Below are 144,179 nucleotides of genomic sequence, written 5' to 3'. Positions count from 1 at the left end.
CAGGGTCGGCGACATGCAGGGTTCTTTAACAGGAGATCAGAGTACTTTCAGCAGCCGAAGGACAAGGCAGAATCTAAGGTCAAAAAACAGGCAGGATCAGTAAACCAGAAAACTCCTTGGGACATGGAAGGCGGGAAAAACCTGGATGACAGCACAGGTTTGACCTTTGAGACATGAAAAGTGGGGTGTACACGCAACGAGCCTGGCAACTTGAGACGCACAGCTACTGGTTTAATGACCTTGGCAACAGGAAATGGACCCACAAAACGAGGTGCCAACTTGCGATTTTCTACCTTGATGGGTAAGTCCTTAGTGGATAACCACACTTTCTGACCCACCAGGTATCTAGGTGCTTGGAATCTGTGGCGATTGGCATTACGGGTATAAACAGCAGAGGTCTTGCAGAGTGTCGCTCTGGCCTTTCTCCAGACTCTGAGACAACGATGTGCTGATAAATGGGCAGCAGGAACCTGGGTAGCGCCTTCCTGAACAGAGAGAATGGGGGGCTGATAACCATTCAATGTTACACAACATTGAATGGTGACAGACCTGTCGCGCTAGATGGTAATCCATTGATGGCGTACTCTACCCAAGGTAAGTTCTGGGACCAGCGACTGGGAGCATCCATGCAAAGGATGCGCAACTTGGACTCAACCTCCTGATTCATCCTCTCCGTCTGGCCGTCCGTCTGAGGGTGAAAACCTGAAGAGACTAACATCAATGCCGAGAAGAGAGCAAAACTCTCCCCAGAAGCGGGAAATGAATTGCGGTCCTCTATCAGACACAATGTTGCGGGGAATGCCATGAAGTCTGAAAACTTCTCGGGCCATGACATCAGCAAGTTCATGTGCTGAAGGCAACTTTCGTAACGGAATGAGGTGGGTCATCTTGGAGAATCTGTCAACCACAGTGAGGAGCACAGTGTTACCTTGAGAGGAAGGCAAGCCGGTGACAAAATCCATTGAGATGTGGGACCATGGACGATGTGGAATAGGCAGAGGTCGTAGAAGACCAGCAGGGGGGCGTCTGGAGGGCTTTACTCTGGAACAAGTGGCACACGCCGACACAAACTCTCGCGTGTCCTTTCTGAGTGTGGGCCACCAGAATCCTGACTGGACCACAGCAAGCGTCTTTGTGATGCCTGGGTGACAAAAAAGTTTAGAGCTGTGACAGAACTGAAGGACTTTAGACACCATATCTTCAGGAACAAACAGAAGACCCTTGGGACACTGAATGGGAGGTGGTTGTCTCTGATGACTCCTCTTGAGCAAGATTTCAATGCTAGTAAGAGCAAGCCTAGTCTTGGAAGGAAGGATGTAATCGTGGTCAACAGGATCAGATGGAGAGACAGAAGGCTGATGAAGTCTAGAAAGGGCATCAGGTTTGACATTCTTGCTGCCAGGTCTATAGGCCAGGGTGAAGTCAAATCTGCTAAAGAAAAGTGCCCATCTAGCTTGGCGTGGGTTCAGTCTCTTAGCAGACCTGAGGTATTCCAAGTTCTTATGGTCTGTCCACACAGTAAAAGGATGTGTGGCACCCTCCAGCCAGTGCCTCCATTCCTCCAATGCTAATCTTATAGCCAACAGTTCTCTGTCCCCAACATCATAATTTCTCTCAGAGGAAGAGAGCCGGCGAGAAAAAAAAGGCACAAGGATGTAATCTGGCGTCATCAGCAAACCGTTGGGACAGGACAGCGCCGACCCCAGTGTCCGAGGCATCAACCTCCACCACAAAAGGGTTGGACGGATCTGGAAAACGGAGAACAGGTGCAGAGGTGAAGAGACGCTTAAGCTTGTCAAAGGCTTGTTTGGCCTCTGAAGACCAATTAAACTGGGTCTTAGTAGAAGTGAGTAAATGAAGAGGGGCAGCAACTGAACTGTAACCCTTGATGAAACGGCGATAAAAGTTGGCAAACCCAAGAAACCGTTGGAGCTCCTTCAAACTACAAGGGTCGGGCCACTCCAAGACGGCTGCCACCTTAGAAGGATCCATGTTAATTCTGCCAGGAGCTATGACAAAACCAAGAAAGGATATAGATGATTGATGGAATGCACACTTCTCCGCCTTAACAAATAACTTATTTTGGAGAAGCCTGAGAAGAACCTCACGGACATGCTTGACATGGGTAGGTAGATCCTTCGAAAAAATCAAGATGTCGTCAAGGTACACGAAAAAAACAAATCTGTTTAGCATGTCCCTTAAAACATCATTAACCAGCGCCTGGAAAACAGCTGGTGCATTAGTGAGCCCAAAGGGCATGACCAGGTATTCATAATGCCCGGAAGGGGTGTTGAAGGCCGTCTTCCATTCGTCTCCTTCTCTTATGCGGACCAGATGGTAGGCATTACGCAGGTCCAGCTTAGTGAACACCGTACAACCTTGAAGGAGCTCAAAAGCAGAAGACATGAGGGGCAGAGGGTACCTGTTCTTAACTGTAATTTCATTAAGGCCTCGATAATCAATGCATGGCCTAAGAGACCCATCCTTCTTGCCCACAAAGAAGAATCCAGCACCTGCTGGAGAAGAAGATTTTCTGATTAGTCCAGCCTTGAGGGCATCAGAAATGTATTCCTCCATCGCCTGTCTTTCGGGACCAGAAATGGAATACAATCTGCCCCGGGGTGGGGTGGTTCCAGGCCGAAGGTCAATAGCACAGTCATACTCTCTGTGGGGAGGCAGAGAAGTTGCCTTAGACTTGTTAAACACTTCACACAAATCATGATAAACCTCAGGGACTTTAGACAAGTCTGGGTAATCTTGGTTGATCTCACAGGGAGATACCATGATAGGGGCTTCCCGCAGACATGAAGTGGAACAAGATGGTCCCCAAGACTGAACCTCACCAGTGAACCAGTCAATGACAGGATTGTGTTTGATGAGCCAAGGGCGTCCCAGAATCACCGGAATCTCTGGAGACCTGGTCAGCAGAAATGTGATCCTGTCGTGGTGATTTCCTGAAATAAGCACAGAAGTAGGCTTAGTGGAGTGAGTGACTTGATCAATAAGATGCCCATCAATAGCAAAAATCTCACGTGGTTTCTCTAGAAGTTCCAACTCTAGTGCAAGCTTATGAGCTAGACCAACATCAATAAAGTCAGCATCAGCACCAGAATCAATGAAAACAGGAACTTCCCTCCCTTCAAGAGAGTCCAGAAATCTGATGGTACACCGATTGTGGGAAGGGTTCTGAGATCTGAAGATCGGGCTCAGCAAGGACCCCCCCAGCCTTACTGAGCCTGTCCTTTTGACGGGCAGTTAAGAGCTTGATGGTTCTTCTCTCCGCAGTAGAAACACAGATGATTCTTGAACCTCCTCTCTTTCTCTTCAGCTGAGAGTCTGGCTCTACCCAGCTGCATGGCTCCTCAGTCTCAACAAGGGGGGGCGTGAGGACTCTGGGCATGCTGCCTTGACTGACCTGAACGGTTGAAACCCTTCTTTGATAATTAGATGAAGACCTCTCCCTTTTACGTTCGCGGAGGCGTTGGTCTATCCGTGTGGCAAGTCTTTCTAAGGCCTCGAGAGTCTTGGGAGGGTCACGGGTAGCGATCTCATCCTTGATGTCATCAGACAGACCCTGGTAAAAAACGTCAAACAGGGCTTCATTATTCCAAAAACAACTGGACTTCAGGGCATGGAAATTGATTATGTAGTCCGTTACAGGTCGAGAGCCCTGTTTGAGAGAAAACAGTCTCCTGGCAGCCTCTCTCAGGACGGATGGGATCGAACACCCTCTTCATCTCATCAGAGAACTCTGAGAATGAGTCACAGCTGTCAGCATCATTCTCCCACTCAGAAGTTCCCCACAGCTTAGCCTTGCCAGACAGTAGGGAGATAGCATAGGCCACCTTGGCCCGCTCAGATGGGAAGGCAGAGGGCTGGAGTTCAAAAACCAAAGAACACTGGGTCAAAAAAGGTCTGCATTGTTCAGGATCCCCATCAAAACGCTCAGGGGGCGGAATCTTGGGCTCACTACTAGCGTTAGCCATGGGGGTGACCGAAAGGGGGGGTGGCCGCATAACTGGGGGGCTAGCTTGGGCTTGGGAAACCCTTAGAGAAGAAAGTCCCTGTAAAATCTCCTGGACATTTCTCTCAAGGCCAGAAATAGCACCCTCCACTTTGGAACACCAATCAGGATTTGGCTGTGGGTTCATAATGGCGAGATCGTACTGTAAAGGTAAGCAAACTAAGCCAGAACCCAAAACGCAGCCAACACAGGAGAAAGTTAAATCAGAAGTTTTAATGACAAAAAAATAATAATTTCGATGGGACTGAACAGGGTGGGAAAAAATGAGCAGATAAGGGAGGAGGGATCCACAGGGGACAGGGATCCAGCCGGGGGTGGGACAAAGTAGGATGACAGGACAACAGACAGTCTTGGGGGCTCAGAGAACAAACAGACCACAGGGGCAAAGTCCACAAACCAGAGACGGAGTAGAGAGACGATCCAGGGTCATACACAGGAGAGCAACAGGCACAGATAATCCAGCAAACAGCAAGCAGGAGGCAGGGTCGGCGACATGCAGGGTTCTTTAACAGGAGATCAGAGTACTTTCAGCAGCCGAAGGACAAGGCAGAATCTAAGGTCAAAAAACAGGCAGGATCAGTAAACCAGAAAACTCCTTGGGACATGAAACAATGGCTTGAAAGCTGTGACAAGGGCAACAGACGATCTCGCACTGAGCTGGAGAAAATCAGCTGTATAAATAGGGAGCAGCACAGTGCAGGTGAGAGTGATGAGCAATCAGCGCAGAAGGTGGAGCAGAAACGCTGAAGTCATGACAGATTTTTTAGTACCTGAAGTTATGGTGGGTAAGCAGCTAATGCTGGGTGAAGCAAAATGCTCAAAAAGAAGGACCTTTGACCAAAGTTATGGCAGAAAAACTTACAATTGTTTTGTTTAATAGTATAATTTTCAATATTATTTAATACTTTGTTCAAATTAGTTTACAAAACTGTGAGCTAATCTGTGTTGGTTTGTCACATAAAATCCTAGAGATATAGAATTTTATTTTTGTACTTGGCAAAATGTATAAAAAAAAGTTGAAGGGATTTGAATACTGTAGAAGCCTAAATTCAGTTTCTGGGGAAATCCTGTGAATTTGCATATCTAATTGTAGTGGAAGATTTGGGGTGTGGCTAAAGACAGGGAGTTGGGCAGTTGGAGTGGAGCCACACAGTTTTTTGACCTTTTAATTACCTTTTATTAGTGTGGAACATAACATTTTGTGCTGTTTTTATTTCTGAAGTAAACAGTTCAACGTATCAAGAGGATTCAGTCTGTTTTTTCGTTTTGTTTTTTTCTGTTGTTGAATAAGATGAAGGGGAAAGACGGAGAGCGTCAAGCTTATGACTTCATTAATTAGGAACCTACAAATACTTTTGCTTGACCTCTGTTGCATTCCCTCTATTTAATATATCTGTGGTTTTGGACTTACTGTTAAAATTTAGCAAGTATTAACATTTTAATTTTAAAGTCATGGAAATGAATTCAGATTTATTGTTTTTGACTAAAATGAGATAACAGACTTTCTTTTTATAACCAGAGTCCAACCTGGAGAGGCTTTTGGAGGAACTGGGATTGGACCAGTTCTACAAGGAGAAACTGTCACTGGGGAAGATACTGGAGATCAATGACAAGACCATCAATGATGAGCCTCCAGAGTGTAAATCAGATCTTCCATGGTATTGTTTAAAGAAACTGATGATGGTGAATGTAACAGCTAGAAAGATAAAATCAGTTTCAATGTCTAACCAAGACGATGAATTAGAACCTGATGAATTAAATTTTTATGATGTTCTTACCAGTTCAAATGAGGATGACTTTCCAAATCCTCTGGATATAATCACTGCTCTCTTTCTGTGTTCTGATGGGTTTGTTCAGCAAGAACTGGCTCTAAAAATGTCCATGTGTCAGTTCTCTGTTCCTCTGCTGCTTCCTAACTGTGATACACAGCAGTGCACCCTCATGCTGTGGGCCATGAGAGACATTGTTAAGAAGTACAGACCTTCAGATCTTGCAGAATCAAAAGGCTTCATGGAAGAAAGAATAGTTCTTTCTGAACTTCCAATGATCTCGTTTGTGAGACTGGGTGAGTGCTCTCTGTCCAAATCTGAGATCCTCAACAAACTTTTAAACAACCCAGATGACACCTTTGTTCACCACAACATGGAGTGTGGAGACATTCAGAGAAGAATATCCAATGGACTGACTGAACTGACCTGGTACCTTCCCTGTGGAAACAAAAACATGGACATCTTCAGAGAACCAGTTGCTATAGCTAACCTTCATGGAGACATTGCTTCATTTGAAACTCAGTTCTCCTTTTTGTGTCAGACATCTGCTGCAGTTTTTGTTTTCTTTGACCAGCTGGACTCTGACTGCAAACTGCTGATGAACAAAACCCACAAAGCCCAAATCTTCTTAGTAGGAAACCAAAAGAGCAAAAACTTCAGAGTTGATTCTGTTGAAAAATTGGCAACAAGTCTGGCTTTGACAAACAAAAACATTCTAATAAAGACAAAACAAACAAATGATGCAGATTTTGTCAAATTACTGAGGAAAAGAGTCAGTGATGTAATTAATAAGCCAGAGAAGAAGATGTCTGTAGAGCAGATGGCTGATGTTGCACATGAACTGGGAATTTTAGTTGATGAAGATTCTCCAGAGTGTCAGGATGGAAAGAAGAAAGCTGATGAAATGACTGCAGAGATTAAAGACATAATGAAATACAAAGAAGATCAACTTCTGTTACAGGGTCAAATATGGAAGGAATTGACTTGTTTGGAAAAGGAAGAATTTCGTCTTCGAAAAGTTGGTTCAGAAAACATTGAAAATTACAAATGCAAACTTCAGGACAAGATAGAACAACTGAGGAAAAAGCAAAATGATTCTGCAAAGTCCAAAGCAATGACCTGCTTCATTAGTGCAATATCCAGCACACAAAGAGAGAGATGTTACTTTCTGAAATGGATGAGAATGAACCTTGACAACTTGTCTCGAATCAAACTTTCTGGCCTCAGGGAGCTTTACAAGGAAAAATCCAAAGATTCTGAGAACAAAGAAGAGATAAAAAAAATTGACCAACAACTTTCCAGCAGCTCACTGGGAGTTCAGCACTTCTTCCGTGAAATGGGTCAGATCTATGAAGCTTCTCTTTCCCTTCCAGAAACAGATCCATCACGTCAACAACTGCAACATCTGCCCAAACTCTGTGCTCAGTTGTTGCTGGATGGATTTCCTATTGAGCTTGTAGATGGAGATGCTTCCAACATTCCTCTCAGATGGGTGAGTGATGTTCTCTCTCAGCTCAATGACTTGGTGTCTCCAAACAACAAGATACGGGTCGTCACAGTTCTTGGAGTTCAGAGCACAGGGAAGTCCACTCTCCTTAACACCATGTTTGGAGTCCAGTTTGCAGTCAGCAGTGGTCGATGCACTAGAGGTGCCTTCATGCTGCTCATCAAAGTCAATGAAGATTTGAAGAAAGTTCTCAACTGTGACTTCATGATAATCATCGACACTGAAGGCTTAAAGTCACCAGAGCTAGCACAGCTGGACAACAGCTATGAGCACGACAATGAGCTGGCAACACTTGTTGTTGGTCTGAGTGACATCACCATTATCAATGTTGCCATGGAGAATTTAACAGAGATGAAGGACATCCTGCAGATAGTGGTGCATGCTTTCCTCAGGATGAAGGAGGTCGGCAAAAAGCCTCAATGTCAGTTTGTTCACCAGAACGTTTCTGATGTTTCAGCCCATGAGAAGAACCTGAGAGACAGGAAGCTGCTGTTAGAACAGCTGAATAAGATGACCCAGGTAGCAGCTAGAATGGAGAAGAAAGAGGAATACAAGAGCTTCACTGATGTGATGGAGTATAATCCAGACACTGGGAACTGCTACATTCCTGGACTCTGGAATGGAAACCCACCAATGGCTCCAGTCAATGCAGGATACAGTGAGACTGTCTATGAACTCAAGAAAAACATCATCCAACAGCTGGAAAAGTGTGGCTCAACTTCTAATGACATCTTGGAGTTCAGAGAGTGGATAACCAGCCTGTGGAACGCAGTAAAACATGAAAACGTCATCTTCAGCTTCAGAAACAGCCTGGTGGCTGATGCTTACATGAGGCTCTGCACAGAGTACAACCAATGGGAGTGGGAGTTCAAAAAGGAAATGTACAGCTGGGTTACCAAAGCAGAGACAAGAATTTCCAATTTTGGTTCATTTACTGCAACATATGCAATATCTGACATGAATGAATTCATCACTAATTTGAAAAGTGAAGCAATCACAGAGCTGATCAAGTGGGAGACAAAGATCCTTGAAAACCTGAAGAAATACTTTGAGCAGCCAGAAGGTCATGTTTATCTGGCTGAAGGATACAGAGAGGATTTCTCCAACAGCATCAAGAGTCTTCGACGAGAAACTGAAAGATCAGTGTTCAACCAGATCACAGCAGCTGCTGATATTAAGAAGGGATTGAAAGAACTTGACAATATCAAGGCCACTTATAGAGAAAGAATTGAGAAAGCAGTTTGTGATTTAATTGATGAATGTCGTAAGAAAAAAGTTCAAATGATGGACAGAGAGCTTGATGAAAGTTTTAATAAGATGTGGACTGAAATAATGAACAGCTTGTCTTTTCTAAACAACAGACTATAAATATCTACACCAGTGTTTCCCATCAGTTACGAACAAATCTTTCACACAAAGGAAGCCATGCATCTGAACTGCTGTGTGAAAAAAACATCAAATACTGTGGACTGGAGCCTTTTACATACAAACCTAAAGGAGTGAAGGAAAACATCAAAACTTTTTTTAAAGGACTTTTTACCTGGACGGATCTAATAAAGGAAAGACAAAAAATTGCTGACAGAATCATCTCTTTTTGCAATGATTGTATTTGTGATAAAATCAAGAGAAAAACTAACTATCATGATACTTACATCCAGGAGATTCTTCACATCATTGATGAGAGGCTGAACAAAGCTGATGTTGACACAGACATTGAGTTTGAAGTGTCTCTGAAACAACACATCTGTGGATCTGCAGCCAGAAAGTTTCAGAAAATGCATGAAGATTTTATCCAAGAAAATGATCCTTATAAATGTCTGCAGAAAAACAAAGAAAGGTTTTGCACAGATTTCAAAGATGTTTTCCACAAACGAGATCAATGCCAGAAAAAAGCTGAAGAATTCACTAATCAGTGTCTGAAACCTGCTGTTGAAAACTTCATCTATTCTTCTCTTGGTCCTGATATTGTTGATAAAATGATGACAAAAGAGGAGTTCAGCACACGAATGTCCTTCCAGTATTACATTTTACTGGATCTGATTTCGAACGGGGAATTTGTAAGCTTTCTGGATTACATTGGCTCATATGAGGATCATGTAAAATTATGGACATCTAAAAGAATTAAGGAGTATTTCTCCTCTGAGTCTACAATTTGTGAGTTTGAGGACAAACATCTTAAGTTTTGCATCGACCACATAAATGCTGCCATTAAAAAGGCAAAAACAGAAAAGACTGACAGTCTGAAAACATTTGTTGTCAAGATCTGCACAGAACTTGGTGACAAACTGGAAATTTCCCAGGATGCTCTTGATGCCTTCATGGTTCTGAACAAATCTGACCAGGAACAGTTTGCTCACTGGCTCAACATGTGTGTGGAGGAAATGAAAGAAACTCTTAGAGAAAAGTTTAAAAACACAAAGTTTGAAACAAAACTCTCAAATCTCCATATGAAACCAGAGAATGAGCTTTTTAACAAAGTGACTGGTTGTGGCAAACAGTGTCCATTTTGCAAAATACCCTGTGATGCAGATGGAGAAAAACACACTGAACACTTTGCTTCTTTGCATCGACCAAATGGATTAAGTCAGTGCAGGGATAAAGAGTCTAGAAAACTCTCGACTGACATCTGCTCTTCTCTTGTTAGCAGTGAAAAACGTTTTAGCTGCAGTGACACAAAGAATGAATGGCATCCTTACAAAGAATATAGGGAGATTTACCCAGACTGGAATATTCCTCCAGATGTGAGCCTTGAGGCGTCAGATTATTGGAAATATGTGATGAACAAATACAACAAGGAATTTGCTGAAGCATATGATGCAGAGCCTGCTGACATTCCTGATGCTTGGAAGAAAATCACAGAAGATCAGGCAGTAAAAAGCCTCAAGAAATCATTCAACATCAAATGAATTCATAATTCATGTTTAGTTGTAAGAACACAATTGGTTTTTGCATGTAGTTTTTGTCCTTTTTTTGAAAGGCCAAATTCACACATTTGACTCACCTCTTTAACAAAAGCCAAATTAAACAACTTCAGTCTAATTTACTGCAGCTCCTTATTTTCTTCATTGATCATTTATAATTTTAGCATTTTGTTATTCTATTATTTTATTAACTTTGTTTGCAACATATCTTGTTTGAAAATATTTACACTCTTGTTGAAAGATTGCATGTTTGCTTCCACATTAGATGGATAATTGGAGAGTTTCAGTACAAATTTATTGTTCATTGTTAACGACTCAATGTGATCAATTCTCCATTATCATGACATCATTCAGTGGGTCATTTCTGCAAAGTCAATCACTGGATGCATTTACTGAGTTTCCTTAGATAGAAAAAGTTTCATTATAATCCCGATTTTGGTTTGTGTAACGATGCGGCTAAATTATGCATTTTTTCTAACGGCCGCCAGGGGCGCTCGAGCAGAAAGGGTAAGAGTGAGACACCTGGAATATATGTGTCAAGGAAGACGCAAGTTTAATGTAGCTTAGCGCTTTGTGCATGAATAAAATTAGCATTAACAGACTCTCATCATGGAAAATGCAAGAAGAAATGACGCAGCTTTCAAGTTAAAAGCAATAGAGCTGGCCGAAAAAGAAGGAAACAGCTGCAGCACGTAGGAAGATGAAACGGCTCTGATGACTTTTAGCTGTGTTTTTTTTTTACCCAGCTCTGTTAGTGATGTGCCACCGTGTTGCTGCTGTGTTACTGTCTCGTCACAGGCACTGTACAAGCTAAGGTATATTATTAAAACTGAAAACTCTGTCTGTATACCGTTTTTCTTTGTAAATTTCTCATGTTTCATTGTGGGTACATGTGGCTTATAGACAGGTGCGGCTTATAGTCAGGTGCAGCTTATGCATAAACTGTTTTTTCCTTTAAAAAATATACTGTGTGCGGCCCGGAAATTACGGTACCAATCTGAATTTAGCTGATTGGGTCAGATTAAAATGGATTTAATTTTAAATCTGTCGATCTGATGTGGTTGAACTGATTATGTATTTCTGTATATTAAATGGATCTGGTTTATGTTCCAAATTATGTTGAGATTACATTTGCTATTAATTAGTGCTAAAACAATAAACTTAATTGAATTAAGATTGATGTCCAATTATGTTTGGTTTGGTTATTTTTGCTGTATGGGTGAAGGAATGTCATTAATTAAATGTTCTTATATATGTTTAATTTGTTTGATTTTAATATTAAGTGTCATTTTCAGATATTTGCATAAAAATGTCATTTTTTTTCCCCTTTGTGTCATTTTGTCACTTTTATAAGGATTTAGGGTTTACAAACATCTAGTTCTGGGTTTTATTTTGAGTTTTTCTCAGACTTCATTCAATGTATTTAGGTTTTTATCCTCAGCATTTATCATCAAATGTAACAGAAAAATTCAGTTCAACTCAATTCAAAGTTCTTACATGACTTTATTTTTGTCAGATCTTTAGTTCTGTTGACTTGATGTGTTGTTGTGATAATTATGTTGAATGTTTTTGTTTCCAACTAAATGTCATAGCAGCTGATTCTCTTCTGTAAACACGGAAGAGCACATAACACCAGTTTTAAAGTCCCTCCACTGGCTCCCTGTAGCTCAAAGAATATATTTTAAAAAACTGTTGTTGGTTTACAAATCACTGAACGGTTTAGCACCACAATACATTAAAGATCTGCTGTTGTTGTATCACCAAATATTTGGAACAAACTTCCAAAACTGTAAAACAGCAGAAACCCAGATTTCCTTCAAATCTCAACTAAAAAAACACCTGTTTAGAAATGTTTTTGAAGTGTGATATGTAACAATGTATTGTTTATTCTATGTGGCATGGCTTTGAGTTTCTGTGTTTATGATATAAAGCACTTTGAAATGCCTTGTTGCTGAAATGTGCTATACAAATAAAATTTGATTGTAAACAAATGGAAAGCTGCTCATTTTTGGTTAAAATAAATTAGATTCTACAAATAAATAGAACATCTTGTTTATGATATGCTTAATAAAATATATTGTTGTGGATCTACAGAACTGTTTATTAAAATGTTATCAGAATTTAAAAAAAAACTTCATATTTGTTGTCTATGTAAAAATATTGTTGTATTTAATCAGCTGCCAAATAACAGTTTCATCAGTCTGATATTATCTTGCTACTTTAGTTAAACAATGTGTCTGTTGTACATTAAAGAGCAATAATAAGCTGCACACTAACAGCCCAACCTGATCTCTGGCTATGTTGGATCAACAACAACAACTCTTGAATCATGAGTCCATGAATCCTTAAGGAAGAGTTTCATCCCCTCCTCAAGACATTAAGGATAAATTCTGGCACTGGGTGCAAGACAAAATCAGTAAACAGTTGATGTCAGTAGAAAAGATGTATTTTATTTTACAGTTTAGTTAAAACCTCAATCACAGAAGGCAGGAAAACACTGAGAAGCTTTAAGCTTCAGGGTCTCCAAAGCTAAAACATAAACTAAACATCATCTTTAACTATAAAACACTTTCTATAGGAGAACTGAAAAAGGTTCAACACCTGAACTCCCTGTCTGATCACAAAACAGGAGAAAACGTAGAATAAAAATGGCAGCTTCCACTGTGAATAGAAACACATTACTTTAGTTATGAGCCTTAATTCTTCCCAATAAAGCTGCAGCAAAATCACCTAAATCCCCACAAACAGTCAGCAGACAAACAAGATCATTGCAGATCAAGGACCAGGGAAAAAGGAACCTGGCAGCTGGAATGAAGCTCTTCATTGATTGGCTGATGAGATTCAATGCATTTCACCTGTTGCAGCCAGGTAGAACTGAAGCACACAGAGAGAGAGAGACCCTAGAGGTCAGAGACCGTAACCCTGAAGTCTCAAATAAACAGACGAGCAGCAGAGGAAATTAATTTGAATTTAATCAAGTGGCAGAGGAAGGAAAGAAATGACTCAGAGAAAAATATGGACCTTAACACTTAAATACAGTAACTTCTACAGTGATAGAAATATCATTACCTTTGATAAACTCTTCTATATATTTCAATGTTTACCAGTTTGGTTAATCTCAAGTCTTTAATATTTCTTTCTCTTGTATTTCTATAAAGTATTTTACTACAGTAAACCATCCATCCATTTTCTAACAGCCTGGTACCTGGTGGTATCAGGAGGTGCTGGTGCTGATCTCCTGCTGGAATTATGGTTTCTATAGTTCTGCTTGTGTTCATGAAGAACACAGATCAATTAACCAATCACATGTACTCATGACAGCATCTGATCTTATGTATAATTCACAGCATAATTAATGTCCTTCATTCCACCCTCACTAACAACATGTTGGACCAGAAACCAAAGCAAATCTGAGTCAAAATGTTCAATCTGCACATGGATGGAATGAGACCATCGGCTTAAAGCTTGGTGAGAAAGTGACAGCTGTTAAAATGATTCAACATTGAACAATAAAATGAGCTTCATTCTCTCTTGGTCTGTAGCAATATGAGGTGAGGATGACGTTAATAAATGACCTTAATAAATGACGTTAATAAATGACCTTAATAAATGAGAAAAATCTGTCCACAAGTTCAGTGGATTGTTTGTTGATGTGGAATCAGTCACCAGAATCCCATTGATAACAATCTCACACACCGTAATCGATAAAAATGAATATCTGCCTGGTTTTCTATACTTGCAGTGGAGATGAAGATGATCCATTCAGAAAGCAGCTGCATCAAACTTTAACATGGAACTGCAGAAGAAAAAAAACAGAAGCAAAAATTTTATTGTTAATGCAACTCAATAATTGAATTGCATTAACATGAGAAAAGCTTCCTGAGACTCACTAACCACCAACATTTATAGCTGTGTCTCTGTCTGTGTCTTAGTGTATTTTGGAAGTACCTATTTACATTTCTTCAATCTTTCCTCTTTATTGTTTTTCTTGTCATTTTCTCTTCTCTTTTTTTTCCTCATTGTCTCAGCAAAAGGAACATAACAGTTTTCCAAAGCCTCTCAATCTCTTTGGGTCTGTAGTTAAGTTTCACTTTCTCACAGCTCAGCCACATTCATTTCTTGGGTAAGGAGTGATCATGACTCCACCCACGGATAAAAGGAGCAGCTGAAGCATTATTCCTGTATGCAAGAGGATTTGGTTCTCTACTTCCACCTTGTTTCTATGCTGTAGAGTTTCTATTAAAACTTTAACAGGTAGGTTGCTTTTCTTCTGTAGGAACCAGCTTCATTTTCATCAAGCTGCAGTTCTGTACCTCATTGTGTGCTATCCTAATTGTACAATGTTTTCTTTTTAATGCTGTTTCTCTAGAAATAGGAGCGTTCTGTAGGAGGTGTGAGGTGTTGATGAATGTTTCTACAACAATGGCAAACTCTGAGGAGGAAGAGGTGAGCGAGGATAAGAACCGACCTCAGATGTCTAACAATAATAAGTTACAATTATCTGATCTAAATGGTGTTTAGATCAGATCAGATACAACCAATGGGAGTGGGAGTTCAAAAAGGAAATGTACAAAATGGGTTACCAATGAAGAGACAAGGATATCCAATTTTGGTTCATTTACTACATCTTCTGAAGTGCCTGACATGGGAGAATACCTATTGAATGCAACTGAAAAGTGAGGCCACCACAGAGCTATCCAGGTGGGAGACAAAGCTGCTTGAAAACTTGAAAAATTACTTTGAGCAGCCAGAGGGTCATGTTTATCTAGTTGAAGCCTACAGAGAGGATTTTGCAACAGTACCAAGACCCTTCGACGAGAAATAGAAAACTCTGTTGTTAATCAGGTGATAGCAGCAGTTGACATAAGACGAGGAATGGCAGAACTTGATAAAATCAAGGAGAACCATACACAAAAATTAGAAGATCAGGTGCATCAGCTCATTGAAAATGCCGCAGGAAGTCCATTCAGATGACAGAAGAAGAACTGGATGATGAATTTGCCAAGATTTGGAGAGAAACTGAAAATGAATTATCTTTTTCAAAATTAAGAGTCAAGGACATCAGCAGCAGTGTCCTCCACCATCTGACAGCCAATCTGTCAATGAAAGGAAGTTATGCAAGGGAATTACTAAATGCAAAAAAATTGCAAGATTGTGGAAGAGAGCCATTCAAATACAGTCCTGAAGCCTTTATAGACAGAGCAAGACATAAAGTGAAGAAGCTTTTTTTCCGTAAGGATTACCTGCTGGAACTTCAGAAATTGGCAGACTTCATCATAGATGCTTGCACTCAGTTTGTAACTGACAAAATTGAAAGAGAAACTAATTACCATGACACTTACACTCAAGAGATTCTTCATATTATTGATGAAATGCTCAAAAACAAAATAGTGGACACAAACATTGGCTTTGAAGTTTCTCTTAAACAGCACATCTGTGGATTTGCAGCAAGAGAGTTTCAGACAATGCATGAACATTTTCTACATGAGAATGATCCTTCCACATGTCTTGATCTAAACAAGGAAAAGTTTTGTGCTGATTTCAAAGATGTTTTCCAGAAGAAAGACCAGTGTGAGAAAAAGGCTCAAGAATTCACCGACAAATGTTTAAAACCAGCGGTTGAAGATTATGTCAACCGTTCCTGGGACCAGACATCATTGATGAAATGTTAACAAACCAAAAGTTCAGCACAAGAATATTCTTCCAGTATTCCATTTTATTGGATTTGCTACAAAAGGATGAATTTGAGAACTATTTGAGCTTCATTCGCTCATATGAAGAATATGTGAAAGATTGGATCCTCAATGAAATGTTGGAACATTTCTCAAATGAAGCTACAACAAATGCATTTGAGGAACAGCATATAAAATCAAGCATCATCTGGATAACTGATGCAGTCGACAAGGCAAAACAGAAAGACTGTGTCAACTTAAGAAAATTTGTTGAGGATATTTGCAAAGAACTGGGAGATAAACTAGTCATTCCCCAGGATGCTCTTGGTGCCTTTATGATCCTAAACAATGCTGACTGGGAGCAGTTTGCTCTGTCTCTCAAAGAGTCTGTTACCGAGATGGGACACAGTCTTACAGAAATATTTAAGAAAAGACAATTCTTTAAAAAACTGCAAAGTCTACATTTAAAGCCACAGAATGAGCTTTTCACCAAACTAATTGGCTGTGGCAGACAGTGTCCATTTTGTAAATCTCCCTGTGAGGCAGGAGGAAAGGCACACACTGAACACTGGGCTTCACTGCATCGGCCAACAGGTTTGGGTGAATACAGGTCTGTTAGCTCCAGGAAACTTGTAACCAATATCTGCTCTTCTCTTGTAATCACTGACAGGGCTTTCCGTTGTTATGAGACTGATTATACGTTTCATCCTTACAAGCGTTATAAAGAAATATTCCCAGACTGGAAAATTGTACCAGATCTCAGTCTTGAGGCTTCAGACTACTGGAAATATGTAATGACAAAATACAATGATGACTTTGCTAAAGCATATAATGCCAAAACTGCTAAAATTCCTGAGGCCTGGAAAAATGTCACCTATGACCAAGCAGCAAAAAGCCTCAAAGAGTCATTTAGCATCAAGTGAGTTGACAGAATTCATGTTGACAGATTTACACATGTTGTTGATACTTAAATATAAACTCAGCTGAGTTGTTGTTTAACTAAATTTAGAGACGTTAGTCATTCTCACTAAAATGCAGTTTCACCAATATCAAGTAGATAGAAAACCTTGTATTTACTCATAGTCTGCAGTTAAATTTATGCTTCTTAAAACCAACTAATTAATATCATTATATAAATAATATATGCTCGCTTGTCTCTTGTGCACTTTTAGTTATAACGTTTTAATTTTGTCTTGTTAGCAAATTTAAAAAATCTCAAACCAATCATGACCTGGTCTTATCTGATAGTGCATATTTTCCTTATTCATTTTAATGTGTGTGTTTTTTTTTCTTTATTTTGCAATTATACTAATGTGATTTAATTGCTAAATTTTCTTGGATGTTTTTAAAGTTATGGAAATAAACCAGGTTGTTCAAAATGGGCTGAAGACATGTCTGGAGAGGCATCTAAGGTGATTTTATTTTGTGATGTATGGAGAAAAAGTGATTTCATTTCTAAAATATTTAAGTCATTGACAATTTTATGTTCTATAACATATGTTATCTACTTTGTATTTGTTCTTTATGTTGTAATGGTATTTCATGTTTACTGATTAGAATGAACATGGTTTTTACTCTGCTTACTACCACTTTGAAGTGTTTCTTTCTCTTCACTAGTAATGTATATTTTCCTTGTGCTAAGATAAAATAAGGGAAGTTGTAAAAAGTCCATGTTACATGGTTATCAGTTGAGTAATTAAAAATATGTGACTCCCTTGAACAACTTTGTTTTTTGTATTTTATATAAAGGCATTAGCAATTATGGACATGTAACACTACATTGTTCTGTTAAGACTAAACAAACAAAAACTCTGAAATGGTGTTTAATTTGAGAATTATAATATTTATTTCAGAATATAACTTGCAAACTGAAAAAAATGATTTGAACCTGTTTTGTATGACTGTTGAGTTTCTAAATTCAACAAAGAAAAAAAATCAAGGTTCTTTTAAGGTGCATCTTACTTAGTCAAAGCTTATGGCAATTTTCTATTTTAACAGTTAACATCCAATAATGATTTTTTTTCATTTACTTACAAATCACTCAATAAAATTCACATTTTTAATGGATCAATGCAGCTTTTACGCACTATCAAATATGCCATTTGTTAGTCTGTGGGGTTTTAATGACTATGTCAATAAATGTAATTTGTTTATTTAATCTGCTCCTCATGACTGCCATAGTATGTAGACTTTTTATTTTTATTTTTTTTTTTCAAAATTCCACACATCATAAGAACCCTTTTCTTTTTTCATTCTTTGCAATTTAATAGGTTTTCATCTGGTTAAAAAAAGGATCCTGCCCAAACAGACAAGCTGTCATATTTATTTTTCTGCAAAAAAGTTCTTCAAAGAACAATAAGATTTATTGAAACGAACAATGAAAATGATGGGATGGTCTGGAACTGTGGTTCCTCCAGTGGTTCCCAAAGATTTTCGGCCACCCTATGGATTAAAATCAAATCCCTCTCAAAAAAAAAAAAAATCAACTGGGTACACACATTGTTCCAGACATAAACCTTTACACATGTTTTGTTTTCAAACTACACTGAAGTTTACTTCACTCTTCAGGTTGCAACAAAACACATTAAAAACCATCTTGACAGTGAAACATTTTGTGTTATTGTTTTTTATTTTCCCATACCGTTTCCCCACCATCTGGTCTGGAAAAACCCTGTAGCTCAGGACTGTTGCTTCACTGCATAAAGATATGAGCGGTGTGGTGATCCACCTTTCAGGTACTTTTGTTATGACGCCCTCTGGTGGAAATCTGGAAGAAAGCATTACCATCCAGAGGATAACCAGGTTTTAAATAATAATGTGAAAAATGCATGCTGCAGTCTGACTACACACCTTTCTAACCTTAATCTGGAAAAATGAAGGTGCTGGATTTATGTCACATATTGCAGGAATGTTTTTAATTTTTGTAATCATGTCATTGAAAATATAATAATTACTATATTTGTGACAATCAATCAGTGGTATTCTGCAAGGTCAACGCCATAATTATTTACTACATTAACAACATATGTTGTTAAAATCCTGTACAACAGAATATATATACACACACATATATATATATAATAAAAAAAAAATCCCTTCTCACCCTCCCTTCTTATCCTCTGAGCTCGGGTCCTCTACCAGAGGCCTGGGAGCTTGAGAGTCCTGCAGTATCTTGGCTGTGCCAAGGACTGCACATTTCTGGACTGAGATGTCTGATGTTGTTCCTGGATCTGTTGTAGCCACTGCTCCAGTTTGGGGGTTACTGCCCCGAGGGCCCCGATGACCACAGGCACCACTGTGGTCTTCACCTTCCAGGCCCTCTCCAGTTCTTCCCTGAGGCCCTGGTATTTCTCCAGTTTCTCATGCTCCTTTTTCCTGATGTTGCAATCACTTGGTATTGCTACATCTACCACAACGACTTTCCTCTGATGTTTATCCACTACGACAATGTCTGGTTGGTTTCGCCATTACCATTTTGTCTGTCTGGATCTGGAAGTCCCACAGGATCTTAGCTCTGGCGTTCTCCACCACCTTTGGGGGTGTTTCCCACTTTGATCTCGGGGTTTCCAGTCCATATTCTGCACAGATATATATATGTCTGGGTCCAGTCTGCCTACCTCATACCATGAGAGATACAAAGATGCATAACATGCCGGCTCGCCCGGCCAAACAAGGTCTGCGTCAGGTGCTGGGGAACCAGGGCGCCTTGATGGCAAATGAGCTACTGGAACTTTAATCTATTTCATAGAAAGGACAAAACAAGTTTAGACTTCAAAAGAATATAAAAATAAATTGGGTATACATATGGGATTTAAATATCCATCCGCATTAATATATGGTTAAATTATTAAGATTACTAATTGGTTAACTCTATGTAGCTTAGAAAATCAAAAATTCAAATGCAATATGTTACATAAATGACCATCATTTCACATTCATAGAGTAGAAATAACCATTGTCCCTCAGTGGGTCATAGTTGTTTAAGTTTAGATACTATATTGTACTGTTGCTTTGATTATGCAAACTGACCCATAGTTGGAGATAAACTTGTATCTCGGCAGTGAGAGAAGATCTGGCTTCAGTGTAGCAGCACAGGGGTCAATATAAAGAGTGAGGGAAGGATGCAGCCTCCACACTGGCCTCCAAAAACCCTGCTTCCCCCTGCTGGAAAACAGAGGAACTGCGATGAGACCTGCAGATTTCTGTCAGAACAAAAACATTTTATTTCAGCCACAGGTTCAGGTTGTGAAGAGGCAATAATCATAGATACCAGTGTCAGAGTGTATATACAACATATGGGGTCTAAATTTAATAGAATAACTTTACCTGTCATAATGGAAAAGGAGAAAAGTAGAAGGCCAAAAGCACCAATGGTGGAAGTCATGGGAACCCATGTTGGTGCTATTGGTTCTCTCTGCTTCCTGTTTTCATAGAGAAGATTATTTTTTTTTCCATAAACAATAATAAAATCTACATAAAGAACATAAAGCCATCAGCCTCACCTTTTATAATGGCATTCTACAGGTATGACAATGGTTTACTCTCGACTATCACACTTCCTTTAGAGGTCACAAGCACAGCAGGAAACACCAACAGCTTGTTGGAGTAGACGAGCCACTCACTTTGAACCTGACAAAAAGGTATGCTAATAGTTGAAAATATCTTTAGACTAGAAACAATTTGTTTTTGGGAATGATCTGCAAAATGGATGAATCAACCCGAGACACAAGGCTTGATGTGTCATATGGAGAATAAACAAAATGAATATGGATGCGCCAACATGAAAGTCTGGGCAAATATCAGAATCTGATATTATTACTGCCTTCAAGCACTGATCAGTACTTTTGCATATTTCTGCTGGTATTTTGATCAATCTTTGCTGATAATGTCCAGGTTGCAGAGGTATGAAGGCTGTGTTACCATCATCCTAATCTATGCCTTCCTGTACAAATAATTTATCAAATTTAAACGCTCAGCTGGCTACATCGCTCCAAAACACCAGTACCAGTAGACAGACAGAGTCAAAAATGTCTTTGACTCTAAATCTTCAGCAGTATGGAATATATTCTTATTTTGACTACAGCTCAAAGATGCAAGTTCTCCATCTCAAATTAAATTTTAGCAACAATTTGGACAACTCTTAACTCTGTGTTTTCCCTATAATTTTAAAAATGCAAGTACTGAGAATTAAAGAGCACAAATATTATTTAAAGTTATTCAAAAACACAAAAGTCCCAAAAATCAACTGAGATCATTTAAACAAGTAATGCACTTATTTTCTTAAGCAGTGATACGTATCAGTTAGACTGGAAACATTAATATGGGAGTTTGGTCAAAAGCGGATAGATAACCTCTGGTATGTATGATACATTTTTTAAAATCGAAAAAGAAATATTGATGAAATTAGGGACGGTGTAATGACTAAGCCTGTCCGATAGAGGAGGTACTAACCCCTTGCTTAGATCAGGTTGGGAAAATAAGACAAAGAGCTTGATAGTAAACCTCAGTTCAGATATTTATCCAACAGATATTTATTCCCACACAAAGAAAATGAAACTAGCAGCCTCACCATGGTGACGAAAACAGACCACCTGGCTAATTAATCAGCGTTATTGCCTGGTGAAAACAGACGTCTCACATTCAAAGTTTACTTCTTTAAATTGACATTAACATAATTTAATGGCTGTCATTAATTCCACAAAAGAGTCCAGGTTTTGCTTCAGCTTTAATTAGTAGTTTTAAACTGGTTTGTTTTATTTTAGGTGTCAGGAGTTACAGTCGACATGTTTAAAAAGGATAGAAGTTGCTTTATGCTGCCCCCACGTGGTCTTTGTTCTAACTGCAGGCAGTTTGCACACAACAGACAGAGGTGAGAACTTCATTCGTCTTTTGATTCACACCATTTTTTCTAGAAAGGAACCGCAGAGCAGTCAGTTAAACTCTATTTATTATCTGTTTTTTTATTTACAAAATAAAACTTAGGATAAACAAGTGGTTTTACTAATTTAGTTTGTATTTCTCAATATACTCTGAGGAAAGTAGGTTGTTCTCTGTATTTCTTTTAGATACCAAAATAATGTTGGTATTCTTGATATTACTAAATAGTATAATGAATAGTATTATTTTGTATTCATAATTATATATATATCTGCTAAATAAAAACTTCCTTTATCCAAGTTTCCCTTTCAAAACACAAATGCATGTTTTGTTACTAATATTTACTGCAGGACTAAATGAGATTTTGAGATTTATTTAGTAAAATAAATCTCAAAATCTCTAACAAAACCAGTTTATATATCCATACATTTCAATAAGAATGTCTGTGAAGCTTATTTATTTTAGTAATCCAGTTCAAAAAATAAAAATCCTGGATTATTTACATCCACTGCATGAAAAATAAACACTTGGATGATTATGGATTACACTTAATTCGTCAAAAAGGGATTTTCAATAAAAAATATTTTTGAAATAAAAAGCAACAGAACTGGAATGTTTGCTCCTGTCAGGTGAGTCCTGTGGCTTCCAGTAACCAATGGGAGGAGAAAAAATTGTATCCAAAAGCGAAAGGCAAACAGAAGAGAACAGATAAAGAGAAAAACATGATGAAAACATTTTCATTGCTACTTATGGCCTCCATGGTGATCAGTTAACAAGGACTTTCTGCAGTTTGTCATTTCTGGAATGAAGATCATCATGACTTCAAAATACATCTGCAGGAGAAATATGCTCCTGATATATTTTTAGACGACTTGCGCTGTTTCACTCTAAACACACACTGCATGGTTACTTCTCAATTGTCAAGTATCACTCTAACCGGTTATGTCTCATTCTGTTCTACCTAAGATAGGAGTGGCTCCATTAATCTTTCCTCACTATTGTGGTACACAATGTGGGTGGGAATGCGTGAAAGTGGGCGGACAATGAGCTTTTTGGAGCTGTCAGAAGCAACACTCAGCAATGAAGAACCTTAAAGTGGTGATTCTAATTAATGCAAATAAACCCAGATACTTCATTTTGTCTTGTAGAAATTCCCAAACGTAATGATAAAATTCCAGATCTGCTGATTGTTTCGCTGTACACACAGATCTATAAGGCACTTAGATATTTTATTTTTTTAAACGTGCAACCTGCTGGATCTTGGTAATTCAGTCAAAGAACATACATCAATATCTGCACATGGATTTTATTTACAAGAAAATTCAAACCAAAGAATAAAATGCACATTACAGCCATAGTTCCAGTGTTTCATACAACCAGCCCAAAACTAGTTCTGACAGAATGTTGGCCATTTGCACCATGTCTCGTTTCCTCATTGTGATCGGATCTTCAGAGAAGCAGGTACTGCTTGCAGAAGATGAATAGATACTAAATATTTTGGTATTAAACCAATACCAAGTATAAGGGGCCAGTATTGCCAATATTAATATATGGGTGTTTTGTGGTTTTTCCTTGGAATTAGTTTGGTAAAACGTAGGAGAGAAATTTGGACAAATTTGACAAAAAACATTAATAATATATTCATATGATAAACAGAAACACCTGTTCACTTCGGTGGTAGAGATGTTATTGTTTGGAGATTGTTGTGTTGTAAAAAATGGGCCAATTAAGCAAGACAGTCTGATGTCAGTCAAATCACTTGGGTATTATATGGCTTGTATTACAACTGAAGAGATTACAAAAACTGGAAAAAGCCTTGCAGGATCTGCTAATGGAGATAAATCTGACTGGGCTTTTCCCAGATTTGCTGCTGGCAACTGTCAATGGGAAGAAAAATGTTTATCTGCCGGTGAGAGTCAAAAGGTTACCAATGGAAAACAATGTTTTTTTTATTTCTTTTCAGAGAGAAGCTGCATAAATAATCAACATAACAGTGGTGTTTGAGCATTTGGTTCCACAATGAAGGTACTCAGTCATACAGAAAATGTCCTAAATATAATACAAATATGTAACTATCCATCCATCTATATGAGACATTTTCTCCTTTATCATAAGGACCCAGATAGAACATTTCTGGTGAGGGAGAAGAGAACTCTGCATCAACATGTGTTGACTGTGATGCTGACAATCAAAAGATTGATGCGTATGATAAAGGTTAGTAAATGAAAGTTGAAAATGATAAAGGTAACACATGTTTACTTGAGAACATTTATTATTATCCTCACTTCTGTTGTTTGTGTCACATTTTCTCTGAGTCAACATTTGGTAGAACAACCATTTTTGGGCATTGCTTGTCTAGAGATTGATGTGTTTGACTAATTGTTCCTTAAGAGGTCAACAAAATAAATCTCTAAATCTCTAACAAAACCAGTTTATATCCATACATTTCAATAAGAATGTCTGTGAAAAGCTTATTTATTTTAGTAATCCAGTTCAAAAAATGAAAATCCTGGATTATTTACATCCACTGCATGAAAAATAAGAACTTGGATGATTATGGCTTACACCTCATTAATTAAAAAGGGCTTTTAAATAAAAAATATTTTGACGCAAAAAGCAACAGGACTGGAATGTTTGCTCACTTCAGGTGAATCCTGTGGCTTCCAGTAACCAATGGGAGGGGAAAAAATTGTATCCAAAAGCGAAAGGCAAACAGAAGAGAACAGATAAAGAGAAAAACATGATGAAAACATTTTCATTGCTACTTATAGCCTCCTTGGTGATCAGTTCACAAGAACTTCCTGCAGTTTGTCATTTCTGGAATGAAGATCATCATGACTTCAAAATACATCTGCAAGAGAAAATATGCTCCTGATATATTTTTAGACGACTTGCGCTGTTTCACTCTAACACACACACTGCATGGTTACTTCTCAATTGTCAAGTGCCATTTTAACTGGTAATGTCTCATTTTGTTCTACCTAAGATAGGAGTGGCTCCATTAATCTTTCCTCACTATTGTGGGAGAGAATGTGGGCAGGAATATGTGAAAGTGGGCGGACAATGAGCTTTTTGGAGCTGTCAGAAGCAACACTCAGCAATGAAGAACCTTAAAGTGGTGATTCTAATTAATGCAAATAAACCCAGATACTTCATTTTGTCTTGTAGAAATTCCCAAACATAATGATAAAAATCCAGAGCAGCTGATTGTTTTGCTGTACATACAGTTCTGACAGAATGTTGGCCAGTTGCACCATGTCTCGTTTCCTCATTGTGATCTGATCTTCAGAGAAGCAGGTACTGCTTGCAGAAGATGAATAGATACTAAATATTTTTGTATTAATCCAATGCCAAGTATATAAGGGGCCAGTATTGCCAATATTAATATATGGGTGTTTTGTGGTTTTTCCTTGGAATTAGTTTGGTAAAACGTAGGAGAGAAATTTGGACAAATTTGACAAAAAACCTTAATAATATATTCATATGATAAACAGAAACACCTGTTCACTTCGGTGGTAGAGATGTTATTGTTTGGAGATTGTTGTGTTGTCAGCTGGGAGACATAGTCCCTCCAGCGTGTCCTGGCTCTTCCCCGGGGCCTCCTCCTAGGCGGGATGTGCTCGAAACACCTCACCAGGAGGCGGCCAGGGCATCCCATCGGATGGCCTGGGAATGCCTTGGGGTTCCCCCGGAGGAGCTAGATGAGGGAAGTCTGGGCCTCCCTTCTGAAGCTGCTACCCCCGCGACCCGATCCATTAGAAATGAATGGATGGATTTTATGAAAAGCAATACACTTAAAGTACACTAAGTTTTAACTTAAGTTGTCCAAAAAAAGTACGTTGAAGTACACTTAGTACACTTTAAATTGTGCTTTAATACAATTTAAATATTATTTAAATATTATAAAATACACTAAACACAAAATTTGTTGTTCTGAGTTTACTAATCCTAAGTGAACTTAAAGTATACTCATGATTAGTCTTATTTAAAGTATGCTCAAATATGTTCAAATCTAACATACTATATAAATTATTCACCAGGGTGGAGTGCTTGTTCATTTCATAAAACCATGCAATCTCTTGCAAAGCGCAGGGAGAGAAAACGAAAGTGAAAAAGGTTTTCAGCAGAATATAAAAGAAAATCTGAGCAGCTGCAGTTCCCAGTCATCGTTAAGGGAGCAAAGAGAGAGTTAAAACTTTTTTGTGAATGACAGTCGGCCCTCAGGCAGATCTTCTGGAAAGGTATGTTATTTACTCCATGTAGTTCAGCAGGTCTTAAAAAATATTCAGGACCCAGCTGCTCTAAATAATTATAGGACTATATAAAAAATTGATTGATCAATTGATTTTATGACAGTTGCCCTGTAGATGAGAGTGAAGAGGTAACCATAATAATCAAAATATTTATGTCATTTTTCTTTCAGACAAACTTAAACGATCAGGACAAGTGTGAAGCTAAAGAGTCCACTCCCACAATGGAGGTACACAGGAGCATTCATAAAATAATGAAAGTAATGTAACCATCAGTTAATCTATATGTGAGACTTATATATTTTTTGTTACTCATCTTAAGAGGCTGAGGCTTAAACGTACATCTGTATCAAATATCAAGGGTAAGAAGGAAGAGGTTCCTACATCAACATCTGGTGAGTCTGATGCAGACAATCAACAAGTTGGTACAGATAATAAAGGTCAGACAAATAAATCTGACAATGAAAATGAATGTAATAAGTGCTCTCCCAGCTTTTTCAGGAAACATTATTACCATTCTTATTTCTGTAGTTACTGTCACAACCAGCGACAGTCACTACAGAAACTACATTGTATACATGATTAACTCAGTTCAGGAAAAGGTCATGCAACATTCCAGCTGTTCTTACAGCACTTACTAGGCTGCAAGAAGAAATCAGGCTTTCCTTTTCTCCAGGATGTCCTCTCTGAAGATGAAGAGTTTTCATTCATCCAGTAATTGTTGCTGCCCACAAACTCATGTGGAAAATACATCCCCTGACCTTACTTTTCACTCATCAGTCTCATTAGTTCAGTAATGCATCATTTTTACATAGAAATGTAAAATATGAAATAGCGTAAGCCTACTCTCATCTTTTCAGGAAATCTACATTTTTATGTTCAGCAGAGGCAGCCTCCATTCTTTTATATAAGTACTAAAATAAATCTAGAAAAAACACAGTGTTGGAAAACAGTGGGTAGTGTCTGACTCAGAGGCATATCTATCTTTTTTCTTTACATTTGTTAGCATGAAGAGTGGCAATATGGACGACTAAACTGACATAATAAAAATAAAAGCATAAATATATTTTAGTTTTTACTTGTCCTTACACATACATTTCCGTCAGGGGCGTATCTAGGCCTAAAATGTACCTCATCACCCCTGAATAGGATTACCACCCCTCCATAAAGAAACGTTAGATGTTACGTCTCGTGTTGAACCGATACATAACTGTCCGATAGACACGCCTATCACACACATCAACATTAATGTAACAATAATGCTCTCCAATAATGACCAAAATAAAACAGGAAATATTAAGGCCAGCTAAATTCTCGTGGCGGGAGCTAAAGGACCCCAGAACGCTACGGACCGACGTTGCGTCACGGTGGCATAGAGACGGACTCAGGTTACGCACCTCGGCGAGCTGCTATCAACCCGAGTCTTTTTAAATTACCACCCGATTCTCCACCGTACTTAGAAGCAAAAACTGGCAAAAGTACACACGTGAGGAGGAAGACGCACATTCCAGCCTGAACAATTTCATGTTTATTATTTAATGCACCGTGTTCTGGCCGGGTCGGTACTTGCGTTGAGCAGCGCTCTCACTTTCGCCTGAGTTGTTGAGGAAAGCTAAGTGTTAGCAGCCTACAGTCCAACGTTCAAGTTCGGCCTGGGAGGATTTTATTGATTCGTGATAATGTCCGGGTTTTTGTAGTTTCTTGGGGAACCAATAAGCATCCTTGAAATGACGGGAGCGATGCCTGGAGTACGGCAGCTTTTCCACCGGGAGCCCGTTCAGAGCAAACGGCGGGAAGAGGCTGCAGGTGTGTTTATAGGTGAGCAGACAGACTGAATAATGCGGGCGGCTGTGCTTTAGATTCGTAGCTTTAAGGATGAACCGGAACTTAAATTTCATATTATCCCGGTCGCCACTAATGGGAGGCGTTACTTACCTGGTAGATGTTTCTGTTCGTAACCAACCAAGATGTTAAAATCCCGTCGCGCTATTATTGCTGAACACAAACCTATAAATGTCTGGGCAAGGTCAGAGTTCATCTATTAAACTGGCAGAAAAAAACAAAAGCTGGAGTATAGACATTTTCATAAGCATATTTGTGAGCCTGCCTCTTCATTATTGAATTGAATATAATTTCAGATTTTGTATAACTTTTCTTCAGGTTAATTTAGAAAGTGAACAGGTTAATTTTCTAAACTACGGAAAAGTTATTGTTAGGAAAACTCAAATGTAAAAAATTGGACCAATATTGATATGCAATAGTAATACTGCTGTTATGTTGGATTTACCAATGTTGTTTTTAATCCAATAACTCAATAAATTGTAAGAATAATCAATAGATTACTCGATTACTAAAATATTCATTTACAATAGCCCTAGATAGGATCACATTTCCCATCTGGTAGGTCGGGGACCTGCAACCTGAATCTCTGGAGACACAAGTCCCCCCAGCTTATATACTTATATTAAGTGTCTCTCACTGACTTAATATAAGTATATATATCATCATATATTGCTATTCTTTTTGTGTAATTCTTTTTAAGTGTTCTCCATAGAATACACAAGGTCCCCTGTGGTAAATCTGGTCTAGAATCAGCCTCTAAAGAAAACAGTAAAGACCATTATATAGATTATTTTAACCAGCCATAAGGAACCCGACTTGTTTCATCAACACCTTTAGTTAGATGGCAATTGTAATGCAAAATATTATGCTTATCGATTTTTTGCAATGGGCAATGCAGTACTTAATTTAGAATTATTATTGAAATCTTCATGAATAGAAATTGTGTACAGCATTGGCTTTATTTACTTGAATATTATTTTGTAGTTGTTCAGTACAAAATGTATGTGTGTAAAATATTTGGATAAATAATGGCTTAGTCTGATCCTGGTCCTTAGCCTTTGTTAATTACGCTTGTTTTTTTTTGGACTTTGGTTAGTGACTGTTGTGTTGTTTTGTGATTAATTTCCCAAATCTCTCTGGAGTCACTTAAATAAAGTAAAACTAAAGAACAGCACAAAATGTTAGAGGCAGGCACTTTCTTTGTGAAGAAAAAGGTGTTTTGTACTGGAACTATGACACACCCATGAACTGTGAACTGAAATAGTAAAACCCCGACTCATAATGTTCACTTTTCTATAGATGGCCTTTTTGTTTAAACACAAAAAGGCCAACAGCTGCATAATGTCCAAATAAAAGTAATGGTAATGCAAATTCTAAGTATGATTTTCAAATGAAGTTCAGGTTAAGGACATTGATAATAAACTGGTTTTAGGTTTATTAATCCCATGAATTTAGTAAAATGCTTTTTGTTCTGAATAGCTTTTATTTTAATTTCTGGGTGAGCAGACCCTGCTAGGACTGTGTGACTCCACAGCTGCTTGTGTCTCATTAATGTCAGCAGATGTTGGGAGGTATGATGTAGACTGATTCTGTTTCATATATATATAAATATATACAGCTCTGGAAAAAATGATCAGTCCTGATTTTACTCTTTATAGGTACATGTTTAAGTAAAATGAACATTGTTGAACTACTGACAACATGTCTCCAAAATTCCAAGCAAAAACTTAGTATTTAATTTCAGAAAATGAGAGAAGGTCAAAATAACAAAAAGATGCAGTGCTTTCAGACCTTGAATAATGCAAAGAAAACAAGTTTATATTCATTTAGAAACAACAAAATTAATGTTTTAACTCCGGGAGAGTCAGAAATCAATATTTGGTGGAATAACCAGGAGGTTTTCAATGTGCAGTGCAGTGGTCTCTTCATTTCTTCCAGATCTGTATGTAGTTGTTAACAGTTTTAGTTGAACAAAACTATTAAATTTCTTATGTGAACGTATGTAAAAAAGTAGTGATGTTTAGAAAAATGCACCAACAATTAACTTCTCTTGGTGCTGCTGGGCGCTAAACACCCCTAAAGGTCAGATCCTAGAACCACCCCTGAGTTCCGTCAAGAAATATATATATTTTCTTTTTCATTTCCCCTAAACATGCGTTTTTGTCAAGAAAAGTAGATATTTTGTTTTGTCTAACAAGCTCTCCTTCTTTTGTCATTGCCTCCTGTCCTTTTTCTGCTTCTCTGTGTGCATCTTTATGTTAATGAGGAGAGCTACCTTTTATGTCCAGCTCCAATAGAGCTTTGGAACTAACGTCACTGCATAGGACGTTGTGGGGCGTTTACGTCTCACGCAGTTGCTCAGTGCCATTTTTACAGGCCACAGACCAAAATAAACTTCATCTAGGTGTTTATTGTGTTACTGACCTCAGTGAAGTTAGTTTCCAATTGGATATTGGATATTCCAATATCCAAGGAGCAAGTGGTGTTTAGCTCAAGGTTTTATGAACGCTAATTTCGGCCATAAAATGTTTTGTATAAATATAAATATGAGAGCTATGTACATAGTATACAAAGATTACACAGAATACACAGGAATATAAAGAATGGATTGTATATATATTAGTTGTTTTATAATACAGGGTAAATAATGGCAAATTAGATTTACAGATTATATAAAGATTGTATACAGATCATGTATGTGTGATGGGAACAGTCAACAGGGACTGTCAACAAATTTCCATACCAAACACTCCTGTCAAACAAAATGCCTTGCCTTGCCTTGTGGCCAACTGATACAAAAAAGTGGTGATTCATGCTTTTACATGAGACACACTGCTCTCTATTAAAATGTCAAATCATATCCATCCATCGTCTGCCGCTTATCCGGGTCGGGTTGCAGGGTAGCAGCTTAAGAGGGAGCCCCAGACTCCCCTCTCCCCAGCCACTTCTTCTAGCTCCTCCGGGGGAATCCCAAGGCGCTCCCAGGCCAGCTGGGAGACATAGTCCCTCCAGCGTGTCCTGGGTCTTCCCCGGGGCCTCCTCCCGATGGGACGTGCCCGAACCACCTCACCAGGGAGGCGTCCAGGAGATGCCCGAGCCACCTCAACTGGCTCCTCTCGATGTGGAGGAGCAGCAGCTCTTCTCTGAGTCCCTCCCGGATGACAGAGCTTCTCACCCCATCTCTAAGGGAGAGCCCAGCCACCCTACGGAGGAAACCCATTTCGGCCTCTTGTATCCGAGATCTCGTTCTTTCGGTCATGACCCAAAGCTCATGACCATAGATGAGGGTAAGAACGTAGATCGACCGGTAAATCTTGCTGAGACATTAGTCTTCTAATGAAATGTTCTTAAGCTGATAGAAGGCCGACTTTGTGACTGTCTTAATGTGTCTCTAAAAGTTCAGGTCAGAGCTCATCACTACACCCAAGTTTCGGGCCTGATCACTAGGTTTTAGTTAAGATAACTGATGCTGTGCATTGACTCCAGATCTATAACTCTAGATTGTTCCTTTAGGCACAAAGATAATAACTTCAGTTTTGTTTCTGTTCAACTGCAGAAGGTTTTGGCTCATCCACACATTTATCTATTCTAAGCATTTATTCAGTGACTGGACAGACTCAGAGTCACCTGGTGACATGGTAATGTAGAGGTGTGTATCGACGGAATAAAAAGGTCAAATCGAATAAAAATTTGGTTACATCAAAATCTCCAGTTTAGTAGAACAATTTCTCCCTGATTTTGACTCAATTGGTCACATGACCTAGAAGCTATTGAGGAGAAATACAAAATTTAAACTAAAAAAATAGGTGACAAAAAAAAGAGTTAAATGGAATAGAAATGCATGTGCCTCATATACACAGTTTAGTAGAACAATTACACACTGATTTCTAGTCAATGTGGCACACAATATGGAAGCTATTGAAGAAAACATATTTAATATCAAAATGATTCAAAATTTTGAATACGACTTGACATTTTAATATCTCATGTAAAAGCATGAATTACCACTTTTTTGTCTCAGTTGGTGTCAGGTTTAAATCACCGAGACATTCTGTAACACTCTGGAAAGGAAGAGAGAAAGATGATTGAAGATGCAATACACTCGAAGGAACGGAGAAAGTAGATCTCAGACACCTTCTTTATCTGTCTGTGAACCATGTTCTGCCAGCCTTCATGTTCAGCTGTCCAGAGATAGGAAGGGCAGGTGGAAACACAGCTCCCAATATTGAGTCAGTCGCAAGTCTCTACTCAAACAATGGTGCCATCCAGTCTTTATACTGCTGCTGAGGCGTTGTTCTCAAGATCCTGTGTCTCTCTGAGTCATAAAACTTCAGCTCTTGTGTCCCTCCAGGTCATAAAACTTTGACCTTAGTCTTTGATACCTTCTCTTTCTGCTCCTCCTGTCAGGACAGCTTTTGTCTCCAGGTCATCTGTCTCCAAATTCAGCACGCTTCCTACTTTGCAAACATCACTAAAAGACACAGGAACAGTGTCTTTTAGGAACAGACATAGAATCCTACAGTCCTAAGTATTTATATTTGAATTTTATTTCAAAAACCCATCAGTTGGTCACAAGGCATGGCAGTTACTAACATTTGTGTGACAGGAATATTTGATTCGGAAATTTGTTGACAGTCCCTAAGTGAACCTCTGAGCACTTGAGGAGGGAGCTTGAGAACGGCTGGCCGAAATTATCGTTCATAAATCGGATCAACCTTAAGCTAAACGTCGCTTACTCCTCAGATATTGGAATGTCCAACTCGAAACTAACTTCACTGCAGTTGGTAACACAATAAAAACACCTTGATAAAGTTTGTTTTGGTTTGTGGCCTGTAAAGATGGCACCAAGCAACTGCACGAAATGTAAACGCCCCACAATTCTTACGCAGTGACGTTGGTTCCAAAGCTCTATTGGCCAATAGTAGAAGAGCTGGATGGCAGCTCTCCTCATTAACATAAAGATGCACACAGAAAGCAGAAAAGGACAGGAGGCAATGACAAAGAAGGAGGGCTTGTACAAGGAAAAGACAAAACAAAATATCTACTTCTATTTTTTATTATGTCAGTTTTGGTCTTCCATATGGCAGGCTGTCCAGTCAGTATGGAAATATTGCACATCCTGAGTGAAGTAGGAAAAATAAAAAGGAGTCAACTAAATATTCACAAAATACTTTAATTCCTTGCAGGTATCATTATTTATTCTCAGTGAAAAATAAGATATAGGCTGCCATGCTGAGTGTGTGCGAGAGAAATGTTTACTGAAATATTAGATCAACTCTGGATGAACGGAAACCAGAGAAGGAAGCAAAAGATGCTTCTATAAAACATAAAATCAGGGGCTGAATATAAAATCACACCACAATTCTGTTATGACCGGGTTCAAAGTTCATAAGAAGAAACTCACACCATGTTTAAGAGGATCTGAAAAAAAAATTCAGAAAAAAATAACCTTAAAGTTTCTAATATGAATTTTGAGAATCAGTGAAATCAGCTTTGCATGGTGTGTGAGTGAAAGCTAAATGTGAAAGTGTTCAAATGTGCGATCAAAGTAACCCATAATGCAAAAGCTAAGAAAGCAGAGAGAGTGAAGATTTAATGGCTGTACAACCTCTAGAAATGATTATGCAAAGAAGGATTCTAGATAAAATCAAGAAAATTATGGACAATCCTGACTATCCTCTTCATCAGACTGTCTTGGGAAGGCAGATTTAGTGCAGCACAGACCGTTGCAGAAACTCTTTCCTGCCAACAGCCATCACAAAAACTCTTAGATGAATCTGAATTAATGAGTTTCTACAACATTAATTTTCCTTCAAGGTTAATAGTATTTTTGAATTTGAAGTAAAAATGAAAAGTACAGTGCAGTAAAACTACTCTTATTATTACTCTTTTTTATCTCAGAAAGTTAATCAAGTAAATGTAACCACTACTAGCCACTTTTGAAAATTAGTAGGAAAAACTTGTTAACAAGCTTAACATGATGTATTTGCATTAGCAAGTCATCATTTATCTAACATCTGCATCCAACAGCATTACTGAACTATTCATGGTTATTTTGGGGGGAAACCTGTGCAAAGTTCTCTGGCTTTAGCTGGTTTGCTGCCATGATTCTAACACACTTGCACAGCTCAGCAGTGTCGCCGTCACTGCCGCATCGGTGTCATTATGGAACAACACATTGCGATATGTTAACTATTGATTAGATAGTTGTAATGGCTGAAAAATGTGTAGGAGCCCTAATGTGTCAAATCAAGACAGAAAAAATAGAAATAGAAAATTAAAAATAAAGAGATTCCAGTTCAGGGGAGGACATAGCTGACTCTGTGGGCAACCAGTGCCCCACAAGGCCACCGGGCCTATTAATATGAATTACGATATGAATTTAGGAATCATTTGAAAAACATTTATTATATTAGTTCTACTTCAGAATTATTTTATGTTGTTTGTCTCATAAAATCTCAGTGAAATACGTGAAAAGTTGTGGTTGTAATTTTCTTTTTTTAAGTTTAAGTAATTAGGTATATATATATTTTGCAGGGCATATCATGGACCTTTTGGACTTACTGAAAAAATTTAATTATTGACATTAACAGTTAAAAGACAACCATTATTTGTGACTTAAGGTTATTGACAAAAGTAAGATATTTGTCTTCATTTTAAACAGGAACCATCCTGAAGATGCTTCTGGAGGATCTGGGATTGGACCAGTTCTACAGGGATAAACTGTCACTCAGTAAAATACTTGGGATCAATGAGAAAACCATCAATGATGAGCCTCCAAAATGTAAATCTGATCTTTCATGGTATTGTTTAAAGAAACTGATGATGGTGAATGTAACAGCAAGAAAGATAAATCAGTTTTCATGTCAAACCAAGACGATGAATTAGAATCTGATGATTTAAATTTGGATGATCTTCTTGCCAATTCAAATGTGAATGATTTTCTAAATCCTCTTGATTTAATCACTGCTCTCTTCCTGTGTTCTGATGGGTTTTTCAGCAAGAACTGGCTCTAAAAATGTCCATGTGTCAGTTCTCTGTTCCTCTGCTGCTTCCTAACTGTGATACACAGCAGTGCCCTCATGCTGTGGGCCATGAGAGACATTGTTAAGAAGTACAGACCTTCAGATCTTGCAGAATCAAAAGGCTTCATGGAAGAAAGAATAGTTCTTTCTGAACTTCCAATGATCTCATTTGTGAGACTGGGTGAGTGCTCTCTGTCCAAATCAGAGATCCTCAATAAACTTCTGAGTAACTCTGAGCAATACCATGACACCTTTGTTCACCGTGACATGGAGTGTGGAGACATTGAGAGAAGAATATCCAATGGACTGACTGAACTGACCTGGTACCTTCCCTGTGGAAACAAAAACATGGACATCTTCAGTGAACCAGTTGCTATAGCTAACCTTCGTGGAGACATTGCTTCATTTGAAACTCAATTCTCCTTTTTGTGTCAGACATCTGCTGCAGTTTTTGTTTTCTTTGACCAGCTGGACTCTGACTGCAAACTGCTGATGAACAAAAACCACAAAGCAAAGATTTTTTTAGTAGGAAACCAAAAGAGCAAAAACTTCAGAGTTGATTCTGTTGAAAAATTGGCAACAAGTCTGGCTTTGACAAACAAAAACATTCTAATAAAGACAAAACAAACAAATGATGCAGATTTTGTTAACTACTGAGGAAAAGAGTCAGTGATGTAATTAAACCAGAGAAAAATATGTCTGTAGAGCAGATGGCTGATTTTGCACATGAACTGGGAATCACAGTTGATGAAAATTCTCCAGAGTGTCAGGATGGAAAGAAAAAAGCTGATGAAATGACTGCAGAGATTAAAGACATAATGAAATACAAAGAAGATCAACTTCTGTTACAGGGTCAAATATGGAAGGAATTGACTTGTTTGGAAAAGGAAGAATTTCATCTTCGAAAAGTTGGTTCAGAAAACATTGAAAATTACAAATGCAAACTTCAGAGCGACATAAAAAAACTGAGAAAAAAACAAAATGATTCTGCAATGTCCAAAGCAATGACCTGCTTCATTAGTGCAATATCCAGCCAACAAAGAGAGAGATGTTACTTTCTGAAATGGATGAGAATGAACCTTGACAACTTGTCTCGAATCAAACTTTCTGGCCTCAGGGAGCTTTACAAGGAAAATCCAAAGATTCTGAGAACAAAGAAGAGATAAAAAAAATTGATCAACAACTTTCCAGCAGCTCACTGGGAGTTGAGCACTTCTTCCGTGAAATGGGTCAGATCTATGAAGCTTCTCTTTACCTTCCACAAACAGATCCATCACGTCAACAACTGCAACATCTGCCCAAACTCTGTGCTCAGTTGTTGCTGGATGGATTTCCTATTGAGCTTGTAGATGGAGATGCTTCCAACATTCCTCTCAGATGGGTGAGTGATGTTCTCTCTCAGCTCAATGACTTGGTGTCTCCAAACAACAAGATACGGGTCGTCACAGTTCTTGGAGTTCAGAGCACAGGGAAGTCCACTCTCCTTAACACCATGTTTGGAGTCCAGTTTGCAGTCAGCAGTGGTCGATGCACTAGAGGTGCCTTCATGCTGCTCATCAAAGTCAATGAAGACTTGAAGAAAGTTCTCAACTGTGACTTCATGATGATCATCGACACTGAAGGCTTAAAGTCACCAGAGCTAGCACAGCTGGACAACAGCTATGAGCACGACAATGAGCTGGCAACACTTGTTGTTGGGCTGAGTGACATCACCATTATCAATATTGCCATGGAGAATTCAACAGAGATGAAAGACATCCTGCAGATAGTGGTGCATGCTTTCCTCAGGATGAAGGAGGTCGGTGGCAAAAAGCCTCAATGTCAGTTTGTTCACCAGAACGTTTCTGATGTTTCAGCCCATGAGAAGAACCTGAGAGACAGGAAGCTGCTGTTAGAACAGCTGGATGAGATGACCCAGGTAGCAGCTAGAATGGAGAAGAAAAATGAATACAAGAGCTTCACTGATGTGATGGAGTATAATCCAGACACTGGGAACTGCTACATTCCTGGACTCTGGAATGGAAACCCACCAATGGCTCCAGTCAATGCAGGATACAGTGAGACTGTCTATGAACTCAAGAAAAACATCATCCAACAGCTGGGAAAGTGTGGCAACTTCTAATGACATCTTGGAGTTCAGAGAGTGGATAACCAGCCTGTGGAACGCAGTAAAACATGAAAACTTCATCTACAGCTTCAGAAACAGCCTGGTGGCTGATGCTTACATGAGGCTCTGCACAGAGTACAACCAATGGGAGTGGGAGTTCAAAAAGGAAATGTACACCTGGGTTACCAAAGCAGAGACAAGAATTTCCAATTTTGGTTCATTTACTGCAACATCTGAAATATCTGACATGAATGAATTCATCATTGTGTTGAAAAGTGAAGCAACCACAGAGCTGATCAAGTGGGAGACAAAGATCCTTGAAAACCTGAAGAAATACTTTGAGCAGCCAGAAGGTCATGTTTATCTGGTTGAAGGATACAGAGAGGATTTCTCCAACAGCATCAAGAGTCTTCGACGAGAAACTGAAAGATCAATGTTCAACCAGATCACAGCAGCTGCTGATATTAAGAAGGGATTGAAAGAACTTGACAATATCAAGGCCACTTTTAGAGAAAGAATTGAGAAAGCAGTTTGTGATTTAATTGATGAATGTCGTAAGAAAAAAGTTCAAATGACTGACAGAGAGCTTGATGAAAGTTTTAATAAGATGTGGACTGAAATAATGAACAGTTTGTCTTTGCTTGAACAACAAACTTCAGATATCTTCATCAGTGTTTCCCATCAGTTACAAAGAAATCTTTCACCCAAGGGAAGCCATGCATGTGAACTGCTGAGTAAGAAAAGCCTCCAAGACTGTGGACTGGAGCCTTTTACATACACAGAAAAGGGATGGAGAAGCCAAGTAAATACAAATCATAAAACGGAAAGAGAATTGGCTGACAGCATCATCTCTGCTTGCAATGACTCTATTACCGATAAAATCAAAAGAAAAACTAACTATCATGATACTTACATCCAGGAGATTCTTCACATCATTGACGAGAGGCTGAATAAAGCTGATGTTGACACAGACATTGAGTTTGAAGTGTCTCTGAAACAACACATCTGTGGATCTGCAGCCAGAAAGTTTCAGAATGCATGAAGATTTTATCCAAGAAAATGATCCTTATAAATGTCTGCAGAAAAACAAAGAAAGGTTTTGCACAGATTTCAAAGATGTTTTCCACAAACGAGATCAATGCCAGAAAAAAGCTGAAGAATTCACTAATCAGTGTCTGAAACCTGCTGTTGAAAACTTCATCTATTCTTCTCTTGGTCCTGATATTGTTGATAAAATGATGACAAAAGAGGAGTTCAGCACACGAATGTCCTTCCAGTATTACATTTTACTGGATCTGATTTCTAAAAGTGACTTCAACAACTTTGAGGAGTACATTTGTTTATATGAAGATTATGTAAAATTATGGACATCTAAAAGAATTAAGGAGTATTTCTCCTCTGGGGAGACAGTTTGTGAGTTTGAGGACAAACATCTTAAGTTTTGCATCGACCACATAAATGATGCCATTAAAAAGGCAAAAACAGAAAACACTGACAGTCTGAAGACATTAGTTGTCAAGATCTGCACAGAACTTGGTGACAAACTGGTAATTTCCCAGGATGCTCTTGATGCCTTCATGGTTCTGAACAAATCTGACCAGGAACAGTTTGCTCACTGGCTCAACATGTGTGTGGAGGAAATGAAAGAAACTCTTAGAGAAAAGTTTAAAAACACAAAGTTTGAAACAAAACTCTCAAATCTCCATATGAAACCAGAGAATGAGTTTTTCAACAGAGTGATTGGTTGTGGCAAACAGTGTCCATTTTGCGAAATACCTTGTGATGCAGGTGGAGAAAAACACACTCAACACTTTGCTTCTTTGCATCGACCAAATGGATTAGGTTGGTACAGGTGGGAAACCTCAAGAAACTCACGACTGACATCTGCTCTTCTCTTGTTAGCAGTGAAAACGTTTTAGCTGCAGTGACACAAAGAATGAATGGCATCCTTACAAAGAATATAGGGAGATTACCCAGACTGGAATATTCCTCCAGATGTGAGCCTTGAGGCGTCAGATTATTGGAAATATGTGATGAACAAATACAACAAGGAATTTGCTGAAGCATATAATGCAAAGCCTGCTGACATTCCTGATGGTTGGAAGAAAATCACAGAAGATCAGGCAGTAGAAAGCCTCAAGAAATCATTCAACATCAAGTGAATTCATAATTCATGTTTAGTTGTAAGAACACAATTGGTTTTTGCATGTAGAATTTTTTGTCCTTTTCTTGAAAGGCCAAATTCACACATTTGACTCACCTCTTTAACAAAAGCCAAATTAAACAACTTCAGTCTAATTTACTGCAGCTCCTTATTTCTTCATTGATCATTTATAATTTTAGCATTTTGTTATTCTATTATTTTATTAACTTTTGTTTGCAACATATCTTGTCTGAAAATATTTACACTCTTGTTGAAAGATTGAATGTTTTGTTTCCACATTATATGGATAATTGGAGAGTTTCAGTACAAATTTATTGTTCATTGTTAACGACTCAATGCGATCAATTCTCCATTATCATGACATCATTCAGTGGGTCATTGCTGCAAAGTCAATCACTGGATGCATTTACTGAGTTTCCTTAGATAGAAAAAGTTTCACCAAATTAAATACCAATCTGAACGCAGAATTAGAATTTATTTAATTTATTTAATTTTAAATCTGATGTGGTTGAACTGATTATGTATTTCTGTATATTAAATGGATCTGGTTGAGATTACATTTGCTATGAGTTAGTGCTAGAACAATAAACTTGAATTGAATTAAGATTGATGTCCAATTACTTTTGTCTTGATTATTTTTGCTCTGTGGGTGCAGGAATGTTATTAAATAAAGCATATTCAATGTCATTACATTTTGCTTTCATTGAAATGTCATTTATTCTTCCCCTTTTTATTATTTTGTTACATTCATAAGGATTTAGGGTTTACAAACATCTAGTTCTGGGTTTTATCTTGAGTTTTTCTCAGACTTCATTCAAATGTATTTAGGTTTTTATCCTCAGCATTTATCATCAAATGTAACAGAAACATTCAGTTCAACTCAATTCAAAGTTTTTACATGACTTGCTTTTTGTCAGGTCTTTATTTCTGTGTTGACTTGATGTGTCATTGTGATAATTATGTTGAATGTTTTTATTTCCAACTAAATGTCATAGCAGCTGATTCTCTATTCTTCTGTAAACAAATAAAAAGCTGCTCATTTTTTGTTAAAATAAAATATATTCTACAAATAAAGAAATAGGACATTTTGTTTATTACATGCTTAATAAAATATATTGTTGTGGATCTACAGAAGTTTGTATTAAATGTTATCAAAATTTAATAAAAATAACTTCATAATAATATTTGCTGTCTATTTAAAAATGATCTTGTATTTAAATCAGGTGCCAAATAACAGTTTTCATCAGTCTGATATTATCTTGCTACTTTAGTTAAAACAATGTGTCTGTTGTACATTAAAGAGCAATAATAAGCTGCACACTAACAGCCCAACCTGATCTCTGGCTGTGTTGGATCAACAACAACAACTCTTGAATCATGAGTCCATGAATCCTTAAGGAAAGTTTCATCCCCTCCTCAAGACAATTAAGGATAAATTCTGGCACTGGGTGCAACACAAAATCAGTAAAAGTTGATGTCAGCAGAAAAAGATGTATTTTATTTTACAGTTCAGTTAAAACCTCAATCACAGAAGACAGAAAACACTGAGAAGCTTTAAGCTTCAGGGTCTCCAAAGCTAAAACATAAACTAAACATCATCTTTAACTTTAAAACACTTTCTATAGGAGAACTGAAAAAGGTTCAACACCTGAACTCCCTGTCTAACCACAAAACAGGAGAAAACGTAGAATAAAAATGGCAGCTTCCACTGTGAATAGAAACACATTACTTTAGTTATGAGCCTTAATTCTTCCCAATAAAGCTGCAGCAAAATCACCTAAATCCCCACAAACAGTCAGCAGACAAACAAGATCACTTCAGATCAAGAACCAGGGAAAAAGGAACCTGGCAGCTGGAATGAAGCTCTTCACTGATTGGCTGATGAGATTCAATGCATTTCACCTGTTGCAGCCAGGTAGAACTGAAGCACACAGAGAGAGAGAGACCCTAGAGGTCAGAGACCGTAACCCTGAAGTCTCAAATAAACAGACGAGCAGCAGAGGAAATTAATTTGAATATAAACTATTTAATCAGGCGGCAGAGGAAGGAAAGAAATGACAGAGGAAGATATGGACCTGAAGTGATAGAAATATTACCTTTGATAAACTCTTCTATATATTTCAATGTTTACCAGTTTGGTTAATCTCAAATCTTCAATATTTCTCTTGTATTTCTATAAAGTATTTTACTACAGTAAACAATCCATCCATTTTCTAACACACTGGTACCAGTGGTATCAGGATGGATGTTGGTGTTGATCTACAGTGAATGTTTTGGGGGAGAGGCGGGGTCATGAATACTATCATGAATATCTGATAGAATTAGGGAGAGTTTTTTCTCTGATTCTGGAGTTTATGAGTTTGAGGACCAACATCTTAAGTCCTTCATCAACCACATAGATGCTGCCATTAAAAACAAAAACAACAAAAACGTCCTGTTTCGGGATGTGAAGTGAAAATTATGTTGTTATTTCTATTAACAATTTTATTTAATTATTACTCATTTAACATTAGTAATGTCCAGTCTGATAAAGTATGTAGGCAATACTTAGAAAGGTTTTCTGCTGACCTCTCTCAGTTGCAGTAGATTGATGAGTGGACTAATGACTCACCACAAGTAACAAAGCAAGGCACCAGTGTTTGTTAACAGAAAACAACAGATAGTTTAGGTAAACAATAAGATGGAATAAGCCCTAAGGTCTAACAAATTTCTCCATTGAATGTCAGAAGCTACGTACAAGGGCTAACATTGTTTTTGTTATGGAAAATTGTTCCATTAGCATCCTAATTTTTGGAAAACTCCCATATTTTGAGCAAGAAGATGTTTATCATCTAAACAATTAACTGACCTTTCAGTAAGAAAGAGGTTGCATCCTGTCCATCCTGTGGCTACATGACTGTGCATCAAACCTGTTCAACTGGAATTGAATATGTTTGACTTGGAGCTTGCAGCTCCAAGTCAGAGCTCATAGCAGGTACAGCTGTTGTGCTGTGGTTGCTGTGTGTTCTCCGTTTGCAAACGACAAGAGAAATAAAATAATTTTGGTCTTTGCCAGAGTCTCAAGTCTGATCTGTTGCACACAGATTAGATTTTTTTCCCCACAGGGACATTTGTTGCAAATATCTGAAAAGAACTGGGTGATAAACTGGTGATTTCCCAAGATGCTCTTGATGCCTTCTTGATTCTGAACGATGCTGACCAGGAACTGTTTGCTCAGTTTCTCACTGTGTCTCTCGAGGAAATGACAGAAGCTCTCAGAGTCAAGTTTAGATCCACAAGTTTTGACACAAAACTCTCAGTCCTCCGTATGAAACCAGAGAATGAGATTTTTACCAGAGTGATTGGATGTGGCCAACAGTGTCCATTCTGCAAAATACCGTGTGATGCAGGTGGAGAAAACCACACTCAACACTTTTCCTCCTTGCATCGACCAGAAGGTTTAGGTCTGTTAGTTTCTTCACACTCAAATAAACTCTGAACAGGCTTCTGCTCTTCTTGTTATCAGTGATTCTAGTTTTTGCAGTAGTGCCACAAATAATGAATCCCATCCTTAAAAAGAATATGAGGACATTTTCCCAGACTGGGATATTCGTCCAGATGTGAATCTGAAGGCATCAGATTATTGGAAATATGTGATGGCCAAATACAACAAGGAGTTTGCAAAGAATGTGATTCAGAATCTTCTGACATTTCTGATTATTGGAAGAAAATCACAAAGAACAGGCAAAGGAAAGCCTCAAGTAGTCATTTCACATCAAGTGAAATATAAGTAATGCTTAGTTATAAGAACACAATTATTTCAGTTATTGAAATACTTGTGTTCAATAACATAAGTATTTTTTTTAAAGCAAACCTAATTTACATTTAGGACTCATCTCTTTCACTGAAGATAAAATAAAACACTTCAAGCCTTTTTTCCTGTATCTCTTTTTTTCAATCAATAATAATTCATAGGTAATGCTTTTTATTGTTCTGTTCTTTTATAAACTTTTATAAAGTTTCCTTAGATAACATTTGACCAAATGAAATACTAAGAAGACATGTTTATGATTTCAAGTTTCTCTATGAAGTGGGTTACTTTGGGATTATGTTTTGCCTTGTTAGGATATTTGTTGTCCTTCAGTTCTATATTAATAAACTGAATTGAATCTGGGAACTACTTTGTTTTATTTCTTGATATTTGATGTCAATGTTTTTATCTTAATCATAGTTATTGTTTACTGTGTCTGTGTAACAATCTTATTTATACTCTGGAGTTTTTATTTTCAATGTTAATAGTTTTATCCTTGTGTGTTAACAAACTCTTTCTCTTCAGCTCCTTTGCCTTTGTACTGCGGCTCTCAGTTGCTTTGGTTTTGCTCATCTGGTTCCATGTCACCAATTATACCTCCACATTATTTAAGTTGTCTGGTTTCTATTGGTTTACTGTTCTACTGTTCTGGTTTTTATGGTTAACTCTCAGTCGCTCCAACTCATGCTTTCCTTCATCCTGTTCTATTTGGGTCGACTTCCTCAGTTTTCATCCTCAAATATGATGAACAAATCCAGCTCAGCCCAATTGCTTCACATAATCCTTTTTTGTTACACCCTTCTGTAGGATTTGATGACTTTGTGTTGTTCTAATTATGCTAAAAATACATATGGTTTTCTCTTAAACAAAATTAGCTGAATTTTATAACAATTCATTTTCTACCTTTTCATAAAATAAAAAGAAAACAAATGCAGACCTGTTCTCGGCATTAGCTGTAGTTGAAATTGTTTTTTTCAGTAAATAATATAATAGGTCTTTTTGTTTATGATAAGTTGAAAGTCCAGCTGTTTGGTAGCAAAAAAATGTCCATAAGTTTTTCCTTTCATTTAAAGAATGACTGGATGCCAGTTGATGCTGAGACATATAAATAATGTGGAATAAAAATAGAAAACAAGCTTTCATTCAAGTTACATATCGTCAATGTTGCAAATAAGTTGAAGATCAAAATAGGGATTTTTTTGTTTGGGGTAGATCTTGCTTTTCTTTCAGCCCAAGACGCTACACTCACACATCAAGTTTATATTTCAGCTTGTCAGACGAAATGCAAAGTGCATCATAACATTTTGCTTTCATAGTGAAAAAGGTAAGTTTAGTCTATATCATGGTGTGTTACTTGCTTAGAACCAGATTAAGAGGGTTTTTTATGGGGAGGGTTGTTTGTGTTTTATATGTCATTAAAGTTGTGCAATTATAAAGTTGTAATATTATAACTTTTTCCCAAACTGCGTTAAACTGAGGAATACTGAGGATCTCTAGAAATTATTGTTGGTATTGGTTTAACAATCTCAACACATCAGAATCAAATTTTCAGCTGCAGGACTTTTTGTTTAAATAACTTTTTATTTCAAAGAAAGAAAACCAGTCTGACTGAGCTGGTCACGTCACAGATCACTATAAGGAAGCTTCTTTTTCTTATTAAATTTACTTGACTTATAATTTAATGACTTTCTTCCGGCAATGCTGCGTCTTTTTAAAATTATAATATAACTTTGTCATCTTATGACTTTATTCTTGTGTTTGGAAAAAATAAATAAATCTTATCCTGGTCATTTGCCTCCATTATACTTGATTTACTGTCCTCTGCTGCCATTTTGTCAAACTTCTCCTCTATAACTGAAGACATTAACTCAAAACATTTGGCTTTGCATCCTCAGCTGTTGTGCTGTGCAGCTATTTCTACTGCCTTGAACACTGCTGCCACCTAGTGACCGGAAGCTTGTTCTTCAGCAGTTCCTCATGAATATGAATTATAAAGTCCTGCTTCTCACGACCCCCTTTACACCTCTCCTGTCCTGTAGGGACACGGGCCCACTATTTGAAAACAAAACATAAAATTTGTCTGGAACATCATAGAATCACCATAATAAGCAAGAAGAATCAGTGTACAAGTAGATGGAAGAAGCACCACCATTGGTAACCCTTTATACTGCAATGTTGATGTTTAACCATTATGACACGGGAAAGTGACTGAAAACATTCATTTATCATTCTGAATTTGTGATGCAATAGCAGATGAGAGGTATTTGCATTTTCATTATTTCAACTTTATAAATGGCTGTGGACAATATGTTGATCTAATAAATAAAGACTTTTCTTCTACAACCTTCAAGTAAAAAAGCATTAATGAGTCTCTGTTTTTATTCTTTACATCTACCAATGAAGGCCAATTAGTAGCCAAGGACAAAATGCTTAAAAAATAAAAATAAAAAGCTTTCCAATCATGCCTTCCTCCTGCCAAAACTTCCACCAAGCATCTGCTTCCCTCTCTGACCGTCTGTAGCAGATTCTCTAGATACGGACATTTTGCCATAATCTTCTCCAAACTCCACCTCCTCACATTTATCTTTTCAGACAACACTTCTACTATTTTAGGTCAGTTAGGAGAACCACAATTAACCCTATTGGCTAAAAACACAAAAAAAATCTAAGACTATTTTCAAACTAAGAAGCTTATATACCTTAAGATTTTATACCTGTAAATAATTGAACATGTTTATCACAATTTGAGTTGAATAGAGGGACATGTGTATTTTACAGCACACTGCAAATTTCCAGCTTTATTTTCCTTATATAAAAACTCTAAGCATTATGAGCTAATGCTCAGAAAGGGAATCAGAAAAGGAACTGTGAACCTCTACACCCATTTCTATTGTTTTCCAGATGCTATAAGATGCAATGTTCACTTATATGCAAACCAATAGGAATGCAGAGAAAGAACACCTTCCAGGAAGAGGACAGACTTTTTTTTTTCCTCAGAGATGAAAGTAGTTTTGTGCAAAACAACAAACAAAATCACCAGACCTTGTGACAATTTGGTTGAAAAATAAGTTTTATTAATCGGATTGCAAAGAAATTCACATAATCTGTTTTATAATAGAAAGTTAGAGAACTGAATCAATAAACAAAATAAATGTGTCTGCACACATTTATTCTCAAAGTGTGCCTTGTGTCCTTCAGTTCAGTTTCAGTGTTTCCTGATACTGCTTGCACAGTTTGTCACAGTCATCACCTTTAGTCATGTGCTCTACAAACTGACGGACTCCACTCTCTAAGACTTTGTAATATCGTTTCAATTCCTCCAACTCGAGCTCCAACTGTTTCACCACTTGGTCATGTTCCTCTTCAGCTTCTCTCAGCAGTTTCTCATACTCTGCCTTAACAGCTTTTATTTTCTCCTCCAGTTTGTTCTCATAGTACTGTTTGATTTTTAATTCTCTGTCATCCAACATTCATGGTTTCTTCATAGGTGTCATTTGAGTAGAACTGTCCTCCATTGTCATCTACCATCTTCTGGATCTTCTGCAGCAAAGTCAGAACTTGTCGACGATCACTAACTTGGAGGTTGTTGAACAAATGGTATCTGTGTCCAGCTTTCTTTAATATTTCTTTCAATTCAGGTCCAGCATTCTTTAACTTCTGATCAAAGTCTGACTGAACCTCATCTCCATGGGTGAAGAGGATCAGGGTGTACTTCCAGGCCTCCTCTCCAAAGATTTCCTCCACCTTCATCACAGCCTCTCTTTCCTCTGCTGTGTGAAACGTCCAAATCTGATAACCAGCAGAATGGCATGTGGGCCTGGTGCCGTCATGTTGATGCATTTTGAGATTTCTCTCTTCACTATTTCCTCAGACTGTTTGGTGTCAAAGAGACCAGGAGTGTCGACAACAGAAACCATCCTGCTGGAGACCATTTCTCGTTGTTTGGAGCATTCGGCAGTCTCTGTAGATGGAAAATACAAATTTATAGGCAAAATTAACAAATATGGAAGTGAATGACATGCAATTAAACTATTGTCCAGGTTCTATATTTCATTGTTACCTGAGGAGTGGTTGGTTGGTGCTCTGAAGGCTTCTCTTCCTAATATGGTGTTACCACTGGAGCTCTTTCCTGCACCAGTTTTTCCAACAAGAACTAGTCTGAAGTCTGAAACTGAACCAACAAAGAATGAAAAGTATTGAAAAGTAAAGAATTGAAAAGTATGGTATGTATTTCTATTCATCTCTTCCTCCATACTTTGTAGATGGAGGAAGAGATTTTTCAGCTGTCTAGCTGAATGTGAACATCCATCTCAGTCTTTATGAGACAGATTTTTCCCCTCAATGCATGTATGGTAGTTTTCCACTTAATACAGTTTGATATAGTCAAAAAAGTAAAAAAAAATATATATATTATCCCTCCAGAACACCTTCTTCCACATGTTTGCCTTTTCTTCTCTATGACTTTGAACAAACTGCAAACATTTCTTCTTTTGGCCATCTCTACAGATCCTCTACAGTTAAGGTGAGTCTCTTGGCTGCTTCTCTCCATCCTGTCAGCTCAGGTTGACAACTTGAAATGATAAATCTTGAGGTGTGCTTTAATCTTTCCAACGTCTTTCTCCCAAGCTGCCTGACTTGTTGCTTGGTCTTCATGACGTTCTTTTTGTTCACTAATGTTTGATGACAAAACTGAAGTCATCAAACAAAGCCTGGATTTACTGAATCTTTTTTGAGTTGTAATTTCTCCTATTGCCGTTTGAGGACAGGTGGAGTACAACCTGGACCCAGGACACCCTGGAGGGACTATTACAAGTTACTACTCTGTCATAGATTAACAGAAGCACTTACAGGCGTTGGACAATGAAACTGAAACACTCTCATTTTAGTGTGGGAGGTTTCATGGCTGAATTGGACTAGCCTGGTGGCCAATCTTCATTAATTGCACATTGTACCAGTAAGAGCAGAGTGTGAAGGTCCAATTAGCGGGGTAAGAGCAGTTTTGCTCAAAATATTGCAATGCACACAGCATTATCGGTGACATACCAGAGTTCAAAAGAGGACAAATTGTTGGTGCACGTCTTGCTGGTGCATCTGTGACCAAGACAGCAAGTCTTTGTGATGTGTCAAGAGCCACGGTATGTAGGGTAATGTCAGCATACCACCAAGAAGGATGAACCACATCCAACAGGATTAACTGTGGATGCAAGAGGAAGCTGTCTGACAGGGATGTTCGGGTGCTAACCCGGATTGTATCCAAAAAACATAAAACCACGGTGCCCAAATCATGGCAGAATTAAATGTGCACCTCAACTCTCCTGTTTACACCAAAACTGTCCGTCGGGAGCTCCACAGGGTCAATATACACGGCCGGGCTGCTATAGCCAAACCTTTGGTCACTCGTGCCAATGCCAAACGTCGGTTTCAATGGTGCAAGGAGCGAAAATCTTGGGCTGTGGACAATGTGAGACATGTATTGTTCTCTGATGAGTCCACCTTTACTGTTTTCCCCACATCCAGGAGAGTGACGGTGTGAAGAAGCCCCAAAGAAGCGTACCACCCAGACTGTTGCATGCACAGAGTGAAGCATGGGGGTGGATCAGTGATGGTTTGGGCTGCCATATCATGGCATTCCCTTGGCTCCATACTTGTCCAAGACGAATTGACGCCGTCTTGGCCGCAAAAGGAGGCCCTATACCATACTAATAAGTTATTGTGGTCTAAAACCAGGTGTTTCAGTTTCATTGTCCAACCCATGTACAGTTGTGGTCAACAGTTTACATACACTTGTAAAAAACATAATGTTATGGCTGTCTTGAGTTCCCAATAAGTTCTACAACTCTTATTTTTTTGATTGGTCAGGACGGTCAAGAGTCAACCAAGAATCACCAAAAAGCAGGTCTACAAGGATTTGGAAGCTGATGGAACACAGGTTTCAGTCTCCACAGTCAAGCGTGTTTTACATCGCCATGGACTGAGAGGCTGCCATGCAAGAAAGAAGCCCTTGCTTCAGAAAAGGAACCTTAAGACTTGGCTGAAGTTTGCTGCTGATCACATGGACGAAGATAAAACCTTCTGGAGGAAAGTTCTGTGGTCAGACGAAACAAAAATTGAGCTGTTTGGCCACAACACCCAGCAATAGTTTGAAGGAGAAAAGGTGAGGCCTTTAATCCCAGGAACACCATGCCTACTGTCAAGCATGGTGGTGGGTGGTGGTAGTATTATGCTGTGGGGCTGTTTTGCTGCCAGTGGAACTGGTTCTTTGCAGAAAGTAAATGGGATAATGAAGAAGGAGGATGACCTCCAAATTCTGCAGGGAAAACTTAAAACCATCAGCCCGAAGGTTGGGTCTTGGGCACAGTTGGGTGTTCCAACAGGACAATGACCCAAAACACACATCAAAAGTGGTAAAGGAATGGATAAACCAGGCTAGAATTAAGGTTTTAGAATGGCCTTCCCAAAGTCCTGACTTAAACCCCATTGAGAAACATGTGGACAGTACTAAAGAAACAAGTTCATGCAAGAAAACCATCACATTTAGCTGAACTGCACCAATTCTGTCAAGAAGAGTGGTCTAACATTCGACCTGAAGCTTGCCAGGAGCTTGTGGATGGCTACCAAAAGCGCCTAGTTGCTGTGAAAATGGCCAAGGGACATGTAACCAAATACTAATGTTGCTGTATGTATATTTTTGACCCAGCAGATTTGGTGACATTTTCAACAGACCCATAATAAATTTATGAAAGAACCAAACTTTATGACTGTTTTTTGTGACAAACAAGTATGTGTTTCGATCACTCTATCACAGAAAAATAAGAGTTGTAGAACTTATTGGGAACTTGTTGGAGAAATTGTGATATTATTAATCAATTATTTGTTATTCTCATTGATCTTTATAATGTGTCTTTAATTGATGCTTTCCTTAAAGTTAATCTCATTATAGAATTAAGAATGTTTCTTGTATTGTTGATTTACTCTGATTCTTTTCTCAGAAGGCCTCACTGACAGAGAGCAGAAACAAAATCTTCCTGCAGGTTTACCTCTTGGTGAAGAGCTCTGCTTCGGTTGAGTTGCTGGCCTCCAATAAAACCATCATTGCTAAGATCACTACATATTTTATTAATCTTTGTGCCTGGAAGGACATTATCTAGTACAGAATGATTGTGTGTTAGTTAGTGAATAACATTTGACGCTGTATCTGTTTGCCCCCTCCCTTTAGAGCTACAGCGTCCTTGTGATTAGGGATCCTAGAAACAATAAAATAGAGGAGCAGACAAAATGTGCTTCAGAGCGGTAGGAGATTGTAACTGAAGCACATCTCTGTCCGTTCTCCTCGCGAGTGAAAAAGAATCTAACTCTTTTGTCTTTTCTGTCTTTGTTAATGTATGTTTAACAGATGTTAACCCTAACATTTTTGGTCCTTCGAGCCGGATTTCATATACTGGAAAGATTCCGGCAGGTGTGGCGGACCCCAGTAAGACCGTGCGCACGGCAAGAGAACCTGTTTAAAGGGCTGGACTCGGCCTGCCTGCTGGGATCTGAAGGTTGACGACACTCCAGGGAAAGACAAGAGAGGGTGAGTGATTCTTCTTTAAAAAGTGGCGAATGACGTTTTAGAGAGTAAGTCATTCTTCTGTGTGAGAGAAGAGTGACTTCTTCTTTGACTGAAGGTTGTTGCGCGCACAAGTGAAAACCCTGTCAATTCTAGACTCTAACAGGTAAAAGTAATGCACAAAATCCGTGGATAGGCTAACGGAGCCTGGTGCTTCAAGGCTGGAGGCCTTGTCCTGTTCTGGGCAACCAACAATTGTACTATTGTGGGCAATGATAGCAGCCCAACTAATGCTAGAAATGTTCTGGGTAATAGCAGCTCAAATAACTAATACCAGCACTGTTCTGGGTAATAACAGCAACTCAAATTACTAATTGTACTATTGTGAGCAGTAACAGTAGCTCAACTAGTACCTGCAGGCTAAACGGATTGCGGAGTCCGGCGAAAACAGGCGCTTAAGTTCCGTATCAGTATGTAAGAGATAAAAATAAAAAATAAAAGAGAAAAAAAAAAAAAAACTAGAAAATAAGGGTTGGTAAACCTTACCTCGCTGGAGGTCTTGTAAAACCCTACTGGGACGAGGACTTGCAAACCTTACCTGGTTCGGGGTTTTGCAACCTCACGTGGTTTGAGATCTTACGAACCCCACCTGTTGTGGGAACGGGGCCCGACGAATACCCGTGGTTAAACGGACGGTGATAACAGGCGCTTCAAATCCATGAAACAAAAAAAAGTGTGTATGTGAGTGTGATTGGAGGTATAAATACCACTTGGTATTTTATCTCATATAAAACAGTAGGGTTGTAAGCAGCAAACCTCTTGTGGATGCACAGGCAAGAACTCTCCACTCGAAAGAGTTGAAGTGAGAGTTACCACAACAGGTCTTTTCAATTGCTGGCCTACTGAATCAGATCTCCAGTTTCTAGGACTCCCTAGGAGTCGGCAAAACTGGTCCAAATTTTTACAAAAAAAAATGGGGAAATGAATAAGTAAAACTAAGCCAACAGACAGTCTAAAATCAAACGACTGGAAAGTTATTAAAGATCAGGATAAAATAAAACAAAAAAAACAAATTCAAATAAAAATTGTACGAGGAAGGGTATGATGATGTACAATTAGTAGCGCAAAAACAAGAAAGTGGGGAGAAAGAAATTACAAAAGAAAAGGAAAAGGTTCCAGGAGCCTTTATCCAGGATGAGGAACAAGTGTTTTATGAGGACAGGAGAGGAAGAGAAGGCTTTAGGGGCAGAGGTCAGAACCTTAGAGGTTTAAAAGGGAGACGTGGGAGAGGAAACTACAGGCAGAGTTACTCGGGTGCTGGTGTTGCGGGCAGGAAGGACATTTAGCCAGAAATTGCCCAAGAAAAGAAAACAAAAAAACACAGGACAGTCAGCATGACTAGGATCAGAGGAGTCGGAGAGTGAAGAGGTTCAGTTAAATCTTCAGGATTTACTTTCAATGGACAGCATAAGACCTGAAATAACTCTCCTTATAAATGGCAAACCTGTAAATTTTCTCTGCGACACGGGTGCATGTAGAACAACATGTAGAGAAAACATCCCTGGGGTAAAAAATTTGTGGTGAAAATGTCAAGATCAGCTACAGGAATAAAAGAAGGGGATTTCTTTGTTGTCCAGGGACACAGGGAACTGTATTACTTTTATTCATTGGATGTGCCCAACAAACCCCCACACAACACTGCACAAACACTTCTGGCAGAGGGGCATAAAGCCATTTCTGCCCTACAGGATCAAAAGTCTCCTGATGATTTGCATGTCACACTTTGGTTCAAAACAGTTCCTGGGCCTGATAGGAACTATGAAGCGCGAGACTCAACAAGGTCACTGTCAAGGTCAGCCAAGATAACTGTGACCTATCTGTACACAGACACAAAACATGTGACTGATCCACACACATTGTTGAATTCTCTTAGATCAGATGCAAAAGTATTCACGGTTGTAGACATCAGTAAATGCCTTTTTCTCAATACCAGTAGAGAATGAGAGACAATATTGGTTTGCTTTTACTTTTGAAGGGAAAAGATACACGTACACCAGACTACTTCAAGGCTACTGTGAAAGCCCTACAATTTTCTTTCAAGTAATGAGTGCAAGTATGTAAACTTTTCAACCCCCAGGAGGGAGCCAAGTTTTGTTGTACATAGTTGATGTTTTATTGGCCTCTCCAGACAGGGAAACCTGTAAGCAAAACACTTTAGCGCTTCTGTAACATTTAGCTAAAGAAGGTCATAAGGTTAACAAAATAAACTTTAACTGTGTAAACGACAAGTAAAATATTTGGGTCATAATTTGAGTGAAGGAGGACGAACCATAGCGGAGGATAGAAAAACGACAATTCTCCAAGCTCCCAAACCACAAACAAAAAAACAGATGATGTCCTTTTTGGGGTTGACTAACTATTGTCGAAACTGGGTGCCTAATTATGCAGAAATTGTGGCAGCTCTGAATAAATTAATGTAAAAAAGATTTTAAAATGTCTTCTTTGTTGTGGGCGGATGAAGCAGAAGAAGCACTTTGCAAACTAAACAGGCCCTCGTGTCAAGCGCTGCGTTAGCGTTACCAGATTATCAATAAAAAAAAAAAACCTTTTGTTCAGATGGTGGATTGTAAAGGTCATGTCATGACCTCGGTGCTAGTCTAACAGCATGGTGATAAAATGAGACCAATAGCATATTTTCTTCAAAACTTGATAGTGTAGCGTGTGCCTTACCACATTGTGTGAGAGCTGTAGTTGCTGCTTCTATGGCAGTAGAAGTTAGAGCTCCTATAGTTCTTTTTCACCCATTAACATCAAAAGTAACATGCAGAATTATTAAACGAATTATTACAAGCCGTGCACCTACCAAAACAACTAGCAATCTGTAAATGTGCGGCGCACACTGCAGGGACAGATAAGGTGTCCCTAGGGAATGCTTTCGAAGACAAAATAATTAAAAAAAAAAAAAAAAGCAGCTGAGGGAGATAAATGTATTACATGTGGACGTAAAAATTAAATTTATGAAAGAAACCTTAAGAGACATGCAACAATTAAGTCCTCAAAACGAAAAGGATTTGTGGATAAAAAATGGAGCAAAACTGGAAAATTATATCTATGAATGACCTGAAAATAAACCTATTTTACCAAAGAATCTGTATAAATGGGCTGCAATATTGAGCCATGGCGTTTCGCATGTCTCAACAGGGGGGATGGTAGGACAGATACATCAACATTTCACTACTTATGGATTTATTTCTTATTCAAAAAATTTTTGTAGGGCCTGCCTGATATGTGCAAAACACAACTCTCAGGGAAATCTAAGACCGCGAAGAGGAAAATTTCCTAATCCGCAATATCCATTTCAAGTAATACACATGGACTTCATAGAATTAAATAAAAGTGAAGGGAAGAAGTATTGTTTAGTAATAATTGATGCTTTTCTAAATGGTTTGAACATTTCACTAAAAACCCAGATGCAGCGGAAAAGCCAACTTGGATACATTTAACACACTGCAAAAAGGAATTTAATTTCAAAAGTAATTGGGAAGCAAGCTCAAGACGCTCACCGACCTACAGGGCAAAGTCCAGGTTACAAAGGGGGTTAAACCAAATAGTTTTTCCGTCTCAAAACTGGTGAAGATTGTCCACAACCCTGTAGTGTCTTTAGGAGCAGAACGGACTAGCACATTAATGAAAATAACAAGCGAATATATCTTTGTTTTTATTTTGTGTTTTCATCTGGGAACAATTCACGTCACGAATAAAAATGTTTTCTTGTAACACTGTTTACAGAATGGAGATGGGTATTCAGGTATGTTTTCCACCTAGTTCTATTATCTTTTTTTTTTTTTAGTCTGCTGGGCAAGCATGACGTCAGCAAAATACAGAGATTAAACTTGATGTATGACAAATGATGTTTTAACACTGGACTGTTCTCTCTGTGAACAATGAATTTAACCCTGTCTTTCGTGCCGATGTCTGGTGGTGGTGCAGTGGTGACAAAAATTTTTAATAGATTACCTAGGAAGGTAACAGGGATGTCTGCATTAATTTCTTTATTATTGCCTGTTTCTGTTTATCCAATGACTGCTGATCATCTAATTCATGCTTTAACTGATTTGTCAGCAGTGATGTCAGTTGCAGAAACGAGACCTGACCTGGAGGAACAATGATCCTACATACATCGATGCCATTGGTGTTCCCCGTGGTGTACCAGATGAGTATAAATTGGCGACCAAATTGCAGCAGGATTTGAGTCCACAATTTGTTGGTGGTGTACATTAAACAAAAACGTTGACAGAATCAACTACATCCATTACAATGTACAAAACTGGGCAACTGGACACAGGCAGGCTTCGAGGCGGTGCATGAGCAGCTGGCCGCTACATCACTGATGGCTTTCCAGAACCGTATTGCACTTGACATGGTGCTGGCTGAACGAGGGGGAGTGTGTGCAATCTTTGGTGAAAGATGCTGCACTTTTCTACCCAACAACACAGCGGCTGATGGCAGCCTGACGAAGGCCATTGAGGGGCTCCGTACCCTTAATGGTAAGCTGAAGGAGTTCTCTGGAGTGAATACTTCCAGGTGACGACTGGATGAATGTTTTTGGAAAGAACCGAACCCTTGTGTCCTCTGCTTTAGTGTCGATGGCAGTCTTTGCTGCCATTCTAACCTTGTGTGGATGCTGTTGTATTCCTTGCCTGCGTTCTTTGTTTAATAGTCTCATCACTACAGCAATTTAGCCCATGGGGAACCAGATGATGCCGATGTATTCCTTATTGGCGAGAGAACCTGAGTCTGACAGAGAAAGCTCTGATGAGGACTCTTTTGATGTGTTTCCTGATTCTAAGTTTTGGACTGAGTATAAACCTTGAGTGTAAACATGTTTGCTTTCTTAAAAATGAACTCCTAGTTGAAAATTGTTTGAAGTGGCTGTTTAGGAAGGATATGAGAATTAGAACAAATATTTGATAAACAGGGGGGAAATGTTGGAGAAATTGTGATATTATTAATCAATTATTTGTTATTCTCATTGATCTTTATAATGTGTCTTTAATTGATGCTTTCCTTAAAGTTAATCTCATTATAGAATTAAGAATGTTTCTTGTATTGTTGATTTACTCTGATTCCTTTCTCAGAAGGCCTCACTGACAGAGAGCAGAAACAAAATCTTCCTGCAGGTTTACCTCTTGGTGAAGAGCTCTGCTTCGGTTGAGTTGCTGGCCTCCAATAAAACCATCATTGCTAAGATCACTACATATTTTATTAATCTTTGTGCCTGGAAGGACATTATCTAGTACAGAATGATTGTGTGTTAGTTAGTGAATAACATTTGACGCTGTAGCTGTTTGCCCCCTCCCTTTAGAGCTACAGCGTCCTTGTGATTAGGGATCCTAGAAACAATAAAATAGAGGAGCAGACAAAATGTGCTTCAGAGCGGTAGGAGATTGTAACTGAAGCACATCTCTGTCCGTTCTCCTCGCGAGTGAAAAAGAATCTAACTCTTTTGTCTTTTCTGTCTCTGTTAATGTATGTTTAACAGATGTTAACCCTAACAGAACTCAAGACAGCCATGACATGATGTTTTTTTACAAGTGTATGCAAACTTTTGACCACAATTGTATCTCATTTCCTATTCTTGGTTGAAAATATTCTCAAACTGAAATCTGCCAGCGACATTAATAATTTCTTAAGTGTTTATGTAGTTGGCTGAATGTAACTACATAATGGGGGTCATATAATTGAGAAAAGAATAACTAAAAAGAATTTTCTCTTACCTTGAGAATTGTATTGCAAAGCTACAGGTAAGAAAATATTAGCATGAAAGTGTCAACAACATTTTTCTCCCAATCTGTCAGCCTTGTTGCTTGGTTGAGGGACTGATATGGTCAGCAGCAAACATGAAAGTCATCCCTGGAAACCAGAGCCTTTCTTGCACGATTTATTCTTTCAATAACATAAAGAATAAATTAATCCCTCAAATAAAACTTAAGCTCCAAGTTATCTGTTCTCACCGATTTTTTATTTGTGTTATTGAAAATGTAATTTACATAACTCAGGATTTTCAAAGAATGTATTTTGTGTCTGCGATGGCAACAGATTCCCTCTTTAGAATCAATAAAGTGCATAATAATTTGGAACAGCATGTAAACAATATTAAATCAGATGCATTAATGGTTTGTCCACAAATAATATGTATGATGTTGGAATTTAAGAAATATTTCAACATAGTTCAATGAACAGGGAAGACAATTTCGAGGTATGTTTCAAGAGACTAAATTGCTGGTGTCTGTGTCAACAACTTCAACAAAATGCTGTGCACTAAGTATTTTGATAAAATTGCTTACATATTTAATTTTTTTCCCACATTGTGAGTCCCCACCATGATTTCAGAAATATATGACACTCTGTCAAAATTGATGACATAACTGAGTAAAAAGGCACCAACATAACAAAATTACACATTAATACGTCTTTTTATTTTTTCCATGTATATAATACATTTTACATTATTTTATTTAATTCCTTAGTTGTAATTTTCAATACTAGTGTTTAGTTTAGTTTTGTCATTGTGCTGAATATCCTTCAATAAAGACAAATTCATTCACAGTAACTGAGAAAATAATATAAAATGTAATTTTAAAGTATTTGGGGGGAAAAATCCCATCAAAACTGAAACTGCAACCACAGCTGAGACCAAACCTTTTGGAGGTTCTTCTTGCTCATTCTGCGGACAAGTCTCTTTGCGGGGCCTGGAGACAGAGACGGTAGTGCAATTAATTTAATAATAATAGATAATATTTTCAAATTCCCAATAGGCAACACACCAAGGTCACTCCTCCCTGCAAGGGGCTATTTATAAATTTCAATGCCTGTTTTGTACTGTAACCGAACTCCGTCTCACATACGGCTCAAACGGACACATTATCAGGAATGACAACAGAACTTAGACTCAGGAACCAAAAAGACGATTAAATCCTTTTTAAAGTTATTCCATAATCTGAACGCGTCTTATGAACTATTCAGAAGTTATTCTAAACCAATCACAACAATAAAAACACGTAAAAGATTCTCAAACTCACCTTTCTCTCTGCTGTCCGTCATCCCAACAGCAACACTGTGAAGTTTTATTTCAGTCATTTACTGCTCAGAAATCAGCGACACTTGATCGAGGTTTTGGCCATTTCCGGTGATACACCGTCAAAATAAAATAAAGCAAGTAGGTCAATAAAAGAACTATTTTTCTCTCCAAGTAAATTGTATAAACTCAGCTAATCATATAACATTTACAAACTATAAATTTGTAACTGAATATCTTTCACCTCTATCTCTATTTATTTTTACTTTAATTACCTCCAAATAAATGTATTAACAAACATTTATTTTGTAGGTTAAATAGAAGTGAAAACATTTTATTTTAGTTTTATTATCATTTTCAAATCAGTCTTAATTACTTTAGACAGTAACAAACTGAATCAATAAAAAGTTGAACGAGGAATTTTACTTTGAAAGACGTCAGGTGACGTTGCCTGACAACAACTATTATAGACAAAAGTTGTGAAAAATGTGACGCCATCTTGGTCCGAGTTGTTGTCGAGACATTCTGTGCTTGTCTCATCCTATGAAGAGGTAAGTGGACCGTTTGCAGGACGCAACAGAACGGATGAAATCTACCTGAGAGATTTTTATTCTCAACATTTACATGTGTTTATTTTTATGTCAAGTTAAAAGACGGAGGAGAAAACGAATGCTGAGAGATGGAGTGTGTTCAGCTCAGATCCAGACAGGAGACATCTTGAGCCTTAATCGTTTGGTGGAAATCAGTAAGTAATAAAGCTCTAAGTAATAAATAAGTAATAAATAATAAATAAATAAATATATATATATATATATATATATATATATATATATATATATATATATATATATATATAATAACAGATGAAATTAATCTTGTAACTCAGACCCCTTAGCGAGAAATTTTTATCATATCATATAATTTTTTATCATATAATAATGTGTTTTATAGTTCATCAGTTTTTTAAATGTTGATTGAAATAATTTTTTTCTACCTTGAGTCACTTAACATTGTGCATAAAAACTGACATCTTTATTTTTTCATTGAGCTTTGCAATATCATTACATTTAAATTGTTCTGTAAACTCCAAAGACAACAAGCAGAAACTAAAGTGTTTTGCATTTTCTCAACAGAACGCTGTTCTGTCATGGATCAGCATCTTAACATTGTTCTTCTGGGAAAAACTGGAGTTGGGAAAAGTTCTTCAGCAAACACCATTCTAGGAAGGGAAGTGTTTAAGGCTGAAACAGACTTTGAGTCAGTGACCAAATATATTTGTGTGGAACCTGTAACTCTGTTTGGGAGACAAATTTCAGTGATAGACACTGGAGACATATTAACATCACAGGAGCAGATTGCAAAAGTTCTTCTGAATCTTTTGCCGGACTCCACTCCCTCTCTTTACCTGCTGGTGATCAAAGTTGGTCGTTTCACTCAAGAGGATGAAAAGGCTGTAGAGGCTGTAGAGAAAGTCCTCGGGCCTCGGAGGATGAAAAATTGTTTTCTGCTCTTCACTGGAGGAGATAGGTTAAATACATCACTAGAGCAATTTATTTTAGGCTCTACCAACAGTCCGCTTCCCAAAATTGTTGACCGTTTTTTATGGAGAATCCATCTTTTCAACAATAAAGATGGAGAAGAGGACCAAGTCAGAGAACTGTTGACAAAGACAGGACACATTGGAACAGGTCAGTACAAATTTCAGTCAGATCTTCAGTTTTTTTAATACACACAGTTTCTCATAATGTTTTTATTTTTGTGTGAACTTACATGCCTGGATGCTGCTGTTCCACCTGAATTTCCTCACTATGAGATAACATACATATTTACTCCTCTCATTCTAAATGCGTGAATAGTTTAAAAAAATAATATGCAGCTTCATAGAAAAAACAATTTGAAAAAAAATTGTTGATGGAATTTCAAAAGACTGGAGGAGATGATTATCTGGTTCCTGACTGAAGTAAATCCAAACTTTACATTAATTGGAGGCTGAAGGACGGTATTAAAGGGAACCAATTTTATTTCATTACAATAAAGTTTGGATAGATCTTTGGGCTACATATTTATTACATTATTATGAACTCATAATAATGTTCACCTATGTTCACATAGGTAAGGGTGTCAAACTCCAGTCCTCGAGGGCCGGTGTTCTGCAACTTTTAGATGTGCCTCTGCTGCACCACCTGAATACAATAATAGGTGATTAGCAAGACTCTGGAGAACTTATCTACACAAGGAGGAGGTAATTAAACCATTTCATTCCAGTGTTTTGTACCTGTGGCACATTGAAAAACTGCAGGACAGCGGCCTTCGAGGACTGGAGTTTGACACCCCTGACATAGGTGAACACAGATTTCACCTGTGTGGTTTGCCTGTTGGCTTCCCATTTTATCTTCATCTGTATTAGCTGTTGGGTTACTGTCACTTTAATGCAAACGAGCTGTTGCTGGCTGCACCCCCCAATGTAATATTTACTTTAACACTTCAAACACAAAAAGGAAAATTGTACAACATAAAGTCTGACTCAAGGTCATGGTGCTGCTCAACCATAAAAGAAGCTGAAAGTGGTTGTTGAAAATGAAAAAGAAACTCATGGTGTCTAACAAGCCCCTGAGGCCTTCACTGAAAAGCTGAATTCCTATAAATACATGCAGGAACACTTTAATTACTCATTACTGCCTCCTCCATAGCCCTGTCCCAGGGCGTTCCCCAAGGTTCACTCATCAACCCTCTTCTTTTTTTATCTTATGTACAAAGCGAAGGGTAGAACATGTTGCAGGTTCTCTTTTGAAACACCTTTAGTTTCAACACATTTAAATGTGTATTGAAACGTTTAAGTCGGACAACAACTGCAACAATCAGTGAAGGAACCAGAGAGGCAGAATATACACATCCATTCATATTAGACATGTTGAAAATGTTTTTATCATTTGGCCAGTAGAGTACAAAGTGAAACACTTGTGATTGATTTTCCACAGAAATTAATATACCTCATTGTTTTTAGTGTAATCTCAGATTAATTGAAGAAGGGCAGCTAAACTAACTGATGATCTGTAAATGGTCTTGAAAGATTTGTTGTTGCTCTTTCATTTTATCTCTAAACAAATAATAGATTTTTGCTTTGCAAACTTTTCGTAAAAGTGACCAAAAACTTTTTGTGATTTTATTTTTATTTTTTAACTGTCTCTCAGAGCGTAATGCTGGTCTGTAGGTGAGTCGAGTTTCCAGATGCAAATTAAAGTCAAAACCTTTTCTAATTTTCTTTCAGAGAGAGACAGAACTATAATCAAAATGTTGAGTCTGAAGATTCCTCTACAACAATGAAGGTACACAGGAACATTGTAAACATCTGAAATATATAGAAAATAACTAAATCATCAATCCATTTTATGACAATAAAATTAAATATTTTGTGATTTATGTTAAGGTACCCAGCACTGATGATGAACCAAAGGATCTTATCCAACACATGTTGGACCCTGATCCAACATGTGTTGAAACTGATACTGACGATCAACAAGCTGGTACAAACGATGAAGGTCAGTAAATACATGTTCTAATTAAAACTAAGAAGTGCATTTACTGAGAATAAATAAAACAGGTTTACATAAATGTGTTATTCTCCTCATTTCTGTTGTGGCTATAACAGCCTCCTCCCCAGTCCATCACTTCGAGAACTATCCTTTGCTGTGTGTCTCATCCAGCAAGACATTTCTTGAGATGGATGTTTTCTTTTCTTCTTTGCAAAACAGCTCAGTCAATTTAAATTTAGATGATCTGCAAACATGAATTACTGTCTTGTCTAATCTTTTATGTAGCTAAATTCACCAGGTCTATGCTAGAGATAAAATGGACAGATTTTTTAGTACCTGAAGTTATGGTGGGTAAGCAGCTAATGCTGGGTGAAGCAAAATGCTCAAAAAGAAGGACCTTTGACCAAAGTTATGGCAGAAAAACTTACAATTGTTTTGTTTAATAGTATAATTTTCAATATTATTTAATACTTTGTTCAAATTAGTTTACAAAACTGTGAGCTAATCTGTGTTGGTTTGTCACACAAAATCCTAGAGATATAGAATTTTATTTTTGTTCTTGCAAAATGTATAAAAAGTTGAAGGGATATGAATACTGTTGCTTGACCTCTGTTGCATTCCCTCTATTTAATATATCTGTGGTTTTGGACTTACTGTTAAAACTTAGCAAGTATTAACATTATAATTTTAAAGTCATGGAAATGAATTCAGATTTATTGTTTTTGACTAAAATAAGATAACAGACTTTCTTTTTATAACCAGAGTCCAACCTGGAGAGGCTTTTGGAGGAACTGGGATTGGACCAGTTTCTACAAGGAGAAACTGTCACTGGGGAAGATACTGGAGATCAATGAGAAGACCATCAATGATGAGCCTCCAGAGTGGAAATCAGATCTTCCATGGTATTGTTTAAAGAAACTGATGATGGTGAATGTAACAGCTAGAAAGATAAAATCAGTTTCATGTCAAACCAAGACAATGAATTAGAACCTGATGAATTAAATTTTTATGATGTTCTTACCAGTTCAAATGAGGATCACTCTCTAAATCCTCTTGATATAATCACTGCTCTCTTTCTGTGTTCTGATGGGTTTGTTCACAAGAACTGGCTCTAAAAATGTCCATGTGTCAGTTCTCTGTTCCTCTGCTGCTTCCTAACTGTGATACACAGCAGTGCACCCTCATGCTGTGGGCCATGAGAGACATTGTTAAGAAGTACAGACCTTCAGATCTTGCAGAATCAAAAGGCTTCATGGAAGAAAGAATAGTTCTTTCTGAACTTCCAATGATCTCATTTGTGAGACTGGGTGAGTGCTCTCTGTCCAAATCTGAGATCCTCAATAAACTTCTGAGTAACTCTGAGCAATACCATGACACCTTTGTTCACCGTGACATGGAGTGTGGAGACAGTCCAAGAAGAATATCCAATGGACTGACTGAACTGACCTGGTACCTTCCCTGTGGAAACAAAAACATGGACATCTTCAGTGAACCAGTTGCTATAGCTAACCTTCGTGGAGACATTGCTTCATTTGAAACTCAATTCTCCTTTTTGTGTCAGACATCTGCTGCAGTTTTTGTTTTCTTTGACCAGCTGGACTCTGACTGCAAACTGCTGATGAACAAAAACCACAAAGCAAAGATTTTTTTTAGTAGGAAACAAACAGAGCAAGAACTTCAGAGTTGATTCTGTTCAAAAATTGGCAACAAGTCTGGGCTTGAAGAAAAATAATATTCTAATAAAAACAAAACAAACATATGAACAAGATTTTGTCAAATTACTGAGGAAAAGAGTCAGTGATGTAATTAATAAGCCAGAGAAGAAGATGTCTGTAGAGCAGATGGCTGATGTTGCACATGAACTTGGAATCAAAGTAGATGAAGATTCTCCAGAGTGTCAGGATGGAAAGAAAAAGCTGATGAAATCACTGCAAAGATTAAAGACATAATGAATACAAAGAAGATCAACTTCCATTACAAGGTCAAATATGGAAGGAATTGACTTGTTTGGAAAAGGAAGAATTTCGTCTTCGAAAAGTTGGTTCAGAAAACATTGAAAATTACAAATGTAAACTTCAGAGCGAGAGAGAAAAACTGAGGAAAGCAAAATAATTCTGCAATGTCCAAAGCAATGACCTGCTTCATTACTGCAATATCCAGCCAACAAAGAGAAAGGTGTTACTTTCTGAAATGGATGAATGAACCTTGACAACTTGTCTCGAATCAAACTTTCTGGCCTCAGGGAGCTTTACAAGGAAAAATGCAAAGATTCTAAGAACAAAGAGAGATAAAAAAAATTGACCAACAACTTTCAGCAGCTCACTGGGAGTTGAGCACTTCTTCCGTGAAATGGGTCAGATCTATGAAGCTTCTCTTTACCTTCCAAAAAACAGATCCATCACGTCAACAACTGCAACATCTGCCCAAACTCTGTGCTCAGTTGTTGCTGGATGGATTTCCTATTGAGCTTGTAGATGGAGATGCTTCCAACATTCCTCTCAGATGGGTGAGTGATGTTCTCTCTCAGTTCAATGACTTGGTGTCTCCAAACAACAAGATACGGGTCGTCACAGTTCTTGGAGTTCAGAGCACAGGGAAGTCCACTCTCCTTAACACCATGTTTGGAGTCCAGTTTGCAGTCAGCAGTGGTCGATGCACTAGAGGTGCCTTCATGCTGCTCATCAAAGTCAATGAAGACTTGAAGAAAGTTCTCAACTGTGACTTCATGATGATCATCGACACTGAAGGCTTAAAGTCACCAGAGCTAGCACAGCTGGACAACAGCTATGAGCACGACAATGAGCTGGCAAACACTTGTTGTTGGGCTGAGTGACATCACCATTATCAATATTGCCATGGAGAATTCAACAGAGATGAAGGACATCCTGCAGATAGTGGTGCATGCTTTCCTCAGGATGAAGGAGGTCGGTGGCAAAAAGCCTCAATGTCAGTTTGTTCACCAGAACGTTTCTGATGTTTCAGCCCATGAGAAGAACCTGAGAGACAGGAAGCTGCTGTTAGAACAGCTGGATGAGATGACCCAGGCAGCAGCTAGAATGGAGAAGAAAGAGGAATACAAGAGCTTCACTGATGTGATGGAGTATAATCCAGACACTGGGAACTGCTACATTCCTGGACTCTGGAATGGAAACCCACCAATGGCTCCAGTCAATGCAGGATACAGTGAGACTGTCTATGAACTCAAGAAAAACATCATCCAACAGCTGGGAAAGTGTGGCTCAACTTCTAATGACATCTTGAAGTTCAGAGAGTGGATAACCAGCCTGTGGAACGCAGTAAAACATGAAAACTTCATCTTTAATGACAGAAACAGCCTGGTGGCTGATGCTTACATGAGGCTCTGCACAGAGTACAACCAATGGGTGGGAGTTCAAAAAGGAAATGTACAAATGGGTTACCAATGCAGAGACAAGAATTTCTAATTTTGGTTCATTTACTGGAACATATGCAATATCTGACATGAATGAATTTATCACTAATTTGAAAAGTGAAGCAATCACAGAGCTGATCAAGTGGGAGACAAAGATCCTTGAAAACCTGAAGAAATACTTTGAGCAGCCAGAAGGTCATGTTTATCTGGCTGAAGGATACAGAGAGGATTTCTCCAACAGCATCAAGAGTCTTCGACGAGAAACTGAAAGATCAATGTTCAACCAGATCACAGCAGCTGCTGATATTAAGAAGGGATTGAAAGAACTTGAGAAAATCAAGGCCACTTATAGAGAAAGAATTGAGAAAGCAGTTTGTGATTTAATTGATGAATGTCGTAAGAAAAAAGTTCAAATGACTGACAGAGAGCTTGAAGAAAATTTTAATAAGATGTGGACTGAAACACTGAACAGTTTGTCTTTTTCTAAACAACAGACTATAAATATCTTCACCAGTGTTTCCCATCAGTTACGAACAAATCTTTCACACAAAGGAAGCCATGCATGTGAACTGCTGAGTGAAAAAAACCTCAAATACTGTGGACTGGAGCCTTTTACATACACAGAAAAGGGATGGAGAAGCCAAGTAAAAGGATTCTTTACAAATCATAAAACGGAAAGAGAATTGACTGACAGCATCATCTCTGCTTGCAATGACTCTATTACTGATAAAATCAAGAGAAAAACTAACTATCATGATACCTACATCCAGGAGATTCTTCACATCATTGACGAGAGGCTGAACAAAGCTGATGTTGACACAGACATTGAGTTTGAAGTGTCTCTGAAACAACACATCTGTGGATCTGCAGCCAGAAAGTTTCAGAAAATGCATGAAGATTTTATCCAAGAAAATGATCCTTATAAATGTCTGCAGAAAAACAAAGAAAGGTTTTGCACAGATTTCAAAGATGTTTTCCACAAACAAGATCAATACCAGAAAAAAGCTGAAGAATTCACAAATCACTGTCTGAAACCTGCTGTTGAAAACTTCATCTATTCTTCTCTTGGTCTTGATATTGTTGATAAAATGATGACAAAAGAGGAGTTCAGCACACGAAATGTCCTTCCAGTATTACATTTTACTGGATCTGATCTCAAAAAGTGACTTCGTAAGCTTTCTGGGCTACATTCGCTCATATAAATATTATGTAAAATCCTGGATCTCTGATAGAATAAAGAAGTATTTCTCCTCTCAGTCTACAATTTGTGAGTTTGAGGACAAACATCTTAAGTTTTGCATCAACCACATAAATGCTGCCATTAAAAAGGCAGAAACAGAAAAGACTGACAGTCTGAAAACATTTGTTGTCAAGATCTGCACAGAACTTGGTGACAAACTGGTAATTTCCCAGGATGCTCTTGATGCCTTCACGGTTCTGAACAATGCTGACAAGGAACAGTTTGGTCACTGGCTCAGCAAGAGTGTGGAGGAAATGAAAGAAACTCTTAGAGGAAAGTTTAAATCAACAAAGTTTGAAACAAAACTCTCACAGCTCCACATAAAACCAGAGAATGAGCTTTTTACCAGAGTGATTGGTTGTTGCAAACAGTGTCCATTCTGCAAAATACCCTGTGATGCAGGTGGAAAAGCCCACTCTCAACACTTTGCTTCTTTGCATCGACCACGGGGTTTAGTTCAGTTCAGTCGGGAATACTCAAATAAACTTCCGACTGAGATCTGCTCCTGTCTTGTTATCGGTGACAAATATTTTTGCTGCAGTGACACAAATGGTCAATGGCATCCTTACAAAGAATACAGGAAGATTTATCCAGACTGGACTATTCTTCCAGATTATATCCTTGAGGCGTCAGATTATTGGAAATATGTGATGACCAAATACAACAAGGAATTTGCTGAAACATATGATGCTCAGCCTGCTGACATTCCTGATGCTTGGAAAAAAATCACAAAGGAACAGGCAAAGGAAAGCCTCAAGGAGTCGTTCTACATCAAGTGAAATTATGTTCAAACAACTAACCATGTATTATAAGTTTTTTGCATGTAGGGTATTTTGATCCTTTTTTCTTCTTGCTTTAAACCCACCTCTTTTACACATGTATTTTGTCTTGGAATAAAGGCAAAATTAACTGCTCAAGCCTCTTTTGCTATAGTTCCTTATTTTTTTAAATTGTTCAGTTATAATAGCAATTCACCATTATTGTTCTACTTTTCATCAAATTTAGTTTGCAAATTATTTTTTTGAAAATTTTTGCACTTGTTTGAAAAATGGTCTGAAGTTGCTGTACTGCATTAGATGAATAGAGGATGAGTTATACGATTAACCTAATTGTTTGTCATTGGTGAATTGATGCTATAATATTCACAGGTAAAGCCAATGTGAGCGTAACTGCACTCATTTATGTTTGGTCAAATTAGAATGTATTTATGTGACTTAAAATCAGGCTTTCTGATGTGGTTGAACTGATTACATTTTTCTATCAAGAAGTAGCATCTGTTTGGTATTTTAAATGCCTTTATATTACATTTGCTGTGAGTCAGCATTATATCAAAACGCTAAACTGAATCAAGCTTGATGTCGGGGTCTTTTTATTTTAGTTTTTTGCTAGATGGGTTTATCAATCTTATAAAAAAATCTGATCAATATTTTATGTCAAACACTCTAATAACATCAGACTTCACCAGATACGGTATTTTGTCAGCATAAAATGTATTTGTACAATTATTTTTGATGCAATCTCAAGAATTTTGGCTTCACCTATGTTTTGTTTTGAGTCTTATATTTTCAGTTGTTCCTTTGCTTTGATATTTAGTTTTGTATTATCAATGTTCATTTGAATCTTCTTCTTCATGGTATTGGTTACTCCATTGTGTGTATTGTTTATTTTGTTGTTTCACTTCAGCTTTTTGCTTTTCCTCTACTTCCATTCATTGTTTCATTTTTCTCACCTAAAATAAAAATGTGACAGATCACACCTCCACTTCATTCAGCTCTCAGACTTTTTTGTTCATTGCTGGAGTTTGATGTTACTGTTAAATTTTCCCTTGAGGTCTTACTTGGTTGTAATTAAATTTCCACCAAACACCTGCCTTCATCCTGTTGTTTTTGGGTAGTACTCTTCAGTATTCATCCTTTAGGTAAGGTGACGATTCTTTATATAAAATTATAAGGGATTTCAGCCCATTTAACAAAAGAAAAATATATTGATAACTAACTCCTCAGTTTCTAATAAGAGTTCTGGTAGTATTTGTCAATTTAGTTGTATATAATTACATATAAATTCTTAACATAAATATGTAACCGATACCTGCACACATTAATTTTGTAGTTTAATAGTTAGCGCTGCATCTGCCAATAAACTTTTTTTCCAGCTTTTAACTACCAGAAAGCAATTAAACGACAAAATAAATGTATAAAAAAATGCATGCTACGGTCTGACTACACATCTTTCTAACCTAAATCTGATAAAGTGAAGATGCTGGAAAATATGAGTAACAACTACTGTATTTGTGTCAAGTTAGTCAGTTAGTGGTATTCTGCTATGTAGAGGTCAAGGGCAACACCATAATTATTTACTACATTCACAACACATGTTATTAAAATCCTAATCTGACAAAACAAAATATACTAATATATATATATAGATATATATGTAAATGACCCACTAAACAAATCGATCACTTGAAATACTTGGTAGAACTTGACACCTTAACACACATGATCTTCCCTTCCATGACGAGGCAGAAATAAAGGAAAAACAAAAGGCACAAAAATATAAAAAGAACCTCTGGAAGTGAAGAGGCTTATTGGAAAAACAATCTAGAAAAGAAGTTAAAAGTTAAAGCTAAATAAATGCTTCTATGAGCAAAATAAAAAGTGTACAAAAAAACCCATAGTTATTAATTACATTAGAGCTTAAAACTGAGCTGAAAAAATATGGATGTCAAATTATAAAGCTGTTTTTAAATTAACTTAATTACTGGTACTTTTTATGTATTTTATTATTATTTTGTGAAATATCCCGACAGCTTTCAAATTTGTTCCAGTTCTGCATTATGTCAAAAATAAAAAGACAGACTGCAGTCTGGCTATGAATGTCTTTAATGTTTCCCAGATCAGAATCACAGCATACAGTGTATAATAACTTCTAAAGTAACAGAAATATCATCACCTCATTTATTTATATGATTTCACTTTCCTTTTTTAATCTTTTTTTATTTTCCATTATTTAACAGATTTGTTCATCTCAAGTCTTGGGTTTCTGAATTCTACATAGAACATAAAATGCAAGACAACAGGTGCAGATTATTGAATATTTGTTGGCTGTTTGTGATTTGATGCCTGTCTGAACTGATACAAGATCCGACCTTATATAATGTTCATTTTCTCATCAACCTTCCTGCTGCATCACTTCACTAGGAGGAATTTTAACTACAACAAACCGACGCAGTGACAGAAATCAAAAGGTTGGACCACCTCTGTGATCTCATGAGGCATCAGATGGTGTTAAAGCCCTAACATGTTTCCCACACATAAATCAGCAGCTACATGAAACACCGCTACATGACATAATTATATTTTATGGAGTGAATTTGTTTCTACAGGACTGTTTGAAATTGGATCAAATTAGTGAAAAAAGGTCAAGTCTATAGGTGCTGTTTCACTTTAAAGTCATAATAATTCAGAAGTTAAAAGGGTTCAGTGGTTAAATAAAAATAATCTCATGCAGATATTTCAGAGTTGGACTATTTTGTCATGTTTTCAGGATATTTGGGTCTTTGTTGTGTGAGGCTTTTATTAAAATTCTGCTACAGAAACTTTCCTGATTCAGGCTGAATCATGATGCTACAGCATATCTACATGATGATGTTCTGTCAAAAGTTTAAAAACTAAATCTTTTCCTGCTGATTGTGAGTAAATACACATTTCCTTGCTTTGATTTGTTTTAATTGCAAACTGCACCTGTTGTCTTTTGTTGTCACCAAATAAGCATATCATTCATCCACCCAAAAAGAAAAAACAGAGAAAGAAAAAAAAACAAGAAACTTAATATTTACAAATTTCATCTGTTTGATTCTTACACTTAAAAATGTACAGTTTTGATCCTGATCCAGATGTTGTGTTCCTCCATCGATCCTCCCACCAGGACTGTTTGTCTTCAGTTCCTCTGGACTGAATGAAATCTGCCACAATGGCGCCCTCTAGTGCCAACATATAAAACAAGCCACCACATCCAGGACAAACGTTTTCCTCCCAGCTGCTGCAACACCAGATGGACTTCACAACCTGTTACCCTCCTCCTTTGTCCACTGGAGGGACTACAAAAGAGTCCATATTTTGACAGATTAGCAGGTCGTCCCTCTGCAGTCTGTCAATGTTTTTAATCTTCTTTTGATCAGTTTGTTTTCTCTTCTGGTTCAAATGTCAACATTTAAGGCTGTGCGAGTTTTTCTTCGTCCTCCTCTTGGCCACAGCGTGTCCTTATATCTTGTTGGCTCCTGATCTGCAGACTTTGTCCAGTCGTGTGATTTGCATTGTGCACATTTCCTGTTCAGTAGTTTATAAAATCTCAGCTGCTTGTCGCGTTGACCCGTTTCCATCCCTCCCCGACCACCAGGCAGTAAGAAAACGGAAAATAAAAGCAAGTGAAAGCTAGCGCATGTTCAAGGACAGCGACGGTGACTCCTGTCAGCCATATTGCATGTTAGCTACCATGTGTTCCTGTTCTGCTAACGGGCCCATAATGCATGTTTGACATCTTCATCTTGAAAAGCAGAGCTGGAAAATGATATATTCCTAAACTAACAGAAGGAGAACAATTAGAAACAACAGACATCAACTGTGTTACCTTTACCCTGTTGAGAAACTCCTTCGTCTCTGCAGCTCTGCACTGCAGGCCGTAAAACCCGCAAAGTGCGCCTGAAGCTACACCGGATATTCAGTGGAGATTACTGAATTTATACTGATAGGAAAATATGTTTGTCAAAAATATTAACGAGGTGAGATGAGTTAACTTGCTTATCTAAAAAGTAGTTCTGATATCATCTGTGTAATTTAATACTTCATAGGCACAGATCAACTGTATGCATAATTAATGATCTCTTTCTTTACATTGTTAAAAATAAATACATTTGGGAACCCAAACTACTGACATAAACCAGCTAATGTTGGAATGCATCGTCTCAGGTTGAACTAATGCAAAATTTACCTTTAAATAATAAAACGGTGTGATGAGCTTTGTTGCTTTAATTGGTGGATTATCTATGATTTGTGGCAAATTCCCATTTTAATGAATTTGGGAGAATTTTATGAGCTGAGAAATATTTAATTTGGACTAAGAAGTGGGAAAACGTGCGGCGACTGATTCTCCGTCCTTTCTCCATGTTGCCTTTCTTGAAAAATAATTCATGCATAGATCCCCATTGACAAAACCCCCTTTATATTCTTTCCTTTGTACACATTTATATAGAACTATATATAATATCATTTCTCTATAACTATATTGTCAGCAAAAATCTTTCCACATTAAAACACTTGAACAACAACAAAAATAAACAAGATGAATGAAAGAAAACCACAATCAAAGGCCAGTTTGGCACTTGGTCATGAGAACATACAGCTGTTATCAGACAGGGATTGAAATTCATTTCAGCCTTGATCAGAAAGCAAAAAACACATTTGGCACGAACCGTGTTGGTCGACTGAAATGACGTTACTTCTGACATCTCAGTACGTTGTTGCTCCTTAAAGCAAAGAAGCACCCGAAGGAGGGAGAAGTCGAATGAGCCGTAAATAAGACACAGATGTAGAAAAGAAACAAATAAGAAACTTCACACAACACTCTAGAAGACAGTAAAAGCTGACACCAAAGTAAAAAAGAGAGAACATCAAAGGTCCAAAAGCGTTTGTCCCTTTGAAAATTTCTTTAGATTGGAAACTGTGCACCCTCCTGGAAAAAGGTATGTCTGAAAGATCGACGTCACCTCCGAGCTGATCGTCTGCTCCAACGCAGTTCATTATGTCTCCAAGCTGTACAGCACATGATGGAGGAGGTGGAGTTCCTTTTTGAGAAACGAGAGAATGTAAGAAGAGAATGAAGGCCCTCAACCACAGGCCTCCCTTCTGATTCAGTAGGAGATCCAGTACTCCCTGTGTTTAGGTGGTGCTGGGTGGGCCAGTCCCTACTATACCCTGGTGGTGGAGTGGGGGTGTGGCAGGGTGTTGTTGTGGCCGGTGGAAGGGAAGGTGTTGAAGGCATGAAGAGGCTGCATGCTGGTGATGGTGCTTGGGATCATAGTGATGGTATTGGGCGTCATCAACGGCACATCGTCCGGAGCCCGGCGCAGCGCCAGCGTGTAGTCGGGCGGGCAGGCGGGTCGCAGGATGTCATGTGGTCGAAGGGGCTCCAGGTCGTGGTGAGCGTCGTGCTCAGAGTGCTTCATCTGCAGGGACATGATTTCCTCCTCCTGGCTGTGAGCGAGGTCATTGGCGGGAACGCCGCGCTGAGGAGACAGTCGGTGCCGTCGCATCTCGTGCCGTTTGTCGCGTTTGTAGTAAAGGGCCGCGAATGCCAGGATGTTGAGGAACAGAAGAGAAGCTCCCACAGCCACCGTGACACTCAGCTCAGTGGAGTAGTCACGGGTGTCTCCAGGAAAGAGGTCCTGGATTGGACGGTCCGAGCCCTCGGTTTCAGGATCAGAGGTGAAGGTTGAGTAGGGGTGGGGAGTGGTTCGAGGACCTGGAGTCCTTGGCCTGGGTCTATAGGTGTCTGGGCCTGGACCAGGACCAGACGGTGATCGGGTTGTGGTGGGGAAGATCTCATGTAGGCTATGAAGATGGGGGACAAGTTCCAGCCAGAAAGCCACCTTGTTCGCCCTGTAGTTGTCCCGAACTCGAGGTTTTAAGCCAATATGGAGATACTGCTTGTCCTTTGGGTTGAACTTTGTCCAGATGACCTCTTCAAAGCGGTTGGGTTTGGTGTGAATGAACTTCGTGTCTGAGGGACGGGGAGGTTGGGGTCACTGATGGAAAACGAAAAGAGAATCATTGATTAATGTGAAAAGGCATTGGGAATGTTTTGGAAACACACATGAATGCTTCACTAAAGATCCGGTTACAGCAACCCTGTTTAATTCAACTTAACAAAACTCTCGTTTGCTTGAATAGAAAGTCTGGTTCTTTTGGGTAAGTGTGAAGATGCACTATTGGTCTGATGCAGATCAAAAACAAACTATGGTTTAATCTAGGACTCTGTTTGATTAAAGTGAACTATTGAGTGGTTTGACTGCATATTTGAATGCCAAACGAACTGGAGACCGTTCCAAAAGCAGGAAGTTGACTAAAACGCAGGGCATTCTGGGTAAATACAACCAAAACAAACGTATGAGTTGTGAATGATATGTAACAAACACCATAGTCTGTTGCAATTTTGGTCTACAGAACTATCAGGTGTGAAAACATGCTAAAAAAGACCAATGTATCAATAACTACTGACTGAAGCAGAATAAAATATGTCAGGTTGAAATGAAACCTACCCAGTTTTGGCAAAGTTAGTCCAGTAAGTCATGACCACAGCGCTCAGCATCACGTCATTCTTCGAGAAGTTGCACGGGAACAAGTCAGTGGCGCCGATCATCGGCACGCCAAACACGTACGGTATCTCATCTCCGTGTGCGGCATCGGCCCATTCGGGTCGCGTTTCTGTCTGGCAGTGGTGGTAAAATGTGTAGAAATAGACAGGCGACTGGAACTCAGCGTGAAGTTTAGCAGTGGCCACAGCTGGCGCCACCCACTGGTGGTCTGTGAACAAAGCCAGGAGAGTCTTTCTTCTCATGTCACCATTGTCTCTGTCTGCCCAGTCTGTGTACATGAACTTTATGGTTTCTCTCAGGATGTCTTTGCCTGCAAGAAAACAGGAGACAGAGGAATTGAGAAATGTGATCAAGAAAGCTGAGGTAGAGAGAAACCGTGTGCATTTTAATTAGACACATTTCTAACAAACTAAGAAGTAGAAATTCTCTAAAATGCATTGAAGTGTGTGGCTGTAATGTGGCAAAATTCGAATAACCTCAAGGATTGTGAATAATTTTTGAAGGCACCGTATGTTAAAAGGCGAGACAAAGGGAACAGAATTTGCCTTTCAGATCCCACAATGACTGACGAGAACTTGAGGAGCTGCATTATTCAACGTGTGTATTTGGTCTGCGGCTTGCTGCGAGGTTTGCAGGTTGAGCTGTTGGGAACAACAGCACTGTGATTGGGAGACGGTGGCTGCCTGGGGGCTGATGAGCGACAGCATTAGTGCCCACAGAGCCCCAAAGGCCAAAGCACAGACCCACCGCGGTGAAAGATAATCTCCATGATAGGCGATCTCATTAGCATGCTTGTCTTCGCTGGTACACTCCGCCAAACTCGCTTTTTTTTTTTTCCCATTTTCTTGCTCACTATTGTTTGAAGATGCACACTTCAATGGGGAGCTGTGATTCTGAGGTGCTTGATGTGTTTTCTTTATGCTCAAGACTAGATCTCTGCAGGAGTTTATATAAAACAGGATGATGTGGAGAGAGATTTCAAAAGTTGACAGATGTTCGTGGTCGAGGTTCCTCACCTTCAGGATATCCGTAGAGATTGTCCACAAAGTTAGAGATCGTGTAGTCGAACGCTGCAGCAGAGATGCCATCGTTGTCCTCGCTGTCGTCCACAAATTTCAGTCCTTCTCCCTGGTTCACACCTATGAGGATGTCATAGTTGAGGAACTCCCCCTAGTGGCACAACAACAGAATTACAAGTTTTGTAAACACATTTAGATGAGACCAGAACCTGTAGTTGTTATTAAAGGTGCTGCGATGCTTCCCCCCCACCCCACTCACAAATTTCTCCTTCAGTGCAGATTAATTCCACATTTTAATTATTGTTTATAAATGTCAGCAAATGTAACACCTTTCAGACGTCCATCATAAAATCAGCAGGTGAGAAATTAGTTTTTCTGCTTTCACATAAAAGGCTGACGTGGCAAGAAATGTTTTTTGTTTTGAGTTTCTTATTTTGTTTCACTTTTGAATATTAATAGGCTCTGGATAATCACCTTACTTTCCTACTTGAACAACTTACATCTATCTCCAGTGAATCGTCACTAATCTAATCTTCTGGATTATATTTCTTAATTTTATTAACTTTTAATTCCTTACTTCTTTTTCTTACTAATAATTAATCATTTAATTAGATCATTTTAATCATTTCATTGTGTTTTTCTTGTGATTTTTCTGTTTTTAGCATCTGTAAAGCACTTTGTATTACACATGTCTGCAAAGAAAGTGCTGTTTAGAAAAAGTTTGAATAATTTAAAAAACATTTTTACTACTAAATGTTGACAATGTTATCTGCTTTCATAAATATTGGATGCAAATGAACAAATAAAATGCAGCTTTAAATCTTTTTTTATATTTCAATTTTGTTTGTTCATCTCTAAACGTACAAATTATCAATTAAATAGTAATAAAACTGAAGAATAAAAGGTTATTTGCTTAATAAAACATCTTAATGCATTTAAGTCATGAGAGATTTACCGTTTCACAGGAAAACTGTGAAACGAGCCACAATAATAAATTTTCTTGGCTGATAAATTGTCCCAGAAATTATTGCAATACGATAATATTGTTGATTTTTATTTCATTTTCAAGAAAAATTTTGATTTTGACGAAATATTTCAATTTTGGCCTCTCAAAGCACTACAAAGCTTAACTTTGTAAAGAATACTTCATACTGGAACTGGAAGATATTTAAATATCCAAATAAAACAATCAAAAACAGTAAATTAATGGAAATAAAACACACATACATCAGAAGTCATAAATAAAAATAGTTATAAAGTCTTTGGAAACAAAATTGCCCTTCACAAAATAGTAATCATCAGATTTGAAACCATGAAGCTCGTTTTATTTTATCACAGGTTTAACTGTCGCCTGCACAAGCCGAGTTATTTTTCTCTGACCAACATGTTGCTTCACAGCAGCTGCTAAGTGTCACAGCCTGACCTGTAACTGCGTGAAAAGGTCACATCCACACCTCTCTGCGACTTCTCAACTTCCTCCAGAGCCACTCAGACCATGATGAGGTCGTCGTCTGACCCTCACCTGCTGCATGAGGATCTCCGGGTCGTCCGGCACCACGTCTCCGTCCACCACGGGGCCGAAGGCGATGTGGTAGCGGGCGGGCTGGATGTCCTGGTCCACCAGCTCCCTGAAGGTCTTCCTCCTCAGGCAGTCCACCAGGTCGGCGGTCTCTGAGTAGGTGCAGCCCACCTTCTTGGCCAGGTTCTTGGTGTATTTCAGGGCTGGTAGTTGACGGACCAGCTGGAGATGGCTGTGCCGCTCTGAGCAATGGCCCGATGGAACAGACCTAAATGGACGAGAGTGAAAAAGGGCATTCATGTTCTGCCTTTCTGAAGGTTTTGGACTGTATTCTTTGGTAGTGATGCAAACAAAAATAAATATTTTTTCAATAATCTCTAAAGAAATATAAAATCTGAAAGATTTCCATTCTAAAGCAGAATACAGAACTGCAGCAAAGGACACTGAGGTAGGAGTGGGAACAAACTCTTCCCATAAGTCAAAAGATCCATTTTAACTTTCTTTTCTCTCCTTGCCTTAATTCTCCACCTCCCTGCTTCAGTCTCTCCCTCCGGCTCCTCAGTTCTGCCCATCCTGAGCTGTTGAAGCCAGTCGAGTGGCTCGTTAAGGGGCCGCCTGCCTCTCCCGTTTCCTCTCAGGCCCGCTCCTTTTTCCTTTCCCTCTCCTCTCCAGGGCTGAAGATTGGTCAGTTAATTATTAAGCAGAGCGGCAGAGTCTCCTTTCCCTCAGAGATCAATTATAGTAAGAAGTAGCAGGGAAACAGCTACACCTACATGCATATCTGCTTCAGGAGTGGCAGAGGGAAAGAGCAGGGAGACAGCTATATTTTATTAGTCCTTAAGATTGGCCTCGGTTATGCTACTTTATTTGGCGTCTTGTCTTTTCTCATTTTTCCCCCTGTTCTTTATCACCTGGGTACTAATTGGCAGATTCTTCCATAACAAATATGGAGCCATCAGAATCTGATCTTCCAGTCAAGGAGAGAAATCAACAACGGAGCATCCTGGACAGGTCAGCAGTTCATCGCAGGGCAACACAAACACAAGAGACATGCAACCATGAACACACAAACCTGAGGATAATTAGGAGAAATCATCTGACCTAACAGTGATGTTTGTGAACTGTGGGAGGAAACCGGAGCACCCGGAGAGAACCCACGCACGCACAGGGAGAAATTACAAACTCTACGCAGAAAAGCCTCAGGCGGGGATTTTAAACCCGGGACTTTTTTGCATCTACAGTATTATTTTTGCACACTTCAAGTCTCAGGCAAGTAGACAAACCAGTGATACAAACTTTTCACAATCAATATGGCAGCAATGATGAACCCTCTTAGTTACTGATCAATAATTGTGACACAGTTAATTATAGTTTTGGTGTATTTGACCTGTAAGTTGTTAGAAGAGGTACCAAAAATAGATAAAAACAATATATGTGCTGATAATTACCTCTGCATTATTGATCTGTTATTTAATAGACAAAGTAGAAGTAGTTGCTCCAGTCAGCAGTAACTGACAGTAACGACGGTTTTAAGGAATCTGATCTGTTGTGAAGATGATAGTATGTTCATTCGTTTGAACGGCCTAGTTAAATCCTATTGAGTCTATGGCAAACACAAATGTCGGTTTCTAGATGTGTAAACCTACATAAAAAAACTTTTATTTGTAATTGTACAAAGTCAGAGGCTACATGCAAACTGACTCCAATTTCATGCTACTTTGTGTTGGTTTTCTGCCTAAGATCCCAAAAAAATGTATGAAAGTTTTGTGACAAAATATGTAAACATGCAAATCCTTCTGCAAGGCACCGATGCTCATTTTCTCCATCCTCTATCTCTGCCTCTCATCACATAATCAACATTACGAAGCGTTGCCTTCATCACCGCCCTGCTGTCAAGTTTGATCTGTGAGAACCTGTTGCTGACATGATCGGTGTCCTTTAATGACAGAATGACGGACTCCTTACCTCGGATCCGTGACGGAGGGGGGAAGGAGAGGAAGGATGACAGACAGACGGCTTCTAGTGAGCTGATGTTACACCGATAGATGCTGATGAAGAGGAAGGTGATGATGATGAGGTGACGCCAAAGCAGAGGGATGAAGACAGACAGTGACAGCGGGTTGGTTGTCAGCAACAAAAGAAACAGGGTTAATGTTGGTGGTTAAAGGGTTAATTCAATATAAAATCGATAAAGGACAAAATGCAGAGTGAACATTTCAGGTTTCAGTCTAAACATAAAGACAAAAGGAGCGAAGAAGAATTTAGAAATTGATTTCTTTCTTATTGCAAGTAACACAAGAAGCTCAGAAAGTCATAAAATATCCTCAACACCTCTAAAAGCTACCTAATTAACACATAACTTGTGAAAGTCTATGTATAAAACCAAGTTTTAATGAAGCACATTCAGAGATTTAAAGTGAATTTTTAAACTTCCAAGACAAGCTGCTGACATCCCTGCTGTCTCTGTGTGTGAAATCAACGCCAAGATCAAACTGCACAAACTTTATTTCTTCTCCCAGTGATTCTTTGTTATTGTTTTATGCAGTAAATGTGATAATGACCCAATTAGGACGGCTTCATAAATGCTAAGCAGATTACAGTTAATTACAGTTTATGATTTTGTGTTTGAACTTTATAACTTCAGGCATGAAATTATGTTTTCAGTCATTTGGGAACATTGTGGAAAAAATTCCCTCTATGTTGTTTTTATTTAATATCAGGAAAACAAATAATTTGTTTTTAACACTGGAGTCGTGAAGCAGCAGCAAATTAGAACATTTAAGAAAATTTACTGTGGATTTTCACTCGTCTGTGCTTTGGTCAAAATTACACACCCAGGCTTAAATATACATGCAAACCCCAGTTCAATTCAAACATGTTTCTCCAGAAGGCATTTAATGCGTCAATGTGGCTAGTTGCAAATTTCATTTAACTTCAGGTCTTTCTGTGTTGATCTCAGGTCACGTCGATATTGAAACCACTTGTGAATCGACCGATTTCCTTTCATCTAAACGCGACGATTTGAATGTTCGGACAGGACGACGACTCTGAACAAGCATCAAAACTGATGAAGCTGCCTGACTAGAGACCTCTGGAAAATTTGGTTCATGACTGGAAACCAGGAAGAGTCGTTAAATATTCAGAAAGAATGTGATCAAACTACAAAATGCATTAATGGCATTAATGAATATATTTGAGCCTTTAGATATGAATCATACCAATTGCAAAAGCCAGTTAACATCATGTTTAGCTTCATTTGCATTTCAGCTTCTCAAGCTCAGATATATGGAACTAAAAATCTGAGATAATTATCTCTATGTAAACTAAAACTGCTTTTATTTAACAATAGTAAAGATTTTTCCTCATCGCTGCAGCATGTTAGAAACCAGGTGCTGCATTAATTGTAGTTAAAAGTTAAGAAGTTAAGTTCCTGGATTAATTTGCTGGTTAACAGACATCAGCGGCTTCAGCGGCTCAGTCAAGCTTTCACAGCACATTTGTTTTCCAAGCACATTTACCGAGAATTAATTAGTCAAAAACAGAATGACTGCTCGGTGCTTGAGGTCCAGAGACACACAGAGAACCAGAACAGATGTGAAACTGCTTTTTCACATCTCTTTCTGTTCACCCACACTTCTGGCCTTTCCCGTTTGTGTGTGAGGCGGGAAAACGGGGCGAGAAGGCAGAGATATTCAGGGCGAGACCTCGAGCGATGCAGAGAACAGAGAAGCAACGATCTGAGGAGGACAGCTTCAAGAACGCCGTGATCAAAGGCGGCGAGTGCGTGGCCGTTTGGCCGCGGATTGTCAGCCACGCTGATCTCGGCTCAGATCAAAGCGGCCCGGTTCGCGGTTCTCTGTCCTCTGGTGAGGCTGCGTTAGCGCTTAGCCCCCGGGGTGTTTTGTGCTGGTAATGGGGAGCAGGAGGTCGAACACATGTAGGGTTTTGATGAAGGAAGGGCCTTCCTGCTGCACAACAGAAGCGTCGGCGAGGCAGGTAATGTGGGGTAATGCCGGCGCTCCCGACTCATTTATCTTCTGAGGATGTGAGCGACGCAGAGAGGATCAAACCTGCACGCGCTCATTAGGCACCCGGGAGCTCAAATCCGTACGCTCAAAGGACAAGCTGGGTGTTTTCTTTCAGAGAGTCAAGTGAGCCTCACAGGTTTTAACAGGTGACAGGCTGAAGCTGCCAATCTGCATAATTAAGATCTGTCTGTCTGTCTGTCTGTCTGTCTATCTGAGAGCTCAAATACAATCCAAAAACATTTTATGTCATCCTAATCTGTCATTCTTCTCTCTTTGGTTAAAGCAGCAGTATGTAACGTTTATTAAACAAAATGTTTTTCATTATGTACTGACAGTAAAACATAAGATAATCTGCAAAAACAAATTGATCTCCTCTGTTTTCTCCCTGAGTTTATATTACCATCTGAAGGAATGTACCAAAAACAACCAATCAGAGCCAGGAGGAGGGTCTTACTGCTGTCAATCAATGTGCTAATTACAGCCTTCCTTTGCTCTCTGCTAGGCTGCAGCTTCTCCCCGCTAGCAGAGGTTGCTATGAATGCTAAAGCTAGTTAGCATAACCACCAATGATGGCAGATAATCAGTTTTCTTGTCCTTCCACCATTAGCATATTGAGCAAAGTGTACATAGGTGTGATTGACGGCGCTAAGACCCTCCTCCTGTTTCTGATTGGTTGATTTTGGTGCATTTTTTTTTAGATGGCAGCAGAAACTCAGGGAAGAGGAGGATGGGATGGATCTTTTCACAGATTATCTGTCTCATGACTGTCCCAACATGATGACAGGTTTAAAAAATATGTAAAATCCATATTTTTACAAAACTCAATCAGTGCGACACAGTAAGCATCAACTTACCTTCAGAGTGGTGAGACAGGATGAGCAGGTTAACGCAGGAGGCCCCTGCTCCAGATCCAAAGATGGTGATCCTCTCGGGGTCGCCGCCAAAATGGCCGATGTTTTCGTTGAGCCAGCGCAGAGCCTGAATCTGGTCCAGCAGGCCGTAGTTCCCCTTTGCGGACTGATCGCCGGTGCTGAGGAAACCTGTTGGTTGAGAAACGGAAAAGTGGAAAAAGAAAGAGAAACAGAGAATTAACGATGCTGTTAGCTTTCATAATGTTTTCTTCATTGAAAGGTAAATCAGATTGTAGTTAAAACTGCAGAGCACAAGGAAAGAGTTAGACAAAACTTCAATTATCACTTCTAAACTCATTAAAAAAGAAAATAAAAAAACACTTTTACTTGACATTTCACAATTTTTCTACATTGGACAGTTTTAATCCTGAGGTCTTAGATAAAGTAAAAAATAAAAAAAACATCTAGAGCTGAATCAGTATTTAATAAATTAGAATATTCTGATACCTTTTGAAAATAACATCCTTTTCATTAAGCCCACATTTCTGTATTAAAAATGTCACATTTCTATTAGTTGTAAGTGTAAATGATCATATTTGACAGAAATAAATCCTTTTAAACATCCATCTGTATGTAATTAATCTTTGTAATGTGTTTCACTTGGCGATAAAGTTCCTGGAATATATGGACTTTTTAATAAGATCCTAATTTATTGAATGGGATGTAAAAAGCATCAATAAAAAACATTTGAGCTTTTTACTGCACAGTTAAAAGTAATAAAAAAGGAGCAGTAGAAACATTAACATGCTGAATATTTACTAAACGTTCATAACCTTATTTTTATTGGAATACTGATGACATCTTGTCTGTTTTCAGAAATATTTTAAGGATTTCCTGACGACGTTCAAGTCCAGAAAATCACACACACGATCCTGACTCTGCATGAATCGATGCACGTCTAACCCGAGCATGCTGACTCTGAACGTGACAGCTTTTCATACATCACTGCTGTTCACCTAATTAAACCCAGAAGCCTGCATGTTCTGCACCTCAGATCTCCATGACACGCTGTTCCCTCTGTTAGCTGATATTTGCCTCACTATTAAGTATCTTTAATTGTTCAACCAAAGACTTAGCTCGTCTCCACTTAGGTAGCAATTAACCGGCAGTCTCTGAATGGAACCTCTAATTAGAGCCTATTAAAGACAAGCATACTGGATAAGTTTTCATTAAGCCTAAACAATGGATGTTAAACACTTATAACAGACAAAGGTTAGGATATAAAAAAAACAGAGCACGTAAAGAGGGATACTAATTAGAGATAAAACCTTAAAAGCATCAACATCTATGAAATTACAGTAAAACTGGCTTAGATAATGTAACTAAATGTGACTTTTTGTCACTTTAATGTGAATTTATGGGTTAGGATGATACAATCTGATTAGTTGTCAGGTTTCTGTTTATCGAAGTAATTAAGTTGAGACCCAAAAACAATGAACTAGTCAGAATATAAATATATTAATTATCTTTTAGGAAGAACTCAATATTTCAGTGCATCGTAAATCTCGCATCCACACAGGATGTTAGAAAAGCTCTTTTTAATACTTTTTAAATAAATATGTGTAAATTATATTGTCTAAAGTGATATTAGTGTATTAAATTACTATATTCATGTTGGTGATTTAGTTAACACTGAAACTGGAAAAAAAAAATGTGCAGCAGATATTTATCAACTAGTATTTGTGTGAAAATGGCGCCACTGTGTGGCAAGACAAAGAATACTAAACGAAGAATGACAACTCTGAGTCAGAAATAAAATATATTATTAATATTAATATAATACAGGCGAAAAGTAGAGCAGTTAAACACAAAAGATTAAATAAAGAAAGATCTTATAAAATCTGTATTTTATATGGATTATATGGGCATAAAAGTAACATTTGAAGAAAAGTTTGATGTTCATGTTCTGCAGTCTCAATATTCCTTACAGCCTGATGAAATTATCTCAGAAACAAATAATAGATGGACTTCATCATCTGTTGTTTGAATGTTCATATTGTCTGTAACTGAATTTGACAATAAACAATAAGAGTTTGTCTAAGATTTATACACTTGGAGAGGAAAACATAAACGACCAAATGTTTTCCTCATCAGCTGAAGCCAAAATAACTCCAGTTTCTGCTTGTATTTATTGATCATTTCTGTATTACAGAACCAAAAGCCAACAAGGCGTTTATCAATGAGACTGGACCCTTTGGTGCTGCTCTTAAATTCCAGAACACATAAAAACAAGCAGCACATTGGGGTAAATTAATTAAAGGGAAGCACAAACACAGGGCGAATAAGCCGCTTTAATGCCCGACTGTAAACACCACAATAAATTAAACAACGGTTATGCTAAGTAGGTCATTAATTAGGGTGATTAATCTAAAAAACAGCAATACCACTGTGTCAGCGCCATGTTTTGAAGATAATACGGTGACCTGCTACTGAAACGTCCAGGTATGAGAGGATGGAAATACATAAATCTGTTTCTTATTCTTTTTGTGCAGCTTAATGACGCATTGAATGTTTTGTTCTCTGGGTGTTAATAGTTTTATTTCAGCGGACTGAAATCGTGCTCGTGTTGTTTCTCCTCCTCTCTCTTCGTCTGACAATAAGTCAGCGTGCGATGGCCTCCCCCTCCACGCCCCATAATCTGACGAAGGCTTGGGAAAAACGTGGAGGACGGGTTCAAGCACGGCGACGCGGCACGAAAACCCTGCTCTGCTTGAGTATTTAAAACCGGTGAGGAATGACGGGTTAGATGGGCGAGGCAGAGAGGAGAGATAAATAAAAGGAGCAGGCGCAGAGGACAGTGGGTGTTCTGTGACTCCCGGATAGAGGAGCAGTGTTTCATCTGCCTCCAAGACACCAGGGGTTGGCTCCAACACACACACACACACACACACACACACACACACACACACACACCCACACACACACACACACACACACACACACACATGCACACACCCACACACGCATGCACACGCAGGGATGCTGATCAAAGGCTGACACTACAGAAAAGACTGCAGCCTTTCCTTTCCCTGCATCTCCTTTACTCTTCCCATACCAGACATGTGAGCACACATCCTGCTACAGACACGCTTCTGCAAACATGAAGCGGTCACATATCATTGGAAAATTATTTATAAAAATGCATGTTTGAATAGCATGTGAAAATAAAACCTGCTTTCATGCTTTTTATGCTGTTGTGTTTATGAGTATGCTTATTTTTCATTCCGATTTATTTGTTCACACATATCTAAACAATGGCTTTAACATCTGACTGAAGGACACACTCCTAACGCTGAGTGTGAATAGATGGTTGGAGAGCCAGATGTCTCTAGGTGTGTGTGTGTGTGTGTGTGTAGTAATTATTCTCTGTCAAAGGAGTCCAGAAAATCACATGTTCTCAGCTTCATTCTCACAGTTCAGAGGCTATGTCACATATTTTTATTCCCAGAAGGGAACAACGTGAGGAAAGAGAAAAAGGAATTGGAAAAAGGGGAAATAAATGACAACATTTCTGTTTTCTTCATCAGGCTCAAGAAGAGGTTTTTTTTCTTCACAAATAGCACTTTGGCTTCAACGCAGCATCTGGCCTTGGGTGATTTGCTTCGCTGTTTGTTCTCTGTCTTATTGTGCTTTTTATCTCTGTAAAGTTGTTATTCCCATTGCCAGGCTGTGGCAGCCAAATTATCTGTGGAATTATTCACATTTTATGCCCTCATGCTGGGAAGGACCCCTCTGAGTGAGGTGTGTGTGGTGTGTGTGTGTGTGTGTGTGTGTGTGTGTGTGTGTGTGTTGTGTGCGTGCGCGTGTGTGCGTGCGTGCGTGCGTGCGTGCGTGCGTGCGTGCGTGTGTGTGTGTGTGTGTGTTGTTTTGGGAAATATTTGCTGGTTCTTTCTTGCTGGTTTGGTCTAGAACAGATTTTTCTAATCAATCTGTGTCACGGCTCATGTAATGAAGCATTTCTGCATTTCTCTTGTGGACAGTAACTCAGAACTTGAACTTTATTGATTCATTGTTTCTGACCTGATCAGTGGCGTTGCTATGGAAACCACAGGACCAGATCCCTGACCCGGATGAAAATAAACTAAAACAGCCCGACGCGACCCGTTTCCCTCAGATCGCAAATATTTGATGAAGTTACGTTCACAGCTGCAACTGGAAAAGCCTTTGACCTTCAGCATCAATCGTTCCGGGAGCGTGTTGTGATTCTACAATTAGGACTGCAGCCAACAACGATTCTGGTTTAAAATTACGCTGATGATTTCATTTTAAAAAAAATACATTTCGTTGCATAAAATGCGGCAGCGTGGCGAATGTCTGAACATCTGAAGCTAAAATCAACATGTGAAAAGCTCTGATCTTTCTTCTTTGCATCAATACAATGCAGGGCTAATCTATTGATTATTTTAGGAATAACTGACTAACTATTGATTTACAAAAGTTTTTTTTTTTTTACTGAATTTGAACCAGGTCAAGCTAAAAGTGTCACTTGGGAGTTTTGAGTAGAACAAACAGATAAAAAATAGTTTTTTTTTTCATTTTAAATGCAAAATGCATATGTTCTTTAATAAGTACTTACTTCTCTGACTGAATCGCTAAGTATAATCCAGTTAACAATTAATCCATTACTAAGTTAGTCAACTAAAAAGATTAATCACAATTAATCTGAGTAATCGTTTCAATCCTGTTTACTACTTTTCTTTGTACTGTAAGAAACAGAAAGAAAGTAAAATTGTCTTAAGTGTATTTATTTTTTAAATAAATGTGCAGCGGCTGCAGTTGGTAGCTCTGCTGCAACAAGAAGGTCTCAGGTTTGAATCCCGGCCTGCATGGAGTCTGAATGTTCCCCGTCTGCATACCATAACTTCAGGATTTAAAAAAACTATTTTGATGAATAAAATGTTTAATCTACAAAATTCAACTAAGTAAAACAGCTAATATTAGATCATAATCATATTTTACTCTCTCCTGCTTTGTTTCTTTTCCTCCTCCACTCCCTCATTGGCTCCTCTACGCTCCGTTCTTTCATCTCTTGGGCCTCCGGTGAGTCGGTGTCTCTGTTCCTGGGTCCAGACCGCAGCTGAAAGCTGCTGGTCTCTGAAGTCCAGACAGTGGAGAAAGAGGAAGCAGGCCAGCTCCCAGCAGAGAGAGACCATATGCACACGCAATGTTTCCTCAAACCTGCAGATCAGCCCCACGTCAGTCTGCGGTGCAGACGTTCAGCTTCAGGAGCTCAGATCTCCCTGTTTCTGCCGATCTAAAAGAGTCGTAAAGTTGTAGAGCAGCGGCGTCAAACTCGTTTTCATTTTGGGTTTTATCAAGATCACGGATATTCTTGTCAGAGTGCATTGATGAACTGTTAAAATGTTATTGAGTAGCTGCGTCTGCACCTGATAAGCACTTCTTTAAAATCATAGTGAACAAGTTTTTTGAAACTGATCAGTTCCTTCAGGAGTCATTGATTTTTTTAAAATTTCTTTTTGCAATGAAAATTACAGATTTGTGGAGCTAATTTAGAAATATCTGCAAAATAATTTGTGATATTTGTGCAAATGAATGACGGTAAATGTGACTTTTGTTATAACTCGACATCAAGTGAAGCTGAGAAAGCAATGTAGGGGAAATAAGATACACTGCCACCTGCAGGTGGGAGTTAGCGTCACCATTTTGACCATTTTGGTGGAAAATTTGCAGTAAACTCACAATTCAAGCATTATCTTAAAAATGTGTGGATCTGTTGATGCTGCGTGATTCTGGATTCACAAAGAAATGGAGAGACTGATATTTAAGCACACAGCTGTTACGTCAAAGTTTCATTTATGCGTTCCTCTGGCGTCCAAAGGGCCATGTAAATATCAATAGCAGAGCAGATTTGGCCCTCAGGCCTCGAGTTTGACACACGTGTTGTAGAGGAAGACCCAGTGACAGCGAACAAGAAAAATGAGATCAGAGGGAGACAAAAAGAGCCACAGAGGGACAAAAAACGAGAGAGGAGGCGAGATTATAGATGAATGTTTTTGTGTTTCCCCGGGGAACAAAGAGAAGGAGCTCCATCGGTTTCACTCGTCTGCTTTTAACCTGAGTCATGACAAAGTGGCAGCGAGTGTCTATCGATCAGATCTGGTTGCCCTGTGAACACTTTCACAGCCCACAGGAGGAACAGTTCACAGTCCCGATCACACACACTTGAATCAGGAGGTGTGTGTGTGTGTGTGTGTGTGTGTGGGTGTGTGTGTGTGTGTGTGTGTGTGTGTGCTCAGAATCACTTGAAAGTCTTCCTGATTTGGAATCCAACATTTCCTCCTCAGACCAACTCTTTCCATCGTCTCTTGTTTGTCTGTCACTCGGCTCCCGGGGTTGCAGGCCCTGTGGGGCCGGAGGGAGTCAGGAGGTAATGATGGGTGAAATAGGGGCGCCATGGGCCACATCGGACATGATGTATGACCTGAAGTCTTGGCTCTTCGCATGGGTCTTGTACAAAGCCAAAAAAAAAAAAAAAAAGACTCCCATCATCACCAGAGATGTTTAGAGTCAAAATTATTATTTGTGTTTCACTTTTCCAGAGCAGCAGAATGTTTTTTTTTATTCTACTTTTTGTTTTCCTTCAGTTTAATTGTGTTTGCTAAATTTCTGTGTGGATTGAAAAGCAATTTATTAAGAATTCTGACTCTTGTAACATTTCTAATTAAAATGTGAAGCAAGGAGGTTATGACACCACCTTCACCGTGTGAACAGTTGAAATTTCAGAGATTGTTTGGTTCTGCTGCCATATTTGATTTTGAGGTGAAAAATGTTGGACTTTGCAAACTGAAAGAGGTGAACTGACTGCGGTTTTTTGGCGAATCCAAGATTAAAATCCCGACCTTCTGATTCTGATTTTGGCTAAATATAGCAAGAAAGTCGCTGTTGGCAACACTTTGGTGATTATTGGTTGATTTTTAGACCTTCACTGAGGTAGAGAAGATCGGTGGATAAAATCGGCTTCATATTTACGCATCAGCCGATCAGCGATGAATCAGGACAATCTGCGCCGATGAATCGTTGAACCTCTACTTCATTGGATTGAACTTTCCCAGCTTGTAACATGAAATGTCCAACCTTCAAGTAGAAATGAAGAGTTTCCTCTCACTGCTAATGAAATTCATACATAAAAATGTTTCGGCTGTCAGAAGACATAGTGAAATAAATTTAGAGTAACATAAAGTCACGAAGAAACCCCAACTTTTAAGTTAATGTTTCACCCTTTGGGAGAATGATTAAAACATGGCGGAAATCAAAGAGTATCAGATATGAATTTTGATCTATAAAATATGAGTCAAGCTTTTGAGCCACGCTTAACATAATTCAACTTAAGCACATTTTTGATCATCCGGTGATAAACATCCATCGTATCGCGATAGATTATCTCTGACAAAAACAGAAAAATGCGGCTTTTAAAGACTCTGGAAATGTTTAGAGTATCAACTCAGCTCTTCTAGGAACGCTCCACGTCTTTACATGTAGAGCTGTAGACAGTTCCAAATTATTAAAACTTCAACATATCACAAAAACGACGCGGAGCTCCAGAGCCAGGATGGAGGGAAGAAGAAGAAGAAGAAGAAGAAGAAGAAGAAGAAGAAGAAGAAGAAGAAGAGAAAAACAGAAAGCAGGAAACAAGAACTAATGAATCCCCAAACTGCACCTTCTGCCAGCAGCAGCAACAGCTGTGCAATTCCTCAGATTTAAAAAGCAAAACAAACAAGCAGCTAAAATAAATGAGTAAACACGAATTGTGAGTCTGCTGGGGTTTGTAAATGTGTCTGTGTGTGTGTGTGTGTGTGTGTGGGTGTGTGTGTGTGTGGGGGGTGGGGGGGTGTGGTGTGCGCGCGCTCGTAACGTCTTGAAGCGTCTCATTGTACTCCTGCGCATTCAAACCTTCCATCATCGTCTCGCTGCGTGTAAACATACGTAGGAATGATCGACTTTTGCTTCAGGTTTCTGCATTTTGCAGTTGCAACTTCAGCGAATGTTTGCGGGTCTCTGGAGCTGAAAGTACGCGGAGTTTTTCCACTACGCTCTGGCATCGTTCTCACATCAAACAGAGCCCACGCTGCGATGGCCTAGATACCGCTGCTCCGTCAACACGCAGCCCCTCACTCTGCATGGTAATGTTTGCAGCCAGCCTGGCTGCCGTTGGTTGGCTCAGCTTTGTTGTGTTTTTTTTAATTCAGCTGGCACAGTTGGGGATACTTCTGGCATTACTTTTCTTGGACCGTTGTTATTGTTCATAGCATTTCCAAACTATTTTTCTTACAAGTGCAGAAACAAAATAGTGATTAAGGAGTACAGCTTGGAGGTTTTTCTTTTGTCTCTGCGTATCGTAACGTAAATCTGGCTGTGCTCGTTGAAAAACAACAAAACTCACAAAATGAAAATCTATGTTGCCTCATTTCAAAGCAGGGTCATTTCAGAAGAGAAACAATACAGAAACTGTTTTTTTAGCTAATATTTTCTTTATTTTAAGATGATTTCATTTGTCCCACCTCAAAGTTTCAGTGTGTAATGTTTATAACATTTATTTTTTACATATTCAAACTTTTATCATTAATACTGGCAGATTATTTCACTTATAAAAAGACATTTTCTCATGTTACGAATGAAATAATCTGCCATCGGATATAGTCAATTTTTTTCATCAATATTAAGAAATTAGTGTCTTAAAAATGTCTTTCTAGCTGAAAAGTTACTTGTAAACAAGATATTTGGTGGAACCTGGAGAAATAATGAGTTTTAGTGTTTTGTTTTTCTCCAGTAACACCATAAATAAATTTGCATAAACGCTCTAAACCTTTAAAGACACACCTGTTGCTAAACTTGCCTGAGAGTTGAACAGAATGTCTTAAAGTCTCCCCTGCTGCTCCGTAAACGTTCGATCAAACTGACGCCTCCATATCGGCTCCTTTTAAACGCCGGTTTTAAATCGTCGTTCAGCTGCTGACCTTCATTTCCACTCTCCCAGCGCAGCCTGTGAGGCCCAAAACCTTATTCTCTCATGCAGTTCGGCTGAACTGTCTAAATAAAAAAGTCTTCTTGAAAAATAGTGAACATCCTGTGCATGTTTCTGTTTGTTTAGTTTTCAAATAAACTCAAAGACGAGCGCAGGAGCGATAAACAGACACACTAAAGATGGAGTTTGTCATGTAAAACTCTCTGCTGTGTTTAAAAAAATAACAATTTGAGGAATTAATAAAAGAGCAAATCCAACGTGTATTTGGTGTCATTTTTAAGTCACCAAGCCCTCGGAGTCAGAATTTGACGAATAGAAGAACTAACTATTCTGTAGAGTCATTCATAAATATTTAAGAACAGCATTAATCTACAGAATAAGACCATTAGATCTGAAATATTTATTACTATTATAATTATGGGAGATATATGGAGTAGTAGAGACATCCATTTGATTTAAAAGGACAAAGTATTAAAACTTTAGACACATTCAGGCTTTTTAACAAGATTTAACATAAAAAAGTCCTTAAAAGTGATGTGGGCTCCAGTTGGCTAATGAAAACTTTCAGAATTTAAAAAAAATAGACATTTATTAAATAAAGAAATATCCACATGTATTATCAGAGACTAAAGCAGCCATCATTGAGAAGGGATTTCAATGCTGCCTACTGGAAAACTCAACATTCACCATTCCTGTCTGCTTTCTGCAAACAAAACAATCAGTGTAAAATGATCAGATCTGTAACAGAAAGGTCTGCAGCTCCAGTAACCTTTAGATGCGTTTCTGCTCCAACACACCTGAGTCAAAAGGCTTAATCTCCTCCCTGGCAGGTGAGAAAGTTTTCCAAAGGACCAGTGAGTTTAAAGGGAAAACTTCACCAAAGAAAACCCATCGCATTTTCTGAAAGTCTCCATTATGTCCAGGTAAATATATTAACAGAGTAGCACAGCAACACTTCACTGTATCCAGCTTCAGGGCGCCCGTCATGCTGACAGGCCCACCAACAGCAAGAAGTCCAAGGCTGCGCAGCGTCTATTATTTCTGAATGTAATAAACAGCAAACAAATAAATGTGCCTCAGGCTGTTGTCAGAGGTGCTGTTTTCTCCCGTCAGACAAATGGAAAAAGCTGCTTCCATGTGCAAAGCCAGTGTGTGCCCTTCATAATGCACACTGATCCCAACAAGCAGGTGAAGCTATGAATGATGGCGCTTTGAGGAGAGGAGAGCGAAAAACTGGAGCAAATCTGGTCAAGACAAAAAACTACATTCAGGTTTGTGACTTTGGATGTAAATGAGTTCAAGGTGTCTGCAAATGTTGCCAGGTTCTGTAAGGCCGGTTTAAAAAAATCCCCCCAAAAGGAGCCCTGCTGCTTCAAACCTCCAGGATATGAATAAATAAAACCAGTCCTGCTGCGCCGCCATTTACAGCCAGTGGCAAAATAAAAATGCATCTCAGGTATAATAAAGCATGTGGCGGCCATTTAAATAATCGAGCTCTTGTCTTGCTGCCTAAAATTACATCGTCTCAAGTGTCAGTCTCTCAGTCATGACTGGCCCATTTCAGCAGCTCAGTCCAGTGACCTCCTTTATTTTCTGTCGCTAAACTTTGGACCTTTTAGACTTTAGGTCATTTTGAAAAGTTATTCTGACTGTTTTTGCACTGATTAAAACCTCATTTTAATAAATCTTCCACTCAACTAATAACTTGACTTAGTTATACTCATTTATACACTTATTCACATAATTACTGTATTAATTGCAGAGTAAATTACATATTTACTCTGTTACATAAAGTTCACTCAGTAATATTTACCTAATGATTGATATTCCAGCTACTTATTTCCACATTTACAGTTTGTTACGTAGTTAGTTATTTAGTATTTATTGACCAAATACTTTGTTACTTACCCAGTAATCACTTAGGATGCAGATTTTGCAATTAATAATTGAAATATGAATGTTTCAATTAACTATCATTTACATAGATACTTTTGATTTATTGGACTTATTTAATCAGTAATTAAATGAATTATTTGCTTATTTTTGTCTAATTAATTTATAAATACTAATTTTCTTGTTTACTTACAACAGGGAGCCAAAAGAGCTCAGATACTTTAATGATATAACAATAACATAGTTTTATTGGATTTAACAGTTATTTAGTCACTAATATAACTATTATTTACTCAATAAGTTCACTTCCACACTTACTCTCTTTTTATTGATTTATTATCTGTCATTTTCCTATTTAGCTGATATTTACTTATTTTTCTGCCTGCTAATTGCTAACTTGGTGATTAATTTTTAGTATCGGTCCATCTAAAACTCCTGTTTTGTTGTTCAGACTTGCTGTTATTTTCCAAATGACCTCTGAACCTTGTGAGCTCTCTAACTGTGATGTCAGCAAAGTGTGACGGTTTAAACACGACTCAGGTTGAGCTGATGACGCTTCGTTTTGGAAAATGGTGAATCATGAATCTGAAACAAGTTAACAGACTCGGCCCGTTAGCAAAAAGAGAGACGTCTTTGCGCTTTCACATTTCCAAATCGATAATACATGTGCAGGAAGAGTCGCCGAATCAATACGTACACAGATGGCATGAAAATAATACCCTGAAACGGTTCCACAAGGCTGAGCGGATCGGATCAGATCTGACCAAACACAAACTGACATTGTTAAGAAAATTGGAGAGCCGAGAGGCATCTGCAAGTTATTCCAAAACCCTGCATTATTCAGGGAGAGAAAATGTTCATTTGGTTCATAGAAAGAGAAAAACTGATGTTGTCTGGAACACAAAATAAGCCCATTAATCCACTTAATTTCACACGAAGGCTTAAAGCCCGAGATGCATGAGCATCGCCAGCAGCCGGAGCCATCAGTCACCTGGGATGAGGCGAGTCGCTGCGCAGACAGAGCCTGTCATGTTCCTCAGATCTGACTGATGCACCAAGGCCAGAAATCACAAATCAGCGTGCGCAGAAGCAGCTTCACGCATCTCTGCACATTAACGGTTTACCATCTCCTGTAATCCTGAGGCTTCTCGTGAAAGACGCGTCGTCGTTTTCTTTTGTTAATCAGATTCTGGTTTTCACTGTGAGCAGATCCATGACATCATGAAGCTGCTCGGGATGTTCAGCTGAACCATCAGAGGCGGTTTTATAAATCGTCACAAACACACAATTACCCTGCTGCATTTTTCACTCATGAATTCAGAAAATGAGGCGTCAAAAGTGACATTTTAACAAAGACTTTATTGGTTTTATTAGTCCAATGTTTGATAAGTGTTCACAAAAGTTCAAACGTTTTACTTTCAATGAATTCTTCAATTTATCACATCTGTATTTTATACAGAGGCTGTTTTTTATACCTAAAATGCAGATTTATTTACTTTCTTTCAAATTTCTATATATTTTACTTGCTTATTTTTTTACTAGCTTATTTACTTAATTTCTACCAAATTTCATGAAGCATATTTACTTTTATTTAACATCTACTAATATTCTTAACTTAGTGACACACTAAGTTACTAACTTACATCGTTAAATAATTGCTATAGTAACTTTTGTGGTCATATTTGATATTAACCTATTTGTCAAAAAGTTGACATACTTTATTATGTACTAATGTACTTATTTTATTACATAACTACCTGTTTACTTGTCTATTTATCTGCATTAATGCCCAAAATTATTTATACTCCAGGTAGATTTTGTATAAAGTGGCATTTTAATTTAATCACTAAAAGTGATGTTAATGTTATAAGAAAATAAGAAAAAGAATAATATGAAATGTTGGACACAATAAAAACAAAAACTAACTTTTTACCCATTAGTGTCTCTTTGTATGTTTTCTTACTATTTATTAAGAGCTTCCTTCCTTATTTGATATTGTAAAACAACTTCTTGTTTGAATTAAAATCATTTAAACTTAAGAATCTGCTGCAGATGGCAGCTTGAATGCGAGCATCAATCTGATCTGAAGAGTCAAAACATGAAATCTGAGTGGATCCCTGAGCTGCAGTATAACCACTAGATCTGCTCTTCCGCTGCTAGTGCCAATGATGCACGAAGCTTTAGCTCATGTTCTCCTGAAACTTTCATTATTTGAGTCATTTTAAATCAACACAAACCCAGCTAACTGAGTCGTGAAGTCTTTTGGTTTAGCAGACCATAAAAGACCTAAATTAACAAATCCACTTGTGGATTCCACTCAGCTCCGCTCCAGGTCTCCATAATTATTTACACTTCAGCACAGAGCAAAAGGGGATTAAATCTTCTAACCCTTACAAAGTCACATTTTGGCTGATCCACTTTCTTTCTCTCTTTTTTTTTTTTTTGACTTCACATTAAGCAATGCCAGCAAAGATTGGCAGTAACGTTTCTTCTTGGTGGACCAGCAGATGGATGAAGATTGTAAATAATCATAATCCTTCCTGCTGGCAGGGAAGCCACTCAACTTCAGATGTGTCCTCTACGAACCGCTTATTTCCTCAAGCGAGGATGCTCGTCTCATCCGGGGTTGGGCCAAGTTTTGTTCAAAACACGAAAAGAAAAACAAACCTCTGTTTTTTTCCCTCGCTTCCTCACAACCTTGCCTGCTTTCTTCCTCCCAAGAAAAAGACCCAAAAACATCTGTCTTCAAGGCGAGCCATGGTCTATCACCTACCCACAGCATGCGCCTATTAGACTTATCTTAGCCAGAGTTGCTCCTAATTTGGCAGCCTGAGAGCAATGGGTAGAGTGTTTTGAAAGTTATCAGAGCGAGGCCAGCTCTGTATTTGGCAGGCAGAGGGGCAGCGCCACCAGTGTCTGCCGGCCAGGTTGATTAATAAGCAGCAGCGCAGTGGCTGTGCTAACAGACCTGGAAGCTTCCAGGGCTGCAAATGAATGACACATTAACTCAGAGTCACATGGAAAATGTGTTGACGCTTTCCCCGCTCGTCCCTCACGCTCACACGCCTCCTCTTTGTCGACTATTTCAGCTGCTGCGTGTTTGAATGGCAGCTTTTTAACCGTCCACAGACGTGACAGAGGAGGGCGGGCTCCGCCAAGCGAGACAACAACAACAACAAAAAAAGAGTGAGGTAAATTAAGCTGTTAAATGTGTAATTTAATGACATTGATTTCCTTTATCTGCTCTTTGCTTACATGAGACGGTTCTGGCAGCAACCGGAGCGATGCCGCGCGAGATAAAAATAATGCATTTTAATGCCTCGTTCAAGCGTAGGAAAATAAATTACAGGGGAGATTTTACATGTTGGCGGATGACTGGCAGCTGCAGAGGAGCAGAGCAATAATGATAACCCCAGAAATTATGTCCCGAATGCTACTTCCTCATTAAAGCTGTTATTCTGTCCATTTATGCTCACTAATGGTAAATCGTCAAAATGTCAGTAAGTTAAAAAAAAGAAAGAAAAAAGGCCCAACATCCAGTTCAGAAACAGGAGGAAGTTTTATGTAGAGTTTTCAAGATGTTACTAAAGTAATAATAAACAGTTTGCAGGAAATAATGGTCCAGTTAAAGGAGGTTTTATATGATTAAAAAAATTTACAAGACTTGTTTAAAATGGGATTCGGGAAAATAGATTTAAAGAGAAAGAGCGAAGCTTTAGATGGGAAAGATGACAGAACTGAAATAATAAATCATCCAGTCTTTCGTCCATAGACCCTAAACTGGTTTTCACATTTTCTTTCTTCTCATAAGCAGTTGGTTCAGCATATGGTCATAATAGGAGTCCCTCAAGGTTTAGTTTCAGGCCCATCACTTTCTACAGCTTGGAAGATATTATGACTACTGCCACCACATCAGACATTTAGTCACACTCATTTCACTTCAAACTGATACTAATCGATGTAAAACATTAACCCTTTCATGCAAGAATTATGATCCTTTAAGTCTGGATTTTTTTTCCAGTGTTTTTGATTTTTTCAAAAGGTAAAAAATAAATTCTCTTTTAGGTGATCAGTTGTAATTTTATCCAAAAACAAAGTTGGTATTTGGTCTTTAGGGGTCACTTAATGTTACCTGCAAGCATTCCTACAATAGAAGGAGGTTCTGGATATTCCTGAGTTACTTTTTCATCTGTCTGCCATATTGGATTTAACAAAACATTTCTTGCACTTGCAGTGGATGGCCAGCAGTCGGCAGTATATCGTATGATGCACTTGTGTGTCTGTGCATTCATAACATAAAAAAAAACAGAAGAAAACTGGCTTTCAGAAAGCTCTCCACTGCAGTGTTTGAAACCTAAAAGGAAAAACTCTCCTAGCTCAGCTCTTCTAGTTCTTTTATTTTTGGATCTGCTCTGTTTCCTTCCAGTCAGTCATTTTCTGATGATCAGCTTGTGCTGATCCAGGTTCTGGTTTTTGACGAAATCTGTAAATCACCACAACCTGCCGAGTTTCTCAAAATAGAAATTTATTAAACTGATTAAATTATGAAGTGAGCGTATGTGTGATTTAATTAAATCAACTGGGAAGTGCTTCAGGATATTTATTGTGAGTTGACGCCACATATAAACTGAAAGCACAAAGTGTTTTAATCAAATCTGAGTTGGTTTAAATATCTTTGCATTTTAATGATGAAAATATTCTGAGTCTCACATTAATCATTAACAAACAACGTCAAATGAAAACCTTTTCTTTAATATAAACAGATTCTGTTTGTTTTGTTTTTTAGGGTTAAACTGTTGCTTATATCTTCTTACCTTATTAATTATCAGTTTATTAAACTGCAGGAAGAATCAAAGGTTATTCCTGATTTTGATTCCTCATTTCTAGCCCTTGTTTGATGTTCGTTGGTAATTTCCTGAATACATGATATTAGACAAGACTTTTTAACTCTGTTTCTTTCTGGTTTGTTTGTTGAACCAAATCGCTGCTGAAAACGAGTCACTGAGAGATTTACCTGTATGAATAATCAAAGTAAAATACTGTCTACTTTGTTTTCTCTGGCAGTTTCGGAGCAGTAGGAGCTTCCCTGCTGAGCAGCCAACGTTGCATCGATACAGGATTCGTTGTCCTGCCGTATGGATTCCCGTGAACCGATTTCCATTTCAAGTTACTCTCCAGATCCGTCGCCGTTGTTCTGGGATTGATTTGCACTTTTGAACCGAGGCGCCTTCGCTTTTAGGAAATGGATCATGTTGTCTTTCTGAACAACTTGATCCCAGTTCGACACACAGATGCCGGTAGGAATATATTTGAGTTGCTGAAACAAAATGCAGAGCGTGAACCTTTTCTGGGGTCCAGGTAGTTTTTTATATTTGATTTTTAAACAATGCAAAACTTTAACTTATAGGTTTAAACTAGAGGTTTAAATGATAAGAGAATAAAATTATATTGAAGTCATTTCCACAGCAGAAGAAAAGGCAAACTGTGTTCAAGAACTTCAGAAGAGAAATTTAAAAAATGCTTTTTGATCCCAAAGGAAAATTGTTTTAACTCGTCAATTCAAAATTCTTCAAATAGTCAAATATTTGACTATTTGAATTCTTTAAATTTAAACCAGGAAAAACCATAACTATAAGGGATGATTGGCTCATAAGGACTGGCAACAGCGAGAAAAACAAATAGTGTCCAGAAATCTGGGTGAAGTGATGGACCCAAACATTCAGAGCCACATAAGACGGTTACAAAGTCGACCTTCTATCACCTGGAGAACGTTTCCAGGATCAGAGGACAAATAATCTAAAGAGACTCATCCATGTGTTTGTCTTTAGTCGCACTGATTATTGCAGCAGCGTCTCCCCAAGCTGCAGCTGATCCAAAACGCTGCAGCTGATCCAAAACGCTGCAGCTGCTGTTCTGACTAAAATCAGGAAGTTAGAGCGCATCAATCCAGTTCTGAAGTCCCTACAGTGGCTCAACTGCAAAATGTGTTTCTCATCCTGTCACTGAAGCTCTTCATCCTGTCACTGATGCTCTTCATCCTGTCACTGAAGCTCTTCATCCTGTCATTAATGCTCTTCATCCTGTCACTGATGCTCTTCATCCTGTCACTGAAGCTCTTCATCCTGTCACTGATGCTCTTCATCCTGTCACTGAAGCTCCTCATCCTGTCATTGATGCTCTTCATCCTGTCACTGATGCTCTTCATCCTGTCATTGAAGCTCTTCATCCTGTCACTGAAGCTCCTCATCCTGTCATTGAAGCTCTTCATCCTGTCACTGATGCTCTTCATCCTGTCACTGACGCTCCTCATCCTGTCATTGATGCTCTTCATCCTGTCACTGATGCTCTTCATCCTGTCACTGATGCTCTTCATCCTGTCACTGATGCTCTTCATCCTGTCACTGATGCTCCTCATCCTGTCACTGATGCTCTTCATCCTGTCACTGATGCTCTTCATCCTGTCATTGATGCTCTTCATCCTGTCACTGAAGCTCCTCATCCTGTCACTGAAGCTCTTCATCCTGTCATTGAAGCTCCTCATCCTGTCACTGATGCTCTTCATCCTGTCACTGATGCTCTTCATCCTGTCACTGATGCTCTTCATCCTGTCACTGATGCTCTTCATCCTGTCATTAATGCTCTTCATCCTGTCATTGAAGCTCTTCATCCTGTCACTGAAGCTCTTCATCCTGTCACTGAAGCTCCTCATCCTGTCATTGAAGCTCTTCATCCTGTCACTGAAGCTCTTCATCCTGTCACTGAAGCTCTTCATCCTGTCACTGATGCTCTTCATCCTGTCACTGATGCTCTTCATCCTGTCACTGATGCTCTTCATCCTGTCATTAATGCTCTTCATCCTGTCATTGATGCTCTTCATCCTGTCATTGATGCTCTTCATCCTGTCACTGATGCTCTTCATCCTGTCATTGAAGCTCTTCATCCTGTCATTGATGCTCTTCATCCTGTCATTGAAGCTCTTCATCCTGTCATTGATGCTCTTCATCCTGTCATTGATGCTCCAACCATCTTACAATGGAAACTCATTTCAGCTTCTTGCGTCTGGGATTTCGTTCTTCCAGCCTGAATCCAAACTCCATGATCGTCGTTGAGTGTTGATACATCGACTGCGTTTTCTTTCAGCTCTTCCTCCGCAGCAGACCAGAGCGCCTTCATTTCTGTGGATGAAGGTCTAATCCCTCCATTCATCTCTCGCTCCAGTCCACCATCAAGTCATCAAGTTCCTTAAACTCCTCCACATTTTGGCCGCCTCCTTCTAACCTTCAAAATACGTCAGCTTTTTCTCAGTTAATTTCTGAAGGAGAAACATTTTGTGACTCAGTAATAAATTAAATCAACCAATTTCATGATAAATTAAAACGAGCTCAAAATCTTCCATTTTTTTCTACCAAAAAACTGGATGACAAAAGACTCGTCTGGTGTTTTGGTCTCTGTTTCAAAGGACAATTCATAATTAACTTTATTCCTGTTCTTTTTGTTCACTTTTGATATTTAAAATGTCTTCCAGTTCTAGTGTTCGTTAGAATTTAAAGTTCATTGAGGTGTTTTTGCATTACTATGCCATTTCCATTATATAACTTGAAAATAGCTGCAAAATAACCATTTCATCATCCAGAAGAATTTGTTATTGTGACAGGCTTACTCAGTAATTATTTCATTTACTTATCTGAGTGGAGCAGATGATGCTCTGCTGTCACATGACTTCCAATATTTGATCCAGTTTCTGCTCACCCACTGATACTGCAGGTTTTTTATTTTATTTCTCACCTCCCGCTGACACGGTCCTCTGTTTGTGAATCGGTGGCAGCATTACCATAAGCTACAGGTGTGAACAGTGGTGGGTCTCTGTTGAACGGGAGAACGCTGTGGGTCGGTGGGCTCAGGCGCCGCAGGGGGGCGAAAACACACACAAGCACACGCAGATGTGAAATGATGCCTCACGCTTACACACCTCCGCATGTTTCCGTTTTGGTCATTTGTGTTTGGGCCGATGAAACCTGATCCGAGATGCTCAGTTTTCTGTGAGCGTGTCTGCCACGTCGTCCATCCGCCAGCTGCTGGGGACTCCGACACCGACGAGGAAATGAGGCATGAATACGCTGCTTTTCATGGATTTCAATTTAAATCAGCGGAGTAAAAGCTTTACTGTAAATGGACGGAAAACTAAAAGCTCAACAGGTTTTCAATGAGACTTTTCAACCTTTTCTAAGACGGCATGCTATGTCCTTAAACAATTCAAAGGGATTTTATCAACCTACTGGGCTCTTTAGAAACGCTTTATTTAACAGCTGACACATTCATGGAGCGCTTCAGTAAACGTTTTTAAAAGTAAATTAATCTGCTGATTGTTTAAAAATATCTAACCTTTAATTTGAGTTGTTATGTGGTGCTTTCAGCCAATCGTTTGCTGCAAGGTTTGTTCTGCATGCCAAGAAAGTGAAACTCATCAAATTTCATCAAAAGCAAAAAAGTTCTGGTTCGTAAATAAATTGCACACCAAGCAGAAAACCTGGCTACAAATAAACCACTGAGTTGATTCGGCTGGAGAATAAAGTTTGTTGATTTATGTTTAATGAATACAAAACAATCTGAGTTTACCCAAACTGAGGCACTTTTGAAGCTGCATTAAGATTCAGGCAGTTTTAGGATTTTCCAGCACCTGTGTGAACCCGGAGACTTAAAAACCTTTTTTTTTTCTTTCCCTTTTCTCCGGTTTAAGCAGCACTTTTTTTTAAATCTCTCTTCCTTTCTGTTTCCGCTCTCTTTTTTTATTCATCGTCTTAGCTTCTTTTTTCCCCTCTCTCTTTCAAACACCAGCACAATCCTCTCCAACTCGTTTCATGCTCTACTTCCTCTCTTCTCTCCACTTTCAAAGCCCAGATAGCCTGTGACTGCTGCGCTTTGTAGAAAAACAGCCAAAACTGCATCCAGCTCCAAGATCAGAACACAACTAAATCACATCGGTGTAAAAGGAAATAGTTGCTGCATGTGGTTCCTGGGCTTGTTTGGAGCATTTCTGCTCCTCATCCTCCACTGGTTTCTACTGTAACTGATTTTTGCACTTTGTCACATCTTTTAAATACACATATATACACATATTAAAAAAAAGAGCCCCACTGCACTGAATCCCAATGAAATCCTCATAGTTATTCCATCAATCATTGATTTCTGAACTCTTCCTGAGTTAAAACATTCATATTGTTGTTTATGAATGGATGTGAACTTGTTTTTTTTTTTGCATTATTTGAGGTCTGAAAAAAAATATTTTTTGTTATTTTGACCATTTCTCATTTTCTGCAAATAAATATAATTTTTTTAATTGGAATTTCGGAGACACTTTGTCAGTAGTTAATGAAAAATGCTCATTTCACTCAAACATAAACCTACAAAAAGTAAAATCAGACAAACTTATCATTTTAAGAGGTTTCTTAATGTTTTCAGAGCTTTATATTTATTACTAAAACCAAGGAAAACGTCAGAGAGACACAGAGAAGGAAGAATCAAACTGGAACCAGACTAACAGAACTGGCATGTTCTGTTAGTCTGTTTTTATGTTGTTTTCTTTCACTAATGTAACGTAGCACACCAGGCATCTCGTACTCTGATGTAAAACACATTTCTATGCTATTAAAAAAGAAAAGTAGAGGAAGCACAATTAGAAAAGCAAAAGAGAGGCAGAAAGTGATGCAGCGATGGCGAGGCGAAGAGGACAGAGTGAATATGAACCTCAGACATTAACCAGCAGGCTTGGAGCTGTTGATGTTTGTGCTTTTGGTCAGCGCAGAGACGGAGACTCGGCCGCTCCCTGAGGCTGGAAGTCAATCTACGCTCCTCCTCCACCCACCAAGATGGATGGCCGGCAGTGTCGGCTAATCACGTGCTCCACTGGCCAGGACACAAACACCTGAGGGCAGTGGAGGCATGTGCCTGTCACATCAGCTCTGCAGAACCTCCCTGAGGATACCTGGGAAACATTCTGCAGAGCAAAACCATTTACCCCATGGCTCTGGAGCTCATTGTGCAGCCAAATTCATGACTCTGTGAGGGCAGTAATGAACAAATGCTGTCTTTGACACAAGTAATGGAAGCTGCATCACAATGCTTTACTCAACTAAAACCACTGTGAGGCCGTAGAGGCTTTTCTTCAGCCGCAAAGCCGCCATAAAATGGCAAAATTGAAATTACAAAAATAAAATTGTTCAACAGAAACGCGGCACTTGTGAAAAAAAAACAAGTCATGTTTTTAGATGAACGTTTTTGTGTTGTGAATATTATCTGAATACGTGTCTTAAAAATCGGAATAAATTTGTGTAAGATGGAAATGCCGCGACATTATTGACTTAATCTTTTGAAACTCAAAAACATGATGAAGAAGTTCACAGTTAGAGAACAGCCAGATCTTTGTTGCTGCAGTGACAGAGACATTTATCAGAGGTTCTTTAATAATCTTCGCAGAGTTTTTAAATATAATGTATTGTTCTTGTACTACGACAGCATAAATACATATAAATTGTGACTATATAAGTATAATTTCAGCCAAGATATTATTTAAAGTGTTTTTTAGAGTCTGTTAAGTGAGCAAACGGAGCATCGTTCCTCATTCTATTAAATCAGATGCAGCTGTTTTTCATTGACTCAAAGTAAAGCTGCTGTTATCACAGCGAGAGAAGAAACAGACGATTTAGCAAACACCAGATTCAGTTCAGATATGAGGTCCAGCCAAACCCATCACATTGAGTTTTAAATGTATTTTTCCGTTACGTTCGCTGAGATGTTTCTGTACCGTGTCTGTCGAGGATGAAAGTCATAAATCTCAGCCAAAGGCAGCCGTTAGTCTTTTCTGCAGAAGCTCCTGTGCTGCCCAAAGTGGATTATTGCAGCACCAGATGTTCTCCTTAAGTACGTCGCCAAGAGACACATTTGCATGATTGTCTAGTGATTGGTTTGGAAAATTTGGAATTAGCAGCGGCCTTCCACTTTATCATTTTGACCTATCAGCTGACAGCCTTAATGGACTTTTAAAGTACAAGAGCTTTAAGCCGAAGAAAAAAAATTATAATTTTTTATGATGAAAGTTTAGACAAGGACTAAAGAGGAAATAAATGTCTTTTTGTCTGTATTATGTATTTTAACTGCTACGTGATGCAAATTGCAACCGGCATCGCAGCAGGGCGTTGACTTAACTAGAGGGAAATTCAAGTTTCTTCTTCAGGTTCAGTCCCACTGAGCTGCAGGTGCGAAGGCTCAACCAGCAGGTTGCCAGTGAGTTTTATCCAAGGATCTGGCAACAAAGTCTGTGAAATCTGGGTGATATCTACTTGTTATTGTGTTCTTCTTTCTTCCAGGTGTTAAAAACGATCTTAGTCTCACCCCACTCTCACTTAAAGGCAGAATCATACAAACCGAGTTGGGGTTAGGGTTAGGGTCCAAAATCCTTAAATTTCACTTGGGTGTTTTCAAGGTTATGAGAAGCGTTTTGTTTCTGCATAAAGTCCTTTAAAGTGCTTGATATTCAAATGTTTTTTTTTTTTTTTTTTTTTATAAAATGCAATCTAATGCTTGATTAAAAGCCTAAATTTGGAAAACATTATTTACATTTGAAACCAGATATTTTCAGACACCTAATAAAAATATATATGTTTTTATCACCATCTGAAGTTAAATCAGACTAAACTTTTACAGAATTACTAAAATTATTTGCATCCGTCCATTATCTTACACATTTACCCGCAGTGGGGTCACCAGGCATAAAAATAATGATATTTATTAAATTAAAAACAAAAAAAACTAAATAGTGAGCACTTAAAAAAAAATCTTATTCTAGAATATTTGCTATTCCCAATGGCTCAATCTCTGTAATTGAAATAAAAGGTTGTCTTACATCTTATACATTAAACAACATCACTAAAATTGGATGATTTTTGCTGAATTAGTATTTTGTGGAGAGCCGAAGTTGTGCCTCCTTTAAAACTACTAGATTACGTCGTCTCATCTCGGTCAAATCTGGTATTTTGTGCATTTCTCTGCGGAGCCTCATTCTATATGACTCTCCGCAGAATGAAGCGGGAACTCCAGGAGAATTTAATTTCCAGACAAATGTGCCCGCGGTTCCACAAACACTCTTCAAACTCAAACTCTTATCTTTTCCTCTCGCAATCTCAGAAAATATTAGGCTTATAAGTGATTTATCAGTGCCGAATGCTTTCAGGAGAAGCTCATGCACTTCGCCCTTCCCTACATGTTCATCTTCCTCTCATCCATGTCCATCCGTCCCTTATTTCAGCCTGCCAGAACTTGAAGTTATTAGTCTCCTAATTGCCTCTCAGAAACACTAATTTACCCCAGAATCCATCGCTCTCTGATTGTAATGGGAAAATTACGATAGGCCGAATTAAAGAGAGAATATGGGACTGGATATTGCAAGGAAAGACAGAGGGGCAGAAAATATGTCAAGAGAAATACTTGATGGAGAAGGAAACAGATCAGAGGTAGCTTTATCTTTGATTTACTGCTAGATGTGCATATGTTACGCATTGCTGATGAAACAACAGATACGTCAGGCCTGGAGAGGGAATGCAAGCAGATTGATTGAGGTTATCTAATCACAACTTGTAATTAAAGAGAATTTATTCACTCAAAGTTGTTAAAAGTGGCCATTCTCACTTACACACAACCTGCAGAGGCACTAACACACACCCAACATGCGTTATCTGATTTCGGGTTCAACGCTGCCACACACACACCTGAAGGTATGGATTTCACATGAAGTAATACAAATGTCTTATCAGACAATTATTCAAATCATAGCGTGTGTTTGTGTCAGAGAGAGAGAGATTGGAGAAATGATAGCAACAGAGGTTGTTTCGACGACGATGACGACGACGGGCACAGAGGGGGGAAGATTACGACTCGTAATAGCCGCTCAGAGGAAATCAATCACGTTCTAATGACAGTGTCCGTGTTCGGAAAGTTGAATGGCAGAAATTAGAGGTGAGGGTGCGGCTGGGGAGCGTGTAATGAAAAAGTCTTCCAGCGAGACATTGTATTTATGTCTTCAGCTGTGATTCATGTGAAGTCTGACGTCATTAGGAATTATAAACACAATCAGTTCACACACACCCGACTCGCAATCTGCACATTGATCTCACTCGCTCCAAAGTGTTAACAGCAGGTGCTGCTTCAAGCTCCGTCGCTTCTCCTCCTCTCCTTTCTGCCCCCCACCCACCTCGCTCTCATGGCCTCTATCACTCGACTCCCGCCTTCCCTGTCTCAAGATAAGCCAATCCTGAGCACATCTTGACCGCACTAGAAGGGAAAAAAAACACAGCGTGGAGGTGCTGCCAAAAGCAGGGTGGGCAGTCAGGCGGAGGAAGGATGGAAGCGAGACAAAAATGAGATAACAATGGGGAAGTGTGAGTACAGTGTGGGTTATTTCAGGGGGTGGATGGAAATACTGGGTACTCCTCTTGACAAAAGGCAGTGTGTTCTCATTGTTCTGCTGGCAGGAATACCACGGCGTCTGCGGAAGGACTGATAAGACGACTCCATTAAATAATAACCTTTTTTTGACCAGAACTGTGGGTGGTGTGAGGGGTCTTTACCTCTTTGTGAATGACAGAGGGAAAATGCTATCATAATATCCTGGGCTCTTTCAGGAAGTTTGCACCAATATAGTGAGTGTTTACGTTTCCATTAGCACGCAGGAAGGATTAGGTGTTGTGTGGATGGCATGTTGGAGCTGATAACATGTCTTGACTGGCATGTTCTGTTGGATTAGAGTGCATTCAGAAAACCACCGCCAGTCCTGCGAGGCTTCGATAGCGACAACTCCACATACTAGCACTGAAACGGGCTAAAATTACAAAAACATCTCAGTGAGTGGTGGATTACATATTTATTTTCTGCGTTGGAAGTCATTTCCAGTGCTCTAGCACTTATTAAAGGTGTGATCCAGCAGCTGGAGAGGTCAGGCGGTTATGCAGCTTCAGGCTGTTAAATTTGGCCTGCACCACGATGGATTTCATCTGCAGATAAACACATTGATGGAGAGGCTAATGATGCCGCCGCCATCTGCTGCCGATGTAGCAACATCCGTTAATATTCCTCCTTAATCCACAGCAGGTTGGGATGAAATGCTTCCTGTGTTGAGGCCAAACGCCCGGATGAAGAGCGATCGCTTGGTGCTCAACGGGGAAACCTTGGTGGAGTTTTGATGAAATTGCACAAAACTACAGCAGAGGCCATCGGCAAAGGAATTAGGAGGTTAAAACTCTTATTCAGAGTTTGGTAGTATCTGGTTACGTTTTGAAATATTTTACTTCTAGGAGTACTTTTACTATGTTGTACTTTTTGAAGTATTGCTACAGTTATTCGAGTCAAATTTCTGGATTTTCTACCCACTGAATGAAGAATAAAACTTCACCAGACACACACAGACACACACCTGCAGTTTTTGCTAACGTTTCATATTGAAAGAAATTATTTTTGGAAAAATATTTATTTTGTAATGCATTTTGGTCCTTAAAATTCCCAAATGTTGCTATAAATGTATATTTTGGTGTGTCAGATGATGTAATTTTTAAATAACAAATGACTTATGTTTTGATCAATTGCTCAATATTTGAGTATACTTTCTGTGAAATACTTTTTAACTCTTATTTGTGTAACATTTTTACTTTTACTTGAGTAGAAATATGTTGAAGTAGTCCTCCTCTTACTTGGGTGCAATGGTTGGGTTCTCTGACCTTAGTACACGTTGTACAGAGCAACAAAATCCTTCTGAAACAACATTGATTTGACGTCTGTTTATCTAAAACTTATTTTGCACACATAGCTAAAATAAAGATACATTTAGAAAACTATGATACTTAAATACCAGATTTCATAATCAATAACTCCAGTTTTGCAGGAAAACATCAGGATGAAGACTTTGTAAGGTAGCTTGACAAAAACAAAGTGTTTGCTTGTGATTGGTAGTAAAAGTGTCTCCGAGAGGAAGTTGGGTTCCTGATCATTCTTAGGTCAGATCGTTTGTTATTTTAAAAACTGATGACATTTTAATTCAACCAACCAGGCAGGGAGCATGTCGACCAGAGAACCAGCATCCTGACTGCGGACGAGTCGTGGCTTTATCAACCTCAGCAAGGTCACGAGGAGGTCAGGAGTGTGCATCAGCAGATGTGTGTGACTGTATTTTCCACGCTCGATAAATCTCTGAACTACACAGCGGAGAGTTTTACATTTAATCTTTAGCATAATTTTATGGACCCATCTTAAACGTTTCCATTTTTGGCTCCTTTCAGCGGCTCCTGGAATAAATTCCAGGGAAAGCTTTTAACCTTTCAACCTACAACACTTATCCCTCGCTGATGTCACTGCACAAGAACTATGAATTTCTTTTAGTGCTTGAACTCCTGCCTTGGAATATGCAACATCTGCAGTTGGTGTAAAATGTACCTGCATTTTTAATTTAACAAGATTTTATTTTTCTTTCCTCATCGTTGCCGTTTCAGTTGGCCAAGAATTAATAGAAACATCTGAACAGAAATAGACAACTATGTTAACATAAAGTGTAGCTGATTGATGTGTATATGTTTTGTGTATTTTAACAAAATTCTGCTGGTGTGGATGGATAAATGGATCAAAGTCTGAGATACTAAAAATCTGCATAAATATGGATCTTGAACAGGATAGAATAAGTCCATGGTCTGTACAAAACATATTCATTACATTTTTTGCACAAAATCTTTCTCAGATAATTACATTTTAGTCTGGTCAGTTCTGTTTTGGGGCCTCTTGTTTCTTTAAATCCAAATAAGCTGCTTATTTGATTCAATGCACGTTAAAACACCTGCATACGGATGCACACTTATACAACTGTACATCTTTGAAAAGCAGAAGTAGAGCCTCCTGCACAACCAAGAAGAATACAACAAATGTTTTCTGGATGATAAGTTAACAACAAAACTCTTGTGTTTTCCAGCAGCCATTGTACAACACATACAGCAGCAAAACCAGCTGCGTAAGCCTGCTGGAGCACCAACAGCTCATTTTCAAGATGCTAAAAACTTACTGCCCAGAAATGGCAGGTGGTGTTTTTAATTAGTTGTTTTTAGAATCAGTAGAGACCCAAACAACAACATGCAATAAGTGAATCCCCTTTAAAGCATAATTTTTGGACACGTCCCTTCTAAAATGAAACATTATGAAGCACATCATCATTTTGTCCTTTTTAAAACATGTTAATCAGCATGATGACAGAAGCAAAGAGGCTCAAACTTCTGCTGAAAATTTGAATTTAAAGACTCATAGAGTGACATCAGGTTTTCATCTGTGCAAGGACGTTGAAGTGAGAAAAATAACCAAAAAACATAAGAAAAATGAGAACGGTTGTCCTTTTATGTTTAGTCCAATTTTATAAAAACAATTCTTATTTTGTATATATTACAGAAAAAGAATATTCTAGTGAATGGGGAAAAAAATAAAGACAACCAAAGAAATAAAAACGACAGAAGTTGCCTTTGATTAATATTAACTGGACCATAATTTATTGATTCTCTATTCCAAGGTTTCATTACTTGCCTTTAATATTCCACTGCAATGCAATGTTTCTCATTTGTCTCGCGCTTTAATCATATAAATTGGCTTGTTGCTGAAATGTGCTATACAAACAAATAAATACTGTCCATCCTGAATTTACTGCACACATAAAACTGCAGCTACATTCAGTTCCGCTGCTGGTGTTGGTGCTTACAGTCCACATGAACCCGTCTTTGGACGGATCATGTCGGCCCTTCTGAGGATCGGCTTGCTCTCCAAAATTACAATGTTGACTTGCAAGCAGCCATCGGGGAGAAACTCTCACTTGACACCAGATCTTTTCATGCTGGCAGCTGAACTGCTGATTCTGGCACCAAAAAAACTAAATCTGACTCCATGAAACTTCTAGAGTTTCATAGAGAAAAATCTAGATAGGAAAAAAAAACTCCTGCTGTTTGTTTCAATATTAATTTTCAGAGTTTTGCAGTAACTAGTTACTTCAGTTACTTTTTTACTTTTAGGAGTATTTTTACTACTCTGTACTTTTATAAATATGAAGTATTTCTACTCTTTCTTCAGTGAAATATCTGGATTTTCTACCCACTGCTTGAAAAACAAAATGTTTTAACCAAAACTGTCAGAAACAGACGCAGAATTTCAGTTTTTGTTAAAGTTTCTTAAGTTTTCTATCAACAGGAAAAAAGAAGATTTTGACTTTTTAGAGCTGAATAATAACAATCTTCTCTAAAGTTGGTGATAAGGAAAAAAAATTGTCTGATTTTGTTAGTTTTTGGTTACTTATATGAATTATTGTAATTTCTATCTTAATGCCAAAATTCCCACTTAACTTTATGTTTTGCTCCATCTGATGATGTAATTTTTAAATATTAAATGATAATTCAATTTGTTATTCAGTACCTCTGTAAAAAAAATTTTTACTTAACACTTTTATTTAAAAATCCTACTTGAAGATGTGATCATTGTTTTCAATGGCAACACAGGTAACAACAAGATGAGATGTCAAAGCAGGTTCTGTAGGTTAAATTATTTATACTAAAACATCTGTTTACATCTGCACAGCAATCTGCAAAAATCTGAATCGATCAGAGAAAGATCAAAGCATCTGATGGCAGACATTTTGTGGAAAACCAAACAGCCTCTTTTATCAACCCGCTCCAGCATCTGAATTGGTCTAGCTTTGCCTTTATCGATATAATCCCAGCACAGAACTGGCTCTAGGTGTCTGATTATTTCCATAATGTGTCTGGATGAAAAGATTTACTTCTTCTTCCTCTATTAAGACGGGAAAATAGGTGAATAAAACACAGCTGGAGTGTTTACAAAAGCTCTCACGTATCCCTCAATAAGATAAATGATCTTTTGTTTAGGGTGAGACGGAGCATTAGCCAGATAACTAAAGTGACACGAGCTTCTTGATGTGCTAATTGCTTTCATCGCCTCAATTTGTCCAAGTCTTCCTATCTCCAGATCTGCCAGAACAGGCCTGCGGGAAGTGAGAGGGCTCTAAGGTGCCTAAATGACAAAAACGCAGAAAAACACGAACGGCCTGAGGAAGTGAGTGAGACAGAGACAGAGACCAGGAGACAAGATGCAGGAACAAGCCGAGTTAAATCAGCAGAATGTGGGCTAATGAGAGGACCTGCCACGAGAGGGAAAAGGCTTTCTGAGTTATTGAGTTTACAAGTGGGAGCACAGCAATGTCTCATTAGGAGAAGTTTCATCAAGTTCACAAAGAACAAGAAGCTCAGAACGAGACGGGCCGGCGCTGAAAACACCGGCAACCTTGCAATCACCGAAGATTAGAGAGACCATTCAGGAAACACTTCTGCAGACGCCGAGCACACGGCTCACCCTTCAAATCATTACAGGTTGCACAGCCACTCTTGGGACTGCAGGAATAATTAATCTCAAGCTTGTTTCACTTTGCGGTGGAAGATTTTGACTTTTTAGAGCTGAATAACAGTGTTCTCTAAAGTTGGGGAAAGATGGAAGTCCGACGAGTCTGCAGGTCCAAATGATCTGATTTATGTGGTTTGTGTCTTTATTTTTACATGTTTGGTCATTTATTATGGTGATTTCATTGGTTAGAGTGGAGAAAAAGTGGCAACCCTTCTGTTAAGTCTGATATTTCATCATTTCTTATCATAAAAAATCACAATAAATGATAAATGATGCAATAAATGACCACCCTATTACAATACATTTTGAAATATTACAAATTTCCAAGAAAAACAATATTATTTTAAAAAATGACTATTGCTCTGTCATTTCATTTCACGTTTCACATATTTCAGCATAAATATGTGATTCCAAAATAAGAACATGGAAAACAAGAACAAAATATACAATCAGACGTGTGAAATATCAACCAGATGTAAATTTGTGAATTTTTCTGGAAATCAATTCTTAAAACTGAACCTTTTTATCATTTCAGGTGCCATCTTGCTGCTTTCGCACCGAGTGAGTAACAAGGAGTGACAGAAACAACGGGAGAGAAATGAAGAGAGTAGAAGTGAGAGGAAGGTCATGCAACACGCCAGTCAGCACTGGAAAGACTTTATTAATTCATCACAGTATTTTCTGCAATGAACTGTCTGGTGAGGACAAGGGCCAAACAAACTCCACTCTCTGAGCGATATTGTTATCATTACTAATAATGTGGGATAATTATAGCTCCCTGCAACGCGGAGTTCCTCCTCTCCCCAGTTCTTACTGGTGGCAACCCGGTTTAATAAATGGAAAATTAAGAAAAGCTGCTTCTGCAGGCGGCGGCAGCAGCTCAGGAATTTGCCGGGCCTACACAGCCCGGCCGGATCGGCAGCAAGCGCCGCGACGCCGCTGTTCATCCGGGGCCTGATTCATAATTAATGGAGGTTATAATTGCAAAGCGAGAGCATGAGCGACAGACAGCGAGCAAGAAGGAGAGAGAGAGAGAAAAAGAGCAATAATATAGATTGAAAACGCGCGCACACACGTCAGTGTGCAGCTGACATTTTACACAGCTTTCATTTAGCCGTCCCTCTATTTCTCATGTCATTAACATTTACACACACATGCACACAAACATGCACACCGAGTGGATAATGAAATCAGTGTCCTCTGCTTGCCGGTTTGAAGGTCTCACACAACGAGGAAGGAGGTCAGGCGCCAACTTCCTGTATTAAAGGAAAGTTTCACAGAAAATGAAAGCAAATTGACAAATTCCTCTTTGAGAAATGACACTGAAGGCATTAATAATGTGACAATGTAAACTGTTGGTTCAGTTTAAAGACGTGCAGGGCTTTACTTCCTCTGTTAGCGTCATTAGCAGACCTGTGATCCGGTCGGAGTGACTGATACTGAAAAGGGGGATTGGAGTTTATTACAAGCCATTAGCTGTTTCCATGGGAAGATCCATTCCTTCCCTGGTTCCACCGGCAGAAAAGGTCAGGAAATAAATATTCCTAATATATTCGAACCGGAGAGTGTGACCCCATTCCTCTGAAGACACATTGTGTTAAAATGTCAAGATTTGAAACACACAATATGGACGAGGCTGTGAGACTGAATTACCTCAAATTCATGTGATCATGCAGAAAGTTTGATGCAAATTAACAGATAATCAGTTTTAGTTCAGGACTAACCTGGCAATGGAAACTTTTATCTCCGAAGCTGCTCCTTCTTACCTTTCCATACATGATGACATGTATAAACACTTTATCACAATCTAAACAAAGTAACGAGTATTTGTCGCGATATCATGTCGTGGTTTGCATGAAAATATGTGTGTTTGTTGTTTTGCATATTTATTTTTGTTGATTTACTGTGTGCTAGTGTGACAGAACCAAAAGTCCTGAAATCTTTTTGATCTTTTTTCTCTTCTTCCATAAATAAGAGCTGACTGAAAAGTGAAACATTAAACAGGTCAGACTTTCCAGGTCAGACTTTCCTGTCGTCCTGCTTGCTGAATTGAGGGAATCTTGATGAGTGCAGACCGAGCGTCTGCATAGCGTACCATCAGATTAATTTACATGAACATGGGATGGCTTTTGCTTTTCCAAATTGGGTTTCATCAAGTTTCATATTTAAAAAAATTTATGTAACTAAATATTTCAAAGGTGCCTGAGCATTACTTATTTGTAGCCACAAGTTTTGATTATTATGACTGTTACAAATACAAACTCAGTCATGTAACATCCATTTAGATGGAGGCGGTTGTTTATGTAGATGCTCTTCCTTTGTACATCAAAGTGTTGACCTCTAACCTTTTAGTTTTTCACTGAACACTAATAAAAAGCATCAAATAATGTTTTTGATGAATTTACAGGCTACAATATGTGATAAAAGTAATGATCAAAAAAGAATTAGGGCTGCTGATCAGTCAGTCAAGGGAAACTGAGGAATCAATCGATGCTTCATTAGTTCAGAGATGATGAAGCTCTTTTTGTCATAAATCACACATTTTTTATTAATATCCAAGTCCCACAGTTTTAGTTTTCTTTTTTATTTTAAGGTAATTAATCACCAGAGAGCTTTGAGTGCAAAACATGATAAAACAAGAAATGTTTAATCATCGCCACTGGAAAAGGTGTCTAGTACAAACAGAGAATCTTTTTTTTTCTTATTCTCATCTGAAAGTTGCTCAGTTTTCTCTTAGAAACTCATACAGCAGCTTCTTTTCGAGGACAAAACTTCATTCATGTTTAAGAGCGGATCGCTCAGTTTTCTCCATCGTTATTTATAACGAATGCTATCGCGGAGAAACAACGAGAAAAGAGGCACTTCTCCTTGATTTCACTTCCTTTCTTCTCAATAAAAGTAAAGCAGAATACTAACAGCTGGCGAAATTTCCACCGTTTGTCATCAACGTTGAGAAGAGGTAACGCCGAAAAACAAATAAACACGGCAGACAGAGGCTGCAGGATGCTGATTTCCTTCGTTGCTGCCTTCGCAGCCTGGCTGTTGTGACTAGAAATCAAAGGCTGATCGAGGAACCAGAGATAGGAATGTCTCTTCCTCACAGGCGCCGTGACAGAGATGCTGTTTGAGTGCTTGCCTCCAGGACGAGGTAATCAGCAGGTACGTAATTGGGTCAATCTTCACTCCACCGGCTCTTAAAACGAACAAATGGACGTTGATTCAGAAGCACCTGGCTGCCTCTTACAAACACAACAGACTTCATCAAATTCTGCAATTTTATTTCTCTTCTATTAAAGCTCTCGGCTTTATTTCAGGTTATTGCATTGCATGCATGCGCTTCATGAGAGCAGCTAAAGGCAGTCATGCGATTGTGCGCATATTTACTGAAACGGCTCCCAAACCTACTCTTTCAGCCTTTATAATTTCATGGCGGTGCAGGATAATGGGATTTGACCTCATCTCAGACCGAGCGTACAAACGTGTTCCTCAACACACGCCTGTGTGATTCACAAAGTTTGATTTTCAGTGTAAGGAAGCTTTCACTTCTCCCTAAAGCTGCCGAGAAGCTGATCCTACCGGGTCACTTCCTGTGGAGTCAACAAGGCCTGTTGCAATACGCAATAAATCAATTTATCGGATGATAAATTAAAACAAGCTCAATCATTTCCATCATTTATAGTTCTTCTCTTCTCTCTTTCCTACCAAAAACTGATTGATAAAATTCTTCAGTCTGTTATTTTATTTGTGTATTCTGGATATTTATAATTACTTCCAGTTCATTAGAAGTTAAAGTTTATTGATCTTTGAAAACATGTTCTTGCATCATTATGCCGTTACATTATATCGCTGGAAAATGGTCTCGAAACAACAATATTATCATTTATCGCGATAACTTCTGGGGCAATTTATCGTCCAGCAAAATTGGTTACAGCGACAGACTCAGCTGCAACCAGCTACTGGATAAAAAGAATCGTAACTCAATTAGCAATTTAATTCTCTGATATAAACAAGAAATCTGTAACACAAAATGAAGCCATTTGGTCATATAATAATAAATATGGTCGTTTATATCTTGACGATAAGCTCATAAAAAGCTGATGATTTAATTCTGATAAGTCTGTTTGTAAAGTTTTAAAGTATTTCTGGATTTGTTTAATATTTTACTGAAAACTTCACATATTTTTTTGATTCTTTAGTTTTCTAGCAGAACCTTTTCTGTGTTTGTGGTTTTTATAGCTCTTGCATTATTTAAAATAGAGATATTTCACAAAACATTTTGGGTTTGTTATGGTCCCTCTCATCTGCTGCAAGTTGGTCATTTTAGCTGGAAAACACAGATTGATGAGAAACAGAATCACAAAAAGTATTAATTGACTTGTTTTTTCCCTCATATACAATCTGGAAGAAATGTTTGAGGATTTAATACCATAATAGTTTATTTAATAAATATTTTGACCACAGAAGACCAATTTTGACCAACTCTTAGCTGTATTTTCTATGGTTACTTTTGTCTTATATAACTGTTATATATCTTTATTTAACTGGTTTTATTAAACTTGTTGGTTTCTTCACCATTTATCTTCTTTTTTTGTTTTAAAGTTTCAGTCTGAATAAAACATCAATGCCTTAAATGTCTATTTTTTGTACTACTGGATATTAATTTAGATCAAACCTCAGATAAAACAAAACTTTAATCGAGTTGTGAAGGAAATGAAATCATTTTGTGTTTCATTCCTTTGGCAGATTTCAGTTATTGCTGTAAGGTCTGTTCTTTTATCCAGCATTTGTTTCCTGTTCTGTTAAAATGTTCTTGTTACAGCTCCAAGTCAGTAATCCTATCTGCTGATTTCTCTGCCTTTGTTCTTCAAACATCCCTGTAATTTTCTCATTCTGTCTTTAAGGCCGTCATTCATTTGACCTTAATTTCTCCCTTTCTGGGCCTTATCTGTGTTCTCCAGAACATGTCAGTGGTTAAAACCTCCACCTAATTTCTTCGTGGTCATGCAGCAGACATTAATGCGAGGCAAGGTCAACCTGTCTTCGTCCAGAATGACCTTTCCTCAGATGGTGAAGTATTTGTACCTAAGCCAGTAGTTTTTGTTAAATGTCAGCTTCAGAACTACATTTGTGATGGAAAATGCGATGAGCAGCATTGCCTTGAATTTGTAAGAAAAAATAAACAAATATTGGCTGATTTACCAGAAAAAAAGGTTAGGAAACCGTTTCCATAAGTTTACCTCAGGACTCTAAAGTCCCACAATCTGATTCTTCTTCTTTCCTTCATACTTTGAGCTATATTTAGCTTAGCTAATGACTCACGTATACAACTAAATGATTGATGGAAGGACAGATTGATTCGTGCATGCATTCAGGAAGGGAACATCACAACATACATTCACTGTCAAGAAGTGAACAAAGCTACACATCAGACCCCTGCACCGTCCCAGCCCACTCCCCGAGTGGCCGGCAGTCGATGAGCTGACAGAGGATGTGACACTCCTCTCTGTTCTTTGACGAGTGTCGGAGCGGTTATCTTTCTTTCCTGCTTCCCGTCGTTCCTTTTCGCCTCCCTATAGATTGCTCTCACCCCTTGGGACACCTGAGGCAATCAAGAGGTGTTGATTGGTGTCTCTTTCACTTGGTTGATCTGTCTTTTCGAGTGGTGTCGGCTCAGATCCTTTGCACGCACTTTCTTGTTTTTCAACTCCCCTGCTCTCAGTGCCGCCCCTCATCAATGCTCATTCCCTTTGCAATCACTCTCACTGATAACTTACTCCAACAGTCTCCTCTCTTTGTATTGCCTCGCATTTGTGTGGACTCCTAATGTCTCGAACTTCTCAAGGACCACCAAGCTACTCAAACTTATAGAGTTTCTCAAGAGTACTTCACATCGTTCACATCTTCAGCGTTTTATGAAAATCTTTATTTGACACTCAGTTTATTGCGACTCTCCACTTCATTTGACATCTCCATTCGGTTGGTAATCGCTCAGTGATCATAAGCTTCCATTTACCATAAAATAGCGTAAATTGGAATTCGGAAATAAATTCGCTTAATGGAAACATGACAATTTAGAAACAACTCAAGTTTTTTTTAGAGCAGCTCAGAAAAATCCAATGGAAATACTTCTGCTGAAAACAACAAAGAAGAGGACAGGAAGAGGTAGGAGGATGATGTTTTTAATTACTTATCGTTTGAACAAACGTATCCACTTGTGATTTTAATTGTGTTTCTTATGTAATGGAAACAGAACAACTTTGAAATTGTGTTTTTTCTTCATTAGCAAGACGTTTTGCACACATTTGTAATAGACATGCAGCTATAGTGCCACTTATCCATTCAGGATGTGTAAAATGCTCAAAATACTGCTAAATATTTCAGTCTAGTTTCTAGTGTAAATGCAAAAGACAAAACTAACTTACAAATAACTTTTCAGCAAAATATAAGAGCTTGTTTTCAGTAAATAATTCTTCAACATTTGATTAAAAAGTTCTAGTTCCACCAGCCGATTATGTCACTTACAACAAGACATTTTTTCCGTAATATAAGTGAAATAATCTGCCTGTGGAACCAGCAGGTTTTAGCAACAAACAAGAATTACTGACTTAAAACAAGAAAAGTTGTAAGTTTTATCGTATCAAATGTACAAAGATATTTGTACTAGAAACTGGACCATAAATACCTGGTAAAGATTTGTGTTAAATACATTTACGGATCAAAATCTTATCAATCAAAATGTCTAAAATAGCACCGGTATATTTAATACGACACACACTCTATTTCAGCTTCAGGAATACAAAAAATATCCCCACAAAAAAACCAAGCAGCACAGTCACAGAAAACAATAGGAGTCTTTTAATCCCCACTGCATCAGGACACGGAGACCAGAGACCTGACCCAGAAACAGCAGATAAAAGATACACTGCCAGATTCAAACGCTCCTCTGGATGGTATCGATCTGGAGGGAGTTTCAATGTGGGCAAGAACTGTATGTTCCCGCCTGATAGTGTTGGCTGTCAATAACACCATGAGACTTCCTCTGGGGGATTATTCAGTGTTTTCCTTAATGGTTGTTGTACAAAACAATCCGTAAAAACACCAAAGAGAAAGAAGATGAAACCTATTAATAAACTTCAGGCATGGAATATGGAGGCTACACTGAAAAAACACAAACTGTTACCAAGTATTATTTGGTCTAGTTTTAGAGTAAATATTTTATAATACCTGAAATAAGAAAAAAACTAACGTACAAGTGACTTTTCAGACAGAAACATGAAAATGTTGTCAATAATTTCTTAATATTGATGAAAAAGCGCTAGTTATAAATGAAACAAGACATTTTTCCAGCATTTGATAATATGGGAACAATAAGTTGGTTCCACAAATATGAGACGTTTAATCAATATTATAAATTATTATTACAAAATGGTGATAACGGTAATCAGCAATAATTGGATGACTCCTGTAAAATCTTGTGCTTCACCAAAAAGGAGAAGATTTTTGGTCTCTGTAAGACTTTAGAGAGACAGACTGGATTTAAGGCAGGGAAATGAAGAATAATAATTCACAGGCTATGAATGAATCTTTTCATTTGGAAAATATGTAGATAAAACAAAGAGTTGTGCAGCAGAAGCAGCTCTTACTGTTTCTTCACAGGGACAAGTGACAGATTGCTACGTAAATATCGAAAACTCAGATCTCCATCAGTTGAAATGATCAGTTTGATTTTACATGACGCGGCGTTGCTGCGGGTGTGTTTGCTTTTACACGAGGTGTAAAATGTGCTCTGGCCTGTCGTCCCGGCTCTGCTGCCCAGCTGCGCTGCCACTCACAGTAACAGGAAGAGAAAGCTGCTCCTAAATGGCTGCTAATGGGGAACGACTTCGCGAACCTGGACACCGGCCTCACTAACCACTAATGTGAGTCAGTGTAGAACAGGAAAACTTAAACTTCCCTGACTGTCCCCAACACTAGCATCACCAAAATGAAGCGGCTACCTTAGTAACAACGACAGAAGGTATCAAAAATAGAGAAATAACTATTTCAGGGTGAGTGCAGACATTATTTCACTGCTTTTTTGAGCCCAGGAAATGGTGCAGCGATCATATTGTGATATGTCACTGACTCGCTTTTAACAGAGAAATGTGTTTTGCTTTTTGTCTGTTTTCCTCTGTTACAGTTCAGCAGCGAACATTTTCATCATCATCTCTGCTTACGAGGTAGTCGACGCTCCTGCTGCTGCTTGTGTAAAGTCTCTGTCATGTCGGATTGCAAAATGCTCCTCAGAACGTCTTTAAAACTGGATAACAACACATTTTGTTTGCAGTTCTATGGTAGAATATTCAGAAATGTTAAATTGGGAACAATTAAACAAGATGCAATCAAAACAGAATCACATGAATCAGCGAAAATCCCTGCTCCCGTGAAGCAGATGTTTGAGCAAGTTCTTGTGTTTTAAGTCTCATGTCTTTCCACTCAGATTTAGAAACAAATATATATATTTATTTATTTATTTTTGTTCTTACATTATGTCCTTAGAAAAAACATTTCAGTTGCTCTGTGTTTTTTAAAAAAAACTTGCAATGGAATCAACACCCAACAAAATGGCCACACATTTATGGCACCTCTGGCATTCCATACACATGTCGACACTGGCAGCAGATCTCTATACCCAGGACTGCAATTAAGTATTTCCCTGAACATTTGATTATTATCTAGTCTTATAAAAACTTTAAGTTGAGTCTAAAGTCAATAAATTAGTGACTCACTCAGTTTAAGTACATAATTTGAGTCCAAACCTCTAAAGTTTAAGAATTAGGTCATTTAATTAAGAACTCTGCTTCTTTAAAAATCAATTAGCAAGCCTCAATAGGGAAAATGTTCTATGGTTACACTGCAGAGTGAACTGCATGAAGATCAACAATCACTTTCAATATAAAACCAACCTGATTACTGGATTAACTATATGTGGACTAATGCTAGCGTTGTGCTAATGCCGACTGGGAGGAGCTTCTTGACTGCATTAGTCCAAATGAACATCCACAGGTAAATTTAGTGGGAAAAACATTTCGGACTGGAAGGAATTAATCTGAGGACAAGTTTCAGAATTATGTGGGAGTTGGATGTAGAGACAGACAGATGATAGATAAAAGAGAAAAAGACAAGACGAGAGCCAAAGATTAATGAACAGACGGACTGCATGTAACGCAGGAAAATGAAGATGAATGATTCCCAGGCCATGAATGGATCTTTTCATTTGGAAAATATGTAGAAAAAACAGAGAAATAGGTAAAAAAAAAAAAAAAAAGAGGAGAGTGGTAGAGATGGATGGGGGACAGAGGCAGGGTGATAGTGATGGGCTGCATGGCACGGGGGACGAAAGAAAGAGACAGATGAACCGTTAGAGACACAGACAGACGGACAGCTTTTAGGGTCTGAGACATATGCATGGCAATGAGAGAAGACAGGAGGAACCCGTGATGGATGGAGGGCCAGCACAGGGTTACAGCGGGAGGAAGAGGAGTTGACTGAAACGGCCGGACTGAAGCGAGGGGTGGAGGAAGAGGAAGACCACAGCTGGAGGAAGGGCCGAGGCAAAGTGGAGGGAGGATACAGCGAAGAGAGGAAGGTGTATTCACACAGACAAGCTGTCAAAGCAGGAGCTGACTGTTCAGCTTGAAGGGCTGAACCCACCTGACCCAAACATGGCATGATGCAGAGGACGGGAAGAGAGGGAGCGGAGAAAGAAGGTGGAGAAAGATAAAGCGAACCGGCTCGGTGGATTCATTTATTCAGCAGGTTAGATGCAGAAAAAAACACAAAAATTAGGATTTTACGTCCAGTTTCTAGTCATAACACACTTAAAAGAAGATTAAACTACCTTACAAGTAACTTTTGAGCAAGATAATTAAGTTGTGTTAAGTCAATAATTATTGAATATCAATAAAACTTTTCCACTTCTAGGAGAAAAATTTTATCTGTGAGAAAAATCTGCCAGTGGAACAAGCACCTTTTTCTTTTGATCAATATTCATAAATTATTGACTTAAAACAAGGTCTACACTGCAAAAATACTAAAATCTCACCAAGACGTTTTTGTGTAATTTTCATTCTTTGAAATAATAAAAAAAAATAACTTTGCACATAACTTTTCAGCAAGAAATAAGAGCTTATTTTTTCCTTCCTACTAATACATAAGTGGAACAAATCCTTATTCATCAATATGAAGAAATTATTGACTTTAAACAAGCTACAGTTTAAATGAAAAGTTTCTTCTAAATTAGTTTAGTTAAATTCATTTAACTGCTGCACACTTAAGAGGAAATAAATGGAAGAGGAACAGTGTAAATATGGAGATATTTACAGCACATATTTAAGATGTAGTGTGCATCTTAAATCCCTTTGCTGAATCAAATGTGAATAAACAGAATTTGTCTCGTCTGGAGTCAGAAGGTAAAGACAATATGTGGGAAAATATGTTATTGAGAAGCCAGCACTTTGTTTACTCTCAAGGTGCAATAATGATTAATATGCGTCTGCTATTACAAGAGAGAGTTAATGGTCGATTTTCTTAAAGCTGAGTATATTTGCATGCAAATAAAACCCGAGGCAGAAACACAACAGTGTGAATTGTTCTTCAGTAATGATATTCACCCGAAGTCTGACCCGTGTGACCTGTGTCGTCCCAAAGAGAGACAGAAACTCTTGGCTGCGCTTCACATATATTTTGGCAAGCGGAGAGATCGATGGCTGCACTGAGAGCAAGAAAAGAAAGCCTGAATCGCCTGCAGAGCGGAGTGACCTGACTGCAACCAGATTCACACGTCACGCCGAGTTACATCAAATATACACCTCTGGGAACTGCGCATGTTTTTTTTGTTTTTTTTAAAGGTCCTTGCAAACATTTAAAAATGACCACTCCTTCTCATAAGAGGACTCGAAGCCGTCCGTCACGGACAAAACACGCTTTCGGGATTTTATTAAGCAGTTTCCAGTAACAACTACCTTAAAAAAACAACCGCGATGCCACCAAACTCTGCTTCTGTAAACTATTCAGGATTTTTAAAGACGGTGCAAATGAAAGAACTTAAATTATCATCGATGATGAGAAGCAGAACTCAGTAATCTAAATAAAAGTGGCAGCTGATTCAAGGACGTGCTTGTTGGATATATTAAATTTAATCGGATATTCAAGGGGGTGGATGACTACAACTTGTTTTTTTTGATTAGAAGTTCTGAGTGAAGTAGTAATTAGACACCGAGGAATAAAAATTGCCAAATTTATTTCCTCCCTTGGCAGACAAAACATTTGTCTGTGAAATTCATTTAACTTGCTGCACACTTAAGAGGGAAATAAATGGAAGAGGAACTTAAAGCCATGGAGAACTGGCTGGTAGGTAGAGAAAGCAGAGAGTCCTCCAGATGTGATGCTCCTGGTAAACATGCGCCAAAAAAAACATTCATTTAGATTCATGTTTCGCAGTTGTAAATACTTCCAACCTTAATTTTAGCACATTTCATCTCTAGCCAATAATGAAAACATGTTTGGCAATACTTATTTCACATACTTATTAAAACAAGTCCTTTCAAAAATCTTCCAAGTAAAAGTCAAATTTGGCGAGTTTGCCATCACCGAGAAACCCACGTGAGCTCCAGCATATTTGGTCAGCTGGTTTTACTGCTGTATGCGCTGTAGAATGGCTGCTGGAAAAGACAAGTTTTTGTAGTTGACTTACCATCCAGAAACCAGTTGAAATGATTGAATTACCTCCTCAGCAGGCAGTAAAGTTCTTCAGAGTCCCATTTATGATTCTGGGGCGTTGAAACAGACACATCTAAAGGTTGCCAGAAAACGGAGGACTAATGTTTACGGTAATCCTAAAAATGGTGGAGAAGCTACTGCCTCACCAAAGATAACTCTTATAGAACACTAAAAATTGGTTCTCATTAGGATTTTACGTCCAGTTTCTAGTCATAACACACTTAAAAGAAGATTAAACATATTGGGTTTTTCAGCAAGATCATAACCTTAATCGAAATAGAAATTGATCAACTTTCGTCTTCGGTCAGTTTCCAAACCTAAATCCTACAGAAAACTCCAAATGTGGGCTGAAGAGGTGGAAGAAGAAGAAAAGATTCAAAAAGTCTTAACAACAATCACTCAATAAATGTGCTAAAAAATAAAATGGAACTTATCTATTATTATTAGTAGTAGTAGTAGTATTAGTATTATTATTTATTTTATCGTTGAGATTAAAAATCTCTTCTACGAGAGAATCCTGTCAAAACATTAATAACACAACAGAAAAAATTAACAATTTCACAAATGAATTAGTTAAAAGATTCACAGACAGATTGAATCTTTCTGAAAATCCTCTTTATAAACATTTAGGTCCATGTATTTCTGCAAATGGCTCTAAGAATAAGATGGAGCAAAAAATTCAGTTTCTAAAATGTTCCTATTTAAATAATATTGGCGCACAGGTGTGCCAATAAAGGTGAGAGATTTTCAAGCAAAACAAAAGCAAAGGTCAAACAGGCAGGCTTTGCAGGGTGAGGCTGACTAAAGCCTGGAACTTCAGGCATAAGCTGCAGAGATCTCTGAAGAGGAAAAGGAGAATAGACTGTAATATCATCCTCCAATGCACACCATCTCAACCAGAAAATCACCCACAAGGAAATGTTGTTTAAGTTTGCGAATTGGTATTTTTGACTCGTGAATTCTTGTAAACGATGGAGAGGACGCATGATCATTGTCTCAGCTGCGGAGGCGACGCTCTCAGAGTTTCCTCTGAGGTAAGAAGGGATGACTCGCAGCTCCCCTGCTGCAAAATCGGTTTTGGAGTCGAGATTTTCTCTTGGAAGGCTTGTGAATTTCTTCACACACGCTGGGTTTGCACACTATATGAATAACACCGGAGGAGTGGTGGCTCCTCGGAGTCGGCTGTATTCATGTCATGCATTAACCATGGTATCTCTAATGCATTTCTGAACACTGCCTCGTGTAAAGAAGCGAAAATGTACGAAACATGACACATAAATGGTCCACGTCATGTTCGCTTTGTAGGTATCATGAATTCACATGATATAAAAAAAAGATTAGGCAGTTTGGAGGCTAACGCGGACGATAAAACGCTTTGTCTCCATTTGGCTGTCAATAGCAAATTCTTGCGACTCTCATTCAACGATGAAAACCTGAAATCCAGCCAAAAAGGAGGCAGAAAAGAAACCGAAAAAAAAAGAAAAACAACAGGGAAAAAAACAACAAATCCCCTCATCTTATTCCCATATCGGGCTGCACTCAATTTAACACACTCATACTGAGAACGGAGGAAAGGGTGAAAGCTCTGCCAAGTTGTCAGATGAGTTGCCAATTCCAATTTACATTTTCCACCACCCTCCTCTGCTCAAAGCCCACTTAGAGCCAGCTCGTTTCTGCAAAGTCACCCAGACGTTTCATGTTTACATTTGTTCGGCAACTCCCCTCCTTTTGATCACATTCTACTTCCTGCAGAAGCGCGTGCAGCCAGCGGTCTCCAGACTTTTATCTGCACAATAATGTCATCTGGATCTGGGCTCACCGGCTGAGGAAGAAATATTTTATTCCTTCTGCTTCTTTTAGCAGATTTTTGTTGGCTTTTTCACAGTTACAGTAATCTTTTTCTTTGTTTCTCCAAAGCCAAATTAACTTGTTTTTTTCTTATTAAACTACAGCAAATTGAAGAGAGGAAACATTCGGGTTCAAGAAAAGGGTCAGAAGATAAGGAGCAGGAGGAAACAAATGAAGAGAAAAAAAATAATTGTGAGCACAATTAAAAGGAACAGCATGTATCCACAAGGCAAATAATAAATACAAAGAATAGCAATTTATGTTTTTTGTGGTGGCAGTAAACAAGAAAACAGCTTCAAGTGTGCAACAAAATCAAAGCCTGAACCTGGTTTAAAGTTCATTTAACGACCACTGGCTTGGAGCCCTACAGGAAGTCTGAGAGTTTTTAGATAAAAATAAAAGATGGACGTGAATTCTAGGACTCTAGGGTTAACTTTTCCCTGTTAAACTCTGGAGGTTTGCTCCATTTGGTCTTCCATTTGGTATTGGAAGAATGAAATTTGCATGCAAGGCATCACTGCCATAAATATTGCATCAGTTTGATTATGCAATAGAGATCAAAAACAAACTGTTTGTCCCAGAACTTGAGATGCACCTCGTTCGGAGGGTTACAAGAAACATGCAAAGGTTTTAAGAAATATCTAACTAACATTATATAACATATCATATTGTATTTAAGCTCAGTTTAAATACATGATGTTCACAGAACAGATTGGCCTTCAAACTTACTAGGAAGAAAAACGAGGCGGCCTTTGGGTCGTCCATCATGCAATTTCCTTGTGGGTTGGACCCTAGGGTGCCGTAGTACTGATGCTTAAGACTGCAATGTATGTGAATAGTCTTATAGCTGCAGGCTCGAATACATAACAGACTAACTCTCTGTATACCAGGCATATACACTCATTCAAGCATAGTTTGGACCCAGATGAGCTCCATTAGAGTAAAAGGCAGGTTCTGCCTGGTCTGTTGGCTCTCTCTCATGGTTGCTCACTGAGTAATAACTCTCCTCAGAAATGCTCCTGAGCCTGTCAAGCGAGACATTTCAACTTGGTAAATGATAAAAAGTGAATTTACCAGTTAAAAATGGGCTTTTCCGTTTCACATCCGTTTCACTTGTTCACAGCAAAAAAACAGTTATGTTGAAGCAATAAAAAAAAATGTGAAAAAAAAATCTTTGCAAGTGAAATGTTTAACCTTAAACTTTAAATATAAAATTAACTTATAATTTGTGAGTTAGGCAAATAAAAGGTTGGTAGAAATGTACAATAATCAAGTTTGACCTTTAGTACCGTGGCGTTATATCTCCTATTCAATAGAAATATGAGTCATAACTTTAGGCCATGAAAATGTGACACAGCATTTAACAGAAGGCCCAGTGGTTCATTAATGATACTATGTGGAAACTACACCTACGAAATGCTGAACATTGTTATAGGCATGCAACCTGATGCAGCACTGCTGCCTTGCAGCAAGAAATCCAGGCCTAAAAGGAGAGAAAATGCAAACGCCTTTCTGCTTGAAGTTTGCATTTTCTCCAGTTTCTTCCCACAGTCAACAAACATGACAGAAGGTTAATTAGTCTCCAAACTGCCTGAGATAGGCACCAACCATAGACTATACATAATGGATGAATGGTTTGGATCCTGATATGAATGTGAAACATTGAATAAGGACTTAAAAATATTTGATAATGCAGAACATGGTAGTTTCTCATTCTTTCATAGCATGCCAGAATTTAGCAAAACTCTTGGTTTGTACAGAGTGGAATCCGCAAAGATGATCAAAATCACTGCAAATGAATTTTAAAGTTTGCAAAACATAATAGTTTCTTATGCATGCAAACCAGTAGAGGGTGAATGGATTGAAGCTATGCTGTGATTTTCCAATCAAACTGGCCATTTAAAGTGCTTTCACCACTGCTATATTTAGCCACACGCCCACATTCATACATCAACAGAAAGATCGACAGGTTAAGTGCTTGCCCATGAGCAGAGACTTGCCAAGTCTTAGGCAGAAGCTGACGTTAAAAATCCAAAACTTTGATTGTCAGTCCCCTCCAAACTGACAAGAAAGGATGTTGGTTCACTTCCACTAGTATTAGCAGGTGCCTAAAAAGTACCACTGCTGTTTATCGCCTCATGAAAGCTAAAAAACTACTTGTTGAATTAACACCACCCACTGGTAGCTGTAGGTTACTACAAGAAGTATTAAGTATTTTTTTAAATTAAACTTTTTTATATACATATATTTTTTTACACCTTTACACTATCTTGTATCTGTCCTTAATTACAGCATATAGAGACTCTGTCTAAACTGATTTATGTGCAACATCTTCACATCTGGTAATGTTGCATCTATAACTGCATCTCCATGTAAGACAAACTGGAAAAGATGTGTAGAAAATTATTTAGCATGAGCATCACATGTGGTTTTATAAACTCCCCACTGCCACACAACCCAGATAAATGTCATGCAAATGTTGCAACAGACAAGACGAGGAGTGAAAGATAAGACGAGTCCAAAAAGTCCGGTGAGAATCGTCCCGTTCTTTCAATGCACTGACTTGCTAAATTACTGATTTTATCAAAATGTAAGACACATGGTGTATGTATTAATGGTTTAATCGATACTTAAACAAGTGTTGTTTGCAAAACAGTTAGCCGTTTGCTGCAAGGCTTTTCCTGGCTGATTGGATCTGCAGCTCCTTGATTTTGTGTCAGAGGATAAAGTATCCTCCCTGGTCATTTCTAATTCAAGAGTCTGCTTTTATAGAGAAATGCTTGTATGTAAAGTTCAAACATTGAAGTCTGACAAGAAGAGAGAACATCATAGGCTGTAAAATGCATTGGAGGGAGATGCAGGAGGTGCAATTGTATGCAGAGGAATAGCAGACATGCTCTCTCCCGCATGCCTTCATGTTGTCCTGTTTGAAAGCATTGATGTATTTTTTTTTTTATTAGTTCAGTAGATTTAATCCTGCTATGTGAGATCTTAAAATAGACTGGTATCTATGCTGTAGCTGTAAGGCTTGTGAATCGTATTCTGTGCTTTAAGGGTGTTGCATTCAACAAGTGTGATGACAGAAACACACCATGCAGGAAAAAAAAAAGTCTCATTCTGACACAGGAGCTCAGCTCAGGCTTGTTTGGCCCACTTTAGACGCACCATCTGCTGCACTCCACAGCTGAGCAGACTGCAGCGGCTGAGCAAAGAAAAATATTAACTACGTTCGGCGTGTCTGTGCCTGTGTACCCGCATGCATCCATCCACCACAGCGGCGGCGTCTGAGGAACAAATAAACGCTCATTATCATCAGCTGCCTTTGTTTTAGTTCAGACGTGTGCGTGTCAGGCCTGCAGAAAAGAAGCGCTGCCTTCCCTTTAGGTTAGTGAGCGCGGCTCGTTTGAGTCCGGCTGATTGGTGCCGGGGGTTGGTGTGTCTGCATAGGCTGATTAATTTGTTAATTAGCTCCAGCAGCTCTTAATGAGATGCCCATACCTCTTCATCCTTCGTCAGGGGAGGAGAGCTGGAGCAGCACAGGTGGATAACACTTAGACACCCCGCACACACCTATGCATAGACATCCGATGTGTTTAAAATGAGCGCAATTCCTCCGACGTGTGAGGCTGTCAATTAAAACTGCAGGTGCTTCGAGAAGCTGGAAGTGGAAAGTAGATGTTCACAGAGTTAAAGAAGGGATTCAGGCTCATAGGAAATCCACTGCACTCACACAACTCCATGTATAAACTATAGAGCGAAAAATAGCTGATATTTCATGTGCAATCTGTGTAAGAAGGAAAAAATTCTCTCACTATATATGACTTAAAACACTCAGGATTCTTGTAATTCAGTTATTGCTTTTGGTGTAAGTCCTGCTGTTTATTAAGCATTTAGTCTGTTTATAGACACAGACAGTAGTGGGTCACTTGCCTTTTACACATGCATGGACTTTAATTAAATCCCAATCTCCGTATGATGGCTCTTATATAATAGTTTAATACCATTTGAAGAAACAGCAGCTTCAACTCTTCTTGAAAGGATTTCCACATGCGAGAAGGAATGTAGAAAAGAAGGAATCTCAACCTTATCATCAATACCACCTTGAGTCTGCCTCAGATCTTCGCACAGTGAAGTGTCCCAGATTATGTTGGGGCCTGAACAACAAATTCATCCCAAAGGTGTCCCATCCACTCCAGTTCTAGTCATCCAGGTTTGGAGGTTTTGCTTGGTTCATGAAGTCATGGGTCACAGCATACTGTTCCCACAGAGTCAGGCACATAACATGACTTTGTATCCTGAAGGAGTTTGTGTTCAGGTCTCTAAAACAACAGGCCAGACCACAAGTCCTTAAAAACAGACCAAATCTGAGATCTCCTCTTTTTAAAACTTTTGACTCAGTGGCTTGAGGAAATACCGTTCCTCAGACTTGAATCCTGAAATATCACAAAGAGGCAATATTTACCAAACCATTTGTCTGAACTAATCCAAAGTCCAGCATACTTTATAAACCTTAGATACTCTTTAACAGATCTCGGTTCTTGATCTTCATCTGAAGACTACATGAAGTTTGGAGGTTCGTATCTAGTGACTTTACAGGCAGAGGTAAAATTTCAGGTCTGATTTTACTTGTAGTCCAAAAAAACGACTTCCTGGAAATGCTTTAAAGTGGTCGTGATAACAGTTCCTCACGCTTCATAACGTGACCTTTGTGCCTCTCTGTGTGCAGAGAAAGTCGACTTTCTGGCCGTGAAGTGATCTGGCTGTGTGAGGGAAGAAGCAGAAGCCGCGTGTGTTTTTGGAGCAGGGCGGAGGTAAAGGAGCAGCAGGCGGAGGAGAGCAGGTGTAGCCCGGCTCCCACAACGCTTACAGCATCTGCTGCAGGGCCAGCCAGTTACTATAATCGGCCCGTGTTTGGCATTTATGTGTGCGTGGAGAAGAGTAACGTCCACAGATGAGTGACTACCTTTTCTCACTTCTCTCCCAGGGCTCCCTGTCCTTTTTTTGATCCGTCCAGATCCCCCTCCATGCTGTCTCATTTATTATGTGTGTGACAGCCAGTTGTCCTTTCACCTTATCCACCCCTGTCCCGTCAATCAGGACTTCATGGACCAACAATGCCCTCAACATAACAGCCCTGTCCTTGACCCCATCATTCGTCAAATGCAAATGATTTGCATTACTATTCAGATCGCCGGCAGGAATCCCACATGCCTCACTCTCTCTCTCTCTCTTGCTCTCTCTCTCTCTCTCTCTGTGCTGGCCTCAGGTGTAGTGGTAGGTAGATTTGATAGGTTAATGCAGCAGTAATGTCGAGGTAAAAGACTGGAACAGTCAGGGTTAGCAGAGATCGGCGTCCAGCTGTGTCCCAGGTCAAAATCCATGAAAAGTGGAGGTAAAATGATCCTGTGTTGCTCTTGGGAATACTCTGCCTCGTAGTCTTTTGTTCTCTTCATTCTCTATCTGTCGAGCTTTCACAGATGAGGTCTGTAAAGCAAAGTGAATTGTAGAGCACTTTTTTTTAGCAAACACTGGAATATCATCTCTACAAGGCAAACATTCCCACTTCTCCTCTTCATTATACACTTGTGAAAATCTGCTCCATTGTTCCCACTTCACATCTGTCTGGGCCCATTGATAAATATGGGAGAAATAGTATTTAAAAAAAAGCTTGTGACAGTGTCATTTGGTAAGTAATGACACTGTTAATGCAAAGTTGTACTAAAAGTTGCATTAAAAGTGATTATTCATAATCAGAATATTTGCAGCTTTCAGCAAGCCAAATTTCAAATTTTTAAGACCTTTTTGATTCCTGCTTAAATAAAATTTAAGACAAATATAGGGGTGGCTCATATGGACAGAAGCAATGTAATGACAAAACTGAGCATCACCCATCCAACAAGTGATACATTTGCAGTTATCCATCTTTGCACATGCAAAGAAAAGCTAGCTAGCAATGGTATATTAGCAAGTAGTTACAGAACGTCTCAAATCCTAAATACCAGTAAAGGTGTCTGCATTAACTTTTGCCTGACTAAAAAGTCTGACAAGAAAAAAAAACACCTACAAGATTGAATAGTCCTGCCACAACCAGTTTTAAGAATATTTAAGGCCTACTTACATTTTAAATATGAATTTAAGACATTTAAGACCTGAACCTTAGATAAATTAATTTCAGATGGTTTAAAGATACATGAACACCCTGTTGATTTCAGAAAATATCTATTGTGTACTTAGCCTTTCCTCTCACTGTCCTCAAAATAAACATATAAAAAGTTAAAACTGGGCTGCACCATTAACAGATTAGTCAACTTCCAGCCAACCGTCGACTGTAACTGAAGGGTTTCAAATAAATGATCAAACATGAAGATAACCTTCACATTTTTTATCACAATTTATTAGGATCAGACAATAAAAACCAGGGAAGCAGCTTTTTATTGGCTATAAAACGCAGTGGAGGCAGAATCACGCTGCAGGGTGATTCGCTACTTTCACAACAAGAAAATGTTGCAGGATTTCTACACTGACAGCTATTTGCAAATGTAATTCTCCATCCATCCTTCAACTTTTGGGAATAACTGCAGTGCCAAGTTTTCAAACAAATGATTCAATATGACGATAACCTTAACATTTTTGACAACAAGAACACGGTGGAGGTAAGATGGTGCTGTGGGGATGATTAGATGACTCTAGAATAAGAAGAAGGTTATTTTCAGACCTAATTAATCATCCACACGTCCCTCAACCCATCCGCCAAGTGCAGGAATATCTGTAAATTCATATTTAACTTTGATATTCATACTTCAAAAGTGGGAACAAATAATCTATAACTATAAACCTATAAACTAAAATACAAAATTGTGCAATTTTGTGTAGTGACCTTTGAAGGATCAACGTCTAATATCAACAATATTCAACTTTAAATATTCATGCTGGATAATTATAGTAAACGGCATGAAAACAATTAGTACATTAGGCTTAAAAGGGAAAAAGAAAACATAAATTGCACAAAGTGCCTTGCTGCTGTTTAGTTCACCAATATGTTTGTCGCTTTAGGAGAAGCTGTATAAATGAAACAATTTGCAGAAAAAAATTAACTGAAGCTCCCCTTCCTTTTGTGCATTCAGTGCATTTCTTCCAGGAATACTGAGATCCGCTGGGAGAAAATGCAAGAAATCACTCAAGTAGCACAAAACTCAAATCAAAAGGGATTTATCTGCTGTTGCCGTCCAAGCAAATGCTCCTGTTTGAATAAAGCATCAGAGAAACCAACACGGAGCTAACAGAGCAGAGAAACATAAATGTCGAATTATGCCATATGTTAATTATTACGTCTTTATGTTGGCTGATCCAAACGGAGCTCAAAGGCGAACACAAACAGCACGGAGCGTCGCAGCAGACCTCGCATACTAATTCAAACTGTTTTTTTCTTCTTTTTTTTCCTGCAGTGTTTACGCTCGCTGACAGGCTGTCTTTATGGGTGCCAGTATGTACGTTCAGACACACTGGGGATGCCATTCTGGCTCCCAAAACAACGCCGCTGTCCCCCACGGGAGAAGCGAGTCTCCCGGTTTGCCCCGTAGTGCCGAGCCGTGATTCAAACGCCTGTCATCTCGCTGTAATGATGATCCATCCGCAGCCATTACCAGCCCATGGTTTCTCACTTACAAAGCTGATTGTTTGACATGTGAAACATACATCAGCATAATCTACCCCATTAGTCAGTTTTTTAAGCGCACCCACAGCAAATCAAGTGGAAAGGAGCGGGACAGAGGGTGCTAAGAAGCACAAAACAGTTAGAGGGAACAAGAGACGTGAATAAATGTGGACAGAAAAGGAAGAATTTTATGGGATTTAATGGTATAATGTTCACAAACATATTTCCTCTCTATTAGAGAGCAGTTTGGGTTTTGTTGCCTCAGAATGAGACATTTAAATTCATAAATAGTCCTCTTTCACTGAATCCTGCTCCTATTAAGTATTTATATTGTGCAGCAGAGCATACAGACTTAATCACAGCTCAACAGAAGTTTTGTTTTCTGTCTGTGTTATATATAGTTTCAACAAGTTTGTCCATCTGACTGCTTACTTGGAAAAAGAAGAAACATAAACTTCCATTTATTAAAATTTTTATGTTATAAATATATTTGCTACACCTTCTTTTGTTTTAACTATAAAACTTAAACGTCTTTGAATTCACTTTAATTCAAATCACACCAAAATGCAGGAGTTCAGTCACACTGTGGTATAAAAACAGAAAACAGGAAAACTCTGCAGCCGGTTTGACTGACTTTAACGAATCTATATAATTTTAAATACCGTTTTAATTCTACCAGTAAGATACTCTCCAACTCTTAACTAAATCATCAAAATGTAAAGCTTCTTTTGAGTTATGCTCTCTTATATCTGCATCTGGAGAAGAGTCAGCGAGTCGGTCCTGATCTCGGCATGCAGCGATGCCGCCCGATAAATATACAGCTTTGGAAAAAAGTAAGAGCCCACTGCACTGAACCCCATTGAAAACATCCAGGTTTTTCCATCAAATGTTGATTTCTGAGTAAAAACATTAGTACTGCTGTTTCTAAATGAATATTAACTTGTTTTCTTTGCATTTGAGGTTTGAAAGCTCTGCATCTTTTTTGTTAACTATTCTCATTTCTACAAATAAATATTAAGTTTTGCTTGAAATTTAAGGAAACATGTAAGTAATTTATAGAAGTTAATTATACCCAAATATATACAGATAAAGAGCAAAATCAGAGAACAAACCATTTTAATTTTTTCCAGAGAATATATTTATGTCAGTCTGTGTATTTATAGCAACACAAGATACTTTACAAGCAGGTTCGATATAAAAGTAGGTCTATTAAATTCACTTAAAACCAAAATAAATGTAATTTGTTGCAATGCGGTCTTGTCAGATAGCATTTAGATAAAATAAGAACAGTGACTTTGTCTTTCCAGGGCAGATTTTCAGTTTAATCTGACAGATTGAACCTAAAAGTGACTAACATTGAGCAGCTGCTGCTACATACTCAAACTCTGTCACAAGATCAAGAGTAGAAATAAGCTTGTAGATGTTTTAAAAATAACATTAAAGGTTGAAATTAGGCTATGACTTTCAACATAAAAAAGCTTCTATATAAGGACTTTACAAGCATTTAATCAAGATTAGAAGAAAATTTACTGTATGGAATAAATACGGAATAAACAAGAAAATTTTGAAGATGATCATTTTTGGATATTTCAGTGTTTTCAGGGTTTTGTTTATCCACAGGGACGCAACACTTGAAGGCTGAAGGTTGAGACTCTCTTTACATCCTGCATGAAACTGATGAGAGTGTTTCCCGATCCAGAGAGTAAAACCATAGAAGGAGGTAACAAAGAAACCAGGCTGGTTCAAAGGAGACGTGAGATAAGAATTAGATGATTTATACAGCTAGATTTTGATCCAGAGAGTCTGACGTATGAGAGAAAAACAGGCAAAGGCGTCACTGAGTGTGTTAGCGTGTGAACTTCACCTGCTCATGGGATTGCACGTGTGTGATGAAGGCCAGCTGACGTGCCAATCAGCTCTCGGGGTAGAGTAGAGCAGCCCTCCTCGTTTTCAAAGTCACACTGCGTAGCGCCCCGCGCACACACTCGCTCACACTCTTAAGACACCGCAGTCCTCCTTCCACCTCCTCACAATGAGTCAATAGGACTGTGCTCATCAATTCTGTCGAGGGTTGCTATGGAGACTGAGAACAGTGTGTGTGTGTGTGTCAGTGTGTGTCTTAATATCTTCTCTGGCCCGTCAGGTCACGTTTCATCATCTGATTTCCTCTTGCGCGCACATTAGAGACCCCCCGCCGAAGCCATGAGTAGGCATTTCTCACATCCACACTCCTTGAATACCGATAGGAAAAGAACAGTGTGTGTGTGTGTGTGTGTGTGTGTGTGTGTGTGTGTGTGTGTGTGTGGGTGTGTGTGTGTGTGTGTGTGTGGTGTGTGTGTGTGTGTGTGTGTGTGTGTGTGTGTGTACGTGTGTGTGTGTGTGTGTGTGTGTGTGTGGTCGTGGGACGTTGAGGATTCCTGTAGTCATACATGTGTGTATGTGCAGTCAGGGCTCAAAAGCTGGTTGCATTGCTGCAGAAGATCTCTGCAGCATGCAGTGGAAGCGTTGCAGAGCATGCACGGCTGCTGTGTGCGACTGCATGTTCAGAAAGCGGCTCTGCAGGTTTTATTTTTAGCATCACAGGAAAACTGAACACCTCCCCTCTTCCTCCCTCCATGCTCTTCTCTCCTTCCCTCCCTCTCCTTTTTGCTCTCTGCCTCGCTCTTGTCTCATCTCTCGTTCCATGCTGTGTGTATCTTGCTTATGATCACAAGCGCTGTATGCTGAGGCTTCGGAGCTCATCGCTAATGTCTGAATGAATGCAAGCTCTCACCTTCATCTCCCACATCAGAGGAGGCGGCATGTATAGAACCTTGCAGGGGTGGAGGTGACGTCTGAACTGTAAGCTTCCCTGTCGCAACGGCAGCCAAGGCAAGGTCAAGTGCTCAGTGGCCTGGTAAAGCTTTTCATTACATATTTAAATCCACCAAATTCCCCACAGAGACCGCCTGCTGCTCTCCGCTTCCTCCCTCCAAACTCGCCTTTCTCTGGATTTTTCTAAATTCACATATGGACAGAACGAAGCGGCTCTCGCCGTCTGAACGTCACTGTGATGGGTAACATTTGCGTAATGCCAGCAGGGCTGCAGATGCAGCTGTTTGTGAGGAGCCAGCAGAAACAGGCGGCAGGCAAAATGCCACCTCCCTCAGTGAGTCAGACGGAGATCAAGAGTCGGGTTTAGATTCACGCAAACTCAATTACCGCCAGGTTTGCCTTGAATTTTCAAATGCATCCTTCGTTAAATACACACACAGAGTGGAAAACTTTCACTTTTAATGAACATCAATACGACTTGAACATTAGGTTCAGTTCCAGCTTTTTTCCTCTGATAGAGCAGAAAATGAGCAATAAGAAGTGGGGTTAAAATGTATTTGCTTTGTTAAATAAACAGGAAGAGAAGAAAAATGTGACTTCTCACACTTTGCTAAAAGTAATAATAAATGAGCCTCGCCTGCTTTCAGTGGTGTTCCCCAAGGCTTATTACTCGGCCCCCTTTTGTTTAATGTCTTTTTCTTTGTCACACTTTTAGGATTCCCTTTTTTTTTTGGATTATTTTATTTATAATTTCATAGATAATAACATATAAACAGAGCAAACAAACAACAAGTCAACAATAATTACGACAAAAAAAGTGCTTCCTACTAAAAAAGATAAAATAAACTAAAAAGTTAAAGAGGATTGTGGCGAGTCATGACAAACATGAACTGAAAACAAACCTTAGATGCCCTTTTTTTAGGACCTCATCAACCTCACCGTTCTTATTCTCAGTAACAAGCAGCTATAAATGCTCTGGTTAAATCTTTATGTTCTCCGTTGACCAGCCAGACTGCGACTCCCATCGTCCGACAACTTCCCTGCTTTCTGTGAAACACAAAATTGATTTCAAGGGTTTTGTAACTTTCTAGTCTCTCTCCTAATCTTCTGTATATCGCTACCGTTCCACCTGTCGAGTGGCGCCTTGTCTTTGGGAATCTCTGAAATAATGTAATATACTTTAATGTCCATAAAATGGAGCATTTCCTACAGCATCTAGCAGGAAAAGATCATATAAATATAGATTCCAAGAGCAGAAAAAGAAAAAATTAATCTTTGTGAATGCATCAAATTTACAACCCTGTCCATTTTTGCTGTCTTCCAATCAAACATTTGTAGTATTGCTTATATTTCATTTCATACCAGCAATATCTTGTATTTATTTACATTTTCACGTTGTGTTGACTATGCTCAATTTGTCCTTAATTGATGTGTTTGGATGTCTATAAATGATGACTACAAATAACATTTATTATCATTCTTATGCTTATTCGTATTCGTGTTATTATCATCATCAAAATGACCTCTGACAGTGATTGTGAACTCTGTCTCCAGCTTGTAAAGATTAAAGATCCAGTCGGGTTTAGAGGTTTGTGAAAGCCTCCAGGCTGTGCTTGGAGGCAGAGCTGTGATGAAGCTGCATCGCCTTCAAAAAAAAATAAAGGAAAAGGGGAACTGGAGGACATGTTTGAGCAGCTGCAACCACTGATGCAACAATCACATGAATAAATCAGGAGGGTAACTATTTCTACATGTTTTTATATTGGTAGTTGCTTAAAATGCATACAAGTGTTTATAAGATCATAGACTTGCAGAGTGTTATTAGATGATAGAGGGAGAAGCACAAAGCGGATAAAATGACAAAGGTATGTTTTTATTATCTTATTCAACACTATGACAGGAACAACCCTGAATATCTAGGTAAAATATTCAAATTCAAATATAAAACTCAAATCTTCTGTATTTGAAAAGGTGATGCTATTCAGATAGAAGCATTTAAAAATATTTTATAACTTGTTTTTGGACTAGTTTGTGCAAACTTTGGACTCCAAATAGTTTAATTACTTTGTAAAAGTACTAAAGGGTAAAGGAGGAAGGTCTGGTGATTTTTGGACGAAGATCAAGGCGGATTTTCAAGTAAGTAGGACAAGCCTGACCCCCATTGGGAAGAGTGGAAACAAGGGTATTTGGAGGTGAAAGTGGAGGAAGAGTTGAGCAGAAATCTGTGGAATGAGAAACTTTTATACTGAAGGGCAAAGTTGGAGAGGGCAAGGTTTGGCTGTGGTTTCCACTTAATTATTCCCTCTCAACTGAACGCAATAGAAATAGAAAATAGAAAATCTACAGTGAGTCTAAATCTCTAAATTAATTAACCTTACAGACAAAGTGAGTGCATTAAGTTTAAAACTGATACTTGATGGCCAAGACTATTGAACACAACTTGGTTAGATTTCTCTAAACACTAAATAGTCACTATTTATTGATACAGGTGTGAGTTTTCTCACACCTGTATCAATAGTTCCTGCCTTGCCTTTCCAAATCAGCATGTCGGATTGCTGAGGCAAGAACGGCAAACAGCAGAGTGGACATTGACATGCATGAGTTGGCGCAGACACACGTGCTCAAAGAAAACCAGCGTTCGACACACACAAAGCGCACATTTCCAACCCCTCGCACTGACTCGTCTGTCTCTGTCGAAGGAAAATGGAATCCATCACATACAGGATGCATGGGGGCGAAAGATCACTCACATTTCTCCCAATCAGAGCCAAATTGCTCTGGATGGCTCTCGTATTTGGAAGATAGAGCTCTGGCTCCGTCGTTGCATGCAAATAACAAAGTCGGCCTCTCAATTTTCTTTCTCTTGACTTAAAGAACGTGTTGAAGGACTGTCACTGAAAACGTTAGGAATCTGTAAGGGAAGCAATTCATGCTGCACAAGCAGATCATACTGCATACATTTGCTAATCAAAATAAGACGCAGCTGGAAGGTGGGACTCCTGTCTTGCAGCAAAAAGGTTGTGAGTTCGAATCTCTGCATGAAGTCGGAATGTTCTCAGAAAGGCACATAGAGGAACTGGATGTTGTTTTCAGACTTTCACCATCAAACATTCAGATTTCTCTTTTTTTTAGGCTTACTGCAAACATCAAACCTCATAAAGAGAAACTCTAAAATCTGCATGACTGAGTTCTGTGGAGGAAATCTGTCTTATCAACACATTTAGTGACAATTAGCGTCAGCCGCAAATGGATTAAAGCATCGACAGAACCCTGAAACGAATGATGCAGTCTTCTGGCTCCATGCAACAATATTTCATTCTTGTGGTGTGGGAAGTAATTTCAAAGGAACAGAAGGCATTAAAGGCATGTTGGAAGTGAGGTCTTCAAAAAGACAGCAGTCTCTTATTGAAACCACTGAACATTTTGATGTAGTAACAACCCAGGTCTCCTTCTGCTCAGGAAGTTTCTCTATGTTGAGCAGGTCAACCAACAACTGTTCCAAAATTCAATATATTACTATTACAACTTTACCAGTTTGGTTTGCAGACCGTAATTTCAGCAACCTTTTGTTTAAAATCCTGTAAACATTAAGACAAGTACAAATGATCTAGAATATGTGATTGATAGGAGCAAAGCAGGAGCATTTATCACGCGCTGCGCTTGTTACACTCTAATAAACATCAGCGTCTTCCTTTCTTTCTTTCTTTTTTGAACAGGACATTAAAATAAACATTTGGTTTAATAAAACACAAGAATGAGATCAATGTAACACACTTCCATCTCAGGATGCAAAAACGTGCCACTTTTTCAAAGTGCTAACCTGAAAACTTCAGTTCATTCAACTGTTGGAGTTTTGACAGAAAATTAATAAAAAGTTAACACAACTTGCTACTTTGAGTTTGTCTTTTGCAAACTCACACATTTAGGTTCAAAATCTCTCGCTACATTTTCATCACTTGAAGAGTAGAATTTAGTGGACACAAATAATGTTTTAGGACTGAGAAACGCGTCGATTCTCTGACGTTGTCACCGTCTCAACATCTGCACTCCTGTTCTGGATCCCAGCTGATAATCACATTACACACGTGGCATTTTCCTTAAAAAAAAGCTTTGAATTTAATATTGAAGGACTGCAAACCAAACACTTTGAATAATTACATGCAAATGAAAATGTGCCACCGCTATAAAAGCAGGTAAGTCCTGCAAAACAATGTAATGTTCTTTAAGAGCAGCACCAACACATCAGAGACTGGCAGCTTCTTTCTTCTCCCCTCCGTGTTTTTTCTGGAAACAGCTTGCAGGAGCCCACTCTCTTTACAGTTAATGAAATATCTAATGCACTTTGTTTCTTTTGCTCCGCACCTGCCTCCTCAGAGGCTTGTTTCCTCCTCTCACAGCTAAATTACTTGATCTCAATGGAGCGAGACAGACTGCGGTGAGCAACAAATGGGCGGGGAAGGCGAGTACTTCCAGCGAAAAGACGACGAGCTCCTGGAACAAATCTCCTCGCCTTTTTTCTGCTTTGAATACGGCCGATTGGCTGGTTGTTGTTTGCAGCGTTTGGCCCGTAAAGCCTCCCTCAACACACGTCCCCAATCCATCAGTTTTCCTCTCTCTACGTCGAGAACAACAAAACCGAGTCCTAAACGACTCTCAGAGGGTATTCCCTGCTTTCTTTTTAACATCCCTGCTCTTTTCAGAGAGATATTTACAGCTATTTAGGGACTGGTGATGTTCAAATTATTTATAAGATGTATTTCTGTGTCTGACTCACATCCAGTTGACCCGCTTTACATTCCAGCTCATGAAGCAATTTCTGTGACCAGTACCATGAAGCAGATAATGCAGCTGCTTCATAGTTATCAAAATTTAAGCCACTTCATAGAAGATAGCAGCCGAGGCCAGAGAGTATTTAAGGTGAGGAATATTTGCCCTGAGAGCGCATGGTCGCATTAAACAAATGTCAGCTAGTGAACCTCATCGAATTAAAGCTGAAAGGTGATAACATGAGACTACCACTAAAGGTTAAATATTTAGTGAGTTAGAAATGTAGCAGCAGCAACATCATCACCGACAGAAGCAAACGCTTGCATTAAGAGTGACTGAGTTTTGATTTGTGTGTCTGAAATTCAAACCCAAGCAACATTTTTGCCCTTCCTTATTCCCAGACTAATTATATTATGGTATATTATTATCATAATTAGAATTATGTTTTTTTAGTAAGTAAAACTGAGGTTTTACTTACTAATTTAACGCCTTCAAATGGGTCTCTGTCTCTTTAAAAAACTTCTGCTCTCTCCGAAACTCTGCCTTCACAACATGGCTCCTCCATTAACACTATAACAATGTTTTTTTTTACCAGCATTTCACTTTGAAGTGGTTCCTATGATGAGTTCAGTAGATGCTCAGTTTCACCAGGTGTTTGCTAATTGCTGCTGGCTAGTCTGAAGGAGCCGAGTGGGGAGTCACTGGAGGAGTGCTGCTTTTTGCACAGCTGTCATAGAGATTAAATGATTAATACAATATAGGTTTTTTTTGATAGAACATTAAACATGTCAATTTTACATAACACTGCCTCTTTAAAAGGTCCTAATCAAAGGTTCTGAAAGACTTTTGGAAGTATGTTAAAAGCTAATTAAAAATGTGGGAGGAATCCCACGCCTTCGAAAAGAAAAAGTGTCCAGAACTAGGAGATTGTTGAAGTAAATCTTTGACAAACTTCGTTAATTACACAATCAGAGCCTTTAGAAAGAAATATTCAGCTGCTGATAGAATGAGCAGTTATGATCAATGTCTGCACTGGCTGTCATTAAACTGATGCATTTTTATTAAAGTCATCCATCATCAGCGTAATCAATGCAGATGAAAGATGTTTGGTCTGCTGTGAGAAACCGTCTGCTGTGTTCTCATACATAAATGATGAGCAAACAGGGAGCAAACGAGCGTGTTGATGCGTGTGGGTCGTTCTGAGCGGGAACGTCCGGAGGGGGTTTTGACGGATCGCTCACCGAGCACGCCCAGTCGGTAGTTCATGGTCACCACGATCACGTTGCCGTAGGCGGCGAGGACGCTGGCGTCAAACATGTTCCCGGTGCCCTCCATGTACGAGCCGCCGTGGATGAACAGCATGACGGGCTTCTTCCTGCGATCGCGGATATCTGCACACACAAAACACACCGACGGTAAGGATTGGAGCGCCTGAAGAAGTCAATAAAAATGGTTATACTTCCTGTTTGATCAAACATGTTGGGCTGTAATAAATTAACAGCAAATGAATCTTTCCTCCTACTGGATGTCAGTGCTAGAAAATGGATCTTTAACGTACTTGGAGTACCTTTTAATGTCACAACGCCTGCAGAAAAACATTTGCTAAAAATTCTTGACTGACAGTAATGAAAGAGAAATGTTGTCAACAAACCCACGGGGAGAACTAAGTACACCCTAAAGATGGGAAAGAATTTAAAATGAAAAGAAGCAACCAGCTGTTGCTAATGAAAATCATCAGCAGGTAAGAAAAGCTCTAGAAAAACAAAAGGTTTAGGACTTTTTCATATCTGAATAAAAATAACATTGCATATTAATATTATTTTGTGTCTACTGTATTAAATCCTGCAGAAAAAAAACTGTGGTTCTTTTACATCTTTAAACTTAGATATATTTATAAATGTAACAAAAGACTCCATCAATCTGAGAAGGACAGAGAATCCAACATTTCACTAAATTACGATTACCACTAAATAAACAGATTTCGATTCAAGCAAAAGTGGAAGGTAGTCATCCAAGAAATTGTGCAAGAGTAAAAAAGAATTTGGTGGAAAGTCAACTCAAAGACTATTGATCAAAATTACCAATCATTTAATATTTAAAAATCACAAAACCAGACAAACCAAAATATAACGTTAAGGGAAGATTTTGGTATTTTAAAGACAAAATTGACGATAATTCAAATAAGTAACAAAATCAATAAAACTTTCAATAAAAAACTTATGAAACTGTAACAAAAACTGCAGCTGTGTTTCTGTTTCTGGTGAATTTTGGTTAAAACATGTCATTCAGTGGGCAGAAAATCCACAAATTTTACTCAAGTGAGAGTAGAAGTACTTCAGAATAAAATTACCCAAGTAAAAGTAAACGGTACAGCATAGTAAAAATACTCCTAAAAGGTTTTTTTTTATCATTTATTTTTTCAAAAAAGTTGCTCAAGTAAAGTTATTCCCCATCTCTGGGTGTCAGACCGTGCTCACGGCTGCTTCTCAGACGCCACAGGATTCAGTGTTAAAGATAGTGAAAACACAGATAAAAAAAACTAAACAACTATGGCCTTTTGTCAGGGTTTCCGGAAGAAGTGTATAGTGTCTGAAAGCACATTAAATCTTAAGGCCTCGGGTGCAAATATATCTAAGACAGAGCCTAAAGCTAAGAGTGACCAAGATGGCTGTCTAATAGTGTTTAAATCTGTCAAAGCTACAGACTAAAGTCTGCAGAGAAAACCTTCTGATTCATAACCGGAGCTGTATGTTTAAAGGTAATGACACTGAAGATGGGAGAAATGTGTTCATGTGTTTCTTCAAAGATGCGCTCTACAGTTCGACTCTTGGTTGAACTGAAACAGATTCTAGCATCAGCTTGTTTGAAATAAATCATCCTTCATTCAAATAACTCAGTTTTTGTTGGAATATTCTCACATAGGCTTATTTAGAGACGAGTAAGACCTCTTCAGTGCACATCAAAAGTCTCTTCTTTTGTTTAAAAAAACAAGGCAGCATGACAAAGATCCACAAAGTTGCTTCTTAATAAACACTCCGGAAAGGTGACGATTTGGGCTTGTTCTGCAGTGAAGTCTTCTGGACAAAGATCCCAAACATAGAGCAGAATTACTGAAAAAGATCAGTGTTTTGTAATGGACCAGTCAAAGTCCAGACCTCAACCTGATTGAGAAGCAACACAGATAAATGGACTAATGAAGGCCATTTCTGATAAAAACCTGCTATTACTTTTGTATTATATGCAGCAATGCAAGCATCTGGTGACACATTCTGCCACTAGGATTTTATTGAAAAACAGAAATTTAAAGAAATAAACTTCCAGATAAGATTACAAAAAAATTGTCTTTTCATTTCTCCATGCCATAAAATCCAAAACCAAACAGGATACAAAACAAAGAAAAAACATTTAGAATCTTCCATAAAAATTCAACATTATTACTACATTTTTGTAAGAACTCAAGAGAGAAGTTGACACATCCACTGTCAAATAAATGCTGCTTATTTCTCACCTAAGAGCTTGAAACTCACATGAATGCAAAGTGCAACTCGCCCTCGGCTGCAGAAACAGACGTGTCAAACTTGCTCTGTTTCCCTGTAGGGAAACTTCAGAGGACATCTTTCTCTTTTTCTTTTTTTTTTTGACACTATCAGTTTTAAACCAGCACTGCTCGTTAGTGGTTCTAGCTTTGGGGTAAAACATGAAGAGATATCATAAATGTCTCACATATAAATGTCAGGTCAAATCCTGGAAGACCAGAATTAAGAGGAATGATTGATTATCTTCATTTAAAGTAAAGCATGTCACTTCGTTAAGAGTTCCCATGATAGAAATGTCATTAATCGATCTTTCCTCATACATTAATTAATCTTTTTGCATAAATCTTCACATCTAAATCCAGACAACTACCTTGGACAAATGGAAATGAGATCAAACTTTTCTGATGATGATACATGTACTGAGTGTGAACAAACCCCATCTGGACATCTTGTTCCTCACCAACGGCTTCCTGAGTCTTCAATACATGAATGTTTATAAACCAGAGCGATTTATTAAGATTTTACCAATTTGTTTAATCAATACATTCTGCCAACGCCGGCCCTTCAGGATCTTCACATGGCCCAAAATAAAAACGAGTTTGATCTAAATTTAACGCAGTTAAAAAAAAAGTCCCTTTTCTCTAACTCATTGTAGACATTGATCTAATCAATACTAATGTATATCCCTTGATTACATTTATTATTATCTGGATTTTCCCTGATTGAAGAGCAATCATTTTATCGAAGCTGCATACATCTGAAAATTTGAGAGAAAGATTCTTCAAAGTGAAGAAAAACAAGGCAGCATGACAAAGATCCTGCCTTGTTAAGGCAAGAATCTTTTCTTGCCTTAATTTGACCTGAATCTGATCTTTTATGACAAAGCCATCCAGGCCACTTGGATATGCGATTCGTATTCAATCTTTTCAAATGTGAGCGGCGAGGTCACATTTATCCACCTGACCGTCATTGTTACCCGATAAACGTCGATATTCTGCGTCCTGATACGCACAAGCGGTTAGAAAAACAACAATAAAGAGGAATAAGTTGTTGATCTGCTGCTGCAGTTGGACAACAACTCTAAAATCATAAGATATGCAACACCATTAGCTACAACTACTACTACTACTACTACTAGTACTACTACTACTACTAGTACTGGCTGACAAACACTGAGCCTGCTCTCTCTCTGTGTGACGTTATTGCGCCCTCTACTTTGCATGTGGGAAACTTTCAGGTTGTTTACAGTTCACACGGTTGCAGAAACAAATCCGATTTCACAAAACAATCATATTTGGGTCACTTCTGGCTGCAGTGTGAACGTATAATTTGTTTATGCTGGTAAAGTTTAATATTTTCTCAACTGCTACAATGATTTTTGGCTTCTGTCATTAAAACTATGTGCAGGTAGCTTCAGACAGAACCCAGTTAGCGGTGTTTTCAGCCGGAGCCAACTCCTGCGGCTCTGTGTGTTTTTGTGCAGGACTGTCCCCGATGGGCCCTCGTTGGCCTTTGAACCGTTTCTCCCAGCTGACCACGGGACGCTCCTTCCTGCCAGGAGCCGACGGAAGCATATGGCACACGAGACTCCGAACTGTGGCACGGTGACAACCCTGGATGGCTTTGGTTTGAGCATGTGCTAAGAGTGTGTGTGTTTGTCTGCAGGCCTGGGGGTTATGGGGGAGCAGTGGAGCAGATCAACCACATAAATAACCATTACTGCATCTGTTACCGAACGGAAGAGAGATAGAGACGCTCTGAATCCCTTTGAAACCCTCCTGTATGTGCAGAGTAGCTGCTGAAATATGGATTAAATGCTTCAAAGTAATGATAAGCTCGGGTGTTAAAGATCCAAAACT

At 38.6% G+C, this 144,179-nt stretch overlaps 3 protein-coding genes and 4 pseudogenes across 3 annotated transcripts; 5 read left to right on the top strand and 2 right to left on the bottom strand.

The window, feature by feature from the left end:
* Window positions 1-4,802: 4,802 nt before the first annotated feature.
* LOC129356012 (up-regulator of cell proliferation-like) lies at window positions 4,803-10,206 on the top strand (annotated as a pseudogene).
* Window positions 10,207-34,725: 24,519 nt separating this feature from the next.
* Window positions 34,726-35,544, top strand: LOC129356011 (up-regulator of cell proliferation-like). The gene is given in 3 exon segments (XM_055025634.1): window positions 34,726-34,849; window positions 34,852-34,939; window positions 34,941-35,544. Coding segments are annotated over 3 exon segments (816 nt in total).
* Window positions 35,545-35,597: 53 nt separating this feature from the next.
* Window positions 35,598-38,036, top strand: LOC129356010 (interferon-induced very large GTPase 1-like; annotated as a pseudogene).
* Window positions 38,037-46,031: 7,995 nt separating this feature from the next.
* LOC129356004 (GTPase IMAP family member 7-like) lies at window positions 46,032-57,681 on the bottom strand (annotated as a pseudogene).
* A 363-nt stretch (window positions 57,682-58,044) lies between these two features.
* On the top strand, window positions 58,045-59,301 carry LOC129356008 (GTPase IMAP family member 6-like). Its single transcript, XM_055025631.1, has 3 exons — window positions 58,045-58,126; window positions 58,222-58,320; window positions 58,709-59,301. The coding sequence occupies exons 2-3, from the start codon at window positions 58,245-58,247 to the stop codon at window positions 59,299-59,301; spliced, it is 669 nt and encodes a 222-aa protein (XP_054881606.1). The 5' UTR covers window positions 58,045-58,126; window positions 58,222-58,244.
* A 1,578-nt stretch (window positions 59,302-60,879) lies between these two features.
* LOC129356003 (up-regulator of cell proliferation-like) lies at window positions 60,880-66,518 on the top strand (annotated as a pseudogene).
* Window positions 66,519-68,605: 2,087 nt separating this feature from the next.
* LOC129356009 (neuroligin-2-like) lies at window positions 68,606-140,171 on the bottom strand. Its single transcript, XM_055025632.1, is given in 8 exon segments — window positions 68,606-72,519; window positions 72,522-72,541; window positions 73,055-73,421; window positions 74,128-74,281; window positions 75,653-75,849; window positions 75,852-75,917; window positions 80,532-80,717; window positions 140,026-140,171. Coding segments are annotated over 8 exon segments (1,926 nt in total). The 5' UTR covers window positions 140,147-140,171; the 3' UTR covers window positions 68,606-71,704.
* Window positions 140,172-144,179: the final 4,008 nt, after the last annotated feature.

This window comes from Poeciliopsis prolifica, unplaced genomic scaffold (assembly GCF_027474105.1).
Source record: "Poeciliopsis prolifica strain line A6 unplaced genomic scaffold, Auburn_PproV2 SCAFFOLD153, whole genome shotgun sequence".
In the NCBI taxonomy this organism is placed as follows: domain Eukaryota; kingdom Metazoa; phylum Chordata; class Actinopteri; order Cyprinodontiformes; family Poeciliidae; genus Poeciliopsis; species Poeciliopsis prolifica.
The sequence above is the reverse complement of the archived record's forward strand: the minus strand, read 5'-3'. Positions and strand labels throughout refer to the sequence as shown.

Bases quoted from the DNA above. Each gene is read 5' to 3' on its own strand.
- LOC129356008 (XM_055025631.1), top strand. From the start codon at position 58,245: ATGCTGAGAGATGGAGTGTGTTCAGCTCAGATCCAGACAGGAGACATC. The intron at 58,321-58,708 runs GTAAGTAATAAA...TTTTCTCAACAG, and splicing joins TAATCGTTTGGTGGAAATCA to AACGCTGTTCTGTCATGGAT.